The sequence below is a fragment of the Tauraco erythrolophus genome, chromosome 13 (genome assembly GCF_009769465.1).
Source record: "Tauraco erythrolophus isolate bTauEry1 chromosome 13, bTauEry1.pri, whole genome shotgun sequence".
NCBI classification, from domain to species: domain Eukaryota; kingdom Metazoa; phylum Chordata; class Aves; order Musophagiformes; family Musophagidae; genus Tauraco; species Tauraco erythrolophus.
The window spans coordinates 2,048,582-2,191,539 of record NC_141477.1 but is presented as its reverse complement, the minus strand read 5'-3'; the positions used below and the strand labels follow the sequence as shown (position 1 = coordinate 2,191,539).

Sequence of the window (142,958 nt, the reverse complement as noted above, 5' to 3'; positions counted from 1 at the left end):
AGGCAATGATTTTAATCAGTGTCTGAAATGTCATTCTGTGGGGATGTAGATGCTAAATGCCAGTCAGGCAGAGAAGCACCATCCACATAAAGCAGCAGGACATCCGGGGAGCTTTATGGCCTTTGTCTATAGAGCTTTCTGATACAACATCGTGATACCAACTTTATCTCCCATTATAGTGATCCTCACTAACACGTCTTTGCTTTCATTCCCTGTACTCTCTAAAGGAAATTTATTTTTTTTTCTCCGTTGTGCCATACACACTCTCAGCTCCCACTGTGTGAACCTCTGCCTCCAGTGAGTAACCACGAGGTAAGGGCAAACTTAGTTTGGAGAACATTTTTGCCTCAGATCAACCAAACTGGAGTTACCTTTTTTTTTTTTTTTTTTTTTTTAAATTGCCCTGCCAGGTTGACATGTCCTTGCTCTTCTCTCTCCCCTGCCAAACCCAGCACACCTCCTCCACGTCCCCCCGAGTGTTTTTGAGCCCCAGGGCAGAAATGGCTCAGCAAAGACACATCTGCCCAAAGGGTCTACGATAGGCAGAAGTCTGCAGTGCTTGGAAAACTCAAGTGGAGCTGCACGAGATTGCAGAGTCCATCTGCATGGGGGTGGTACCCACAGCCGTAGAGTGAGGGCACGTTCGCAGAGCAAAGCTCAGCCTGAGCCCTCCAACCTGTGAAACGCATTTTGTCCAGAAAACCTCACCATAAATCCCTGTCTTCAGAAAGTTTCCTCCTTTTTTTTGAATGGAAGCTCACAGAAATAACTTCCCCATGGGCATCCGAGCCGGGCAGCACGGCGGGGTCAGCTGCCCCATGGATTCAGGGGTTCTTTGTGCTTTATTCTGCTCATGAGCAAACTTTTCTCGCAAGCAGCATCATTTTAAATCTTTGAGAAGAACTGGGGAAACGCCAACTGAGGAAACATGAGGACAATTGCCCCGCTTGTGGGAATGGCATTTTTTTTAAATGAAATTATTTCCCCTGTGTATGGCTGCTCTGCCTCTGCATCAGAGGGAGAGGAGAAACACGTGCCCGAGCGCTCAGGGAGTGTGGGGGCTGCATAAAGAAATCATTTCTGGGACTAAAAACCCAACCATCACTGCTCGCTGCTCCTCAAGTTGGGTGAAATATCCAATCAGTCTCAGTGGGGTTTTGCAGGAAAAGGAATTAACTAAAAATTAAAAAAGAAAAAAAAAAAAAAAGGAGAGAAAACCCACCAACCTCAGTGCTTTCCCATAATGAAGGGTCTGAAAATGCCCCCCTCATTGATGCAAAATTACACTTATTGTTTATCCTCCTTCTACTTCACACAGCTTTATACAATGCGCGCGGCGAAAAATACAAGCAAACAACCAACACATTAGTTAAGAGACCTTCCATTTTACTTCGGCAGTTCACGATAATGGAATTTAATTGTGGAAAAAGCTGAATAATTTTAGCTGAATGTCATTTGGTTCATTCAAACTGGGAATCAGGGACATTTTTAACAAAGGTTTTCAAACTTCTTTTGAAATCAGGAAGCTGCTGTGCACAGATAAGGGGAGAGGTTTGAGGATTCTCTATCAGAAATTTCAAGGTTTTTTCCATCTGCTTTTTCACATTAACTGGTAATTATCCAGAAAGGCACATAATAGTGCAGAAATGACAGAAGCTGACAAAGGTTTTCCTAAGATATGTAAATTGTCAGTGATAGGCAAGGTGCAACAGAAAGGCTTTCCACAGCACAATTATTTATGCCAGTTCCATTCCCTTTTCGGTAGCTCTGACGGCGTACGGCACCGCCGCGCTTATCGCACGTTCCCTTGGCCACCAGCGCGCCGGAACGGTGGCAGAACCCGAGCTCCAAGGTTGGTGGGCTCCTCCGACTCCGCCGTTCCATCCGAAACACGCACGCGCGTCTCGTGTGATGCTCCTGGTTGTAGGTGCTTACACACAGTAATGATGCAATGAGCCTACCTGGGCTTTTGTTTACGTGACACTGTACTTCATGTTGCAAACTCCTAGAGTTAGGCTAACTTCAAGAGTTTTGAAGTCCTGCAGATGGACATGGTGATTTTAAATAAATAGATAGATAGATAGATAGATAGGAATCAAGATGCCAAAGATGTTCCTGCTGATTCAAGCCAGACAAGCGGTAGTCTGATGGATTCTGGTTCCCTAATAAGCTCTTGCTCCTGTTTGTAAATATCTGGATCCCATCCCGTGACATCCAGCTCCCATTGCAGAGCTCGGCCCCAGGAAAAATGAGGTTGAAGCAGTCAGATGTGGCCAGAAGGACCACAGCATTGGTCTTGGAGAATGCTGACCCCATTTTCAATATACAAAACCAGTCGTCCTGTTTTTGAGGACTCTCTTCTTTATCACGACGTTCCCCTTCATTTCTGACGCCGTGTAAATAAATCAATACGCCCGACCCTTCCCACTGAAACGCCTTCCACGGAGCGGTTCCGGTGGGTCCACGCACCCGCCTTCCCTGCGGCAGCGTTAGTTGATGGAGGATCCATTAAAAGAGGCGCTCGGAGCGGGATGCGCGGGACCTTCGTTAGCGCTTTGCGCTGGTTGGGTGTTGGCAGCCCGTTCCAGGGCTTTTAAACACGCTCAGCCCGGGCAGGCTCAGGAATTCTTTTACACCCAGGAGTGCAAAAATGCCACCAGGCCATGACATATCACCAGGGTGGACTCCAGGTCTTAAACGGGGTTTTAGGTGGGATTCTATAGGGCTCTGCCGTACAAACAGGGGGGCAGAGGGTGGGGATTTGATAAATACCCCCTTTCAAAAGGAGCAGTTGGGCTTTGGAGTCCTCCGAGGAGGTTAATATTTATTTAAGTGACGTGGCAGGGGCTGTGCAAGGGAGAAATTCCTGCCCGACCCTCGCCGCGCTCGGCTCATACCGGAATTAAGGGCTTTAATTAACCTTTTCTGGGAATAAGACTTCATATGTAACTACATATGTAACGGGAGGTTATAAGATCTTTAATGGATGAAAGGACTTACTTACCTGTCAGTCCCTGATGGAGCAGTACCAGAGGTATTATGGTGGTACAATTACTTTACATGACCACGTGAGTGATGTTAAGTTACTCTGATGGGAGGTGTTTCCAGAGTGGGGTGGGGGGTGGAATTAATTTCTTTTATGGTAATATTAACCCAAGTTAATGGGGGCTGTGAGAAAGTAAACAAGGATGCAAGACAATAGATTTTATAGAGAAAAAAAAAACCAAACCTAAGATTGCATTTGAAAGTCAATGGGCTTAGCTATTAACTATAAGGACCTTGTCTCCAATCTCCAGCTTTGTTTTCCCAAATCAGGAGCTGGATATCAAGCCCATGTAAAAGGCTTTAAGGTGGAGGGAAAGGGCTTGACCCAGCAGTCAGCGGGGTCTGTGCCCGCGAGAACCAGCCTCAGTCATTATTTGTTTTCCTTATTTTATTTTTTTTTAATTTAGGACAGATTTTCTTTCAGGTGCTTTCGTGCTATAAAGAATAAACAAAACCTTTCAAGAGCCGCTTTGCTTGGCCAGTGCTGAACTTCATCAGGAGTTGCAGGGTCGGAGGCTTTGGGTGTAACGTCCCAGCTGGGGCATCGTGGCTGGTTTATGGGGGTGCAGCCCAAAGACGACTCCGGTGGTCATGATCCCTTCTGTCCCCCCTCCTGTTCACTCCCAGGACTCCTTCCTCTCCTGCCTACACCTGCCCTTCTCCACGCATCCCCCAGGAGTGCTGGGGGGCCAAGGCCACCAGCTCCAGCTGCTGCCACTGGCTGCAGCTCCTCTCGCTGCAGGCTGGCGAAGCCCCCAACCCTCTCCGTTGTCTCTGGGCTTCTCCCCTTCTGTGCACTTTTGGGCTAAGCGGTCACACCAACATGAATCAAACAAACGTGGCTATTTTTTTGAAGTAGAAGCTGATATATTACTAATTGCAAGGGGAGGGAATCCTCAGAGGAGACCCCAACTCTGCCTCAGGGGTGTCTTCAGGACAGGAGGCGGTGGGAGACCAGAGCCCAAGCCCAGCTGGAACTGGGTTATGGGAAAATGAATTTTAGTTAAATCAGGTGTCTGGACCAGCAGCATACTTCTGGTATATTTACAAAGTATTTAGGATATTAAAAATTGCCTACTGGAGTGTCAATTATTCCATTAAACATTCTAGATTTGCTTTGGTTTTACTTTTTAGAGTTTTTAAAATAAAACTAAGTTCAAAGATCAAAAACTTTCAAGCTGTGAAGAGGGTCTTGGGTGGCCTGTGTACAGCAGAGTTGAGGATATTGCATTATTCTCGTGCACAGACATCGGGTTAGAGCTGGCAAAGGGGCTTTGAAAAGGCACTTGGGGACAGAAACCTCTTTTCCTGGGTAACAGATAGAGCTGGGCGAAGCACTGAGGCTGATCAAAAGAAAAATCACAGGAACGGTGATGTGAAGGCAGCTTTGCTACCATTAAACACATTTCTGCATTTTCTTGTAGTGACATTTTGGGCACCCTGTCACCAGCAGGCACGGTCCTGAGCAGCGTGAGGATGCTGCCAGCACCCAGACGTCGGTCCAGCCCTGACAGTGAGTCCTCAGCAAAGTTTCTCAGCCTCAGATACCAGAAAAAAGGCTGAAAAAAAACTTAGGACCTGAGTCAGCCTGAGTCTACTGCCAGCCTGGAGCTCGGGGTCCCCATCAGCCAATGCCACCCATCTTCTTAGAGAGCGTAAGGGGCGGGGGGGAGCATCAAGACAACTCATGTGAGCAGTTGTGCTTCACCAGCAGAGCTTCAATTTTGACCGTTAAATAATTGTGGTGAAATACTCCTCGTCCATCTACAGTCAGAGAACTATTTGCTAAAGCGATTCAGCAAAAAATAGGGAATAATGAATCCATCTAAGGAAATTGTATAGTGAAAAAGAGGTGAAATCCACTGGAGGAATTATTCACTTCAACGTATTCGCTCAGCCCTGCTCGTAAAGATTTAAAATACAGTCTTCAAGGAGGCCGTGCAGGCACGGGGGGCCATATGCAGTGGAAGGAGAAAAGGGTAAGAGAAAACACTGAGGCTGAAAATGCCCATTCCTGAGGCTCCTGCTGTCCCCTAAGGACCCTCTCGATGCCCAGCAGCCACTCTGGGAGTGCCAGGCTTCTGGCAAAGCAAGGCATGGCATTAAGCCCCCAAATAGATCATCTGGTGCTTGATGTTAAGGTTGGCCATAGTACAGTGAGGAGGAGAGGACATGTCCTCTCTTTTGAAAACACCCTCCCATGCCCAAGCACTGTCTCCTATAAAATGTCCTTGTTTTCCTTGTTCTGTTTTAGTCAGGGACTCTGCATTTCAGAAGTTCTTTCCCCAGCGTGGCAGTGGAAGGTCCGGAGTCAGAAGGGGTTTCTGGAAGGGCCGTGTGTTGCCTCAGTCCCTTGCTGCAAAATTTTGGCCATACTTTGAGCAGGCAGTGTTCCTGCCACGATGACTCTCCCAGGGATGCTGAAAATCATAAAGTAAATGGTTATTGGGGATGGCAGGAGCTCTGCATCTTTCCAGGTCATAAAAGGATGGGGGAAAAAAGCAGTACAGAAAAAAAAATGCTTTAAAGTACTGTGTTTTCATTGACCAAAACCTTCCAGCTTCTGCGATGCCAGAGCTCCCAAACATTATGTCCAGCATTTTGGGGGCAAAGGGGTGGGAATCAGAGCAGGCAAATGTGGGGGTCTAAATACACAGGAATGGCCTGAATGCATCATTTGGATTATCTGGATTTTTTTCTGCAGCCTCTTGTTAGACTTTGAAAGAAAAAAAGGAAAAAAAATAACCATATTTCAAAGTAATTGAACTGTGCTGACATTAACTTACACTAAAATTATTTTTAATTAAATGAACTTCCCCTGTTTGTAGCTGGAAGGTACTTATGTGAGATAAAAACTCCATTCTAATAACACTGAGACTCACCACCACTTAATTAGCATCACGACTCAAGGCAGATGGATCAGGAAGGCGAGTGGGGAGGTGGGTTTGTGCTGCTGGGTGGGATTTTGGGGAGAAACGTTCCCTCTTCGAGCAGCCCCCATCCCAGAGCCCAGCCAGCGCAAGGCACATCGGGAGTGGAAATCACACCTAGCGTTTGACACAGTTTGTGGCAAAAGCAATTATAATTAACATTATATTAAATATTAAGTCAAGATCATAAACCGTTGATTGGTACTGATTAGCTGTGTAATCCATAATTAGAAATCACTGCACCCTCCACCAGGTACTGTAGTGCTTCGCTTATGAGTTCACTGCTAAATTAAGCGAGTGATTCAGCTTTTGCCCTGAGTTTTTTACTTTTGCATTTGATTCGGGGTCAGAAGCACGTTCAGGTGAAGAGAAGCACATGACCCCATGCCACCGAGGCTGTCCCCACACTCTCCACCCCATCACCTTGGTGCCCACGGCAAAGCCATGGCCAAATCCCTCTTGACCAGCCCCAGGGCTGCACCAGCCACGTGTGCAGGACGCAGGAAGACGAAAGCTCCTTGTGTATTTCCTCACTCTCAAAATGGTGCATATAAAAGGTTGAGTCGAGGCCATTCGTGCCCTCCTGGCTGGTCTCAAGCCAAGGCAGATAAGGTGGCATCAGGCAGCGCCTCGGTAACGATTTATTGCTGGCACTAACTAGGAGCACACGGATACCTTAGGAAGGAGGGAGTGAGAGAAGACTCTTTAGTCTGATTTGATTTTAGAAGACCGAACCCATCTGTGCTTTGCCCATTAATGAGATGGCAACACCAACCCTTTGGTAAAGCAAAGGGAGAGGACGGCGGCTCCGGGCTGGTGAGCAACCAGTTATTTGGGGTGTTTAGGACAGCAGCAGCCCTGCCTCCCAAAAAAAGGCCTTCCTCCGACTTTATGAGTCCATTTATAATGGGTAATGTCATCATTGCACACTAGGAAGCATTCAAGTCTTGTTAAAGTGAAAAATAAAATCCGCTAGCCATCAAATTCTAAGTCTTTGCTACTGTTTTTCAGTGACTGCCTAGGCTGGAGACCCATCCCTGATTTTCCATGGCATTTCTGGATAAAAATAATAAAAATTGGTGGATAAAAATCCCAAACCTGTGGCAGCCTGGCCATCAAGAGGAAACCAGCTGTACCTGCTTGAGCTCTGGCAGCGCTGCGGGCGAGATGGTCCAGAGGGCCCTTCCCAGGCTGAGCTTGGCGCCCGCTGGCAAACCCGGGGCTGGAGAGGGAGACAAAACACCCTGTTGTAGTTTTTCTTAGGGGAAAGAAATTTCTTCCTAGGGAAGAAATCTTTTTATTCCTTCTGCAACAACAGCAGGCTCCGTTCTCCGTTGCACTGATTGATGTTGCCCGGGAGTGGAGCTGAGATGCTGGGCAGAGCCCGACGCGCTCGGTCAATTAAATCGATGCGGTCGTGACGCTCCACCGATTTTCCCTAACCAAGGGGTTGGCCTCAGAGGCAGCGCACGCAGCGTCACGGAGGACACATGGAGTCACAGAGCACGTGGCTGCAGGTCGGGCTGAGAAAAACAGGCAAGCTGTGCTCTGGGTCCGCATTTCCCTGCGATGGGCACCACGGGATGCGGCCCTGGACCGGGTCAGGGAGGCACCGCACCCCGTGATGCTCACACGCTCCTTCTCACGCCCTTTTAATTACTCTTCTTATTACGTCAATGGTTATATTTTTATTTAAATGGTGGCTTTAGGCTTGCATAGCTTGTCTCCTTCTTTTAAGAGCTGCTTTGGGTTAGTGCAGGGAAACTCCACTGTGGGCTGTCCTTGCTGAGCATCTGAAGCAGCTGTGTGTCCCAAGCAGATCTTTACCTGTCCAGCTACAAAGCATCCAAAAAACTGAGTTCACTCACCTCCTTCCCCTGAGCATCTCCCAGCTTGAAAAAAACAAGAGGACCAAACCTTCTGTATCCTTTTCTGAAATATTTATAAGTGTAGGGGTTACCTCTGAGTCAACAGCTAAATAGGCAGATACTTGAGAAGACTCCCATGCCATGACTCTCCAAAGCAAGGTATTTCTACTCTTTCAGCATCTTCATTAGGGGGAAAAAAAAAAAAAAAGTGTAAAAAACCCCCGCAGAATTTCCTCCCTGCATATCACCCTTATGTGGGCAGCATTGAGCACAGGGTGCTGCATTCCAGTATAAAATGATGTTTGCAGCCACTTCACAGCCCTCAGCTCCTATCTGTGATGTAGAACAAATCCATCCACCCAAAAGACAGCCTGGTGGCTGGTGCAATACTAAAAATGTTTATTTTTTTTGCCTGCAGAACCGATGCATTAACTCAGAGAAGGGGCACCAGAACGAAAGCCCGGAGCCACTGACCACCCCGGAGCCAAAAGGTCGCTCGAGTAGCAGTGCTGGTATTGCTGCAAAAGAGAGGAAAAAAAAATATCTTCCCTCCAAAATGGCTGCAAACAGAAGGTGTCTGCAGTCCTTTCTTAAACACTGAAAATATTTTCATTTAAAAATATCTACTTAAAGGCAGGTTTAATCTCATTAATGGCATTTCTCTTTTTTTTAAAAAAAAAAAAAACAAAACTAAACAACATACCTCCAAAAATATCTCCAGTTATTTCTCCTTCATTTTTTTTTTCCAATTAAATTAATTCAAAATGAGGGAAAAATGTTTCATGCCCTGAGATCCTGAAACCTCTGGTGTCAGCTGAAACCGGCACTGCTGCCCCGCTGCAGGCACCTCTGCTTTGAAGCCTTTGAAGTGTTGGTGACACAGGCAGAGGCTCTCTGCAGAATAATCCAGTCATTTTATATACATCTTATATACATCTAGCGTGTAAAGTGTGTGTGTGTGTGTTGCTATAACACTATAACACAGATATTTTTTTTTCCCAGAGAAGCTGTGGCTGCCCCATCCCTGGAAGTGTTCAAGGCCAGGTTGGATGGTGCTTTGGGCAACCTGGTGTAGTGGAGGGTGTCCCTGCCCATGGCAGGGGGGTTGGAACTGGATGATCTTTGAGGTCCCTTCCAACCCAAACCGTTCCATGATTCTATGATTTTTTTCACAACATATATGGAAAGATGTGGCAAAGTTCTTGACTTGTGGAACAAAATTGCAGGAAAACTCACTTTCTGCCGTGCTGAGAGCATCCGTAAGGTGCCTTTTGCCCAAGCCCGGGTCACTTCAGCGCCATCCTGAAGCTCCAGTTGCAACTGGGTTCACCCTTGTGAAGCTCAGAGGAAATAACGTCGCCAAGAAAGCAGGAAAACCCCGGGAGCAAAGAGGTTGTGGAAGCCCCCCCCCCGGCTGGGAGCCGCAAAGCAGCTGACGTCATAGCTGCTCTGGGTTTATTTTGGGGATGTGATGCAAGAGCAACGCAATAAATGTGATGAGTGCTTGGGTTTGGGAGCTGATTACTTGACTCACGAGCTAACGACCTTGCTGCTGGGAGGGAGGTGAGCGGGTTGAGAGGCAGCATCTCTGCCCGCGTAAGAAACGATGTGATGCCAAGGCTGTCCCTCAGCAAGCAGTGGGACTAATTCGGTGGCTGTTTTGTCTAAATTAGTAAATTCCCCTACTTTTTTTGGCCGGGTCAGATTCAGTACAGATGCCCCTATTTCAGAATGAGGTACATTTATTCACCGTGCACTGCAATTATTCCAGCCTGTAACAGATGAGGTTTAATCAGTAATAAAAGCTCCAGACCTTAAAGCAGCCAGTTCAGCCTGTGTTATTTGAGCAGCATTTCTAAATGGTTTGGTGAACAACTTCTCCTGCAGACTGGTTTTTAAACAGGAGAAAAGTACAAAAGATTTCTAACAACATCTGAAATAGAAAAACAATTAAGTTCTGTGACTCTACAAAAGTATATCCGAGGCCTGGTAATATATTTTGCCAGGGTAATATCCCTATTCTAGGAGTGGGTTTTATTTTCTTCTCAGAGTTTGTTGCTTTTTTTAATTTAAGCCACACAGGGAAATATTGCAAAATGGAGAGGCAAAGTATAATTAACCCTGTGTTTTTCACACAATTGCCTTTTGTGCTACTTTATTTTTATGTTTTTGTGACTTTTATGAAGCCATCATTAATCTAGTCAGCCAAGGTCAGGTGAGACTTTTTTCCTTTTTTGCAGACCCTAAAGCTTATAAGGCTTCAATCTACTCTTCCATAACCAAATGTTTAGTACCTACCAGTTGGGTTAATTAGAACGCATTCCTTACAGCTCTGATAATAATCACTACTACACCATCATAGCAGTGGCTCTAGACTATTTTTTTGTTTCTTATTTCTTTTTAACAGCAAGCATTTACATAGTCACACTGCTTAAACCACTGGTTCTCTTGGGTTCAGCCAAGGGTTCTTGCGACGGAATGATACCTGGAAATATCAAGTTCCAGAAGAGAAGAGCATCACCTGCACTCATGACAATTCCCAAACTAAATGCACCACAGTGTCTTGGATATAGGTCAAAGAGAGTTGATTTTTTTTTTTTTTTTTTTGAGGAGTAGAGAATATTCATAGGAAAAAAAAAATGATGAGAAGAAAGAGAGACGATAGTTGAATGTCCAGCATTGATTTAGAAACAGGCTTTGCCAAGCAGGGTGAAAAGGAGCCTTCCCCGATCCATTCAGTGCGTGGCTATGTGTATTGATAAGAGGATTTTGGCTCCCAAGAGAAAGAGTGGGGAATGAATTAGGAAACAAATACATTTCTGTAAATAAAGTTTTTCCAATTCAGATGTTTTTTAGGAAATGGGGAAAAAAAAAAAATCTGCTTCTCAAATGTCAAGGACTTGAAAGACTAAAAATAGATACCGGAATAAATAAATTAACCCAGAAGACAGGACTGATGCTCTGCAGGCATCAGGGATTAAATAAATTCACTAAACTCAAAGTGGTATTCCAGATAAGAGCTCTTTGTGCTGCAGCATGTACAGCTTATTGATTATAGGATTGAGGTGCTGTGCACTCTTGTAAAATGTACTCTGGCTGATATGGCTTAATCCTGCGGTAATGCACAGCCCGCCGCACGAAGCATGGAGCAAGCTTATATTTCCTTATTTATTTTGATTTTGTGTCTGTCTTAATTTGCCGCACCGCATCTGTGCCCTCTCCCACCGGCACTTCCCCAGGTAGCGTTTTTTCAGGATAAGTGACAAGAGGCACTTGAGAAGGTGCTGACTCAGCAGGATGAGGGCTGGGCTGCGCAATGGAAGATCGTAGGACGGAGGCCATGGGAATCTTAGAATCATGGAATGGTTTGGGTTGGAAGGGACCTTAAAGATCGCCCAGTTCCAACCCCCCTGCCATGGGCAGGGACACCCTCCACTACACCAGGTTGCTCAAAGCCTCGTCCAACCTGGCCTTGAACACTGCCAGGGATGGGGCAGCCACAGCTTCTCTGGGCAACCTGTTCCAGTAGTTATCTTCCTTGGTTATTTTCCCTTCCATAGGGATGTAAAGCCCGCGCACCTCACTTTTCCATTGCCTTGCATTCCATGGGCTGGCTGCAAGGATGAGCGGTCCTCAAGTGCCGGTGATGCTCGGTTGATGTAAGGAGCCTTGGGGGGCAGCTCAGACGGAGACACTTGTTCTGCAAGACTTCCACATTTTGTTCTGCAAGTCCACCAAGGCAGGAGACGTGTGCCTAACCAAGGTGAAGACACTGCCTCTCCTATTAAGAAGGATTCTTCTGGACAAAAAGAAAAAGTAGAAAGATTTGTAAGTCCTCCTGGGTCAAAGCAAGCAACCCCAGCGAGGCTGTTATACAACTAGTGGGAATGAATTTTAGTTAAGTTCCAGTTAACCTGTTTTCTATAGTAGAGGGTGCTTTCATCCTCCTGGTCAGATGTTGAACTGCCAAGGTCATTTCACACTAGTACAGAAGGACATTTATTTCCTTCTTTGGAAGCTCTCCTGCCTCTGGTGCTCACCTATCTGTCCTCTGCAGGTTGCTCTGAAGAGCCAGCAGACCTCTCTGAACATGGACTCTTACCATATAGTTTACCAAAAAAAGAAAAAAGCTTCAGGCCTCTAATGGTGTGAGAAAGCAGCTGGGCATGGTGGTGACACTCTCACAGTGTAGTGGTCTCCTGGTCCATCCCTCCTCAGGGCTGCTGGTCACCACCCAGCGCCTTCCCAGCCTCGAGGCATCCTAGTTTTCTGAAACATTGGTTAAAAAGTTGGTCTGGCCAATGGGAAAAACTTTTGTTATTAATTTTTGTCTCCTTGGTATAAGGGAACAGCTGAACAAAGGAGCTGCAGGGGCTTGATTTTCGGGTAACCACCTCAAATCCTCATATCACCTCCCCCAGGTTTGGCAGATCTCCCAGTATCTTACTTTACCAAAATCAAGCCTCTTAATCTCAAGAGATATAGCCTCCACTACGTAACGCTGCCTCCTGAGCATGATCCCCAGGACCTGCATTTTAACACCCAAGATTCATTAATATTTCCTGCAGAGTGTTCAGTAAGTAGCAAATAAAGCAGGAAGTGTCCCAGATGTTGGAAAGAAAAAATGGAATTATTCATTGCTTACTAACGTCAAATGCTAATGTGAGAAAAGCATCCTTGAAGAAATCCTTGACTAAAATTCATCAGAGTGATGTGAAATCACTGTTTTAATTATGCATTTTTGAATGTATTTATTAGTCCCGGTTCTGATCTGACTTACAGATGTTTAACAGTGATAAGGGTCTACTGCAGTCTTTGGAATTACTCATGATTTATAATGACAAAACTTGGATCAGAATTAGGTCCTTGTCACTACTCTATAATATCCTTTCATCAAACTTCTTCACGTTCAACAGATGAAAGAGGCTGCGGTTTCCGCAATTTCAAACCCTACCACTGAGTCCATTAGCTTGTTTTTTGAAATTTCTCCTCCAGCAATGACGACTCTTACATGAAATTTTGTGTGCTTGAGTTATATTTGCCCCAAGAAACTTGACAGCTAAGGAATTAGACGCTTTAGTCCGCCAAAGTGATGTGTTTGGTTAACGCTTGTGCTGGCTGCAAATGTTGCATGTTAATGGAGGAGGTAATTAATTTAGTTCTGCTAGTCAATAATCTCATTGTCTGTATCTTATTGTTGTGACTATTAGAGTATGCTCAATACCAGAGGGTTCTTCTTTTTTAAAAAAAAAACAAAACAAAACCAACAACCCTCCATTCAAGAATGATTCAAAGTCATGTGCTTTTCAAAAGAATGATGGAGTTTTAAACCATTGCTTGTTCTAGAGCTGATCCAGAATGAGCAAAGCTCCAGGGACGGTTTAGTCCCTAAGGCATGAATGCATGATTAAGCTAAATGTATTCCATAAATGCCTCGACGACATTAAACTAAATTTTTTAAAGAACAGATGGAGAAAGTTAATAAATATTTCATTCTATAATATAAAACTCGCTTCTATATTCACAACTTAGGGATCCTCAGCTTCACAGATATCAATAAGTCTGATGGATTTCTTGCTGCATTCTCATTCTTCTGCCCCGGTGTCTCTTATGGGATCATCATTTCTGCATGCTTGGATTGTTTTATGGGATCAGTGAAAGGCAAGTGACTGTAAATCTTGACCTCTTCTGCTCCTGGATTATATACTTTTATTCTTTGTGGCCATAAGTGTTCATCTCTACACTGAATAGATAATTAAATGACAAAAATTATTCAAAGGGAATTTATAGGGAGAAATTATCACCTGAAGAACTGGTAGGGCACAGGCACAACCCAAGGAGATATTGTGGAAAAAAAAAAAGTTTAGAATGGCCAGATAAAACACTAAAATATCTGTGTGTTTTTAAATGTCATGAAACATATATTCACTGGAGAAAAAAAAAAACATGATTTTTATCTGTATACACCAATTCTATTAAAAAAAATTTCTGTTAATTGAAAACTGTGAATTTTGCTTAAGAACTGTAGACCAAGCCTGTTATTCATATGAAAGAACTAATCTTTACACATGGGAATTACAATTTCTCACTCTATGTATGCCATGAATCTTGTAAAAGAATAATTAGAACTTGCTCCAAAAGGAAAGAAATGCCAGACTTGAATAATATTTCAGAAAGAGCATTAACAAACATTTTTACACTGCCAACAATCTTCACTGCTTTCTAGAAGAGATTTACATTACATTATTAATTGACTATACTGAGTCAATAGTGTGACATAAAGCTTGGGAGATGTATGTTTAGCAAAAACTGACATTCCTGAGAACGGCATGCACTTTTAGGAAGTTTGATTTAAAATTTATGCAAACAAGCTCAGCAAGCAAGCAAGGGCCCAACAAACTACTTCAAAGCATCAAGACGCAGCCCGAAAAACATGACGAGATCAAATCTTTGCCATTTCTCAAGTGTCTTGATAAACTTCTGCATATACAGAATAAATTACTTCACCTCCTGTACCTGGACAGTTTGGTGTAGAGTTAGCTGGCCGTGCTCTTCGCCGGACCGCCGCAATCTGTCAGACAACATACATCACAAGAATTTAAAAGTATCTAAACAGTATATAATTCCTCTTCTTGGAGCTGACTCTCGTGCTACATCTGTAGAATACCACAAAGTCCCATGGCCTACCATAACAAACAAAATAAAAAATAGTAGTGCTACTCTTCCCACTCCCTTTCCCCCCAACTCTGACCATTTTTCAGTTTTTCGGTTGTGAATCCCCACAACGTTGCATCCGGGGAAAATATTAACTGCAGAGTAAAGCGGTGCTGTAAAGAAATACTAATTAATTCATGTCAGGTTTCATGCCACAGAAATTCGTTTATTCGCCTATTGAAAGCTCGGTTAGGTCCAGGTACATTCCTATCTTCAGAATCAGGGCTTTTAAGGAAAAAAAAAAGTTTCTCATGTTTCCCGACATCCCATTAAAATGGTTGTCCTTTGACGTCAATTAGAGACAGCTAAAAAAAAAAAAATCATCCTTAATTGCTTTTCAGAAATAGACATTATAGCGCACACCGTCGCGGCCAGATTCGATTCCCTTTTACAAGAAACAAGGATGCTGGGAACGCTATAAAACTCCAGGTCTGGATATGGATGCAGGGCTTTTTCACAGCAAAGGCTCTTCCGTGGTTCACCAAGAAAACTCATGCAAAAACCTATAGAAATGACTGAATTTCTCCAAATGCTGAAGCTGGATGTTCAGCTGGGGCTGGTTTTGGACCGGCAGTGGTTGGATGCTCAGCGCTCCATCCCTGCCTCCGTGCGAGAGCGAGTGCGACCACGCGCCTACGCTGGCAATTATAGCTACGAAAATGATCTCAGTCCTCAAAACTCGTGTGCGTTTCGTTACAAGGACTGTCACCGATCTTCTCAAAGGCCTTATCTGAATTTGTCTTACTCCAGGGACTTCATAATGTCTCTGCCGACCAGGTAGAAGAGGAGTCCAGAAAGCAAAACCAGGGGCACCCCCGCTGCGGCGAACATGAACGACCACCCGTAGTACGCATGCACCGGTACATCGTCCTCGCACTTCTCGCTTCTCTCCAGGAGGATGTACTTCTGAAAATCGGCAGCAAACTCCTTCCATATCACAAAGAGAAAGATGAGCAGGAGAAATAAGCCTCCTGGAAAGAGAGACAAAGATGAGTTATTCTCTGCACGTGACACACAGAAATAAAATTGAGAAAAGATCGCACCAGATTCCGTCTATTCTGGCAGGTCCTTTGCATCAAAGCTTGATGTTGTAGAGTTATTACTGATGACATTGCTCCACAGGTTCCTGTGAAAGCCAAGCCCACTCACCATGGGAGAGACCCACACCACCACGACCAGCTCCTGCCCAGCCCCGGGCACACTGACACCTCGTGCTTTAACCACCGGCGCTACCGAGGGCTCTGTTACAGCTGGGTACGGCCATGGAGAAACCATCACGAACACAGCTGGCACTCACAGCAGGGATCTACACGAGGCTAGATCTGCATTCCTGTCTTAACATTGTTTTGGCCCTTTTTATCTTTAATCTGAGATGAGCGAGAAGAAGAAATTAAGACTTACATTTTCCTTTTTATATCTACCCTTCCAAGCAGCATCAGATCCAGTTTCCACCAGAAATGCAAAAATATAGAGATCAGTCCTGCTGATAGCAAGCGTTACTCAGCATCGAACCCACCACCCCCAGCTCCGGGGCGAGCAGAGCCCGCGCAGACGCCGAAGCGGCTGCCACAGCTCGTGGCAGTTCCCCTCCACGTCTTGTGTTCCCCTTCCTGAGACCGAGCTTGGCAACCAAGTAATGGAACACACAGCAAGGAGTACAGACGACCCTATTTTGCAGAGAAATAACACGTAATAGAGTAGAATCAAGAATAGTGTGACCAGCAGGAGCAGGGAAGTGATCCTGCCCCTGTACTCGGCACTGGTGAGGCCACACCTGGAATATTGTGTCCAGTTTTGGGCCCCTCGCTTTAAGAGAGATATTGAGCTCCTGGAGCGGGTCCAGAGAAGGGCGACTAAACTGGTCAAGGGGCTGGAAAATAAAACTTATGAGGAGCGGCTGAGGGAGTTGGGGCTGTTTAGCCTGGAGAAGAGGAGGCTGAGGGGAGACCTGATTACAGCCTACAAATACTTGAGAAAATATGGTGGGGAGGTAGGGGAAGGGCTCTTTACATTAGTGATGGGTGATAGAACAAGAGGAAATGGGTATAAGCTTAGTCAGGGCAGATTCAGGTTGGATGTTAGGAAGTATTTCTTCTCTGAAAGGGTTGTCAGCCACTGGAATAGGCTGCCCAGGGAGGTGGTTGAGTCCCCATCCCTGGATGTGTTTAAGAAAAGGGTGGATGATCTACTTAGCGATATGGTTTAATGGGGACTAGGGACGGTTGGACTCGATGATCTCTAAGGTCTTTTCCAACCTAGAAATCTATGAATCTATGAAGAAAAGGCATGTAGCCATGAGATATTAATCGCAGGTGAGCTACTAAATAACAGAATCATAAAAAGAATAATAAACAGCTTATACCATGAGGCTAGAACATCTTTTTATGGGCAAGCGAGACCTCTTCTGCTCTCCCCTGGAGCCAGATGGGAGGAGGGCTGAGGCCACGCTCAAGTCCGAGCAGCAAGCGCAAGGTCAACGTCTCGCTTGGAGAGGGTCCGCTCTCCTCGGAGCCTCCCCGGCCTTGCAGGATGCCCGTGACCCAAACAGCAGATCTCCATGAGACTCCTGATCTCACGTTTCCGATGCGTTGCCGCCAAAGGTCAGCGTTTGCAGGAAGAGTTGGGTCACATCTGAAAAGCACGTGGGGAACAGGCGGCTCCCAGACCCGGCGCGGCCCCCGGCGGGTTTGGGGGCTTCGGTGCCTTAATAAGAACCTCCTTTCCCCAGAATTCAGAGGGATGGTGGTCGGAGGCTGCAGGTCGGGCTCCCCCGTGTGAAGCAGATGACGAGAAACTGGTGTTGCCCCGATGTTATTTACTGTGTCGCGTTAAAGAATATATACAGCGTGTTTTAAAAGTCAACATATATTAGAACCAAACAGCGACGGTGTGATGACACATCTGAAAGCACTTGGGCAATATCTGATCTTGGGACTTCCCAGACAGAAGCTCACGATTTTTAAACAGTGCCATATAACATACAGATATATACACACACACACATATATGAAAGAAATACATCACAGATTATAATACTTTTATAGCAGAAGCAAACAGTTCCAAATTAATTTAGTTGACAGGTTACCACACAGGTCTGTGGATGCGTTGTGGCTTCTGCTGGGTTTAATTTCTCCCCTTGCAATTTTTAAATCAAAGGTAGATTGTAGCATATTTAATTCTTCTTCCTGGCAGCTTATGCCCTACAAAATCCAACTCCTGTGCCAAGCAAAGGAAGTGGGTGAAGCTTGACATTGATATAGCTGCTTAGCGGTGGTGGTTACTGAAAGCTCCACCAGAGAAAACACGTCAGTGTTTAACTGTGTTTCTGCTTATGATGAATATAAGCACATCTGCTGCTACAAACCTCCACTTCCCATCTCGTAGCCAAAAATGAGACTTACATGAAGGTATAGAGGGTTTGAAGTCCTCACGATGTGTTATCTAGAAGTTGAAGCTACCCAGCCCAAGCTGGCCTGTCTATTAAATAGCCTCCTGTACCCTGAGACTGAAAATTGACTCTTAATAATCAAAAATTGGTGTAACTGTATAAAAGGATTTTGCATCGCCACACGCCGTTTTCTCGAGCTGTCCTCCCTCACGTGGAAAAGTCCTCGTGTTCGCTGGAGAGGCAGGCTAGGAGTTAAACAGCAGCTGTTGTAGCATTTGCATGTTCATTGAGATTTCGATACCACTTGAAATTAAGTGCACAAATAAATATTTTACACTTAATATGATAGTTGTATGCTTAAAATATCAATTATTCCACTGTAAGAAAACGATTGCGTGTTTAAATAGCCACATGTCCTTTACAAAATACAATATATTGATAAGAAGGCAATTAAGTCCTTATTACTGATGTAATTTAAAATTAAATTAATTAGATAGCAACTGAACCTTGAAAAGTGCTCTTTTAAAGATCAATTTCTATTTCATTAACTTATAATACCTACTGTAAGAGATGCAAATAACGTTGTAGCCTCGGCAGGACAGAGGACACGGGTACGGTAGCGTATTTTTGAATTCTTCTACTTTTCTTTAAATAACCAGGGGGGTTGCGTTGAATTCTGAATCCACCCAGAGAGGTGGTGGATGCTCCATCCCTGGAGACGTTCAAGGCCAGGTTGGACGAGGCCCTGAGCAACCTGATCTAGTTGGAGATATCCCTGTTCCTTGCAGGGGGGTTGGACTAGATGACCTTTGAAGGTCCCTTCCAGCCCTAACCATTCTATGATTCTATGATTCTATGAATTGTCTCAGGACAACTTAGATGGCCTAAGCCTCATTTAGTGAAGAAACCAGATGAAAACCTGCCAGTTCTTAATGAGGAGGGTGCGGGGAAGCCCCGTGAGCGGGTGGCACCGTCCCCGAGCTCGCCAGGAGCTGAGGATGGGGAAACGGTCCCTCCCCTCGCCCCAGGAGAAGCAGCAGGTCTCGGTGTGGAAGGATTTATTATTAAACAGGTGCTGGAGGTGATGGCACGGCCACGGCATCTAAATTAAGAACGTTTTCACACTCTGGGAAAATGACAAGAAAATGTAAAGTAAGCAGCCTTCTTCCCTGGAATAATTACAGCTGAGTGGCGAGGAGTCCCTGGGATTTACACCAGCTCCTCGGCGAGAAAAGACAATGGAAGGGGCAGGTGCAGGTGGAGAAGGATGGTGGAAGCGCAGAAAGGGCAGCTCACCGAGAGCTGGTCAGCAAAAAAATGCTTACTTGGAACAATCACAAGTATTCATGAAACCACTTAAAATTTGACACGCATTAGTAGGCTCCTCATAATGAGAATATCAGGATGCTTTGCTCCCATATTAACGAAGCAAGCGTTTGGCATTTTTGTTTGAAAATGCTCTTTTATTTTGGATTTTTCAGCTTTTGAACAGGTCTCACTTTGCCACCTCCCTTTTGGGGCTTTTAGTCTTGGCCGCAACGGAAAGACATCTTCGCTTCCTGCCAGCTTTTTATGTACAGAGACAGATTTCTTCCTGCCTTGGGCAGCAAAATGAAAAAAAAAAAAAAACAAAAAAAACCCTAGTTTCCTGCCCAAGAAATGAGCCCAGCATCCTGAGCTGCAGGACGTGTGTTGGCTTTGGGTAAGTGTAAGTGAAGACCTCATCAACCAGACCATCCCCACGCTCCTCTCAGCATCTCTGTGGCTTCTATAGCTGGAAAATTAGCCAAGTGATGCTCTGATTTTCTCTTCCTTTCTGTCTTTGCCTCTTTTTGTTAAGATGGGATGGAAAAAAATTAAGCGCAAAAATCCGTCTCAGAGCTGATGAGGTCAACAGCATCTTCTAGGGAGGGGCTAATTGCAAGAAAATTGAAGTGGGACATTAAATCTTTCTCCTTCATACACTGCTAACTGCAGGACAAGGAATCCCAGCGCTCCAGCTCCTGCTCCCTGGAGAGCTGCACCTTCCTTGGGAGTAAATTGGAGTCGGGCTTTTTCTTTCTCTCATTTTATGTCCTTGTGACACCTTTATGGCTGCTAATTGTCGGGACAGGTGAGTGAACTCAATCTTTAACTCTTATTCTGCAGAAGCTCCTGAACTTCTGTGTAATCTGCTAATTACAAGAAAAATGAACTTTGACTCATTCGCTGTTCTCACTAGTTGCCTCTTAAGGATGTTAATAACGTGGAAATGGAGGGGTGATCTTCAGCTGCCCTCCCATAACCTTGAGTCTTTACTGCACGTGGGGAGCCTGAGATTGCCAAAATGGAGATGCTTGATTTAGGAAGAGGAATCTGAGCACAAAATTCAGCACTTTTAGTTACAGGGCTGACGAAGTAGCCTTTTTTTTTATGCAGTCGGCTTACACTGAAGAACAGGTTGGTCTGAGCACACATTGTGCTTCTCTCGCAGAACCATGACGACATGGCTCTGAAAGCTCAGGAGAGGCTTTGTGCTGCCTTTGCCCGTGGGAAATGGCCCAGGGCCACAGCAATCCCATGTGCCACGCAAGGGGGGATGCTGGAGAGACAGCACCGGGACCACAGTGCCTGAAGGATGTGTAGACTGTACCTTGTTCATCATCTATTTGGGCTTTCCACTGCAAGCCAAGCTGATAACAAACTCCTCTTTAGGTTGCTTAACGTTACCTGGGACACATATCCTTATGGCTTGCTTTCAAAACTCACCGTATGCCCACGCTTTGCCTGTCCACTCCACCCCGGAGCAAGGCACCAGGTAGAGCTCAGGTTGTTTTTTCACTTAACCCTGCAGCTCTGAAGCTACTCCAAAGGTATTGTGGCAGCACAGCAGGCTCAGTGGTTGCAATAGATCTGGACAAAACATGCCCTCACTTCCAAGCTTGGCCACTAAAATGCCCAAAGGAAACAAAAAACAAGGAGCACAAGCACAGAAAACCAAGGAGCACAAGCAAAAGTTGTCTCAGGAAATCGAATTGTTTCCAGAAGCCGCGGTGCAGCCATCACCCAGCCCTCTCGGTGACATTGTAGTGATAATTAATCATATTGTCATCTGACTACTGAAACAAGAGGACAACTAGTCACCAGGCAGTAGCTGCCTCCCTCTTGCAAACACCAAAGCTAAGTCTGAGACGGCGAACGTCAGAAGGAACACAGCATGCCCACTACTTGCTCAGGCAATTCCAGCTCTTTTGGGAGCAGCTGGCAAGGATAACTGCTCAGCTGGAGAGGTAGATGTGCAAGCGCAAACAGCACCAAATGTCCGATGGGCTCCGGCTGTATTTCCCATGTCACCCAGCAGAAGCAATCAAGGGGAATGGCTCCGGTCCTTTGGAAGGGCTCTCAGAAACGTCACCCATGGAGCACTGCATTTGTTTTGGCAGCTGGCAGACGGTCGGATTTGTCCTCTTGCAAGGACAGTGAATAAAAGGCGTCTCAGAGAGGAAAACCCAAAGGGATCTAATGGAGCGATAACGATCTTCACCCTTAGGCGTTGAATTCCCAGGATGGAGGGGCACACGCAGCTCCTCGGAATCACGTCAGGCTGGTTATCCACGAACACACTTGGGAGTGCATTTGCACCAATAATATTTTTAGAGCCCTGTGGTGGCAAACATTGCGTCATTTTGCAAGGACTGACCAAGGCTGTGATTCCATGACCTCAGCGTGGGCTGCTACCAAAAGGGGCAGAGGGAGTTTATGGACAGAATAAAGTTGCTCTGAGAGCCCCGGGCATCTTGCAGCCACCGTGCCCCATCTCACCATCCGACTGCCAGACCACGTTCCCATTCTACAAATTGCCACACTTTCTCAAGGAGAGATCATCTCTGCGAGGGAGGTTAATTAACACTGACCCGCAGGCCATGATTAGAAGACAAGATGCACGTTCTCCTGCATCGTCTCTCCACATCCCGCTATCCGAAGGAAAGGGACAGCTAAGGAGTTGAAGCTGTATTAAATCCATTGTTCCTACTGCTCAGCACAATCATGCAAAATATTTTTAGAAAGGATAGTGAGAAAATAACCACGGAGGGAAGTATCCTGAATCCATCAGGAAGCCAGTGCCAAGCAGGATCCAGAGATCTGAGTTCAGGATACCCCACCCCAAAAGAAAGGTTCAGATGAAACTCTAAGCAACTTTGCTGAAAATGCTGAAATACTATTGCATTCTCCTAGCTATAATTTAGATCGAAAATAATAGCAGGAAGTCTCTTCCAGCTGAACTCATTCCTCCTAATGACAGTTAATAACAATGATTGCTGTTCAGATTGAAATTGCATTAATACAAACTTCAATTTAAACAGCAGCATCTTTGTCTAATGCCAAGAGGTTTATGTGATGCATAATCAGCTCTTCTAAAAAGTGTCAAATTCTATGCCTCAGCCTTTTAATCAAGAAGTAGTCAAATAAAGTGCAAAAACAATGAAAAAAAATGGAATACAGTGATTCAATATTACTCGACACCCTTTTCTATGTGATATTTTACTCATCTGGCCAGTGTCAGAAGGCGACCCATCCCAGTTTTTCCTTTTAGGCTGAAAGTCGAGTGTTTTGAAGAGGTAGGGCTTTAAATGAGGTAGCCAGAGTGTCACATCTGGGAGGATCCAAATATTTGGCCCTAGTCTCACAAGGAGAGACGACTTCACGGCACACGTGTCTGTAGCCAACACTACTCAGTAGAAGGCATCAGTACCTGATGGACAGCTGATAGTGAGACATCTTGCATTCCTAGATGAAATCCGTGTGTGTAAAACCACACCAAATCTGCCCTTAGAAAAATTAAGCCCAACCAAGCATTTATTAAACTGTAGAAGAGAGATAAACAGATATCGACAGGCTTGCTGCCCTCACTTCTCTAACTGAAGACCTGGAGGCAAATGGAAAATTGGGCAAAATGCGAAAGCGAGTTAGCAGACTGGTTTAGTGCCTTCCAGATTTTTTAGACAAAGAGATAGATGTCATCTAGCTTCATTTTAACAAGTAGCTCAGCTGACATCACATGATTAATTATTAGTACACCTGGAGGAAATAGAAATTGGGAAAGGAGCTATAAGATAGATGAGCTAAATAACGGGGGAAAAGAGTAAAAGGAAACGATGGCAGGGCATGGGGAGATTGGAAGGAGTTTAGGTGGAGTTCCTCCAGGGTCAGTGTTGGGACCTCTCTCGTTAAATCTTTTCATTGATGATTTTGGCCCCCAAAGAGTTGAGCACACTCAAAGCCCAGACTGGAAGCAAAGACTCTGGCTCGTGTTTGAGTCATGCCATGTATGAGGAAGCGGGACCTGGGGCAGGATCTGTAATTAAACCCTGCTTTTTCAGAGAAAGGCCTGACTCCATTAAGAAGTTCTTCACTTGGCACGGCTCAGCTGAGCTCCAGCCTTTAGCTGCTTGAGTGGCAAAAAAGCTTTTTTCTGGTTTGAGTCACTGTTGCAAATCAAGTATTTCTACCAGTTAAGCCAATTATTCCTTCTCAAATATAAAAAACTAAAAAGCCTAAGTGATAATTCAGTGGAATCATTTGCCATGGCAGTGGGAACAATGAATAAATGTCTATTTTTAATTCGTTTTCCTGCTGTGCCACCGCTTCACCTTTTCAGGTTTCCCTAAGCCAGCCCTCCCGTTCGGAGTCACGGGGTACGCCTTCCATCGCTCCGCGGGTTTCCAGCACTGCCAGATGTTACCAGCAAAGACCGGAGAGGCTCAAATGCAGCGACCGGCTTAGGGGAGCAGAGCATGGCTGATTGCTGCCCAGGCTTCAAGCTGCCATGGACTTCAATAAAATAAAATGCTCTGCTGCCTTGCATAGAAGAGGAGGAAAAAAAAAACCAAAGTATTTTTTCCCAAATCTCATCCTCCCTAGAAGTAAGGACTATCTTGCTAAAGCTTGGCTGAGCATAGAGGTGTATTTCCAGTGGGGGAAGATGGAAATTGTTTACTCCAAGTCAGCGCAGCTCCCACCAGAGCCCCCATCTCCCCCCAGCACGGAGCAGAGCGTGGCCACTGCCTTCCTGCCCCAGCTGCTTACCCGAGGCCAGGAGGAATCCGCCTCCGATTTTGTAGGAGCGGGGGCTGACGAAGGGCACGCCGCACACCAGCAGCAGCCCTCCCACCAGCCCGGCGGCCACCGCCAGCACGATGAACGCCGTCCAGAAGCCTCTGTACACTGTGAGGGCCAAAAAAAAAAAAAGACTAAGGTCAGGGGAAAAAGAGATGGAAAGTGGTTTTCTTCAGTCCATGCTTAACTCCTGCTCCAGCGACAGCAAGAGCGATGCACTGTTGTGTTGCTCGTGTTAGGCAGAGCTGGGGCTCCTGTGTTGGGAACACCCTGGAAATGGGGCAAGTCCAGGATGAACGTCGTGTTCTTGCACAACGGGATTGGGATGAGCGCAAGGGGTCGGAAGGGTTTGCCAGGGAATCATGCCACAAAACAGGGGCAGAGTAAAGGACACCGTGCCCAGCTGTGCCTGGGGGGGATGGAAGAGCTTGGCAAGAAAGGAAAGAAAATAGCAAAATTTGGAGGGATGGAATCAGAGCACATCTTTTTTTTGTTTTAATTAACACTTACAGAAGGTGCCACATTCCTGGTTTAAAATAAAGGTGCTTTTTGTTAGCAGGACTGCAGGGCAAACAGGAGCTCCTGATTTACTAGATGATCTTTAAGGTCCCTTCCAACCCAAACCATTGTGTGATTCTATGATTTCCCCCATTAATGGCCTTGTTTGACTCCCAATAAGTGAATGGGGCAAGAGAACCGCTGCCTCTTCATCCACTGAATTTGGAGGGGGAGATGTGGCTGTGTCTTCCTGCAACCCCACCAGCCAGGGCCAAGCAAGTTTGCATCTGTCACATCCCATGGGATGGGACGTATCCCACTAATTTCAGTCTCCCAGTAGCCAAGTCTCTTCCAGTCACTTTGGCCATAAACCTTGGCCAAAGGTGGTGGTCTTCACACAGAGACTCTCTGATACCCTGCTCCCAACTGCCCTGATTTATCTGGTCCCCTTGACCACCCTGTCTCACTCTGCCTGTTGTTTTTCCAAAGTGCTAGTGAAAGAGGTTTGAGCTGAGCATGAGCAAGCGGGTGATGCTGAAATGATTCACACTTCAAAGAAAAAACGATACAGCGGAGATGCGTTCTCCTCATTTGAAACCATTTTGTCAGGAGAGCCACTTAGGGAGAGATAAGTATCTTGAACTCTCCAAAACCACAGAATTCATTTTCATGTTTAACCTCCCGTCACCTGTTTCTCTGAGGGAGCCTAAGAGGCTGCAGATAAGGCAGAATGATCTCTGGAGCAGGTAGCAGGTGGAGGACCCCTCTCGTTGGACGGCCTCTGTTTTGCCATCATTTGCATGTGAGGATGGACTGGTTTGAAATAAGATGAGCGTTAACGAGAGAAGCGTTTGCTCTCTGTGGATGTTGGTGCAGCAGAGGAGCCCAACACTCCCACTGCCCTAAATGTGGGTGCTGAGACATCCTCGTCTCCCCGGGGATCATAGCAGAGTGGGTGTCAGGAACTTCCCAGCAGAGCCCCGGCGCTGAGCCCGTCCCCAGCATCCTCCTGGGACCCATCCCAGTGGGTGTTCCTGAGAGGCAGCTGAAGCGGGTTTCATAGCAAGGGCTGACGGGCAGGGACAGATGCCTCCAGGGCCCTTTATTTAGTATGGAAAAAAATAGTGTGTTTATCAGCGAGATCATTCAGAAAGTAGACATCACGCCCACCTCTCCTAAGCCGAAAAAATCCCACCGCTTAACCCCCGTGTTTGCCGCACGGAGCCCGCGGCCGGTTCCTCCTTCCACCCTCAGCAGGTCCCTCGTATCCATTTTACAACACGGCGTGTTCCCCGAGGCAGGAATCCTGCACAGCACAGCAAAAGAAACTAGCTGCTCTCCCTCCTACTGACAAATGTTGTGGGTGGTTGTGGGTTGTTTTTTTTTTTTTAATTAATTCCTCATAAAAAAATAAAAAATAAAAAATAAAAAAAGGTACTGCTGAAGGCGAAGGAAAAGGTCAAGATGTTTGTTTGTGCAGTATGCCTGCCCCAGATCCCCGGAGGCAATGCAGAGTGATGCACACTATTTAAAGAAATCAATTCATTTCAAAAAAGATCATTGAATTAATTCTAGCTGCTGCCACCAATTTAGCAAATTAAAATTCCTAACGGCAGCTGATTCATTAAAGAACTCTGAAAATATAGAGAAACATAAATAAAAAGGGAACCAGTTGAAAGGAGAGCTCTCCGACTGCGTCGTGTTCGGTGCATTGAAAATCAGCCAGTCACTTACGTGGCTCTTCTAACAATTTGGTCTCTAACTGATTTTTCCAGCGCTTGTTTGTTTTGTCTTTCAACAAATCGACACCAGAGCTCTCCCAGGAAGCCAGACTTTGGAAACGAGTCGGTGCCGGACTGCCACAAGCCTGCAGCCCAGGAGATATTATTTCTCTTGCTTGCCTGCGGGGTCTGGATATGGCCATGGGACAGAAGCCCTTTGCCTCCAGCTCCTCCCAGCAAGGGAGGAGATAGAAGAGAATGGACTTAACATCCTCCTTTGCTCGCAAGAATAGGTGCTGAGCGCCCAGCAGGAGGGCGCGCAGCTCCTCCAGGCATGGCTGGCTCTGGAGGAGAGAAGATGTGGGAGAACATCTCAACGTGCTCATGACTTGGGGCAGTCAACTCAGCAAGGCCATTTCATAAAGGAGCTTTCCAAAAGTCTTGGCCATGCCTGGCCGCGTGCATTTACAACAGGAGGACCACAGCACTGACACGGGTCGTAAATCTCTGCCCGTCGCTGCCAGGGAAGGAGGAAAGAAACCCACCTGCAGTCGTGTCGTAGGAAGGATGGGGGAAAGGTCCGAGAGCAATGGGCATGGGAAAGAGGTAGCCATGCATGCAGAACTTGGGGTGTGCTTGGCTGGCTGAAAAAGAACAACAACAAAAAAATCCTGTTTGCTTTCATTTTCTGCAAAACCGCAGTCACAGTATTCAGATGGCAACGTACTGCTCTGCAAAACCTGCAAAACTGTCACTGTTCTGTGGCAATCAGAAATTTTTGAAATCAGAAGGCCGGGGAGTAAAGAAAGACAGTAAATCCCAGTTAGAAAGAAGAAAGAATTATGAGAAAGGGGAGATATAACAGGACCTGAGACCGCCACCCGTACATCTTCTCATCTTCATAACCTGAGTCTGAGGTGGGCATAAACCATGAAAGATGGAGCGACTGAAATCAGTGGAAATATTCCCACTGCTGGGAAGGGGCAAAGGTATTTGGGTACCTTCTCAGACCTCCAGTTTGTGAGGAGGGAAATTAGAATGGAAGTGCCCCATCAATATTAATACCACTGAGGCTTATCATGATTAACGGTAATAGAATGAATGTTAAATGAATTAATTAATGGTTGGCCACTTATTTAAATATGTTCCCCAGCTCAAAGGAACACTTTATAATAGGTGGACATTAGTTCATGCTAAATTGACTATGGAATACCTATTGAATTAATTATTACATCCACGAGAGCAGCAAATTAATTTGCCATGATCAATCCTATTATAATAAATACCTAAAAAAGTAATACAAATTTGCCAGTTATCAGAGAGTCATTTTACTGCAGGTAACATTCTATTGTATCGTGTATTTCCACATAATGCAATTCAATAGCAAACTCCCTCTCTCGAGTCTGGCCTTTTTTATCAAAATATTTCTGCATGAAAAATCTGACATCGTTCAGTTGAACGGTGGCAGTAAGTGTTCCGGTAAGATTTTACAGGAAACACAGGTCAGGGACTTGAGGACAGCAAAGTCACCTGAAATTTTAATCCCTGTGGAGTAACTTTATTGTGGGAACCTGCATTATTTGCAGCCAAATGCCCTTCAAGGAACGTAGCATCTTGAGTGGACCGAAGCACCAGTGAGCGCAGGGTCAAGGCTTTTGCAGTGTTTAAACCTTTGCAGAATTTATTTTAAATCTCCTTTTTTTTCATCCCCAACACTTCTCTAGGGTTGTGGCATCCCAGGGAAAGGCTGTCCTCTAATTACCCGCAGCCTGCGGGGCTGGTGCCAGGCGTGTTGTGGGGTGGTCTCACTCCTTCGCTCTTTCTGGTGGGAGGACCTGGTTCACTGGGCCAAGACCTCACACTTCACTGCACGTGAAGCCACCAGTCAGCACCAGCTGGTGCCTCAGAACAGGTTTCACCTTCTCCTTTGATTTTTTTTTTGAAGAGCAAATGTGCTTTCAGGAGGAAAACTATTTTGCATCCATCTCTCTTTATTCACGCGTGTAATCTCAAAGACCCCAAAAAGCAAAACAGGCAAGATCTTAAAATAAAGGTCTTGTGTGCTTAAGAGCATAAACACATGTGGTTACGGCTCTCCATGGCCCACCTCTGCCCACTGCTAGAGGTCCTGAGCACCCAGAAACACCACATGTGTGCATGTTCAGCGTCCTCCGAGCTGAAATCAGTGAGAGGAGGGAACACTCAGGACCCCGACAGCTGAAAACGTTGACAAAGGAGCGATGCTAATGGCCAGGAAAGGCACGTGCTCAAATTTAGCAGACCTTAGCTGAACACAAACATCAAGACGTAGGGGGAGAGAGTAGTCCTTGCTGGTGGAACCCACCACTCCATAAGACTTCGTAGGTGATACATTAAATGGCATCAAGAGGTTCCTACATTTCTGTGAACGATCCTCTGAGAGCAAAATCCAAGCCAAAAAAAGAGCACAGAAAGGGTGAGCCAAATTTGCTTTCGATAGAGAGACGATGAGAATGAAGAAAAAAAAAAAGAAATAAAACAAAGACAACTGTATGCTCATCCCTGGGAGCCCTCGTTGTGCTTGTTTGCAATTCAAACTGTGAGCGAATGCTGTGAACATGGGGTGGTGGCATCATACTCACTGTACCAGAAGGTCCAGATGGTCTCCGTGTGGCCCTCACCAAAGAACCAGCACCGCCAGAAGAAGCCCTCGTGATGGAAAGTGAGGACCTCCTTCCTCACCTCTGTTGGCATTTCAGCCTGCGGAGGAATGAAAGCCCAAGCTGATACGGGGATGATCACAGTGGAAAGTGTGAATTTTTGGCTTAGACCGATTTTGCTTTCATTTTTTGTTGGAGTTTTCATTTGTTGTTGTTTGAGCCGGTTTTGGAGGGGTTGGGGAACACAAAGGCACCTGCTGTCCTTGACTTTCTGCTGTATCACAGCTACAAAATGTTCTCGTTACAAATCATCCTGCAGACCTTCACCAGTCTTCTCATGGACCAGGATAGAGATGTTGACAAATTTTCCTTTTTAAGTGAGTCTACTTCAACCCCCAGACCAGACCTGCAAGCACAAGGTCTTTCCAGAAGGAAGGATATTTCCAAGTTGAGTCATGGACTATTCACCAAAAAACTTATTAAAACTATGGCCAAAGTCAATTTTGTCTTTATCACATACAATTTGGTAAAGGAGACATGACTTTTAGAAAATTACGATTTGTGGAGAAGGGAGAAACTCCATAGAGGGTCGGACCCTGTGAGCTGGAGAAAGGAGATGGGACTCAACAGGGAGGTGCTAGAAGATACTTCCCTCACCTCAAGGTTTTTATGCATCAAGTTATGCCTGCTTCTGGAGCTCTGACCTGATTTTTTTTTTTAATTTCAGGATAAAATACCAACTATGACAACGGTAGCATGCAGACCTCAAACTCCATCAGCTGGGTGGCTGCTGACTCTGCATCTATGGCACATTTAATCACTGCTTGGCAGATACTCCAGACCATCCTTATCTGTAAGGGACAGGATTTACCAGTTTAAGAAAGGGCAGAGAAGGTAAAAACACAGCCCGTTGTACACAGCCAGTAACTGAAATAGAAATAATAGGAGCAGTGTCTGAAATAGAAATGAAATAGCTCAGAGGAAAGAGTCCGAGCAGCTCCTATTTCTCTGCCTGGTGCTTTTGAAGTTGCTCTGCCTCAGCGACAGGTTAACACTTGGCCAAGAGCGTATCTTCAACGTTTGAGATGCTTTAAACACCAAAAACAGTGTTTTTCAGCCAGGCAGTTTTTCTATCATAATTTTTGGGTTTTTTTTCAATAGAAAAAGTCATTTGGAAAAAATGACTCAAGCAAACGGTGTCCTACATTTGATTATGGGATTCTGAAATGAAAGAAAATATTTCTTGTTGGCATCATGATGCTTACCCAGCGTGACTCACCCCACCAGAAAAAAAAAAAAAAAAAAAAAAAAAATCAAACCTAATTGGATTGAACTTTGAAGTAACAAAAAGTCTGCACACAACAAGGATCTTCCTGTCATTTTGTAATTGAAACCGCACATTGATCGGCACAAAAAACATTTTTTGAAGAGTGGGTGGCTCAGGGAGCTGATCTGGTTGTTATTTCATTGAAGAGTTAGACAATAGCAAGTGCAGCTAAAATCAAACTTTGGGAAGGATCTATAAATAAGTGACACCAGCAGTTAGTGCTAAAATACCAAATTGTCCTTTGAAAATTACATTTCCTGCCAACTAAAATCCTATATAAATCTTAATTTTAAAATATATAGGCGTCTTCTTGTTAGACAGGCAGGAATCCTTGTCTACTCTGTTCCGAGCCCGATGCTGGCTTTTGTTTGCCCTCTGTCCTGTAGTCACATCACTTTGGCTGGAAATGATTGCCAAGCTCTACACTTTCAAACATGAACTATTTTTAAACAAAGAAACTACAGAGGGAGAAATCTTTTAATGGCAAATATCAGCAGGTATCTTTTGTCTTTAGAAGTAAACGCTGTCAACAAGTAAAGCTCTTACATTTTTGCCTAATGTTCACATCTGCCAGATTACAGAGGTGCTGCTTTAATGTTTCCTAGACTCACTTTAATCCAGTCAAAACGCCAGATACCACGGGTGGGATTTTAAACCTACTTCAGGCTGACGTTTTACATGAGCAGTTCACCTCCAGTGAGCACAAATATTATCACAGACTTAAAAAATTTTTGAATTTAGGAATTTTAAATTATGGAAAGAAGTCTCCCAGAGTAAGGCAAGATTGCAGAGTTTACCTCCCCAGTTGGCAGAGTGCTGTTGCCATGCTCGAAGACGCCGCAGGTCTCCGTAGCAAGGAGCCAGTAATCCGTCCCGAAGGCGATGAGGAAGAGCAACACGCCGGTGCCACCGAGGATCCCGGCTGCCAGGGCGGCTCCTCCGGCCTTCATGGGGCAGCAGGTAGGCAGCAGGACTGGAAATCAGAAGAGAAGAAAAACACTGAAGTTTCCAGGGTGGCTGGAAGAGGGAAGCGCTATTTTGGGGCACGGATCATAATCTTCTCCTGGCTGGTGTGAGTTTCAGCGGGTGGTGGGAACGGGACTAATAAAAGCAGATGACCTGGTGTAACCAAACAGCTGTGGCATTAAGGAACATGACTAACAGCTATTGAGGCAGAGCAGGAAGGTTTCCAAATGAACACATGGGCGCTCGTTTCAGAAGAACGCTGCAGAGAGCCCGTCGCCTCGGCCGCTCCGTCGGCGTCTGTAGGTCACAAGGAGTTACGATGCAGAACTGCTCAGGCCACCAGAGAGTTTTTAAAACCCCGTTTGTGCACGAGATTAGCAGAGAGGCTGCACGTGGCTTGAGTGGATCTGAACTCCAAAGCCCTTATACCACGTCACGGAGTCCACCATTCCCACTGCCGTTGCTGTGGGATGCCTTTAGCTGAGTCCTCACGAGTGTGGTACGGCCGTGACGTTTCTGGAATGGCCTTTCCTTCAGCTCCTGCTTCCTCTGAACAAAACACCAATGTAGCTGTTACACAAAGCAACCCCAGAGAGCCAAGCAATAACGTTAAAATATCGGTGATATCTCTTAAACCTCTGTGAAAATCTTGGCGCTCTCAGAAGTGACGCAATCAATCCATGCAAATGCATTTAAATGCAGCCCTGAGCAACCTGATCTAGTTGGAGATATCCCTGTTCCTTGCAGGGGGGTTGGACTAGATGACCTTTGAAGGTCCCTTCCAGCCCTAACCATTCTATGATTCTATGAAATCAGGCAGGTCCACATCTAGCAGGACGAGGAGCATGCAAATTGGGTGTACGTACCAACACACCTAGAGTGTCTTGCCGTGCGGTTGTGGAAGGATGTTCTCCCTCCTGCCACAGAAGAGCGGGCTATATAGCATCCATACCCCTCCCACTGCCTGAGCCTGCTCTGCAAGAAGTGTCTCATGGGGACAAGGACGTTCCTGCATGGAATTTCGCTGCCATTTGATTCCTAACATTTTAGTCTTCTGCTGGAGCATCTGCTGTAGATCACTGCCAGGAACCGGATGCCAGACTAGGAAAATTATAATTTCTGGAGGGCAATAACCGTATTCCTGTGGCATGCCAGGAGGCTGGGGGAGGAAATTCAAATTACAGTGAAAATTCAAGTTCTGATTTTCTAGCCTTAGCCTAAGTCATGACCTGTTCTGAAAAAGGAGATAGAAGAAGATGTTGACTTCCTTATCCTACAGGATTTCGTGTTGCCAAATTAATTTCCAAATGAATTTAATAGTTGAAGTTAACTGTGAACATATGGGTTTCTCAGAGAAACTGCACACTGGTTAAGGAAACTGGAGAGGGCTGGGTAAAATTTTGACTACACTTCTAGCCAACTGTTGAGGCATATGGATCGATGAATGTGCTCGCTCTTCTTCCATGAGTGCAATAGACTTTAAATTATAATAATTTATTCTATCCTCTGCATTTTTCTTTCTGAAATATTGCAGGAGAGGATAGCTTTAAACAACACATTAGAACTCTCTTCCTCACTGTCACAGTGGTGGATCTGCTGTTTGTTTAACCTGACCGCGAGCACGTGAGGCATCTGATAAGATCCAGGAAAGAGGACCCTGCCCAGAGCAGTCCCTGCACTGACACGTGGAGAAAGGAAAGGTGGGCCAGGTTGCAGACTTACCATCACCCAAGGTCAAAACCCAGCCACAGTCCCCACAGCTCCATTAGTTCAAGCTAGAGCAGGGCTCCGAGGGGCAAGAGCAGGAGGAGGGCAGAAGATGTCGTTGCACCTGGCGTGGTGGGGCAGATGGTGGTTGAGCAAGGCAACAGGGAGCTGCAGGACAGGGCTAGTCGGTTGTCTCAAAGGTTGGGTCTGCATCTTGGCTGGTCACTAAAATGGAAGAATGCCTCCTGATGTTTGTATAACAGGATGAAAGTCCTCACAGCAGGGCCGAGCGCTGCTCTTGGCAGGTGGAAACTTCATCGCGTGGCCTTCAGGCAGGGAACAGTGGCTGCGCATCCAATGGGAGAGCTGCAGCACAAAGGCCTTTTTCAGGGAATTGAAAACATCACATCTCCAGCCTGCTTGACCACCTCTTTGATTCCAAGTCTTCCAGTACCTCAAGGGGGCCTACAAGAAAGATGGGGAGAGGCTGTTCAGGAGGGCCTGTTGTGATAGGACAAGGGGTAATGGTTTTAAAATAGAGGGAGGTAGATTCAGGTTGGATATTAGGAAAAAATTTTTTACCATGAGAGTTGTAGAACACTGGAACAGGTTGCCCAGAGAGGTGGTGGATGCTCCATCCCTGGAGACGTTCAAGGCCAGGTTGGACGAGGCCCTGAGCAACCTGATCTAGTTGGAGATATCCCTGTTCCTTGCAGGGGGGTTGGACTAGATGACCTTTGAAGGTCCTTTCCAGCCCTAACCATTCTATGATTCTATGATTCTATTGAGTCAGCTAAGGGAGAGGAAAAAAATCATTCTGACGCGATACAGCCTCCCACCGAAACCCTCGGCGTGCCGCTCCTCCCGCGCTCTCTCGGCTGTGCCGCTGGGCAACGAGCCCCCCTCAGCCCCCTAATTCCGCACAACGACACACGCACTGTCCCTCCACGGCCACCTCCTCGCCCACCCGCGTTCAGCTGCCGTCTCTGCGAAGCGATCCCTTCTTCTGCGATGGGTTTGCACATAGATGCTTGTGGCCAACCTTCACCCATCCCATTCCTACATGTATTAACCCTCTCCCAGCCCATCTCTGGCCAATCCAGCATATCCACTCTTTTTCCATGGTTTCTGGACTGCAATACCATACCCATCTCGTGGTCATCCAGTTACTTCACAGGCAGCGAGATGAGATGCATGAGATGCTCTTTGTATTGAATATGAAATGGTTAATTAAATACAAAGTGCAATATATCTGTCACCTAAACAGTCTTCAATAAGTGCCATTTCAATCCGTTGCCATGTAACTAACAGGTAAAACTGGCTAAACCTGCCTGAAGTGACAAGGAGAATTGGTGGCCACCTCTTGTTGTGACCCATACCTCAAAGACGAACGCGACGGACGGGGCGGCTTTGGCAACGCTTGGAGGAGCTCGGTGAAGAAGCACACCAGAAGCGAGGCCTCTTTTTTTTTTCCAGATTGCACTGCAACTGCATAAAATTAAAATGCAAAGCGGGCACTCACGTGTTTTTAAAAAAGGAATTAATGCACACTTCCACGTTTACATCTCTGCTTTTCAGTCAGCTGCGTTTGGCATTGCTGTGTTTATGCTAATGTGCATCCACGAGTCAGTGCTGGTTGCCATTTGGAAGGTGTCCTCAGCAATTCTCAGTTCCACTGGCAGACAAACCCCTGCATGGCTGCGGCAGAGCGTTGCTGGTGCCCAGCTTTGGCTCCGCACTGGTTCTTATGTACCCAGCTAGACATTTTCCAAATTCTTAGGCTGTGGAACAGGAACTGAGTTTGCAAGGTCAAAACATCTCTCCATGCAACCAGCTTTCCCTTCTCTTGGCACACCCCCACGCACGTGCACCTCACAGTTAGGATCAGAAAAATTCCTGGACATGATGGACAATGAGACCATGCCTGGGGCACCAGCAGCTGCTTCAGCAGCACGTGGTGGGAGCTCCCAGGCTCGCTGGGGACGGCTGATGCACATGACAGGGTTACAGCCCCCTTATGTTTCCTTCCCTTCAGCTTGATTATGTGTAATAATTAAACATCAACCCCATTGCACCCAGTCAGCCCAGTAAGTGCTGGATCTTCACACCAGTAGGTCGTGGGGGCTACCAGAAGAGCAAACTCCTTCAGCCCCACTCTGCAATCCCTTTCCTTCTCTATTTCCCTGGTGCTTGGGGAAAAAAAAAACAGATAAAATTAAAATTCTTATAATTGCAATGTTTTTTCAGAAGACTAATAGAAAAAATAGTTCCTTTACTCTTCAGAAAAAACATCTTTATTAATTATAAGATTCTGACCCATCCTAGTTTCGAAGTGTAAATTAGCTTTCTGGCTTTCTTTTGCACAAGCATTTTGTTCCTATAGATTTTATACAATGCAGTAGGCAGCCTTGTTCATAGACAGAACACACACAGACTAGCAGAAAAGAAAGGAAAAAAAGAAAAAAGAAGTGGTAAGAAAGCCACAAATAAATCATTCCAGTCCCAATAAATCATTTCCATCCTAAAAAATCCAAGAAAAACCTCAAGAAAGTAACATCCTGCCATACTTTCTAGGTCTATAGATACTGGTCATGATGTTGGTTGCCCTTCGTAGCTTGCGTTGGGATCTCTGGGGCGCTACACCAAAGCCAGGTATTAACTGGCCATTACCATGCTCCGTGCAGAAGTCAGACACAAATACCATTCAATGACCAAGGAGAACGACCCTCCCTGTCCTCCCTTACCTCTTCTGGTGCCAGCGGGTGGCTGCCTTCAGGGTCCTCTTATCCAGAGAGGTCAAACAGGGCAGCACTGAGACCCCGGTGTAAGGAAAGAGACATCATATCCCAGGCGTTATAGTGACTTATTTCCTAATTCACCCTGATGATTTCCCCCCCCCTCCCCCTTAAGCTTCTAAACTGAAATTGTGAGTCTCCAAAACATACATTCTCTAGCCAGGAACGAGGGCTAGCCAGATGAGATTTTTCACAGAATCGGTGTTTTACCTTTTGATAGATCAAAGACTCCACCAGCACAGTCTGAGTTACTGTTATTTTTCATGTTTTGATCCATGCTCACAGGAAAATTATATATTATGTAGGTAGATCAACATATTTTCACTCTCTCATGCTGAAAGCAGAGGATTTCTTGCAATTTTATAAACAGATGAGATATCAAGGCTGCCTTCAGAGACTTCCCCACGTCCCTTTGGAGATCTGCATGCTTTTCTGCTTTGGAGCTTACCTTAATGATCTGTCATGCTCTGAAAGATGTTCCACATAGCATTTCCTTTGGTAGATGGGGTGAATCTCTCTCTCTCTCGTGGGTCTCTGCCTTTACTGTTGTCTCCACAAACCTCGGAACGAGAAGAAATCAAGGAGAGCAAAGCCACCCAGACCATGACACGTGCTACCCAGGCGCTACCAACTTGACCTTGGAAAGGCCACCAACATCCCTGGCTGGTTTTTGAGAAGAGCAACCCCCCAGTACGAACTACGTGAGAAAGGAGAGGAATAGCTATCCACATTGACATTTGCCCCTTTAATTCTGCATTAAAACTCTGATCACCCGTTCATCTCCATCACACGCTCCTTCTTCATCTCTCCCGTCTACACGTCTCTTGGAAGAAGCACATAAGCCTGGATTGTTGAAAGATCCCTCGTGTTTCTTACACAGTTGGGTACCCCCAGCACTTGATGTCAGGAGAGAGAAAAGCTCAATTTGCCCCTCCTGCTTCTCAAGTGTTGCCAGTACTTTCCCAGATTGAGCCATTATAATGTCCTGAAATAGTCGTGAAATAAAATAAACACAAGTGTGATTTTCTGGTCAAAATGAAAAATAAAAAAAAAAAAAGTTGACACACTGAACACAACTGCTTTTTGGAGTTGTGAGGGCAAGGGAGATGTACAGCCTGACTTGTAAGCGTGGCTACTTGATCTGTGCCCAGACTTTTCCGATGCAGTTTTTGGGCTCTCCCTCTGCCATTCAGGTACTCCCCATCATCAGCAACTTTTGCCTATTTTAACCTCAACTCTCAAAAGACTCCTGCAAACTTCCAGAGTGAGCACAGAGCAATAACTCTGAACTACTAAAGAAATCAAACCGATGCAATTTATTTCCACAGAACCATGCAATATTCAATGATACACTGAATCCGTGTTTTTAACACTTTTTAAAGGACTAAAACCCTGCAAAGAATTAATTAGCCATGCTCTGAAGCCTGAGCATTTAACAGTTTTCCACTCAGTTGTCGAATTTTAAGACCACCAACACTGGATACTGGCAAAGATTATCAAAGGTATTCTGGGCTGAAATACATACGAGTCAGAGGGCTTGGCCACTAAGCAACTGGAAAACACTTCATGAAAGCTTTAGCTGTGCTATTATATTTTGCAAAGAAACTTTAAGAAAAAATCCATAGTATCTAGAAGGTTAAATTTGGGGCAGAGTGACTCATTGGGAAAGTATGTCCCGCACAGAATATTGTCTTCTCTGCAGATCAAGCAAATTATTAATACAGCAGAGAGGTATTTATGGTCCCAGCACTGCCAAGCAGGGTTGAAAGGGATTAATGGGCTGGGATCTGGGCAGGATCAGGCCAGTGCCTGTGCACAGGCACGCGGCGACGGCTGGAGCCACCAGCATGGCAGGAACCTGCTGCAGCCTCCGCTCCGCCACGAGCCACATGCCAGGAGCCCAGCAGCATCTGGAATTGCTAGAAGCTGGGAGATCCTCTCATCGAAACGTCTCTTGTTGTGGCTAAAATGAGATGAAAATACATCATTTTGAAAAAATGGAAGTGAACTTTTTTTTCTTTTTTCCACATCAGATAAAATTTCAGTTCCATTTTCTCGAAGTTTCCTGATTTTTCCAATCATTTCTGCTGCCTATCACAGTACTAAAATGAAATCTACACATGCCAAAACAGCCAGGATTTGATAAGGTCCTTGGTAACCCATAACAATATTGGAAAGAACTCATTTTACAGGATGGGACACTCAAATGCAGAGAGATCATTATTTAAGTGCTTGATGCCCAGAAGCGTGATGGATGCTGGGCAAGACAAAGATGGTACAGAAATCCAAATATTTTGGGCAAAAGCAAGGCAGTTCAGAAGCAAAAAAAAAAAAAAAAACCAAAAAAACCCCAAAAAAACCCCAACAAACCACCAAGCGAAAAACCAAGACGAAACCACCAAACCAAAAACCAAGAAGAATTGGCCAAGAGACTCACAAAGTTTCTATCCTTGATTAAAAATAAAACTTGATTAAAAACTCCTTGACAAGCAACTTGATTTATTTTCCTTTTTGCTCTCCAGCTACAGAATAAAAAGGACACACCTTAATAAATCTTTCTATAGCTATTTACTGTGCAGAACTTAAGGAGAAATTTTAAACACCGTGGACGTTAAACTGCAGGCAAACAGCAAATGGTTCAACCCTAGCTAGCCAAGGACCTCCAGATTTGTGGTTTTTTTTTTTCTTTTCTCTCAATTGCACGCAATGACTTGCACCAATAAAGAGATTTTCTCACTACCATCACTTGCCTTGCGTGTGACCACCGACCCAGGGCTGCACGGGGCAGAGCTGAACGTGCCACCGTTCAAAGTGGATCTGCTGGGCTCGCTGTGCCAGACTGATGGCACTACTACCTACTGCTGACGTCATCGTGAGCGTGTTGTGGATGCAAGGAGGGTACAACTCTTAGATGATCTCGTAACACCGTGTATTTAATTGAGACAGAGACATAGTACGTGCATATCACCACAGCTTCAAAGGTGGGCAGTTCTCTACAACAACGCGTGGACAAATCCACACAACTCCCATGCAAGATGGATTAAACTAAGAAACAAACCAAAATTTTAATAAAGTAACTGAAGACGACAATGGACTTGTACTAAAAATCAATAAATACGTACATATATATATACACACACACAAAATACACATATAAGGCTAAAAGGTCCCATTTTCATTTGCAGTGAGGAGGATTTCCAGCAAAGAGTGGCCTTCAAGGCAAAATGAAACACATCAGCTTAAGTCAGGACATTGTAAAGGAGCTTCTTCAGATGAAAATGAGACCTCCGCATCATTGTAAAGCAAATACACACAATTTTGTGTCTTTAATTTAAAATGAAAGCCCCGGAGTACCAGGCAGTGGTCTCCTAATGGAATGTTTCCACCTGTTTAAGGGCTGGCACGCTCATCTCCTGCTGTCGCCACTGGATTTGGGGCCTCCCTGTTTTACGTTTTGAGATGAAGCATTCCTTAAATAATTTTTAAAACATCAGTAAGAAAACATTTTGGATAAGTTTTCATTAAAAGAACTGTGTCTAGGTGTGGGACAGTCCCTCTGGTAAGACACACCACCTTATTTAACTCTATGATTTAACTCTGGATTTACGTGATTAACACCCATAGTCCGGACTCACCAGTTCCTGAGGAGCAGAAAAGATTTTTCCCCGTTTCCGCTGCCTTTCCCGGTGGCACGCTCTCCTCGAGATTATAAAGTTTTTCCTAACATATAATCTAAATGCTCCCTGCTGTTTGGTCTGTCTCTGCTGACTAATGAGAAGATCTGATCTCTCACCTTATTAAAACGTCCTTTCTGGAAGCTGTAGCCAAGTTTCAGCACTTTTTCCAGGCTGAACGGATTTATTTTTCCTAGGCATTTCTTAGAAATTCTCTCTCAGACATTACCTTGCATCGCTAGCACTCAGTTGTCCATCTTTTCCCTCTAAAAAAATCCAGCATTGTGCAGTAAGAGCACACGATACTTCACCCTGTCCATGCTGTCCTTTTCCATATGCATCTTATTTACATCATTTACATGTATAGCAGACATCCACGAAACACAGTCGGATCCCTCATGGGAAGCCAGCAGCATCACTGGTGCCTTTTACATCTCCAAAGTCAGCTCTTTCTCCGTTCCTTTCTTCTCAGCCCAGGCTGTACCGCCGGGCTGCGGCGCTGGGATGACACACACCGACCTCGACCGGTTCTGCTTCACCTCCCGAACCTTCTCCGCGTTCCCCACTGCGGGGAGAGAAAAACACCAACTTGTATGAGAAATGTTCAGACATGGGCCAATGGATTTAAACCAAAAGAGGGGAGATTTAGATTAGATCTAAGGGAGAACTCCTTCCCTCTGGGGGTGGTGAGGCACTGGTACAGGTTGCCCAGAGAAGCTGTGGCTGCCCCATCCCTGGAGGTGTTCCAGGACAGGTTGGATGAGGCTTTGGGCAACCTGGTGTAGTGGAGGGTGTCCCTGCCCATGGCAGGGGGGTTGGAACTGGATGGTCTTTGAGGTCTCTTCCAACCCAAACCATTCTGTGATTCCTCATGAGTCAACAGGAATGAAGAAATACTGAGAACTATTGAGGTGGCCCTTCGCTCAGTGGGGATGAGCTATTCCACTGCAAGGATCACTTTTCGATTACAAAACAGAAGACAAACATCAGTGTTTGGATGGAAGGAAAAGAAAAAAAAAGTACAATTGAAGCCCTATTTTACACTTTGAAATACACTGCATCAATACAGTCATTCATTTGTCAGTCCTCACCAGCAGCTTTGCAAAACAAAAATTCCTATCAGTGACTACTTTAAAATAGCTTTTCAGGATGCAGGTGTTCTGCCAGAGCACCTATAATTTCATGTTGCCACAGTAAGTGATTTTTTTTGGAAGTACACGCAATCCCCATGGAAGGGTTCCAGCCTCCCTCAACCCTGGCACCAAGGCATGTCGGGAGTTCTGGTGCTCACATTTCCCTGAGAAAAACTGCTTTTTATCACTTTGCTCTGCTTACACTCACGTGTTTCTTCAGGAAGAACATAGTTTAAGCATTTATAATAAACTGTGGATTAAAATAGCTACATCCCCAGCAGATGTCCATGTTATGAATTCACAAAAGCCACACAGTTGTGTCCTTCCATCTACTCTTGCAAACCTGTAGTAAGGTACTTGTGACAGAGAAAGTGCCAGCTATTCTGTGAACAATAAACTAAAAAATTGCTAAACAAAGAGCCATAGAAACTTACAAAGGAAGAAAACATTAGAAATAGAAGGACACAAAAAGATTGAAAGGAAACTTTCTTGCTTCTTAAATATTTTCCCAGCACCTATGTAATAAAGAAATATTCTGTACTTTAATGTGAGACGCAGCCCCTTAACCTATCTCAGCCCGTATTGGGAGGCAACACTATTTTTTGGTATTTTCAACAAATATTGACTCTTTTCAATCATCACTTTTACAGACAGGATTGTGCTAAAAGGTGTCGTGCCAAGTATTGTAAAAACTCAGTGCCCACTTCCCCACTGAACATCTCGTTGCGGTTCAGAGGCTAAAAGGACTCTCTCCTCTGTGTTTTGAAAGATGCACTTTACAGTTTTCATAAGCTGTATGTTGTGTGAGGCTTCATTGATATTAAACTTTTTTTTTTTAAAGGGTGAAAACTAAGCTTTCTGTTATCTGAAAACTGAGCTTGGACTTAAGAAAATGTAAGGTCTTGAGCCACTGATCTTTCTGTAGCAGATATTCAAAACAGTGCTGCTAATGGAGCACTCAAAATACATTTAATATCACTTAGCAAGAAAAAAAAAATCTTAATTTTTGGAAAGCATTTGGACACAAACTTCATGTTTTGAAGTATAATTCGTTTTTATAAGGTTTGAGCTTATGCATTAGCTTCACCATAGGCGGAATGAAGTGCAATTACTGTCACACATCTTAGTGCTTGGTGGAATATGAAGAACAGGACCAGCTTCAAACGCTGGACACGGGAGACAAGAACACTCTGTAAATCCAGGCACCCCCTTGCACACCTAGACTGGGACACATTTCTCACTGCTATGGTTCCCAGCACCGCCACCGGACCCCCAGCAGCTGCCTGGAGACCCTGACTGCCAGCCGTGTGCGGCTTCCTCGCTCGTGATGCTCACCAAGGGAGCCCCACGGTGTCCCCCGGGCTGGGGCGATGCCCCTGCCCCCCCGCCTGCAACACACAGCCCAGGGCTGCCCACCGCTGCCTGCGGCGAGCTGCGGAGTGCAGGAGGCCTCACCTTGGCTGTCTCCCAAATCCCAGCCCTGCAACGGACACGCCGTGGACCTCAGGACATCCTCCCCATCACCTGCTGGACCATCCCACGGGGACGGGGCAGGGCGAGCAGGGGAGGTAGGGAATCACCACCGGCACGCACCGGCGCCCCGGCTTACCGGTGAAGGAGCGGCACAGCTTGGGCTGCGTGCCGGAGTCGCCCCATGCCGAGCAGGAGTCATCCTTCTGTGATTAAGGAAGAAAAGTACTTTAATGCATTTATGAAGATCGCTAGCGAGGCTGTTAATGACACTCCCGCTTCACAAACAAGCCGTTTGCAATCCCCAAGGACTCCCTTTCCATTTGTTTTACTTTTGCCAAGAAAAACAAAAAGAACTGTTGCTAAAAATAGACCAAATAGATGGCGGGAAATATTTACAGATGCTGATTTGTTTCGAGTCGGTGGAAGAGGTCTGAGCTCTCCAGGAGCCGTTTGGCAGATGGGATGGGAAGGAGCAGCCCTGGAGCAGGGAGAATGGAGCTGGGGAGTCCGGGAGGTGAAGCCGGTCCCCAGGACATGGACATTTCTCACCTTGGCTGTTCCCCACCTTGGCTGCAGGCCAAGGAGGCAGATAACGAGCTTGCACTAACGAGCTCCCTGTCCTTTCACTCCAGTGCTAATCTCCACCTTTCAGGAAAAGGGAAAAATAAATACATAAATCAGGTAGCACAATGCCGCCTGAATTGTTCGGTGCTTCTGTAAACCGGGAATAAGTCTCTTACGCAGCTGGGATTTGGCACCTCGGTCTGGAGAGCCGGACTGCCAAAATAACTCTGGACACCTCCCAGCCTGGTTTTCTGTTTTGTTTCGCTTCGTTCTCCTCCCTCCCCTAACGAGGACCGATGCCCTCCATCCCTTGTTCGCGCTTTCATGGACCATTTTAATAACAATGCCTTCCCGGCTCCAGCAGCAGCGCGGCTCCCTGGAAAGCCATTCCCAGGGGCATTTAATGATTCTCCGAGCATGCTCCATGAAAGGGCTCCGACATAATTACCAAAGGCAGTATGTCATTTACGCACATGGCTTACAGGCAGCTCCAAATCAGCTCCTTCTGGGGGAGCCGACTCGCGTTTTGGCAGAAGAAAAGAGGATGAAGTTGCCGGGCTACAGGTGCAGGGATTTGCTGGGTGCTTGGTGGCAAATAAAAGCCATCCTGGGTCTCCGAAACCGCCCTGCCAGGGTTTCGCCACCTTGGATTCCTGCCAAAAATAAGGCAAGCCCAAAATGCAGACAGCGTTCAGAGCACAGCTCCAGGAAGCTGCAGCCTTCAGCTGGAATTTTGTCCTTAGGCAGAGGAAGGCAGGCTTTCTGCTGGAAATAGGTAGTCTTGGAGTTAATCCTCTGGGCTATGATTCAGATCTGAAATCACCTCGTGGTCTTGCCAAAGTTGTTTCTGCCTGGTGTAAATCCTTTAACCTGCACCGTTGGTTCAGGAGGGATGAGGATTGTTCTTTCCTTACTTCTTTTCTCTGTCTTCCCTATTCTTTCTCCAACCTCTCCTTGGCAGGGGCTTCCAATGCAGCCTACGAGTCATCTCTCACTACTCTAAAAGCAAAGGTAGACACCTGAAGTGCAGCAGACCCCTAAGGCACATAAAGCCACCCAGGTTAGAGAGAAAAGGTGATTTCTCCTAGTTGAAGCCTGGTGTTGGCCATGGACCGGTGCCTGTCCTCGTGACGGCACCAGTTTCTCCACACTGACAGTGGAAGGAGATGGATTGTCCGTCAGGCGAGATGAACTTCACTCTCAGCTCCTCTCCAGCCTGTTGGAGCCACGGACCTATAGAAAGATGTTCTTCCATACATACCTTATGTTTGTGGCAACTGATATAGGGGGGAAAGACCAACCAGCACCTCATAAACTATAAGATGAATCTAACTGAGCTACAAGAGCTTCATATTTTAATAGCAAAGGACCAACCAGCTTCACTAAGAAAAATATATATGCAGACATTGGGCAAGCAGAAAAAGCAGTGTTTCTACACCGAATGCCAGGGACTTTTAAATTACTCACTCAGCTGATAACACCTCACGGATTGAACGTATTTCCAAAGCTTTCCTCAAACAGGCTGCCAAAGGAAGGTGTGCCGGAGGGGTTCCGCAGCCCTTTGCTCCAAGTTTGTTTCCCAGTTCCTTGATTTCCAGTTGGGGTTGCAAACACAGTTGTAATGCTTCCATCTCGTGGTGACATGCAGAATAGAAAACTGCGTGGCATGAGAGCGTCTGTTTTTTCTTGCTGACTCAAACCCTGAAAGGCCAAACCTTTCCCTTTGGGACTACAAAAGGTGGAACCATCTGACAATTAGAAAAACCTCGAACGTGAACTACCTATCTTTTTCATTCATCTCTTTTTTAAACAGGAAAACACCATTTGCTTGTCAACGTGGCATGAAACTAAATCTGAGTTGCTTAAATTTTTTTTCCCCAAAAAATTAAAATATTGAGCTACTTTTAAGGGGCTGAAATCTACTTTTTAGCACAGCGTTCCTTCTTTCTGCAGACAAATTCTGCAATCTGTCCTCCTACAGCAAGAAGGAACAGTGTTCACCCACCCTCCCATCTCGTGTTAATATTCCAGGGCTCTTGTAGAACATTATCCCATCACTTTTGAGTACTGCCTTTTTTCTATTTGCAATAAGGCAGCTATTCTAAAACATTAGCAGATAAGCTGCTGATCATACAAAGCATGCCTGGTTTTTCCTTTTGGGTGCAGAGGGATGCTTCTTGGGCTTAAAGTCACCCTTACAGATGTCACTGGAATTGTTTCGCAGTATTTACACCCACTTTGCTTAGACTGGCACAAATCAACGGTGGCTGCTGCAAAAAGGTGTGATTTGCAGCGACAAATGACTGCTGCAGTAGTCACCATCAGATTGGCATCAGGCATAACCCATAGGAGCAGTTGCCCCCCACACACAGGGCATCAGCCACCATCCATGAGTCAATATAGACAGAGTGAATCCTACTGCTTTTGCAATTTTGGCCCCAAAACACTCTGCCCTCTGAAAGGCCAGCTATTTATAATGCTTATAAATAAACATTCCAAGCAACAGGAGGAACGGTGCTAAATTTCCTGCCCAAGGCACTGCGGTACCTGGTGGCAGCAGCAGCGAAGGGGAAGGCGGGAGCACAAGGGTTAACAACAAAACGTCCTTAAAGTACAAAAGGTGCTCGAATTCAGCCCTAGCTTGATGCTGTTCTTTTGAAGTTTAATTATACCAAATGTTCTACAGGAACTTGCCACGTTCTTGCCTATCTATTCGGAATTGTAAGTACCAATCAGCATGTAAGTGATCAAATTAAATCCTTGAAGTCGCTTGGGAGAGCCGGAACACCTTTCTGGGAACTGGGAACGGAGAGGCTGCGGAGCAGCGGCAGTTGGGGCCTTACTGGTTCTCAGTGGGCTCTTCCACGCCTGGCACTCGAACAAAGAAATCGGAGTGGCAGAAAGCCTGTGGCAGTCCCCAGTCCTTGTGCTGTCGTGGAAAACTACTATCTAAATAAAGAAAGATAAATTATTTCTTTTCCAAAGGTCATCCTGCTCTCCTCGGTGATGGAGTCTTGCTGCCCAGATTGGAGACCAGAGTTTGCGCTTGGACACGGCTCTAGCTCAAGCCATCAACACCTAAGATTCAGAGAAGTGGGTGAAATTCAGGGATGGCTCAGCAATTACTGCTGCTGACCTGGGGGGTTGGGAGCAAAATACCAGGTGGGATTAATTGCTTTTCCTTTAGAGCAAGAGTTACAGAGGATGAGAGGAATTGAAAAGACCAAGCCTGCTCCTCATGCACCGTTCCTGGACCATTTCGTCTTTCCAGGGGGAAATGTTGGCCCAGCTTCTCTCACCGATTTCCAAAGAAGTCACCAAAAGTCTTCACCAGCCAGAGACGTTGTATTTACCTCGTTTCTCCTCTAATCCAGAACACGAGCTGACATGGAGCTGTGCCAGCAGTAAATTTGGACTCAAGGCGGTTCTCCCAGGAATCTGGTACGCAACGCTTCCCTCTATTTTACTTTCTTCAAGTCTGCCCAGAACCGTAGCTGCTTTGAAAACCAAAACACTCACCTCCAGAATAAATAGGAAAGCTCACAATAATGCTTCTGTCCTTTCAAAAGCGTTGGGGGGAGGGGGAAAACACTGAACAGTTTCAAATATTTACAGTCCATCTGGAGCGCTGACAATGGGCGTACCGAATTCCTGCTTTCGACGAAATCTCCCAGAAAAGAAAACATGGGAAAAACAGACCTCTGAATCTACAGACTGAAGCCCAATTAATAACATTTGCTCAGTAAATAAGTTTCCTAGCACGGATGGAAGCCTGTGTTGACAAAGCGTGGAACGGTGCTGCACCCAAGATGGCTCATTTGCTTGTCAGGGGTTGGGTTGGGTTTGTTTCTCAGTATTTCCTATTCATTGGAATGCAATTTAGGATTGAGAGATGATTTTTTTTTAAAAAAAAAAAAGGCAACAACATTTGTCTTTAATAGGAAATACCACCAGCAATAAACAGCACTACTCCTAGCCCTTGTGCTACCTGCATGGGGAAAGCAGCCCGTGCATGGTTTCTGCAGGTCCAAGCCTTCCCCGCTCCCTCTTACCTCCTTCCTGGAGCTGGTCGTGTCACCTCCGCTCACTTCCACCCGCAGGCTCTTGTGCCTGAGGATCAGGATCTCCTTGGCGTGCTCCGTGGGCTCGGGCTCTCCGGGAAGGGTGTGCCTGTTGTACGCCGGCCCCTGTGCGTTGCACCAGAGAGACCGCTGATGGAGGTGGGACCTTCACCATCCCTTCACTGGTCCCGGCGTCTTCCAGGGTCCTTCACCCCCCTGTGACCATCCTGCCTAGTCATTGGGATGAACTGACCCCCCCCCAAGTGGGAGAGGTGGGGATGGAGGGGAAGAGCCAAAGAAGGAAGATGGGACTCCAAACTCTGCTTCTTTGTGCAAAATTGCCTGAATGTTCACTGAATGACAAGACTGAGACACATCTCTTAGTTCAGGTGACACACCAACCTAGCAACCACTCTGCTCAAGGTGCCTTCAGCCTCAGTGCCTCTGCCCAGCCCCCCAATACTTTACATCAGCCCCACCTTCTTATATAAATCACAAAACCAACAGGAACCGTAAATCCTGCTTCAAAAGCTGTAAACCAACCAACGTCAAGTCTCCCACTAACACCAGTGGGAGCTGGGATAACTCTGTCGCCACGAGGGGTGAGGCTGGACTTAGGCAGAGTAAGCACAAACAGGATGTATGCCTTCATCTTCATCCTGGTCACCAGTTCTATAGGTTTCCCCCCAGTCACCATCCCCATAGGTTTCCTCCCAGCCTTATCTAGTTGTTTCTCTGGGCTCAGCAAGGGGACAGGAGGGGGTGGCTGATCCCTCCGTGCTGAGCTGCCCACACCAGCCACATCCCCAAGGACTCAGTATTTCGTGTGTAATCCGTAAAACAAAGGCTTAGGTGGATTTTGAAGATAAGGCTCCGTGTATCACCATGTAAACAGCAATTACAACGCACAGTCCTAGGTGCGGTGTAAAAACCTCCGACCGATTATCCATGAGTTATTCTGTAAACAGCAAGTGGCTTCTATGCCATTTAACCAGTTGTACCAGTTTCATGGCAAAACCACCAAGCAGTTTTAAAACCTCTGCAGATTCATTCTCACTCGCAGCTCCCTGACTGTGCTCTCTTCTAGGGGAAAAAACGGAACGTGAGGATAACCCCATCCCTGCTCTGCCCTGTAGGAAACCAGGAGCTGTTGCAACTGCTGGATCTGCTAACCCCATGCCTGAAGATCCATGTGCTCCTCCTTTCCCTCTTCTGGTTCTGGGTACTGACGCCTAAAATACTTGAGGAAATTATAGGCTGACTGGGTGAACCTTTCAAAAGCTGTCATGCTGCAAAACAGAAACGTGCCACTGGCTTGGAAACTGGATCTGGCTTCAACGAGCCAACTATTCTCTGCTCACAAAGAGACATCAGTAGCAATTATGTAAATATTCATAACATCTGCTGTTAGGATCACGGAGATAACTTTTGTTATTGGACATCTAAAATACAGAGCGAGGGAAAAGGTATACCGTTCTCCTTATTCGGTACAGGTTCCTCGCCAATATCTCCTGTATATTTTCCAGGACATCCGGATTCAGAGCATCCTCCAATTTTTTGTCTGTTATGACAGTCCTGTCGCTGTTGCTGCAAAGAAAACCAGCACACCTTACTTTGGGAGCTGCACAGCAGCACAACCAGTGCATCCCCAGAGCCCAGTGCTCGCAGCAGTCCCTTCAGACCCCACCACCAGCAGACACGACCACCAGCTGAGCCTTGCAGATGGAGCTCACCGCAGAAGGGGCATTCAGTATTTGCACCTTTTCTGTGTAACTGGGGGGGGATGCAGGTGAGCTTCCACATACGGGGTCAGAAACGGTGCTCAGCGATGCCAGTAGACCGCTCATCCACCTGATGGTTTTTAACACCCACCTACGAATCTTTAAACAGTGTTTACTGGGCATTTGTCCAAGCTAGGTTGCTCCTATCCCACGGGACAGCCCAGCAGGGAAGAGCAGAGGAGGCAGAGAAAAGCTTTTCACAACTGTTCCCTCTGGTGGGATGGTTGGGAGGAGGGATGGAAAGGGGATGACTGCTGGGGAGCACTTACAGCAAGGATGGGTGAGACGGGGCATGACCCAGCTGCCCTGCCTCTGCCAGCTCAATGGCATGTTTCCGCTCCAGCTTTTCGTAGAGAAGCACGATACTCGATTTTGGCTGGTCGTATTCTCGAAGCAGGATCTTCTGCAGGTATTTGCTGTTGAAATACTCTAATCTGTTTGAGAACAAAACAAGACGTGCTCAGCTTCCTCCCACAACTCCCCAAGCATCTAAACGGACCTGCCCACAGCCCATGACTGCCCCATATTCCATTATATTCCATTACCTTCTTTCCAGAAATCAATGGTCCAAGAGGTCAGTCCCTAATTATTTCTGCACTACAGTACATGAGCTCAGATTTTAAAACTTTGCCAAACACAGTAAGAACTCCCCAAAGCGCCAGACCTATCACAAACTCTAAGTGCTACAGTAGCCCCGAGGGATGCAACAGATTTAAACGCTTCCAGATCCCCTCTTGAGCCACTTCCTCTCACTTTCTGCTCAAATGCAGCACATTTGGGAAAGATCTAGCCAGTATCAAACACTGACACTGAAGTTGGGCTGTTGTTGGCGGTTCACAAACCTGCTCGCAAGGAGCCTGGACATTCCCTTCCCTTCTAGTGGCACTGCCAAGCACTGGCATTCCTAAGAAAATCCCTGCCAGCAGCATTTATCAGAGTCCTTACCATGAAGTTAGTTACATCTATGCCTGCACAGCCAAGGCATTAAACCTGGTAGATTGCTATTGGTATACTTTTTTGTTATTTGTTGCTGTTTTAAAGAAAAACATCTCCTATGTGTACAATCTACCAGAATTTAACGAAAATTGAGCACTTTGCTACAGAGACACATAGAAATTCTCTATAATTTGTCAGTCCACAATAAGCAGTCGCCCCTCCAAGCTCGTATTTGTACTGTTAGTTGTGCACACATGGGGCTGGGGTCCTCAGCTCCTGCAGGGGCAGCACCGTGGCAGGCAGGGACGGGCTGGAGCCACACACGCTGCGTGCCATGCTGGCATTCCCCGCAGATTCCTTTGGACAAGAAAGGACAAACATAATAGGAGAGGAGGAAGGAGTCTCTTAGGGAGAAGTCGAGTGGGTGACCTGCAAGCGGGGAAGCGGTCCAAGAGCCTGGTCTCACCTTGGACAAGGAGAAGCTGCCCCTTTGTCACCTGTGTGGTGCCACACGGATGAACGAGGCTCCGCTTGTTCTTAGGGAATAGAAACCTGCCTCGTTCTTTTCTACACATGTACACAGTTGTATTTTGGCAAATCCTTACTTGTCTTTCCAGTAATACTGTCCCCAGTGTCCAGATATATCTTCAATGCCAGCCAGCAAATGATCCAAGAACTAAACAGAAGAGAGGATTTCGCTGTACACCGGTTGCATGTATTGCATACGTGATGAACCAAGTCAGCAAACACCAAAAGCCTGCAGAGGGCACGGGAGATGCTTTCAGCTCGGTACACGGCGCTGGTAAACAAGCAGAGGGGATGTTGGGCTAATTCCCCATCCAGTCATCCGTGTGCATCCCTCGGTTCCGGAGCACGGTAAGGGGTTTGGCTGCTTGCTTTCAGGTCTGCGTGAGCCAAGAATTATCACTGAGGGAGGTGGATCTGCTCTTTACAGTACGTACAGGATGGCTGATGACTTGCATGTCCTGCATATTGGGCCTTGATGAGCAGGAAATGCTCATATTGAGGTTTTTGAGGACAATTTGTCTCAGGAGATTGGTATCTTCAGGGTATAGATAACGTATAAATGATGCTTCGACTTGAATAATAAATACTGCCTTCCCCCAGACACTTCCCACTGAATGAAAGCATTGGCCATATCATGCCTTATTAAAAAAAAAAAACCACATTATTACTGCTCAAAATCATATTAAAAATCCCAGACAGGTTGATTTTTCCACCTAGAAGTTAAATCTCTGTAATTTCCCAAATTGTTTTCCCTCCTGCTGGCATCTCTGAAACGAGAGAGGTCTTTGCTCTACCACAGGTCAATGCCCTTCCACGCTCAGGTACTGATGTCCCTGGAGCTTTCTCCAGCTCTAATCTTAAAAAAAAATCCTTTTTTGAGGGGTCAGAGACAGAGAAATGTCAGAGTGGTTCACTCAGCCCTGCAGCCTGGTACGGGTTTGGAGTCTCATGTTGCTGTTAGCAGCTGTATGCTCTGAGGACCAGTAAATGACATACCCCCTACAAGCAAGAATGTCCCAACTATCCCGACGGAGAAATGAATTTGAGGAAGAAAGCTGCTTCTGGCTTCTGTGTCTCTGATTTCCAACTACCTGCGTTGTTACCTTCCCTACTTAACTTAATTGTGCATCGCCTTTTGCAGCTCACATTTCCTAATAAACACGTTTCCAGAGATGATTTGCTATTCACACACTAACAAAAGAAGAAAGTGTCCTCTGTTCAGGACAGGAAAAGACTCTTCAGCCTATTGAACTGTTCTGTTAACCTCAGACAAAGCCCAGTAATACAGCCTAATTATGAGGATGCCAAACAGCTTTTATAAGTGTCCTCAGAGCTAATGTCTGCATTTCTTGCTACCCAAAAAGAAGACAAAAGTATTCCTGAAGGAGCCATACTCACAGAAATGTGTCTGGGCATAAACCATTAGATTCAGAAATGTAATTTTTCATTGGGCACAGATTAAAACACAAGCTAGGTGTGCAGAACACTGCTTTCTCAGAGCTGACCCACTCTCTGTAGAAGTCCTCTATAACTAGAAAGGCCAATGTTTGGATGGTGAGAGCAAGGTGAACTAAGCTCCTTCTTTGGGTTATGGACTTAGAATTATAGAACGGTTTGGGTTGGAAGGGACCTCAAAGATCATTCAGTTCCAACCCCCTTGCCATGGGCAGGGACACCCTCCACCACACCAGGTTGCTCAAAGCCTCATCCAACCTGGCCTTGAACACTTCCAGGGTGAGGACACTTCAGTGGTTCCCTCCAAAACAGTGCTAACCTTATCCTTCCTTCTCTAAATTTTTTTGCACAGGTATCCAAAATGATGGTGGTGATGTGACTTGTGAACGTATAGAAGATCCCAATCCTGAAATCAACCAAGTCTCATTTTCTTTCTTTCACTCTTTCCAGAGAAGCAGAAAAGTTGGAGTTAGGTTAGAGTAAAAACTTTTAGGTGAGCGATTATCTTTTTTTATCGTGTTTGTGCACCACCTAATGCAACACCAGCCTGATTGAGTCGGTGGCTGCTATTCCAATGCAAATAATAACCCATGGTTAGGAAGCGCATGTGACTTCAAACCTGGAAAGGGACTGACCTGCAGAAGATTCTGGTAAAACTGCAGATCTGTAGAGTCTCTGGAGACACACCACATTTCAGAAGGACCATATTGCTATCAGCAAAGCATATTGGAAAGCTCTGGCTGTGCATTGATGGATGCATCACTTACCCGAATATGGATCTGCTCTCCCACTGTGGGAGCACTCTCTCTTTTCCTCTTGACAGCCAACAAGTCAACGAGAGGACGGATGGTCATTCCCTGCAGCATAACCACACAAACAGAAATCAGCCCTCCTCTGCATCAAATGTTCTTAGTGGTACCTGCACTGGAACAAATATCACCAGCAAGGGGATGAGCAACAGCTACCTTGTTCCTTGCCAGAACCAGACCTGCTGTTTGAGCTAGTGCCTCATCTGCCCTGTTGTATCAGCAAGATAAAATCTGCAAAGATTCAACAAGACTAGAAACTCTGTTGTCCCAGCCGTAATCCAAACATTTTGTTTGCTCTTGGTAGCAGCCTGTCAACGGGAGCTCACGTACAGGCTTCAGGATGGGGGCAGGCAGAGAGGAGAAACTCTCCTCATCTGGCATCTCAAAGACCACAAAAAGTCAACCAATAATTTCAAGGTCAAGCCTGTGGCTGGCTATTGCCTGTAGCCTACCAGATGGAAAGGAGCTTGAAACGTTCAAAGTTCCAATGCCTGAAACGATGACAGTCCTTGAGACTTCACAGCACGCAGCCTGCACCAGCATTTGTCTGCTAACTCTTTGAGTATTATGTGTCACAGATCATTAGTCCAACGATCTTTGATGGCCAGCCGGTGGCTAAGTTTACTAATCAAAGTATCCACCTGGTGGGAAGGGTCAAGGGAAGAGTTTTAATGTCCTTTAAGCCTCGTGAGAGAACTTCTAAAATGCTGCTGTGATGCGTTTCTTAGCCTGGCTTCGGTATGAAATGACTTTTCTAGGACATGTTTACAGCAAAAATGATGGAGTAGTTGATGTTTATGACTTCTGAATGACACAAATGCTGGCACGGAGGACAGTTGAACACATTTTTAATTGCAGAAACAATTAATGTGTCATTTTAATAGCTAATAGCAATAAAAAATGCATCGCTATTCAGAGTAAATCACATAAGACTCGCAAATTCCGAAACAACAGATATTACAAAAATTAAGTAGAGACTTTGCAATTTGCTCTCTTGCCTTCTTCACTGGATAAATCAGCTGTATTTTTCATTTTGAAGTGACATTTTGGAGCTTTGTGACCAAGACTCCCAAATTTAGAAACATCCACACACCTGAATTCCTTTGGCCCTTCCAGACCTTGGGAACATTATGGGAATCCCACGTGTCATTTCAGGCCAGCAGACCACGATGCACCTGTAGGTCCCCTGTGACTCTCCTCCATCCACCAAGGATAACTCATCTGAGGCACATCCCCAATTGCTGATGGCTCTTACCATGATCACAAAGTTTTTCTAATGCCAACGATCCACTAGCTAACAAGTGTAGGCAGCAAACAAAAAAAAACCCACCACACCTCTTCACAATTATTATATTTGCTAACAATTATGTGGAAGAGGTCAGAGTCCAATAGGTGGAGAGACTGAACTTCAGATGGAAAACGTGGTATTTAATTTTTAAACCACACTGAAAGGCAGAACAATGAGGGCTTTTTGTGACATTCCAGACGAGCCCACAGCTCCTTGGAGGACTTTCTGGTCTATGTGGCGCATATCCAGGCCTGCCTGGGAGTGCTGAGCACTTGACAATTGCTCGGTCAACCTTCTCAAAATTATTAACCAGGCTTGTTGTGGGAAGAGTCTTATGCAACTGAGTTAGGCCAGAAGAGCCAAGTTTCTTGGGTTATGTAATGCAGTGATAGACCCATGTATGGACAAGCCCAACTGCTCACATGTTGGCCGCTGGACTGTGCAGCACGAGGCTTTTCAAACAGCACAGTCAGGATTTCCTAGAAAATTAAATGCATTTGTGCTCCGACATGACTCCTCGATCCCACATCCATTGATGTGGCTGGCAGCAGCTCCACGGACTTCAGAAGCTGTAGGACACATTTGCAAAGCCAGGTTTCTGAAGGTTCATCTTAATAACTGCTTCTGTTATTTTTACCCGTTTTCTGTGCTGAGCTACAGCAATATTTTTCTGGTCCAGCTTTTAACAAAGTTTACCCCCACCCCATTCTCGTGGTAGCCTCAGCTACACCATACTGCAGGCACCTGGAGCTAAGTCTCTCTTTATAGATGCTATGCTCCTGCTGAATGGCTGAAGGTCAAGGGGTCGCCTCACTGACACATACCCATGGGGGACCCTGTTTAACTCTCACCCTTTAGCACGGAGATGACATCACCAGTTACACAAAAGCCCTTTTCCCAGTCCTGGGAAGGATTTTCCGAAGCCTCAGCAGAATGGAGCAGCTGCCTTAGAACAACCTTTGTCTTGAGACTCAAGAGCATCTCCGCATGAGTGGACGTGCCCAGTGACCCTATCTTTTCAATTTCTGACCCACATTTGCATCTTAAAACTTGTCAACCTCTATCTAACTACGGTCCCCCCACCCCTGGCCCCTGCCTTCTCCTTTCAGTCTGAAAACTGTGCCTGTCCCAAAAGCTGCCCCGTGGGACTCGGATTTGAGCCCATCAGCACATCACACTTCTTGACCATTTTTTCAGCTCATGGTGTGGATTAGGTGGGCATGAGGAAGCAGAGGGTCAACCTCAACCCTCTGAAGTGTCCAACATCCACACCTGAGGGGTTCAGGGATACCAAGTGGAAGGAATTTGCTCTCGGGGGGTGATGCTTGGCCATGTGGCCACTCGGCAGCTGTCACTGTGACCCACCATCTCCTTAAAGCCCTGGCAGCTGCTCTGCTCCCTCCATCTGAGGGCAGGAACAGGGCAGACCCAGGTCAGCAGCTCTGCACGGACCTCATGTGCTTGAGAAGAGGAGCTCCTGGGGAGCTCTTCTGGCCAGCATCATCCCCAGACCCCCACCTTGCTCGCTTCAGCCCTAGGGAGACCCAACTGTTAACTTTTTGGGATACAGCATGCCAGGTAAACATCAGCCTGGCTCACTTCGGGACCAGACAACCCCAATTTTTCCACCACATCCTCTTTCAAACGCGACAGCGTTGGCCCGGTGAACCAAGAGGTGCATTTCGGAGAAACCCCGAAGGGAGCCTGTCGGGCAGAGACCAGCGGGACACATCCAAGAGCTCCATCCCGCAGGAGGCTGGAAATGTTTTTACCACTAGATGTCAGAGCGAGGCCGGGAGCTGCCGCCCGCCCGCCCCGCCGAGCGCGGCCCCGGGACCCCCCGCCACCCTCGGCCCGTGCCCGCGGAGAGAAAAACCTTTCTCCGTCCTGCAGAGCGGTGCTAATGAAGAATCCGTGAAAATTAAAAGCATGTTGAGCAGGGAGGGCGGCCCCAGCCCCCGCTGCAGGGCGGCGCGCCCGGCTCCGCGCCCGGCCAGAAGCGGCGCGTCCCGTCGGGTCTCCGGGAGCGGCTCAGGCCGCAGGTGCTGCGGCAGCTGCTCTGTAGGGACTGGGCTTGGCAAAAAGAGCCGCAGCAGAAATCGGTCTTATAAAAGCAGGAGAAAAGAAAAAGAGAAAAAAAAAGCAGGAAAAAGGGAAAAAAAAGGACAGGAAAAAGGGGAAAAAAAGGACAGGAAAAAGGGGAAAAAAAGGACAGGAAAAAGGGGAAAAAAGGACAGGAAAAAGGGGAAAAAAAGGACAGGAAAAAGGGGAAAAAAAGGACAGGAAAAAGGGGAAAAAAAGGACAGGAAAAAGGGGAAAAAAAGGACAGGAAAAAGGGGAAAAAAAGGACAGGAAAAAGGGGAAAAAAAGGACAGGAAAAAGGGGAAAAAAAAGGACAGGAAAAAGGGGAAAAAAAGGACAGGAAAAAGGGGAAAAAAAGGACAGGAAAAAGGGGAAAAAAAGGACAGGAAAAAGGGAAAAAAAGGACAGGAAAAAGGGAAAAAAAGGACAGGAAAAAGGGAAAAAAAGGACAGGAAAAAGGGAAAAAAAGGCAGGAAAAAGGGAAAAAAAGGCAGGAAAAAGGGAAAAAAAGGCAGGAAAAAGGGAAAAAAAGGCAGGAAAAAGGGAAAAAAAAGGCAGGAAAAAGGGAAAAAAAGGCAGGAAAAGGGAAAAAAGGCAGGAAAAAGGGAAAAAAAGGCAGGAAAAAGGGAAAAAAAGGCAGGAAAAGGGAAAAAAAGGCAGGAAAAAGGGAAAAAAGGCAGGAAAAAGGGAAAAAAGGCAGGAAAAGGGAAAAAAAGGCAGGAAAAAGGGAAAAAAAGGCAGGAAAAGGGAAAAAAAGGCAGGAAAAGGGAAAAAAGGCAGGAAAAAAGGCAGAAGGAGAAGGAAAAAAAATGGAAAAAAAAGTACATTTGTGCTTTAAACAAATAAACCCAGTATCTAAAAGCAACCAGTGCTGCAAGGGTCCACCTCCCTCTCCTACCCTGGCAGGGCAGCGGGGGGTTAACACGGTTACCCCCACTGAAGCTTTCCCACTGGGGAGGAAACAACCCAAGAATCAGGAGGGCAGAAAGAGAAAGTGGGCAGCAACAGGGCTTAGGGATCAGCTATAAAAGAAAAATTAGAAGCAAATAAATCAAACGGGCTATGACTTTTTATTTGCTTCTGGTTTTCCTTGCTTTTATAACAAGTAACACGCCCAATTTTATTTTCCAGTGGAAGAGTTAAAGCAACGCCCTTCCTGCTGCATCATCACAAAATAACGGCAGCTGCTTTGCTGCGTAAACGTGAAAACATCTCAGACATATATACGAAATATTTTGATAACCAACGAAGGACTGTTGTTGCTTCAGCTGTTGGATGCCCCAATAAAACGGAACTCATGCTTGGAAAACGTTAGGCAATCATTACTTCAAAATTAGGTCCCTTTAAATTGTCCCACTTGTGAACTACCAAAACCGAGACAACCAAACCATAAATCTCTTGTAAAACTCTTGCTGCCCACATTCAGAGGGTTTGGAGTATCTCCAGTATCTTCCATCTTCTCACCTTTGGATGAGGAAAACGGACCTTCGCCACTGCACAGCTCAGGTAACATTTCATTTCAGGACAAGGCCTACAATAACAAGTGGTTCCTACTTTGCTCAAGCAGCAAGCTACTTGTAGACATTGATCTCTGTTGGTTTTGCTCTCATATAAACCACATTAAAAGCACTACTTCAGAGAAGAAACCTATCCCAGCAGCGTTCTTCACAAATTTCACCACTGCTACCCCAATACGGATGGACCAGATCAAAGACGGGGCAAATTATCAAAAAAAAATGCTACAGCACGTGTTGTAAGTCAATAACTGCTAGTCAACCTCATGAACCTGTGACATATTCTCACACCTTCTGCCTCTTTCAGTAATAATTTTAAATTTTTACATGCTTAACCACTCAATGGAAGGAAAGTTGTAACGACTGGTCAATCCTTGGATCTGTCTAACTGTTTCGTACTGGTTATTCGTCTGGGAAAAAAAAAAAAGTCATGCTTATCCCTTACATCTGCTGGTGACACTGAGATTGTTCTTACCTGTATGAACACGGTGAAGAGGATGACAACAGTTGTTGCTGCAATGAAGAGCTTCTTTCTGTGAAAGTCAGGAAGCAAGAAAACCAGAGAGAAACAAATGGCTCCTCGGAGACCCCCGTACGCGATAATGAATTGGTCTTTGCTGGTGATGGTGTTCACGTGAAATCTGTTCACAAAGAAAGTCAGCACGAGAACCCCTGAAAAGCAGGAAAGAAGATGGGAGCACATCAAACAAAAAGAAAGCAATTAGGTAAAACTCATCATCTTATGATATATTTTACAGTAAAACATCACTGAACTGGTAAACACCGATCACGAGGAACCGGCCAAGGGCCCAAGGTGGTATATTCCCAATATGCCACTGGAGGAGGGCTTTTCTTCCAGCCTAGTTCAGCAGGTTTGCATTGTCCAGATAAAAATTAACCCCCAACACATTTCTGAGATGGGGGATCACAAACACCATCGCCTGGCCGCAGTTCCGAGGGTCTGTATGACTACAAAACATCAGGCAGCCCATCTTGTGGCAAACTCGTGTTTTTTAACTCACCCTTGTGCTTATCACAGTCCAGCACCTTCAGAAGGATTTTTAGTGAAGGTGTTGTAGTGTCACCCTGATCCCCAGAACGCACCGTTTACCTGGTGACTCGGTGTTAAGCATCAACTAAACACCAAACCAACAGCTATTGGTAACAGGATGCATCAGCACGTTTGCTTTGATGGCAACGACAGTTTTTAGGGCAATTCCACGGTCCTGTGCCAGCTGAAACTTTGACTTGTATAACACTACGGAGCCAGATTCTGAGAAACGAACTAAAATATTAATTGATTTGTTCTAATTGGTGATAACGAACGATCGAGCTGCTTGGATTATAAATGCTCTCGAGGCAAACCATCAGCAACAATTTAGCCACGAGTTACCCTCCAGTTTCCAAAAGTCTCCAAGCAGTAGCTTAGACCAGTAGCCATATTCTGCCTGGGTTAACGTTGTTTCTTCACAAATCTCACTCCCAGATTGCTACTGTGAGAATTTAAGACTACGTAAGGCGGCGACAGAGCAATTGATGTAATTCATAGTCATCTGCAAATATATAAACAGATGGAGAAAAGTACAAAAAGTCAGGCCTTGAATCAGTAGGCTGAGATCTTAACACCAACACGTATGATAAATATCTTATTTCCTGAAGATTAACGGCCATCATCATTGACTTTCACTAGGAATTAGCTGGATCCACATCACTGTTGCTTTTCCGAGGGGTATTTGTAAAAGAAATAAACTCCAAAAACAGCACACTTGTACAAATCAAACACCTTCTCACATGCATACAACTGAAAACATCGGAACTCGGACTGCACATCACAGAGGTTTGAAGAAAAAAAAAAAACAAAACAAACACCACTGGGGATGGTCAGGAATAGGGAACTCAATGGACTGAACCTTCCAACACCTTCCCCATCGCTGGAGCTCTGTGGAGCCGGTGCCCAGCCCAGCAGATGTGAAGTACTTTGGTTTCAAGGTTCTTTGTAACTTAAAAATAAACAAATAAATGAAAGCAAGCATACCTCAGATCACATCTGTGGCCACTGTAAAGCTCAGGCAAGGCTATTTATTTAAAGGAAAAGAAATTACTTGAGCTGATATCCTGGCCTTTGTCTTTATTTAGTCCTTCCTCATAAATTATTATTAGTATTCCCTAAACTAATTCAAGGCCAGTTTGCTCCAAGAAACGATGTACAATTAATCATTTTGAGCAGAACATATTTTCTTCTGGAGAGGTATCTTGAGGAAGAGCAGAAGGAAATCTCCCTAGTGCTTGGATAACAGTAGAACACTAGTGCTGTCATGCAATTCATCTGGTTTGCTTTTGAGATGTTATCTCTTATATCCAAGTCATTCCAGTTCCCAGGCTTCAGCAGAATCATTTCTCATCTCAAATTCTCATCCCAATCCATTTATTGGACTGGGAAGGTCCAATAAAGGACTAGAGTACAGCTTGCTCACTAACCCCAGCACCATCAACTCAAAAGTCCCCAAATTCCTGCAAGCAAACTCTGTGGGTGCCTCCCACTGCTGGATCAGTGCCTTGAGCACATCCAGAGCTTCAGGACAGGTCTGAGCAGGTCAGGGGCTGATCCCAACCACCACCTCCTCCACCCAGGAGTTTTCCAGCCCGGCTTCGCACGGCACCCTGCCCGACTCACCTACAGCTCCCCAGCAAGGCGCTGCAGAGAAGGGACACCCTGTTCAGGATCAGATGTGCAAGACAATTTTCAGCCCTGGTTTGTGTGTTCCCATTTAATTCAAAGAGGATTTTGAGTGGAAAGAGAGTTTTCTTTCCCGGCTGCAGCGCTGAGCCCTTCTCTAATAACGTGCTGCATCATTTGGGAATGCAATCAGAAGAGCTGCGTTTAGAGAGCAAGAGGATTTTCGGTGTGCTTTTGTAACATCCCCGTGCTCCTTACGTCTTGCAATGAAGAACTTTTGAACTCAAAAAAAATTCAAACTCCCTCAGAAGTTCTACTCATTTGAGCAAATAATTTAAGAAAAAAAACCACTTTATCATAATAAAACATTCAAACACACGCACAACTGACTAATAAGCATGTTTCCAAGGGCATTTATGGTGCAGAGTTATTAAAAGAAGCCTTGGCATGTGCTAACGGCTAATAAAACCCATTCTGCTACGTCTTGCTAATCACGGCCCGTCCTATTTAAGCAATTTCTTGAAGTGTCTATCAAACTTGAGCTCACTCCGTTTGACTCAGTGGTTTGTAAACATAAATCCTGTTGAATGCCTGTTTAGCTCGCAAATTCTTTGCCAAAATGTGCGCTCTGTTATATTTGCAGATGTTGTTAATGCATAAAAACACCCGTCAATGAGAAGGCGCTCGCTCAGGAGACAGTAACTGCACGCTGGAAGAGGCAATGGAGAACCAGCCTGTGAGGTTGGCCAAACACTGCCATAGGTTTCCCAGGAAGGCTGTAGAGTCTCCATCCATGGACATAACCAAAAGCCGTCTGGAAGCGGTCCCACCTAGCTGACCCTGCTTAAGCAGGGGGTTGGACCAGATGATCTCAAGAGGTCCCTGCCAACCTCAGCAGCTCTCTGATTCTATGCAACTCTGTCGTTCTCAGTCCTTATCTAAAGCTCTTGAGTAGGAGCAGAAGCATCCTCACCTTTTAGGTGCCAATTCTCATACACCCAGCAGTAAGCTGGGTAGATGCTTTTCTGTAAAGCAGAACAGCATCTCCAGGGACAGCTGTTGGAAGGTTCCTCCAGCTTGCCATTTAAGGATGCTGCTGTACACAAACTTGTTAAGAATCAAATCCCTCAAATCTCGGCAATTCAGAACATGCAGTCAGAGGCCCCGTGGTTTTACACGGCGCTCTGATCCCAAGCCATGTGCTTACATCCTCTAATTGTAAGGATACTGGGAGACTAAGATACACTGAAACAGAAGAGGAGATCACGGTAAGGAAAGGAGGGTCTAAGACAGAGGTATCAATAAAATAGATGTCATGAGAAATCCTACTTAGCCCCAGTGCTATCTCTGGCGAGTGCACAGACTAGAAAATTGCAGTAAGACCCAAGATGTGCTTTTGAGCCAGACATCAGTGATGGAGGAGGAGGGAACAGCAGCTGGAGCATGCTGTCTCAGTCCTTGCATTCACACCTGTGATAACCACATGTACAGAGGGAGCAGGAAAGGATGGTGGTGGGGGCAGGAGCATTCTCTCATTTCATGGAATCGCATTTTTGACTGCCATAAATAAATACATCTGTAATTTCACCATACCTAGTGCTCTCCAAATGAGACAGAAAATGACCGTGAAGCAAATGTACGGCCAGTTCCACTCATGATTTTCTCCGATGGTGGAAACTCCAAGAAAGATGAAGATGAGGGTATCACTAACACTGCTCCACATCTTCATGAAGTATTTGACCGTGGTGTGAGACTTCAGAGAGATGTTGGCCTCCACGTAGCGTTTCATGCCCATGGCACAAGCAATGATGCTGAGAAAATGGAAATGAGACAATAGATTTTTCTTAAGCACACAAAATTGACACATTGTCATTCATAAAAAATACAAGCTTCGTCAAGTCTTAGATATTTGCAGGCATCTCACTGGGTAGGGATTCGCTTCCTACATCAGTCCAATAATATCAGGAGACCCACTAGGACTATATAGGTTGACCAGGCTGCCTGAATCTCTTTTTTAACAGATAAACAACTCACCATCTATTGCATTCATCATAGCCACACAGCAATATCTACAATTAACTACACCCAGCTCTTCCCATCACAACGCACTGTTCTCAGTTCTTTCACTTTGACAAATTCTAGCCACCTGGGCTGAAGAGCTTTGTGCTTAGGAGCCCACATTACCTGTTCTGCCCAGATGAAAGACAGACATTTGAGAGAAGGGAAGACTTGTTTCTCAGCATGAGAAACATGTAAGCAGGACTCCTGTGAGTCTGGTTGATATCTGGTCACCATAGCTCAACCCTGTAGGACTCATAATCCATGTTGTACTCCTTCACCCAAGGGACCAAAGCCAACCTAAAGTTGGAGAAACTCAAGCACACGACGTACCTCACACTGTGTATTTCTAAGCCTGACTGGACTTGCACTGTATGTTACTTGGGCAGAGCTAGGAAGCCATTGACTCCATGCAAGCAAGAGACAACAAAATGCTCAAGCACACTCGTGAGGCTGCACAACGAGGCAAGAAATGCTGTCGCCATCGTCGGTCCATTTGACTTCCTCAGGTATTGCATATCCAAGGTCACTTCGGAAGGATGCAGCACCAATTAAAACTTCTGCCTTGCAATTTTTCATGGATAATTGGTTCTTCAAGTTACAGGGTACATGTGGTTAGCCTAATTCATCAGCTTTCCAAATCAATACATTTTCAGGCCAGCAACTTTAGAAGGTCAAAACAATTGAGCGCTCAAAGAACTGAAGCTCCGTTTTTTATATTTTAACCTGGACAGAAATATGTCGTTCTATATACTGCACCAGCAACTGCAAAACAGCTTTATGTTTTTGAGATCTAATTGCCACTGGTATTTAGTAAGGCCATCCACATGGAGTTTGATTGCATTAAAGAAAAAAATCCTTTCATGAGGGACGTCATAGTAACTCTATAATATAGCACATGCACACAAGCCCACAGAGAAGCAGCTCCTCAGCTTGCAGAAGTGCACCTGGGTCTGGCAGACTGACTTGAAACACCAGCTGTGACCAGGACAAGAGACCCATATAGGTGTAAATCGGTGTTGAGATAAGTGGTGGCCTCCACAGCACGTTATCCATAATGTATCCTTTCAGCTAAGAACTATTCAGAAAACATCCATGCAACCACTGCTTTGGGGTGAAAACGTCACATTTACGCCCAGAATTTCACACGGGAGATTCTTTGCATTATTTGGGCTTTGATGGATTTATTTCAGGAGGATCCCATTGGCCACTGCATTGCTGCTGAGAAAAGCAGAGCGAGGGCCACTTTCCTTCTGACTCATCAGGAGATCACGAGCTCATCTTCACCGCTACAACTCTGCATCTATTGTTGGACCAAGACAAAGGAGTGAGCAAGAACTACATTCATTTCTGCTCTACTTAAAGCACTAAGAAAATCAGCAACAGTATTATGGGAAAACACTTACCAGATGTTGGGTCAGAACAACAAATAAAAAATTATGAGGAAAAAAAAATACTTTTGGGAATGAAGACACACTTCCACCCACTGTGAGTCACTGACTACTGGGCTTTGCACTCAAACAAAAAAAAAACCAACAACAAATGCACATATTTCAATTTCTTTCATTTAAAAATAATTCTTCTTCGGTTTTCCTCATTGCCATGAAAAAGCCATACTTTTTTTGAAGGAGAAACAAATATCTGGGTTTGTCTGAAATTAAAACTAGGTTTCAGGGAAAGGACTTGCCATGAAGGCACAGGGTACGAAAGGTGAGACTCAGGAAAGATCCCATTTTATCCAGCAGCCTGAGACCAAGATCCAAATCCCTTTTTCGTCTAATGTTGTTTGAGTTCACATCTTTCATCTCCCAAGAAAACGTACCAATACTTAAAAATATTCTGAAATTCGTCTTTATAATTTATCCTTTTTAGGCTGACCCACTTTGCATAAAAGTACTGAGCCAGAAAGAGAAACAGGGATTGAACCACAAGCTCAAGAAAAATAAAATAAAAAAATATTCTTCTATTTCTGTATTTGCCTCAATAAATTGTGGGTAAAATACTTCCAACTAGGAACTAAGAGATCCAACAAGTATTTATGAGAAGTGACTTCCAGAGCCATGGTTTGGGAACATTTCTTGGGAAAAGGCTACGAGTTTACACCAGATTCACAGACAGGGAATAAACTTGACCTGTTCTGCCACAGCTTCAAAGATGGACACTGCCACTAGGGCAAGGGAAAAAAAATAAAATTTAAAAAAAATTAAATTAGAAAACATTTCCAGAACTGTTTAGCAGATTGGGTGGCATTCACAGATTTTTTTTTTTTTTTTGACTATAGATTTATTTTTTTTGGGCAATCAAATTATTTTTTCAAAGAAACAAACTGCCAAGATTTGCTTTTTATAATACAGTACTCCCTGGTCACAGGTGAATTAATTGTTTAAAATCAAGATATATAAAAGAGGCATTTATAATTTGGCAATTGTAAGACCAGCAGTGCAGGAATCAGCTGCCTTTGCAATTGTTTTGCTTTAGAAACAATGCATTATTCAAAAGAACAGAAAATGGGTTCCATAATGGGTACAGAAGATTGTCATTGATAGAAGGAGACACCATTAGGACAGAATATTTTCTGCCCCACGATGATTATGCAGCATATTTATTCCACTGTTCTGCCTTACGCTCCTATAAATAGGCTTTCCCTTACCTATTCCCAGAGCTAGAATTGTTTTCGGGAATGCTACGACATCAACCATTCCAGGAAACAAAATCTGCAAGATATAGGAATGGTTTCTATCCAAAGCAGCATCATTAGTTTTAAAATAGATCTCCCAGATACTCCTGTGTCTAGCTGGTGCCTGACTTAATTTTTTTATTCTCTTATCTTCGTTATTATCAGCTTTCCAGCTGTTTACACTGTGGCTATCAGTGCAGCCTAAGAGCACTTCAGAGTCTGTAGGGAAATATAGAATCATAGAATGGTTAGGGCTGGAAGGGACCTTCAAAGGTCATCTAGTCCAACCCCCCTGCAAGGAACAGGGATATCTCCAACTAGATCAGGTTGCTCAGGGCCTCGTCCAACCTGGCCTTGAACGTCTCCAGGGATGGAGCATCCACCACCTCTCTGGGCAACCTGTTCCAGTGTTCTACAACTCTCATGGTAAAAAATTTTTTCCTAATATCCAATATGAAGAAGTTGGTTGCAATCCTCAGCACTGGCTGACTCAGTTTAGGTAGGAGAACCAAACCCAACGGATTTCGGCCCACGGAAACCAGAAAAAACTGAATTTGACTCTGTTTTTCATCTGTCTCTGCTTTCCAAGGCGAGCTTTTTTCAACCATTAGGATTATTATATCTATTTTTTCTCAGCACTTGCTCTGCAAGTGAAACGCACGAGGTAAGCCCAAAGCTCAGTCACCTCGCTTAAAACTGGAGGATCTGGCTCAAAATTAGTCACTCTATTGAAAGACCTACCCAGCAAAAAAAAATAAATTGACTGTATTATCTATAAATTACGATTTGTGAAAGACTGAATTTACAGAAACAAATAGTTTTGCTTTGCTGACCCGAAAAGTTGCATGGGAAGACAGGAGGTGGTGCCTGACACAGGGTGGGACTCAGCAGCAGGACACTGGCAGTCCCCGTCTGCCCTGGCTCGCTGTAACCCTGTTGTACAAAAGCTTCACAGAGTCAACCCTTCAGTGCTCTGAAGTCTTCTTTAGGTTGGGGAGTGACTGTGCTGCAGCAAAACGCACGCAGTTTGGGTCTAGGACCTTTGAAACCTTGATCTCAAGGTTTCAAACGTTGCTGGAGATAGAGAGATGGTGGATGACACCCTCACTCAGGAGACCAGACAAACTGAGGAGCTGTGCCTGAACTTCTTCTGGTGGGACGTGTGAATCTCCAAAGCAGAGGTTTTCGTTAGAGCCCTCTGCTCCCGAACACTAGGAATATTTCCAGGCTTCAGCTCCGTAGGGGATGCACAGCTCCCACCCCAGCACTGGCTTTGCTCTGTCACCCTAAGGTCTGCCTCAGCGCACCTTTGGGGCCACCACCCAAAGCCAGCTGGTGGATAGGGCATGCAGATCAGAAGGAGGGTGCAAGAACGGATGTGCTGCAAAGTCAGACCAAACCTTTCTGGGAAGCTGACTAAATAATCCTCACAGCTTTTCAAGTATTAGTTTTGACTGGGCCACACATGGAAGATAAAATATGCCAAGAAAGGCTCTTCTGGCTCCACCAAACTCACTAGACATCTCACTGCTTGAACTTCCATGGTTTCCAAACAAAAAACATGGAGCTCAAATAAACATTGCTCCATAATCTACATAAACCGACCAGCCATCTGGAGCTTGCCCAGCAGCAGTCATCTGAATCGCCTGTGACTTGCAGCTATTCCCATTGCTGGGGAATTGTGTAATGGGTGACATGGGGTTCCACCTCTCAGCTCTTCCGCAGGCTTTTCTACTCGCTGGTTGCTGCCACAGGCAGACTTCCAACTAAGCAAACTTACTTTAAAACTTTTTCTGATACCTCCCAGTAAATACAGCCAGAAAGCTTTCCTAGACAGATGAGACACTGGGACATACTCACGCCACGATCCCAGAAAGGTGAAACATTTCGGCGGTGAGGTAGGAGAGGTAGCTGTACAGGAAGACAAAGAGCGGCTCGATGACACGGATATCCTTGGTGAATCGCGTGGTAAAGGCGGCGGTCATCCCAAAAGTAAGACCTACTAAAACTCCTCCTAGCCCAACCACAAAGAATTTTCCAACTCCAGCAAAAACATCCACAGTTTTGATGGTTGGCATTTCACAGAAAGATCGAAACAGCTTGTAGAGCACCTGGATGAAAAACGAAGGAGGAAAAAACAGCCGTTAGGAAGATATTCCCCAGACATGGCCATACGTAGCACTGACATTAAAATATGCTCTTGGGATTTCTGCCAGTGGAGGGTCAGCATCCTTCTCTGGAGGTCACGCACCCAACATGGGAGTGCTGTGGCACTCATGCATTTCTGTCTCCAGACATATGGTTGAAGAGCCGTTCGCCTGAAAGTTTCCCAGGACCTCAGGCCAGAGAAGAGGACCAGGAGTCCTCTGCCAGAAGAGGCTGTTGATGCCTTTTCCCTCTGCAGCTCTCACATCCCACCTCTCAGCACCAGCCAAGTCTTGCTCTGAACGTTAAACACTCAAAACAAAGGCTAGTCCTTACCACCGTCACCGCGTCGTTCAGGAGCGATTCACCGAAGACCAAAATGTGTAGCTTTTCGTTGACGTGTATCTCTTCAAAGACCGCCAAGACCGCCACGGGGTCCACGGCGGCGATCAGGCTGCCGAACAGGAGGTTGTGGAGCAACGACACGTCCTGCAGATGGAAGGCTTTCACCTGGCAGATCCCGTAGAGGGAAAAGCCGATCCCAAACACGTTCCATATTGTCCCTACGACTGCATAGAGGAGGATAGTGCCGATGTTCTCAAAGAAGGGACGGCTGGGCATGAAGTACCCTGCGTCGAGGACGATGGGTGGCAGCAGGTAGAGGAAAAAGATGTCGCTGTCCATAACGGGCGGTGACCTGTCGTTTAATCCGTAGATGATTCCCCCCATGATGAGTCCCACAAATATCAATAAACAGCTTTCGGGAACAACAGAAGGCAGCTTGTTATATAGATGAAACCCTGGAAGGGGATGAAAAGAAAAAAAATTAGTACTATCTCAGCCCAAACTGGCTGAAGAGCACCAACCAGCTCCTCATTGGGGCGAGCAAGCACCTCGTCCTCCCACCTCCAGCAGGCTACGCTTTGGAGTAGTAGTAATGAATACACACAATTAAGGTCAAGTCACTCAATCAGAAATCAGCTAAAAAAAAAATCTGAGTGTCTGCTGAAAATACCAAACTTTGCAAAATTACTGTTGGTTCAGACTGCAATTTATCATAGCATAAGGTTAAAGATATATTTTTAGGTAATACTCAAATAGAAAAGCTAAATAATCTGCATAAATAGAAAGGTATTTGGAATTATTTATGATGTAATCTACTTAGCATGCCATCTTCAGCACTAATGTAAACAGCAACTGCTGATTTTAAACACAATACAGCTTCCATAAATAAAAAAAAACAACAAAAAGCAGTCTCATTAACTATAATTAGTGCCATTTTTTATATTATTGAATCCTTAACACTTAAAGGCAGCACTGAAAAAGTCCAATCAAGCCAGCCTTGTGCAACAGCCAGCGTTAGAGAGAAACGCTGACAGCCACTGCGAGTACTCGAGGTGAGTTATTAAAAGAAAGTAATTGAAACAAACCAAACTGGAATAGGAATAAGAAATAAATCTGTGATAGTTATTATTTCTTCATGCATGTTAACAGAGTTAAGATCTCATCATATAATATGCAGAACGGTGAAACAAAAAGACTGTTTCCATCTCAAAGAAATTCTGATCCCAAAGAACCTCAGAGACCATTCCCTTTTGAGGAAAAAAGAAAAGAAACAACGCAATGAAGTAACTTTTATAGCAGAAATTTAACAGAAGTGATCACAATTCCTGGAGGGGAAAAAAAAAATAAAATTTCCACTTTCCCATGCCCAGTTTTGCAGAAAAAAACAAACCAAGTGATAGGCACAAGTTACACAAAATATAATTTCTTACGTGTTGTTACCCAGAGAACCTCCTTGATGCAGAGAGATTTTATTTTTGGCTGTACAACACCTTGCACACAAACCAAATTATTCCTTGTGGCTGGCCAGACGCAGCACCCTTTAAGACCAAGGAGTCTTCATTTTAAGATGAAGATGTCAGTGGACAACCTGCAGGTAGTGTAGCTGTTAAGCTAATTGAGATGAACACACACCTCGGTGGGTTCTGCAGTTAAATAAAACTGCTGGAAAACCTGATAGTTTTCCTACTAATAGCAACACCATGCACAGGTGTGAACTTCTAAGACGGAAAACCGTCATTTCCAACCTAAAATGCAACTGCGTTATTTTCCGTGCGTGCAGTATGGCTGGCACACAATATAGAATCATGGAATGGTTTGGGTTGGAAGGGACCTTCAAGATCATCCAGTTCCAACCCCCCTGCCATGGGCAGGGACACCCTCCACTACACCAGGTTGCTCAAAGCCTCATCCAACCTGGCCTTGAACACTTCCAGGGATGGGGCAGCCACAACATCTCTGGACAACCTGTTAATTATAGCAACCAGTTAACTATACGTGCATCTTGAGGACTTTGCAAGTTGCCTCAGGCCCCAGGCTTGGAGAAGAGGTGAAACAAAGGCCACCTCTGCCCACAGCATCCCCACAGAGACGCCCGTCATTCCTTACCCTCTCAAGATGCCTCACCTATTTTGGCCAAGGACGCAAGCATGATCCAGAGCGTGATTTCAAAGGGGACTTGAACATGTTGATAATCCAGAGAGAAAAACGCGTGCTCTGATGATCCGTTGCCCTGGGCTTCCTCGGCAGCCCAGCTGATGTTCTCCGAGATCACGTCCTCCAGCAGCGGCATCGGTGGGGAACCTTGCAGGGCTCTGACCCTGGTGGCCTGGAGGAGAGCAAGAACCCAGCTAGGACAGCGACCACAGCGTTGCTCCCTGGCCTCTGCCCCTGGAAGAGCCGTCTGCCACAGGGATTTCGCCGCCGGCTTCTCCCACTCTCACGGCCAAGTGGTTGGGAGCGCTGCCGGAGACAGCGGAGCACGGCTCGCCCTCGTGGCGTGGGCTGCTGCAAAGAGAGGAGCAACCGCTCCGCCTCACCCTGGCTCTCCTCCCTGGTCCATTAGTTTCCAGCTGAGAGACGCTGCTGGAGATTCGCGCCCTTCGGCACCACGTGCCCAGATAGGCAGAGGATCCTCCTGTAGATGCCTCCTTGAAGCAACGTGTCCTGAACCCTTAGACCAACGGCACATCTACGCGTGCTTGAGAAAGAGGTGAGCTGCATTTTTGTCCTAACTCTTGACATATTTTGGCTTCCAATCTCTCAGAAACCCTTCTTGGAGGAAAGAAAAAAAAAGAAAAAGTCTTCTCTAATGCTAGAGCAGCCAGGCTTTGATGGAACAGGTCCCACCCAAAACAGTCCCATCCAGAAATGGACCCATCTTATCTTTCTCAACTGGATTTCTCATCTGCAGCCCAGTGCCCACAGAGAGAACACACAGCAGTGACGTTATCGATAACCAGTTTCCATCTGGTAAATCAAGCAAAGCACCCAGCTCGAGTATGTGAAACACAGAGCTGCAGCGCTGCGCTGGGTGGGGGTCACCTGTCCTGGGAGAGTAAGTTTCAACAATTGCTTAAAGCTTCTTCCTACAATCAGTGCCAACAGGAGAAGTTACCTTCACCTCTCTTCACCACTCGCAAACGGCACCGAAAACCGGGCAAGCTTGCTTAGAAAAGTTGGACAGACAGAAAAACAAGTTATTTGCAACAGCGTTAGATGTAGGAATAACAGGAAAAAAACCCACATTGCACCGAATTCCTCCCTTGTGGAGTTTTTTTACGGTGATGATGTTTCAACAGGGATGAATTTGGTCCAAACAACACAAGTAATTAAATCGCGGAAGCCCCGGGCTGCGGCTGGACTGATCGATGGCCCGTTTGTTTCCCTTCAGCTGCCTCAATGACCCCAAAATGCAGCTCCCAGTAACAGGCTGGTGACCCACTTTGCAAAGTCAGAACCCAACATCACACAGACGCGGATCCTGGGCTTCCGGGATCCCGTGAGCTCCCTGATTCTGATCTCATTTTCAAAGGAGGATGATAAACTTTGGGAGACAGGAGAGACGCAGTGATACATGCCAGGAGTGACCTCCTTCTCCATCCTTCACCACGGCTAATTGGAATTCACAGTGTGCCTTTACCTCACCTGCTGACTTTAAAGCAAAGCAACGCTCCTGCCATTAGAGCTGTCTTCCAGCAAACTAAGTCTTCCAACTTGGTGCTGCTTCTCCCTTTGTATGTTTAAAAAAGAAAAAAAAAACACAACCAACAAAACTGCAGGGTAGACACGTGGAGGACAGAAATCCCACAAGGTTCTCCTCTGTGCTTCCCATTGTTCACTTCCATAGGGTTTGGGATAGGGAGGAGAGGAAGAGGCCAGGAGACAAGATCCCTTGTGCTCTGAAGGAGGGAGAATACAGTGCTCTTAACAGCAGTTAAGAAGTAATTAAGAAATTACTCAGCCTGAGCTAAGAACAGTGGAAGCAGCTCCGAGCCTGGGCTCGCATGCCAAGCCATCGTATTTCCTTTCTGCTGACATACTCGGTGCTGAATCTGGGAGTTTGAAGGCTTGTTCCATTTGGTGGCACAGGAAAGGAGTTTTGCCAACCTCCCGTTCCCCTCCATCCCAGCGTGATCCCTTTTGATTTTCGCTGTTCTCAGGAAAAAGGCAAGAAAATTAGTATTCGTTTATGTTAAGCCAAAAATGAGAAGTTTGCATCCTGGAGGAAAAAAAGACCTGCAGTGTGGAGCTCACTAGCACCATCTGGAAAACATTTTTGTGTGTAGAACTGTACCTATTTGATAATGGAACTACAAAAAAACAACGCAGTTGGGACAATATCTGAGAGAGGATTGCATTAAAATATGTTTCATTTTTTGAATCAAGTTAACTGGAAAGTCAGCACCTTAAGGACCAAGCAACAGTTAACAGGTGAAGTGAAGAGACACGCATCATCACACTTATTTACCTTAACTGCTCACCAAACCTCTCTGAACAGAGAAAAACACACCATGATTCTTAAGGAAAAGATAATAAAATGTAACCCGAGGGGTAAAGAGCCTGGACCAGTACCCTGGGCAGAGTTTTTAACGAACCTGTTTCACTGGTCTCCTTCTCTGCTGCTTTTTGCAAACGGATGAGTGCAGCCTCTCTGCAACCTGCCTTTCATCCTGCAAAGCTCTCGGCATCTCCTTAAAAGCTCCATTCTCCTCCTCACTCCAATTACCAGCTCGCTGAACCTAGACCTGTGCAAGGATAACAAAAGCCTCTCTGCAAATATTTTGGATATCGTGTTTCATTACAGTGAAAACCTTCCTGTTTACTTTTAGGATTTTGAAACTCCTCATTTTTCTGTTTTGAATTATTTTACTCTAAAGATCTGTAAAAACAAGTTTGCTCTTTCCCTTAAACCCTTACACACACCACTGCTCCTTATATATTAGTTACAAACAAACAAAAAGCCAGAGACAAAACGTGTTTCCAAAGTTCTATGATCACAGAATGCACGTTGTTCCTCCCGTAATGGCTATTGATATTATTGAACCACTTTTTCACACAAGCACCATTTGATCATATGATTATTGACAAGCTTTCATTTTTTTCTGATGTAATGCGCTTTCCTACATTTTTAGATTTCCAGGCTGGATTCTGATCCCATAATCATATTGACCTTGCTCCAGCTGGAATGAAGAGGGCTACGAGAAGAACCAAGTATTGTGTGATATGGTAACAGTGACCAGAATTCAGGCTCCTGCAATGAAACTGTTACAGTAGATTAAGTTAATAGTTTTAGATTAAGTCAGATTAAGTTAATTTAGTTAATAGTTTTAACTATTGCTATTACACTCTGTAATGAAGTGCAACAAATAATCTTTCTTTACTTGGAGAGCGAAAGGAAAGATGGGAAGTCTTTCCTCTTACCTTCCTGATGTGTAATTACTTCTAAGTATGTTCTGACTTAGGTCTCCTCTCTTTTGCTGTGAAGGCATGTATCCCTTCATGAAAAAAAATAAATATTATAAATTAAATCCTAATTTCCATCACCTCCTGGAATTCATATATCCATCAGTGAAATTTATGAAAGACAATTTTGAATAAGCTCATACCTTATACAGGGGGAAAGAAAAAAAATTTGTGGTGCACCTCTTTGCTACAGTACTGCAAAAACTTTCCATAAATCAGGAAACAATTTCAGTATTTAATCAACTATAAGTACCCAAAGTTCCACAGTTTATGGTTAAAAACACATGAAAATCTTATGTCGGATTGGGGCCTCCCAGAAATACCCAGCACAAAGAATCCTGTTGTATAATCCTCCCAAAACATTTGGATTATAAACATGATTTTTCTCACTAACACCAGAACAAATTTCACAAAATGCACGTAAACAAATGGCTGAAGGAGAAAGCCATTCTCCTTTATGAACGTGCAAAATCTCTTTTCCCCCCATCAGAATGGAAACTGCTCATATTTTCCCATATAATCACTTTCTTTTTCAGCTTCCCCTCCTCACTGCCTGCATTTCCCATGACATTTTAACAGGCACAGTGAAGTCTGTGCATAAAACACTGATCATCTTTCTGCAGAAGCCGGGACAGAAAAGTGCATATTTTCATGCAAGCCTGCCAGAAACACAAAAAACACGTAAAGCAGACAGGCAGTTTAGCAAGATGTAATCGGAACTGAAATTAAGACCAAGTCCCTCATCACACTTCCCTTGCTGGGAAGGATCGTGCTCGCAGCCTTTCTGGACAGCAGGCATGGAAAACCCCGTAAAATCCAAAGTCAGAGCATGGTTTGGTTTTTTTTTCCCAGTATAGCAGAGGTCATGAATATATTGAGAAACTTTGTGTTGCAGGGAGCTGGATGAATTGATGTGCTGCTTCACTCCTGTGCACCCCACGGAGCCCAGGCAAGAGCCTATATTTAATTTAACGTCAGGCACTTCATTCAAAAATCGGGTTTTAACGAGAATTTGAAGGAAATTACATGGAGCAAATGCAACGTTAATAAGAAATAAGTAAAGAAGAAGAAATCAGAAGAATAAGACAGTCTCTTTGCCCACACTCTCTGTCATCATCAGGAAGCTGCAGAGGATGTAGACAAGGCTCGATGCAAATTTCGTGATTCATCGCTTAACATTTTGCCAACTTGAAAACCACAGACTGATCACTGATGGTTTTACCTTCCCTAAAGGCAGAGAGTCTGACAAATCGTCCCTCCCATATCAATATTAGGAAGATCCAAAGGATCCATATTCTCCTGGCCTTGCACCTACTCTCTTTCCATATAGTTTCCATACTGCCCTCACTGCGGACACAGCAACCCAGTTACCTCCCCGCCAGCAGCAGCCTCCAAACTGACAGCTTTACATTTAACAACTGCCTAATTACCCTGGTCTTAAAGAATTCCTATAGGGCAATTCCAGGCTGAGCACCACTTTAATCACTTTGGCTCCGATTTCTATTTGGATTCGGCTTTTGTCAACAACAGCTTGAGCACTTTGAGCGATTGCTTAAATAACCTGTAAACAAAATGGCCTTTAATATTTTTCTTCATCATTGAAACTGGAGAAGCCTGTAACTGTTGCCTCAATAAAACAACTAATATTTGTCCTTTTTGGTAATCTGAAAACTATTTTTCTGATTTAAACTCCAAACTTTTAATCATAGAATGGTTTGGGTTGGAAGGGACCTCAAAGATCATCCAGTTCCAACCCCCCTGCCACGGGCAGGGACACCCTCCACTACACCAGGTTGCCCAAAGCCTCATCCAGCCTGACCTTGAACACTTCTAGGGATGGGGCATCCACAACTTCTCCAGGCAACCTGTTCCAGTGCCTCACCACCCTCAGAGTGGTGGTAATACCCTGAGGCACATCCAAAACTCACACAATTGCAAACCAGATTCCTGTTCAAGTGGTGGTATGAGATTTCTTCTATTAAATAATACTTGTAATACTCATTACTTTTTACATGATGAAACTAAAGTCCTTAAATCTGTGCAAAAAATCTCCACATCACGGTGCTGTACAGTGGGTCGGTCTAAGAGACCCAGAGGCTGATTCCAGTCAGAGGAGTCAACCATGACATGGAAGTTGTTTCTCACTAATTAGGAGCCCAAACCAACTGGACTTCCAAGGATCCTTCAAGCCCTTCTCATGAGAGCACAGCTCAAGAGTTTTCCTGCTCTGGCCTTGAGCGTTAGACAGAACAAGAGTGGAAGGTGCAAGGAACCAACTCCTGCAGGAACCTGTCCCAGTAGGATGAGCATGGGTCATGCCCATGGTTCATGTCAACGTTTTTTGCAAAGCTCCATCCTTTCTTCAGCTGTGGTCTGGCTGCTGGGAAGGGTGAGGGATACCAGCTGCTGCCCCTCCATTGCTGCTTTTGGTGCTTCCCCTCATGCTCACACAGCCTCAGCTGCGGAGGAAGATGGAAGAAATTCTTCTTATTCACCATTTTCTGCCAGTTTACTCAACTCTTCCTGTCCCCTGACCAAACTGCTAACCCGCCACTGGAAAAATACACACGCCTGGACAAACCAAACGCTGAATATTACTGTGGTCACAGTGCACAGTCATGATAGTTGTGTAATCCCAAAATAAAGCAAGAGCCAAAGACGAAAACGAACCCTGGCATCAGTGTAATCACAGCAAGCAAACTGCAGTGCCACCTGCATTAAAACTTAGGACTGTAAAGGTTTGTAACAAAGTCACAGGAGATCCAACACACATGAGCGCAATAATTCTCCACCTCAGACAGAGCTGTGAGCATGTCCTGCCTCCTGAAGACTGCATAATTACCAGTGATATCATGGATATTTTAATTCAGGGACTTCAACTCGGTGTGGAGATCAGTCCACGTTTATTGGCTTGCTGAGCACCACGCGCCGGTCCCATGCACTGCAGCGTACCCAAGGGTGGGCTGGAGATGCACTCCTAGGAGACCACTGCTTTCTCCAAGTCCTTATCTGCTGAATCCAGCCTTTGGTTTCTTTTTGTGGAATAAACATAAGCGGTGGCTACTTCCCAGGTTTTATTTGTTATATAAAAATATTCAATAAATCTGACCAAAAGCCATTTTAATGCAATGGCATTGCCTGTGACCAGTGACCTGTACTTTGTGTTTAATAGCTGGGCTTGAGAGGGGGATGGTTAGCAGAGGGAAATGGAGTTGTGCCGGTTTCCTTTCCGAGCATTCAAACCCCACCAGTTCAAATACCCAGGCATTCCGTTTTACAGTCTAACTTGCATGGTTTTTGCATATGGAACATTAAAGTTTTCATCTTCTGTTCCAGGAAAGGTTTTCTGTAATTCAACTGACAGGAAAGAGGAATAAGAATGAACAGAATCTGTTAATTTAAACCCTCAAGCCAAGATTTTTTGGAAATTAGTTTGCAGCTATGTTCCCTGTTCCATTAAGTTCACAAATGTTATTCGTTTGAAACAAAGCCACAAAACAGTTTATGTAGACACAAAGACAGAGCAGGCGTGAGTCTGGGTTTTCTCTCACTCTTCCTTGTGAACTTTTGTTACATCTCAGAGCAGTAATTAATTAATTATCGAAACACCAGCTTTATATGTTGAGCACAGGACAGAGCAAGTAAATAAATGGCCAGTGTATCCTACAAACCTGGCACTGGAAAGCAGAAGCGTGTAGTCACTACAGATGGGGAACGAGAACAAAAGTAGCAGCACAGCAATTCTATTATTGCACAAACCCAGAAATTTTTGGAGGAGCATCACAGACCCAAAACAGCAAGTCAGGGCTTGCAGTTCGCAACATTCTGCGGGTGCAGCTCTATCAGAGGGAACTCCAAGCACGTGCTGTGCCTTGGAACTCACCAAACCCACACGGGGCTTCCTCAGCTGGGTATGTATGGCAGGACCTGGGAGTTGGCAGAAAAAACCTAATAGTAAAGTGTGAGAAGCGAACCAGAGCCGTACTGCGTGTCACTGCAGCTTCGATAAAAATCCACCCTCAAAGCCAGTGTTTCCAGTTCCATGAAAACAGCCAGCAGCCCTCTTTGGGGTTAATTCAGCTGCAGCGACACTGCCAAGATAAACACGTAAGCCAGCCTCGGACAGAGCAAACAGAGCTTCAGGGAGGTCAGAGCCACATATTTCAATTTCACATAACTGGAGCTATATTTAGGAAAAATGCTGTTTCCACTTACCCTCAAGGAGAAGCAGTGTTAAGGAGACACGGAAAACCCCTGCGAGTCTTCGTGCTTCTTCTGCGGCTGGTTTTAACGACACAGCTCTTCTGGTCCCCTGCTGGTACCATCACCAGGTGAAGCTCCTCGGCCCCTTGCTCACCTTTCAGCACTCAAACAAACAGCAGTAAAGAAAGCCCCAGGAAAAGCACCAAGGTGCCAGACTGTTTCCAAGAAACAGCAATTTAACAAAACTGTAACAGCAGGGCCTTATTCTTCTTCCCTGAGAGCCCCAAACAAGCACCCCAAGCAACACAAAAGTCCTGATGGATGAAGCACACAAAGAAGCCCCAGCACATTTTGTGCAAATTTCGGTACTTCAGCCCTCCTGCTGCCTGATGCACAAATCCCCCTCCCCACCTTGCTCCACCACATCCGATATTCCTCCAGGCTTTTTGCCCAGAGCACCGCCCCCAGGTGAAGGAGGAATTTCTGCAATCCCTACATGGGACAGGATGGAAGAAGAAGGAAGATCTTTGGCCTTTTGAGATTCATAAGTCACACTTTTACACACTTTTATTCCCACTGAGAAGCCCACAGGCAGCCAGGACACAGTCTGTGGTACTGGCAGAGTTTGTTGGCAGCTGGGCATCCTTTTACCCAGTGGCTGCTGAACCACACAGCTGATTTGTATTCCCAATAGATTGATGGAGTTGTCACAGATAAATTAACTCAAAGGAGATGCAGGCAGGAACTAAGTGGTGAGGTTCTTCTGGTAAAGAAAAACAAGGATTAGGTTAATTAAAATCAAACAGCTAACTTTTGGAAGCCTATTTGTAAAACAGGAGCAAAACAAAACGAAAATCAGAATTGCAATTTCATGTATAAACTAGTGGAGACAAAGCTCCATTACCATCTTTCTAGATTTTCACCTGCAGAACGTACGAAGGTCAATTGATGGAAGCTGTTATTCTGCACACCTGGGCATCCTTTTTGCAAGAAACGATCCTCCCTCCAAAGAGAGGTGGACTTTGAGATTTATTTGCAAAATGGTTGTAAACCTCTGGAAATCCTGAATTAAAAGGTACTAAAAGGAAAGCACCACTAGGTATCATCATTTGACAAATCCCAGAAAAATTAATCACCTTCCATAGGGGCTTTTTTCCCACCACTGACAACAGAGAGCAGGTTGGGGAACGACATCCCAAATCCAGGTCTCGGTTAATTGGGTAGATTTAACAAAAAAGCCCAGCTTATTCCAGCATCCAGGTCCCAGTACCTGATAAGCGTTTCTTTTTAGGAACATGGAATGAGAACTGGATAGGAAAGCGAAAATTCCCTGCCAGAATTCTCCTTCAATTTCAGATTTTCTGGCACGTGGATAAACTTAACTGCCAGCCAGAATCTGGCCTGACTCGTATGACCTATAAAACACGGCACTGCTTTCATTTGTAATAAAATACATCTGCTGCCCTTCAGCAGCCTGGAAAAGCACACCTTTTTAGTGATTTTCCCTGTGTAATTTGAGTTCACTGAGCCATTTTTCCTGCTAGTGAAAACGGGCTCAGCTCCAGTGCAGCTGATGGAGTTGTGCTGAAATTCAGAATGGGACTCAGTATCTTTCAAACATAAATAAATCCGTAGCATGTCATGGATTAAAACATGTCAATTAAAACAAAACTGAACCAAAAATAGTATCTAGGTGAATAATCAAATTATCTGCCTCATCTTTCCAGAAATTACCAGATTTTGCTCCTAAATTCTGCAGCAACACCGCAGATGTATTTGTTCTTACAAAGAGAATTTTGAGAAGTTATGTAAATTTTGGATTGAAGCAGAGTAATAAATACAAAGGTGGAAAAAGTACACAGACAATACATTACCATTGGCAAAACCGTGTAGCATAAGTAACAAAATACAGTCTGTGGTGCTTTGTGTTAACAACGAGCACCTATCTACACCCTCACTCTTACTGCTAAAACACACCTTATTTTGCTAAGTAGCTGCACAAATTAGCTGAAAACTCATTTTCCCTTTCCCTCCTCCAAACTGCACGTTTATTTAAATTCTAAAAACGAAGTCATCTTACGTTTTTCTATTAGAAAAGCAAGCCCCAAAAGCACGCCTGCAATGAAGTCATGTGTTATCCCTAGAGGTGCTAGACATCTCCTTGCTCCGTGTGCATCCGTAACGCGGCTGGGCTCAGCAGAGCTGCTGTAACGCACCGTGTACCACGCTCCTCCTCTCCATCAGGCTGTAATACGGGCTGTAATTATAATAAAGGCTACAGAGATGCTTTTCTCATGACACTGCTTGGTGTGTTGTGTTTTCTTTTTATTCCAGCTGAAATCGTCCATGTATTTGGTAAAACTAACTCAAAAATGGGCTCTGAAACCAGTCCTGAAAAGGCACGGAGCAGACACAGCTTCACAGTAACCTCAGCTGCTGCTAAATACAGAAAATTCATTTCCACATGCTCTTCTGCAATTCTTTAACAGCAATGGGAGAAGAAAATCCATCAGGTTTCTCCCACTGCAGCACTGGACATTGCTCAGCAGCTTCTGCTGCTTCTGTCAACACCAGTGTTGAAGCCACAGTTGGCTTTAATACGCTGGGCTGGGGTTCTGGGGTCAGCAGGAGAGACCACCAGGCCTCCTCTAACACATTTCTCAGGGCTGGGAAGGACAGAAGAATGCCCAGAGCCTGGACCTCAGCTTTAAACTCTGACTTCCACGTTTTCTGAGGAAGAACCTCATGCAATTAACTTATTTCAACTTGGGTTTGAACTATAAATACATCCCAGGGGAAATGAAAGGCCAGGGCAAGGCAGCAGAAATGCCACAGAACACTCTTTTCTACAGGAATTCTGATGGGAATTTTGGATCAGGCAAGGATGTTCACTTAGGTCTTGGAGTCTAATTTAATTATTTATTACGTACTCAGCAGGAATGGTCTTTGCCTGTCATTTTAATGGGGAGGGAGAGGATCTTACTTTGGCCACCCAAATCACTTTTCCCACAGGAACAGATTCTTCTCAGTCCTGCCAGTCACCAAACTACAGCAATTTCTCTTTTCTTTCATCCGTGTGAAAATACCCATCCTCTCACAATGCCATCACGGAATAGTCTGAAGAGGCTGCCTGCAAAAATAACATAAAAGATTGAAAGTTGGGCATTCAAGATGAAAAATAAAGAGCAGGAATAGAATTTTCAAAGGCAGCTGAGGGAAATGACTGTCCAGCTTTCAAGGCAATTCCAGAGAAGCAGAGTGCCCATCTTCCTATGGCTCCAAGATCAAAGTGTAAGAAAAGCTGGGAAACACCTCGAACCCAGAGGGATTGGCTCAGTGCTCAGATGGGCTCATTCCATCCACTGGACTGAGCAGCCTTGTTGGCCAACTATTTGTTTTGTGTTTTGCTTTGGAGCTTTGAGGTTTGGTCTCAAGTTTGAATCTTCACACTGTATTAAACCCACGTGGTTGCACCTGAATGTGTGTCAGACGTTATGTACATGACTAAAGTGCATGGCTCAAAGAATTTAAGTTCCACCAATCCTAAAAGCCATTGCAAGGCACCCGAAAAGGTTAAAAACCTCAAGATTCATGGTTTTTAGTTCCCTTTCCATTACACACGCTGATATATTTAGCAGACTGTTTGACATCACACACAGTGATACGCACAGAGGCAGTTGCATCCTCCTCCTCCTACAAAAAAAAAAAGCCCCATGCCATGAAGGTGCAGTCTTTACATAGGTACAGCTTATTAAGGGTCCAGTACACCTTTTTTCCTGCAAATTTCTTTCTCTCTATAGGCCAACACAGGTACAATTTTAACTCTAAGCCCTATCACACAATTTCTATTACAGTAAATAAAACTAATTAATAAGTTAAATTACTTGAATGAGAGCTCCAAGGTGAATCCCTTATGAATTCAGATCTTCTCAACATTCTGAGACATTCTTTCAAGCCTACTGCTATTTTCATTATAAATGCCAGCTCAGAGATGATTTTTCAAAAAGCCCAAGAACTAAAGATGCTGAATTTAAAAAAAAAAAACCAACAAAAAAAAAAACACACAACAAAATAGCAAGCAAAAAACCCCAATAAAACCCAACAAACAACTTTGATATCTTCAAAGGACTGATCAGATGTCAAGGGCCTTGATTTATAAACACAAATACGTTTGCATTTGATGTATTATTTCCTACAGATCACAAGATCCTTCAAATTCTCTTAGAGGGTTGACAAAGATTTAAAAAAATGCATATTATGCATCAGGGTTTGAGAGCTGTGTCCCAAAGACAAAGGGTTTGGGTTACGTTAGATGTTTCATAGCAAGTTTCACTGAGCAGCTCTGCTTCATAACTCATCCCATCCCGATGCATCGAGTGGCATCAGACACTGGACAAAATGGTTTAACTGGCGTGCATTTTGGAAGCTTACAGTCGGATAAATACAGATTGTTGCTAGATAGCTGGATTTTGTGACCGCACACTCAGCACTGCAGGGCTAGGAATTTGGACGTGTCAAACCACACTGCCATCGTGCAAGTAAAGAGGTTTCCTTGCCAGAAGGAAACTCCTGCAGAGCAGGTAACAGCCCAATTCATTTATCATTGTACAATGGTGACACAGTGGTTAATTCCCAGTTGAAATACTTACTGAGAAGAAGTAAGAGAAAAGGAAGAAAATGGGTTTGAAAGTGAAGTAACATTTCCGTATCAAAGTCTGCATTTACATTTCCAAACGACGATGAAGCAAACGTTGCAGTCATCTTCGCTTGCCAAGGTCGCCCGTGCTTCACTTCCAAGGAAATAAAGGCAGAGTCCACTTACTAAAAACGTAAATGGAACATAAAACAACACACTGACAGAAAGCTGTGCAGATTTCATCGAAGAGCTAAGGATTTATTTAAAAGAAAAACATTTTTTACAGAAAATGAAATACTTCTCCAATCTTGATCAACTATTTCACCTAGATTGTCATTGTAACATACTCCACCTATGCAGCACAAACATACATATGCAAAAACATTGGCATCTTCATCCATGTACCATCTGGATATATTTGCTATGTATTATGCTATATACAAAATAATCCAGAGCCCTAAACACCTCCATCTGCTGACAAGATTTTCAAACCAAAGAAATATTTTCTCCGCCACTGTGATCGATGTTTGCAGGAGCGAAATTTCAAGCTGAATGTCCCAAACTTGGGCTTCAACTATATGGCCCAATCCAAAGCCCAGCAAGGACAATTTGACTCTTACTTACTGGCTGGATCAGTCTCTTAGAGCAAAGTTTTACCAGCACACATCTTGACTGATTTTTCTTGCAGGAGTAAATCTGATGGTACGTGAGTACAACTACTCATACAGCCAGAGGCTTAGCAGGAGGACATATGTATTATTAAAATGCTAGTCAATCATATTTTTGGGAGAAATAAATTTCAAGTTCTATATTAGAAAAAAAGAAAACCGTGACCTTTACTTCCTCTGCTAACAAAGCATGGTTTAAGCATTAAAATATTTATTTGAAAAAGTCTGTAGTGTGTAAACGTTTTCATTTCCCAACCCAGTCCTTAGAGTGAAATAATTAATATCCAAATCGTACTCATGGCTTCGGCTACATCCATCAGTCACGATGCAAACTGCATCCTGCAGCTCTTTTTCACGCGTGCCGGGTTGGAGATTTGTAAGTCTGGAGTACTGAACTCAGAGCTACTCCTGTTGGTAGCGTTGCGCAAACTAAACAAAGCTAAAGAGTGCAGAAGCACTTCTCTGGCTTTTGATGTTTCTATATTCTGCTCCTGGGATATCTGAAGGCTTATCTGATTCAGGTTATTCCTTATCAAGCTGCAGGTGAGGAGGTTGGTTACAGAACCACATCTCATCAAGTTTTCTTCAAAAAACTGCTTATAGAGCTCTGCCACTTTCGTTTCCATGTACTTGTTGAGCACAGAGTTTGAAAGAGGCTCCTCGCAGAGCACGATACTCGTTTCTTCAGCTTCATTTCCAGACAGGGACGTTATACTTGGCTTTTCAGGATGCTCACATGGAGGGGACTGACCCGGAGGAATATCTGCGGACAGCAACACAGGGCCATCGGGAAGGTCATCACACACATGGTCCAAAACACAACCTGAATCACACAGATGGTCCCCCACACGGTCTCCCCCGATATGCAGGTCAGGATAGATTTGATAAATGCTGTTGCACGACCAGGATCTGTACAAATCCATCTGCTCCACGTTTTGTTCTCTCTTGGGGATATGCAAAGCTGGTGACACGGTTCCTTTAACAAGAGTGTTCTGATCTTGTGCAGGTATCTCGTTTACGGATCTCCGCTGAGGACCACTCCTGTGTTGCACTTGGCTGCTATCAGCAGAGATCTCACCCTGCTTCTCAAGTCCATCAGAAAAGCCTTTAATTTTTGGGTTGTCTACAAGTTTCTGTCTCCAGATTCCCTCTTTATCCTTTTTGGATGCATGAGACTTGTGACACCCATCTTGACGACAGCTTTCCTTATACATGAGTCTGGTTAAGATGCCTTCTGCCAACATGACGACGAGCGTAACAGTCTAATCATCAGAGCTCCATGCAGTCCTGTGAAGGAAAGAAATTCAGACAGACTACCTCAAACTTATTTGGAAAAGGAGGAATAATAATAATAAAGAGCAAATCCAGCACTTTTCATAAAGACTGTGATTTTTCTCTTTCTCTAGAATTTTTATTTTTAGTAAACTGCTTGCTTTTCTACGATATTAACCTCTACACCATGCCAACAAAAATCATTCTGAAGATATAGGAAGGGCATTAACTGGGTTCTTCATCTGTAATATCACTTCTGTTCCTGGGTATCTCTTCAGTGTCGTGGCTACTTGAGATAGATCACTTACGAGCTGCAAAAGTCAGCAAAACTATTTTACAGGTCTATATCATCACCACCAGTTACAAATCAACTTTTTCCATTGAAAGGCAACCATTTCTAAGAGCTGAAGAGGTGACATAAGAAGGAAATCAAGATCCAATTCAGCCTTAGAGGTTGATTCCGAATTGGCCAGGGCTCTCCAGTGAGGCACCAAGGAGTTCCACTCCACTGTGCTTCAAATGTCTTTTTAATTTCTGCATATTTCAAGTACCTTCACACACCTCTGGTGTGCTCATGGTTTGAAACAGCAGGGAGAGGCGAGGGATGAGGCAGTTTTACTGAAGAGTACACAGTAAATCTCCCAAAGAATGCGACATGCTGGCATTACTGCTTGAAATACACCAGACTCTGCTTATATCATGGACAATTAAGGCTCAATACTTTCCACAGTGCTGCCAGTTTACACCAGTAGTAACGCCATGCAAGTCACTAGATAGTTTTTCACACAAACGAAACAGTTTCTCACACAAACGAAACCTCTGCAAATTTAATATGATATTTGATATATAACAGGAAAAACCCTCCTCACTCTGCTCCTTTGCTTCTATCAGCAACCAAACCATACACTCTGGCTTAATTGTTCTGCAATTAAACTTGATACACTGGGTCGCTTTTTTTTAATCCCAGTACTCCTTCCAGAAAGCTATTCTAAAACTCCAGTTACTTGAGAGATGGGAATTTTTGACTTCCCCCCTAAATTTACACATTGCCATGCTACAACTCTTTGCTTTTTTTCTTTTTTTCGAGGTTCTTTCTGAGCTTAAATTGCACAGTTCCCTCTCTGAAGGTGAGGGTAACATTAGAATTGCCTGCAAGTGGGACCAAAGCAGACAGCAGGCAGTACACCAGGCTTTCTCCAGGTTACACTGGCAAAACCGTTTACCTACTGGCTCATTTACATATGCAAAAAGCAGGACAACGTTTTCTTAAGCACTTAGGGACTTAGGAATGCAGGTGCCACTCTTGAAAGAGACAAACAAACAGTCAATGGCATCTGGAATGCTGCATTTGCTTCTGACAAACAGGATGCAGTCCCCACGTGTTAAAGATGTTGCTGTATTGCTTTAAAAGCATCTGCAGGGCTAATGTAGAACTAAAATATGGAAATTTGAGCAAAATTGCTCTCTTCCAAGTAAAGTAAGTGGTGCCTGCATTCTAGAACAAAGCATAACCAAAAAAAAAGCACAAAAAGCCCAGACTTACCAATCCTAGTTGGGTAAGGGAGGTGGATAATCACACAGCCCAGAGCTCTCCTGCTACAGCTGCTGGAAGAGGCCAGATTCTTACATACTCTTTCTTAACTGCTCTCTGCGTGGAAAAAATCCCTGATGTACACATGATTTGGTTCCTCATTTTTTTTCATTTTAAAACAGAAGTGAGCCTACTGGAAAAGGGCACGGTTTTTGAATACAAAGTGACAGCAACTCTAAAAGAGGATGTTAAAAAAAATGAATTGAGATGTTTCTGGCTGCTGTGCAACACTGATGAGCTGCAAACTGCCACAATACATCATTTAAAACCAAAGCCCACTGAAGGATCAGGGTGCCTGTACTTCACCAGGCTGTTCAAAACTGAAACTGAATTCCACCAAACGCTTCCACCTACAGAAGTTCTGGTTTGTACTGTCACCCACCTGACTTACAGAGGCGATGTTATTTACACCATTTCCCTTTTTGAAACAAAGAGTAGTCTTGTGACCTCCTTCTTGTGGGAAAGGCGTGGACAACTTCATCAAGATTTTGGTGAAATATCGTTTGCCTTGAGGACACCAATACGAGAAGCTGCCTCTTTGAAAGCAGCAGCCATCAGATGGTTGTGGACAATCTTGTTCATCACTGGCCAAACTTGGTTTCTCTGGGCTCAAAAACTACCTCTGCCTGGCGGCATGTCAGAGAGGGGCCCTCCCAGTGCTGGGAAGGAGCTCGTGCGCTGAGCCACCCCGCTTCCCCAGCACCAGATCCAGTCCAGAGACAATTTGAAGAGTTCTCTCTTGATGCCTTTCCTAAGTTTCCTTTTTCTCAGAAAATAAATAAAAAAATCAGAAGCTGAATCTCATCCAAGTACTAGACAACAGCTCCCAAACAGGCACTGTTCAGTGTAGTGATGGGAGCAAGACACAAGTGTGAAATAAAACTAGAGTGTAAAGATAACATTTCAGCAACATATTGATTGTTTTGGCAGTAAACTAACAGTGTGCCTTAGAAATTAATTGATGTAAGGTCTGAAGTGACTGTGACCACATAGCTCCAACGGAATCTCTTTAAAGTTATTCCTCTCCCCTCCTCATCACCTGTATTTCACAAAAGACTTCAGTTTTTATGGGGGCAGAATGAAAGCTATTTTTATTCCCACTAAATTTACATAAAACTCATTCCATATTTAAAGACTGTTTAAAATTACTTTATTTTTCATCATCTTACATGACTAATTTCTGCACGGTAGATGTGGTTGTGACCTCAGAGCACTCCTGCCCCTGGTCTTGGAGGGGACCAAAGCCCACAGGAAACAGGGTGGTTCAAATTCCACGTAGTTTTAAACCTTTTTAAACACTGAGCCTACGATTAGTGCCAGCTGCAGCCGTATTTTTTTTGTATGGCAGTTTCCACAAAACACAAAAGTAACAGAGAGGGAGACTGAGAGGAACAAATGAAGTTAGGTAATTAGTCTTCAGTGATTAAAACAAGTCACCTTTCATTTCAGTTGTCAAATGCATCAATGTTCAAGGGAATTAATAACTTTTGAACACTAAGATCTTACCAAAAAAAAAAAAAACCTCCTTAAATCAGAGCAAGACAAAACCAAAGTTATTTCAGAAGCTGAAAACAGAAGAAACAACAAAACATCTGGATCCTGAGGCTGCACTTGAAGCAGAACGCAGAAAGAGAAATGTGACTACGCCGTTCATATATGGAAAAACAAGCAATACAGCACCGCGTGTTTCCATACGCAATTACCCTGTTCATTAACCCCAGCAGCACGCGAACAGCCCCTTATTTCAGCCCGGACGGGGTATTTTATGGGCACACAACGGCGAAACAGAAGCTGACTGCATTAACTGTTGGGTTTTTTCCCCGAAAATGGCTGTTGCGAGTCTCTCGTTTCCCGCTCCACCCGGTAGTGCCCCGCTTTACCCCCCCCCCCCCCCCGCATCCCGCCGCCGCCTCCGGGCCCCGCGGCACCGGCGGGGCGGGAGCGGAGCAGCGCTCACCCACGCCCGGGGGCGGACCCGAGCGCTGGGGGGACGGAGGGAGCGAGGCGGCCGGGGCTCGGAGGAGATTTACCGGCAGCGGGGCAGCGCCCCCGGCCCGCCGCACGCACGGAGCCGCCGCACCGCTCCCCTCCGCCCGCGGGGCCCCAGCGCCGAGAGGGGCGGGCCTTCACGCTGACTGACACGACGAATGGCCAATGGGAAAGGAGGAGCGGGTCCGCCCCGGTCGCTGAGTGGCGGTTGGTTGCCGCAGCAACGGCGCGAGGCGGCGGCCGGTGAGGGGCCGCGGGCGCCATGACGGTGCGTTCCCGCGGCGTGAGCCGGGCCCGGGCGGGCGGGTCAGCGCGGGGTGGCGGCGGCCGCTCGGCTGCGTCCCGCCGGCACTGGGGGCCGTCAGCGCGGGCCGTGAAGGCGGGGAACCCCCGGGCGGTGCCGCCCGCCATAGCTGGCGGCGGAGGAAGGGCAGAGCCGCCGCCGGGCCCGTCCCGCGCCCTGCGCGGTCGGTGCGCTGAGGGAAGCAGGCCCGGACCGCGCTCCGGGCGCGGGGATTGACCGTCCGCGGGCGCCGCCGTAGGGCCGCGCGAAGGTTAACGTGGATTTGACTTGCCCCGTGTGCCGGGCAAGGGCTCGGAAAGGAATGGGAGCCGTGGGGATGGTGCTGCGGGTGACAGCGTGTTCGCGGTGTCGCTCGTTTCCTTGTTTTTCAGGATTTTGAGATGTTCTGCCAAGCAACTGGAAACAAGTCTCCGGGTTCCTGAAGATGTCTTCACTCGACAAACCTGGGAGGAGGAATTGCTGTGTATAGACCGATTTTGATACTTCATGAATGCAACAGACATAATACATCTGTTTTGCATCCTCGGAACACTGGGGGTACTCGGTACTTACTCTGACACCCTGCTCACCTCCTGTAGTAAGACAGCGATTTCTACTTCATCGCCTTGAGCTGACTTCTAGAATCCTTTTGCATTTCCAAAAGTGTACCAAAAATGGTTAATAATAAACTTTTCCATCTAAAGCATTCTCCCAAGATCACACGATTTAGACAAATCACAGAACACTTCTGATGGAAACTCACTAAAAGACAATTACTTCGTAATTATTTATTTGTAAGGGGGGGTTATTTTGTGTTGGTAGCGCTGCCTGATCTGTTCAGACGGGCTTCACTGATCATCTTTTTTCTATGCCAAGTGTAATCCATTTCCACAACCACCACAGGTGCTGTCATGAGCTCTGTGAGAAAGGGAAAACAAAAAAGGAATGTGGCAGAGATGCAATGCCAGTACTCAGATACGGAACAGGCTCTGTGGATACGAGCGATAAGTAACCACCTTCATTTTCCCCTTACACCTTGAACCAGCTGTGTGTCAGGCTGGGGGTGAGGTGAGGAAACGTGAACCCAAAACGCCTCTCTCTTGGCAGGATCACACACGCTTTCCTGCTGTTGTATTTACATCACACAAAAAACCTCAAAAAGCTACGCTGGCAAGAGAGGAAAACACTGAGTCAGGAAACCTTCATGGCTTGTTCCCAGGTAATGAGTTGTCTCATTAGTTTCTTTTTAAATTGGCTATTAAAATTCTCTTAATGGGGAAAACACAGGAGAGATGAGGTCTGATAAAGTTCTTAACACAGGTTACTCATCAGTCTGAATCTATTACGTTAATGGATTGAAATTAGTCCTTTGAAAAAAATACTGTGTTGTTCTTGGCAAGTCTTATTTCTCACATTTCTCAATTTGTGGGCCTGAGTGCACAGGACTAGCTAATGCCTTTTTCTCATGTTAAAAAAAACCACCAACTTTGTGAAGTTAACCTGAGCTGACTCTGAACGAGGTCTGTTCAATAAGGGGCTGGCAGGCACCCATCTCGGCTATGCACAGCTCAAATTTGTACTGCAAGACATTTCTGGTGTTTGAAACATGTGCAACGCGAGCTGAATGATATAATCAGACTTTACAGAATTTTCTGTGACGTACAGATTAAGAACATTAAAAAAGAAATGAATAAAATCCCGCACTAATTGGTAGAAAAGTTTATTATTACAGTGCACACCATTGTAACCTGAAACAGCAAGTTAAGTAAACGTGTAAGCACACATGCAGTTTGTTTTTTAAACATTTTAAAAACCAAGTTGTATCGAGCTTTACATTAATGAATAACAATTTGGGGTTTTAAGACTTTTTATAAATGGACGAGAAAATCAGATTTTGCTGGGTTCAGACAGAAAAAAGTTGATCCTATAAGTGACAAGCACACAGCCTTCTCCCAGACCGCTCCTTAAAGAATTGTTACTGGTTTCCTTTAGCACACGTGAGTTGAAGTCTGGGATTTGGGCAAATCCTGGTGCAGTTTAGGGGCTGAGAATGCATCTTCTGTCGCTCTACAGAAGATCTTCGAGGTGGTGCAAAACTTGGGCATGCAAAGCTTAAAAGAATGTACCTGCTGGATCTACCAGGAGAATAGAGAAAGTAAAAGTGAGGAGTTTTAGTTTAAAAATTTATCCTACGCCACCCTCTGGCAACACAAATATTAAATGACATAGTTCCCCTCCTGTGAGCAGCATAAAGCTAATTAATTGCACATTGTGAAAAAAACAACTGGGAGTGTTGGCAAGCTCTGCAGGCACGGGGTGAAGCTGGTCTGCCCTGTCCACTTCCCGTTTGTAACCACCTTGGGGAAAGACTGGGAAAGCAGGTTCATTAGGGAGCGGACTCAGCACGCTCCTAAAACCCCCCAAACCTCCAAAGACTATTTTGTGTAGGTGTATCCTGAGTAATTAAAACTCATTAGCTGCAAGAGGTGAGAGATCCAACCATCAGACTTGACGTGCAGCAGCAGTGTTACGTTCACTCTGTTGTACAGATCCTGTACTTCTGCAATCGAGCAGTATTTCCCCGTGGAAACTCCTCTTTCAGCTCACGGGACAGCTTCAAACCGTGCAGAAAACATGCAAACAAGTCAATGGGGTGAGAAAGCATTCTAAACCAACTTTATTGGAATGATACAGGAATGGTTAATGTACAGGTTAAATCCTCAATGCCTGCCTTCTACATAGGAGAAAAAAAAAAAGAAAGAAAGAAATGAGCAAATTCAGTTCTTGCGCCCATCATTCACCCGACACAAGTGTGGGAACCACAACAACAGCACAGAAGCAACGCGTTTCCAGCACTCCTGAACTCCTGCAAGATGTGCATCACAAGGAACGCCAGTTCTCCACGCAGTCCCACGACAAAAAGATATTTTTGGTATTTTGCCGTTTGTGTCGGTGCCTTGTTCCCTGGACAAAGGCATAATTCAGTGTGCCTCAACAGAGCTTTCCTAGGAATGCTGACAGAGTTTGAACGCTACCATATGGCACGGGTGGGGGACCGGACGGGGGAAGTGGCTTTGCTTTCTTAAACTTGGCAGTTTTCTTGACCATCAGAAACAGACTGACCTCGTTTCAGCATGTTTTGGGTCACTGAACTGGCAGAATTTGGCAGTGACTTTTGATTACGGCCTCTCCAAAATAATGACTGCAATTCACAAAACTTACACCACACTTTCCTTACACAGGACACGCAGCAAACTGGCATGAGAATAGTGACTTGTGTGTCAAATTCCACTTTCTTCACAAGACTTCACCCAGTATGCTGACATACTTTCTCCAAAACTTGACCACTAGTTTAGACGTAAGGATGATGCCAATGTTAAGAAAGAAAAATCACCCCGGTTCAGAAAGAGGAAATCCTAGTGAACAACAAAAAATCGGGCACCGGATTTAAAATGTAACCTAACTTCCATCCCCAAAAGATCTTAAAAATCAATTTCACCAAAGTTGAGTAATTACCAATAAAGCTCGTTAATGAAAAAGCACAGATGCGTGTGTTAATCCTGAAGGTAAGGCAACATTCATCTACCCCTGTGCCTTTTGGTACTTGAGGACAAGCCTCACGCCGACTCCCAGGCTCTCAGACCAGAAAAGACAGAACATGAATTAAATGTCATTTTAACGAACCTGGCTCCACGCTAGATCCTGCCCGCTCAGACGGCTGTGGAAGTTGTCATGAGCTCTCCAGAAGCCCCAGAGAAACGTTAGTGAGGGAAGTATTTAATTCCTGCACTTTGGAACATCTAAAAGTGTTCACTTTTATCCTGTTCCTAATTTCAGACTTCAGACCATGAACTGCAAGGCCGTTCAGAAAGCATTTGGAAAGCACTGCGCCCATTTTACAGCCTCAGTGTACGGGCACCCGCGGCACTGCCAAGCTGATCTGCACCCCTGTTCCTCTGCCTTCATGTAGCACAGAAAACCAAAACGTGTGTGCAGAGCCAGTAGAATGATCGTCTACAGCAAGGACTAACCCTCCTTTTGGGGAATAAGTACATCCCGTGGTGCAAAACGCGTTTTAAACTACCCACATGCTTTTTCGACCTGTTTCTTACCCTTCGGGGCACTTGTCACTATTGGTGTTTTTGCAGAATATGGCCTAGAAATACAGACTGTCTCATGAGCACTGGGAGAACAGACAGGTTAATATTGCACATGGTAAATTCACCAAGACAAGACACTTTCATAGATTTGCAATGCCTGTAATAGCTTCATGATATGGCAATAACAATGGCAAAAAAAGTTTTTAAACCTTAAAAAAAAAAAGTTTTGCTTAATTACAATAGTTCTTCCTGTTCAAACATTTATGTCCTCATTTGAAAAAATACTATATGAATCTAATGACTACTCGAACATGCAATATGATGCCTAATGCCACAAGCAGTGTGAACTGGAATTTTTTTAGAGAAATCCATTAAAGGCTTTCACCCTTACACAGGTAAGGAAATGCCATTTCTGGCCGGTTTGGCTTATTTGCAACATTGCCTGGGGACTGGCGTCTACTGCACTGAATCCTGCACACAGCTCTGTAATCGAGTCATGCTTAGGCAGCTGTGTGATGAACTTGCCAATGGAAAGGCTGTTCATGGCCCAAAATCCCTTTTTCTTTGTCAAAAGAGCCCCCACGGATCACTTAAATGAGAAATACATGACATTATTTTGTTTTTTTTATCATCTGTACAGTGTGTTACAACACAAATCTTAAATATCCATTCTACAAAAGAACAAACATAGCTTTCAAAAGTTACTACGATGGCTACACTACACGATACCACCTACAATGTCATCAGAAAGCAGAAAAGACACTGAAAAATCACTGTGTAATTCAGTAACGTTTTTGAGGCGACTCAGGCACTACAGTTAGTATCTGACAAGGTTCAGACACTGTTGCTTGTTTTCCATATTTTAAGCAGCTGGATCTCTAGGTATAACCCCATCTGGATGTATCGTTAGTACTAAAATAGTTTCTTGAAGTTTACACAAAACGGACGAATTGCCAGAACAGTTTAAACTATGTGAAAATCATTCAAGTCTAATTGCTTCGGTCTCCCATGATTCCAGCTGTGTAATAACACACTCCGTGCTCTCTACCTTTTTGTTCACATTTTCCTCGTGGGTTCAGATTTGGATTATGTACGGTGAATGCTGCAAGCACCAATCAAACGTTAGAAATCACATCTACATTTCTTGAAGCAGAGACAATTGTACTATTTTATAAAAAGCTGTGGAAATTCCCTTTACAGAACATTTAAGGCAGTTGAGATTCATGCTTGCTGCTTTGCCAGTGCTTCAGCTTCCTGCAAGAGCAAAGAGAATGGCACGTGTTAGGAGTTTTTGAAAGGTGACAATGTGCACACGACATCACAAAAACCGTACGCGATTAAGAAGTGAGCAGCACTGGACCCAACTCAAGAAGAGTCCCCGCTGCCCACGAGGACATTACAAAACAAGTCCCACACGGTGCTGGCTTTAACTCCAATTCTGAGCCAGCTCAAGCAGGACCCGCAGGAACATTCCGAACTATGGCCAGTTTTGACCACAAGAGTTTAAAAGAAGATCAGATATAACGAGTTATCCCTCATTTCATGTTAGCACACAAGAACTACTTAGAGATCTGAGATTATTTGAAGAACTATGGTTAAATGGAAAAGGAATTTAAAAACAAAAGAAAAGGAGGTCTGGGCAGAGATGCAATTTACTTTGGGAACTAAACCCCACCAAAGCCCAAAGCCAGCATTTAGCTTTTCCCTTTCAGAAGGGTGGCCGGAGCAGCCTGCGAGTCCCTAGTCAGACGCAGCTCGGAGCTGCTCCAGCACAAGACCCGTACGTGAGCTCCGTCCTGGGGCTGGCAGCAGGTCCGTCCTGGCACCGGCACTGCCCAGTAATCCCCGCTCCCGCTGCGGGGGGAAGCGAGCCAGCGGGCACGTGCTCCCTGGGAACCGCTCCTGCCCACCACCTGCTCTCCATGCCCAGGGCTCCCATCCCACACCTCTTCGAGGGACCTTCGGCTACATGAAGACATTCCTGTGAAGCTTGGGAGATGAAGGAACAGCTACAGCCGTTCAGCAGACACCAGGTAACCTCTAATAGTTCTCAGCACGCTTCAGAAGGAACATTAAAACCCACGGCCTGCGTTTTTCAGTCCTCTTTCAGCCTCTGTAAGGTGCTCACAAATGGCAACAGAACGACACCAGAAGAAACCCAAAAGGAATCTTTTTCTGATATGGTTTCTACAAGTGTACTTTTGACTGAAGATTCATTTAATCACCTGTTAGCAGCAACAGGACCTACAAGAAGATGAACAGCATCACAGTGCTCTCGCCGCAGCACTTCGGGGTAGACAGTGTGGGTTATTTTAAGGGAAAAAGTTTGACATCTGCTCAACTCCACTTTTATGTAATGGATTTGTTTGCTTTGGTGACGACATAGAAATACTGAAGATAACAGACTCAACAATATTCTTGTTAACATGAGCCAGTATGCTAAACAAATAAAAACCAAGAGGAGGAAGGACTAAGAAGGGAATTTCCGAGAAGCCCATTAAGACTTGGGAGAGCAGGGACACAGTGGGTGACCCCAGCCCACAGGGCAGGAAGTACCACGCATATCTCCGCTCTCTCAGACGCGGTGGATCCCTCTGGTTTTCCTGGCTAAGTGCCCACGTCGCATCATGCTGCTGTTTAACCCAGGGGCGTGGGAACAGCCTGGCTGGGACGGCGGGCTCAGGCCTGCCGCGCTCCCGGGCGGCACTCCGCTCCTCCGGCCGCACGGCGCGGTCCCCGAGCGGAGCCGGGACATCCCTGCACCGCCGTGCCGCTCGGGAAGGGCATCCCAGCAGTGCGTGGCAGAGAAGGCAGGTGAAAAATGAAGGAAAGATTGAAAAGAGCTACGAAGCCTGTTAAAAAAAAAAAATTAAAAAAGGATGTTTGATATTCTCTAAAAGACAAGTGGTTCTTTGAATGGTAACACGGAGGAGATGGTTCCTTTGGCTTTGGAACAACTCCATTAACCAGTCGTGGGTACTACAGAAGTGACATCTAGCCCTTTTTTTTTTTTTTTTCCCCAGAAAATGGAGGATAAACTACTTATCTTCAAAACAGGCAGTGGTAAGCTGGAGAGGATTCCTGGTATTTCCCTCATCCCCAGGAAAATGGGTACAAGTAACTCAAAGAACCTGTTTGTCTTGAAGGTCAAACTCCACTTCCTTGGGCGTGATCCTGCGAGTTACCTGGGAAAGGCTCAGCTTCTCAGATTTGACACTATCCCTCTTTCAAACCTTTCCTTATTTCTCCCTCAAGGCCCCTCGCTGAGCGTGCTCTCAGCCCTTAAATAATAAATCACAGCCTTTAATTCCTCAAATCTTCCCCCTTTTAAAACCCATATTGCCTGAAGTTGCTTAAGATAAGCCGAATGCCAGCCTTTCCCAGGGTTTGTAGGTCCGTTTGTACTTTGTGCCCAAAGCACAAACCAAAGCACCAGGCTCAGTAAAGAGCCACTTGCATTTCCCACGCTCACTTCTGAGCCCTTCTCGTTCAGCATTAATGTTGGAACTTTGTGTTCAAACAACTTTCCCAATCTCTCATGATTCATCTAATGGAGGTTTGCTGTCAAGGTCCTCTCTTGCAGTGGCACACAGGTCGATCCCAGGCTCCTGCCATTTTATGCAGCGACACAGTGTAATTAACTACAATATCACATCTGAGCTGCACGCAGCCATGCTGTAAATGCCAATTTCAGCATCTACAGATGAGTCTCTCCCCTCAGCAGCAGGCGATCAGCTTGATTTGACACCACAGAATTGTGGGCTGGATACCAAAAGTCAGGCCAGCAGCAGAATGCTCTGGGTACAAGGTCACTTACGCAAAGGTTATCTTCACCGGCTCAAAGGCACCTCCCCACGCTGCAGCAGGCAATATGACAGTTCAGCAGAGCATGAGGCATTGTGTTCCTGCCTTTTAAAACTCACCTTTTCCTTTAAAGCCACCCCTTAGGACAGAATTGGAGCACCTAATAGCCAGGCAGACTGCTTCTGCAGCCCAGCAGGTTAGGTAAGCAGCGATGTTCACAAACGTTGTAGAGACAGATGACCTGATTCCTTCCGGCAGCAACTGCTCTCCAGCACCACTGCACTCCCCAGACCCCAGCTGGGAGGGGAAACACATGGGCGTTCCTGCATCCCCTGGTTTCAGGGCTGCTTTCTCACTCCTCGGCTCCACCCTGCCCACTCCTTTGTGCAGCACTGTGCAGATGTTCCAAGAAACTTAAATAAGATCTACACCACTGTGTGCAGCTGGCCTTCTGGTGCCAGCAACGCACCATGCTGGGGCATGTACCACACGTTCTGTTCTCCGCAACTCTCTGGACGAGGGAGAGTTTTTCCCCACTACACCATTCACACCAGTGAACATGTTTCTGCTGCTAGAAATTAGTTTGGCTCCAAAACTGTTTCAGTCTGACCCACAACTTGTAATGGTTAATACTCATGGATCATCGTCTACCTTTAAAATTAGGTCTCTTAGTGATGTGAACAGCATGACCTTCAACTCTCTCATGAATAAAGCTGAAAGGAAACGGCGTGTTTATTCACTGGAACAAGAAAGCTGGAAGTGACCTGGAGGATCCTGCTGCTGTCAAGTGAAACGTATAAAGCGGGCTTGTCCTGTCCTATCAAAATCAAAAGGAGAATTCCAGCCCACTGCGTCCGCAAAGCGGCAACCCAGTTTGTAACTGGCAAAGGAAAACAAGGCTTCAGATAACGAGCTGGAGGAAAAAACTACTCTGAAGCAAGACCGTATTATTTCAGAAACAGTAACTCTGGTTTCAAGGTATTTTCTAGTAAAAAAATCGCGTCAAAACTTCACATGAATTAAGTTTTTTTCATTGAATTGGAATAATTCTTTGGTTTTGGGACAATTCTTTTCATCTAGGTTTCTTGTGCATTCTTCAGTGCAAATATTAACTACTCTCTCATTTGTTCCCAGAGTGCACAATAAACAAAACAAAGAAACCCAATGGTAAGGGACAATTATCACTAGTGAAGAACTTGACTCAGCTCTTCCCTTCCAAAGCAACAAAAGCTTTTCCATTAACTTCAAAACGAGCAGAGTGGCTCTGCAGTGAGGATACCAAAAGAGCATCTGTACCGAATACAGAGTTCTTCTGGTAGAAGGAGGGGGAGGAAGATGGCTCTGGGGAACACAGCATCCTCCCAATAAACCAGCACAGAACGACAGCGCGTTGCTGTGATGTTCAAGCCTGAAAGTCTCTGGAGACTGAGCATCAGACCAGCAGGTAGATTGACTGGGGCAACCACAGAACACGTAAAAGATCCTACTATGAGCAGAGAAGAACAAGGTGTAAAAGACAGGTTGTGGTTTACTGGGAGAAATGTACACCCCTACCTTTGAACCAGGTGGCGCAGTCAAGCCTAAAAACGCGTACACCGCGTTGTTCTCCCGAGCTTCAAAGAAAGCTTCGTAGTCCTTCACCGTGGCAGCCGGGCGGGGGGGAAACAAAAGACAGAAGTAGGAATTGTCAGAGATAATGGCAGCTCTGTTTGGTGTGTTACCCAACCCACGCCGAGCAACCTGCTTCCTGCGGCTGAATGCAACATTCAAGGCATCACCTCGGATATTCACCATCAGCACCGACACCGTGGAAATGTACAGTCTGAAAAGGGACAAGCTGGGAATTTCACTATCGTAGCAACAAGCTGCTGCTGTGAGGTGCTTCTGCCTTTCCATAGGGACAGCCTCCCTAGCAAGGTAGTTGTCACTGGTCTGGCATGGATGTCCCTCCTGCAGGAGAGGGCTAAGCCCATACTTTGTCATCAGAAACAATGATGTTCCTCAGCTGTCATTGCTAATGACAATTAGTAACGGCAACTGTGCAACCATGGACATTAACTCTTAAACCTGTTAGAAGTTAAATTTAAATGTGTTAACTGAGAGTACATCTCTTCCCATCATGCTTTTTGTTAGTGATTAGTCCATGCAAACACAGGAAATCAGGGGGGACCGTTCACTGTACTCAGTGCACTATGGTTGTGCTAAATACGCACACAGCCGCCTCCCGAGAAAATTAAGGTAAAAACAAAGAAACAACTACAGAAACACCCATGCTTCCTTCTCTGCCCGTTTTATGTTTGAGGCAGAAGGCAGTGCTGTACAGAGTACAAACGACACAGCTTCGTTGTCTGCAAAGTCAGGAAACAACAAGCCAAAAGCCCACGGTGTGGCTCAGCGACAGCAGTTCCAAACGAGCGCGGAAGGTCTGTGCAAGCCCCCCCCGTCCGAGTTGCCGCACGCTTCCCTCACTCCCATTTCCTCCTACGACTTTCCTTCTCCCCTTTTCAACTGAAGCAACAGTCCCAGTTTCCTCCAGCTCTCCCGGGGAACGTTCTGGTGCAGGAGTGGTGGCTGAGAAAAACCAGGCGAGGCGGCGGCGCAGAGCGGGCTCAGTCCCGGGCTGCAGCAGGGACAGAGCTGCCATTAAGGGCGCGCTGCCTCGTGTGCTGGTCTGCCTGGGAGGCAAAAGCCTAAGAAATAGCTGGAAATCAGCAGCATGTTTGGAGCAGGGCAGCTCTCAGAAGAGGCTGATGCTGCTGGAATAGAAGAAAGGGCAGGGAACAGAGGATTCCAGCCGCCTAGAGATCAGGGATGTCAAGTTATTGTTCCATTTGTACATGTAGCATTCGGGTGCCAGTTTGATGAAAATGTGTGTGATTATGTGAAATCCTCCCTGAAGCTCTTCCATTGACAGTGCCGGGGCTGCTCGATAACAAAGGGGTTGTTTATCTTGCTAGTGCATAGTCCGGCAGCCGGCTTCGTAGCATCTACCAGGAAAGGAATGCCAGTGACTAAGGAGCAGGGTTCATGCCAGTTCATGCCAGTTCCAGCCTTTCTGCTATGCACAGGCCAACAAAAGTCAATTTGCTCATTCCCCTGCCAGTTACACTGCATCAGACGACACAAACAGGGAAGTTCATGCTTGAGATGGATCAGATAAAGACATAAAGAGGTTCAGGCGTGTGGGCACAGAATTAACTTTTACCCTCCTGAAAGCTGAACTGTAGTAACTTGAACCCAGCTACACAACTTGACCAAACCTCAGAAGTTCACTCAGAGGGTGGTGAGGCACTGGAACAGGTTGTCCAGAGAAGCTGTGGCTGCCCCATCCCTGGAAGTGTTCAAGGCCAGGTTGGATGAGGCTTTGAGCAACCTGGTGTAGTGGAGGGTGTCCCTGCCCATGGCAGAGGGATTGGAACTGGATGATCTTTGAGGTCCCTTCCAACCCAAACCATTATGTGAGTCTATGATTCTATGATTCTAAGTTCGAAGTGCCATCAGCCAAAATTTTGGGGATTAAATAAACGTATAGCAAGAATTGGTCTGAAGCATATACCCCTTTCCCCAAAATTACGGTATTCAGAACTGTTGTGGGTTGCACCTGAGGATACGTTAGAAGCATCCCTGATAAGCAAGCACCCAGATCTAGGTGCATCCAGCTTTTTCTCTTCCTGTCCCACACCACTGCATAGGAAAGCCCCGTTCTGCTGCACAGCGGCAGCAATGCAGCACAAATTTGGCAACATTTCACTGATAAGGGACAACTGCAGAGTGATCTGGTGGCAGCCCTACAGCTGCAGGACACCAGGAGAGAAAGGTGATACTGTTGCAACTGGACTTCCTACTGCTATAGAAATATTTACCTCTTTTTTGTTTGTTTTTAAAGAGTAACTGAACAGAGATTTTCAGCTCTTTGTGAGTAGCCCCTTCTCAGCTTTCAGCTGCAGACAACTATGGATCATTACCTTTGCCACTCCAAACTAATTTTTTTCCATGTTACTACCACAGTCAGTAGAATTTTGAGAGCCAAGTGGTACACTAGCTCACTGTGGATAGTTTCAAGCTCTGCTTTTATTACAAGGAAGAAAAATTCCTGGTGCATTGAGAATAATTTCTTTCAGTGGCCACAGAATCACCTCACAAAGGTCCAGAAATGGCAGGTTCTGACTTACAGACCTTGCAGGTCAGAATCAGACTGCAAAAACGATTTGGAAACCATCACACAGCACCAGAGGAATGCACATTGTGAGCTCTTCTCAGAAGATATTAAGTTTTAAAAATAAAATTAACAGTTAATCTAATAATCATTCAAGCATGGCCTGCTGAGTACAAGTGCTGCAGGGCAACTTACTTTTGATCAAGCATTAAAATAATTCCAAGCAGGAATTGTATTTGCAACATGAGTTTTAATCTGGTCAAGGCATGGAGTAAGTGGACCGCAACAGCCTTCGTTTTGCAAGCGGTGCACAAAAACTGATGCCAGGAAGGATCAGAAAACCAGTGTGTGATCATGGCAGACATCACTCTGTCTCAGCAGTTATTTTGGAAGATTGCAGACTAGGGAGCGATCTGGGATCCACACATACTGGCAAACCCCACGTAGGCAGAACAGATCTCTGAACTTGCTACACAACATAGGGTTGGTGCAACAGTGCCAGATTTCTGTGAAGTGTTAGTTCACACTCATGGTGAAAACGAGAATTAAAAACCCCTGTAAACTTTCAGAGCCATAAAAGGGGAAAAAATCCACAGGGGGAAAAAAAAAATATATAAACACTGCAAGGTGGTGGTAGGCTCATTCCAGTAAGCAGCACAACGATGTGTGAATCAGGAGGTCCAAATTTTAATCTCTCCTCTATGGTGGAACTGGAATATTCGATGATCAATTATTATGCAAAGCCCAAGAGAAGGGGTAAACATCTAACACCTCCCACACCCATACAGCTGGCCGAATCCTCCTTTGCTGGTCACCACAGTGAAGCTCAGACCATGGCAGCAAGTAAGAGGACTGGGACAAGAAGACAGCGCTGTGCTGTCTGTGCTGGCAGCCCAGAAAGCCAACCGTGTCCTGGGCTGCACCCAGAGCAGCGTGGCCAGCAGGTCGTGGGAGGGGATTCTGCCCCTCTGCTCTGCTCTCGGGAGACCCCACCTGGAACGCTGTGTTCAGCTCTGGTGTCCCCAACACAAGAAGGACAGGGAGCTGCTGGAGTGGGTCCAGAGGAGGCCGTGAAGATGATCCCAGGGCTGGAGCACCTCTCCTACAAAGGCAGGCTGAGAGAGTTGGGGCTGTTCAGCCTGGAGAAGAGAAGGCTCCAGGGTGATCTTATTGCAGCCTTCCAGTACCTAAAGGGGCTACAGGAAAGCTGGAGAGGGGCTTTTTACAAGGGTGTGTAGTGATAGGACAAGGGGCAATGGATTTAAACTGAAAGAGGGGAGATTTAGATTGGATATAAGGAAGAAATTCTTCCCTCTGAGGGCGGTGAGGCACTGGCACAGGTTGCCCAGAGAAGTTGTGGCTGCCCCATCCCTGGAGGTGTTCAAGGCCAGGTTGGATGGGGCTTTGGGCAACCTGGTGTGGTGGAGGGTGCCCCTGCCCATGGCAGGGGGGCTGGAACTGGATGATCTTTAGGTCTCTTCCAACCCAAACCATTCTATGATTCTATGATTCTAAGACATGGAGACCCGGAGCCATTCCTTACCCCGAGGTACCGGCTGTCGTTGAAGAGCCGGGGCGGCAGGGGGTTCCCACTCGCTGGCCGGCTGTCTTCAGGGACGTTCTCGCGCATCCATTTCCGATTCTCCTCATTGGCGGCGATATCCTTTTCCTCAAATTCGATTTTGTTGGCTTCCAAGAAGCCTAACACATCTTGTTGCTGCTTTTTAATCTGTCCCAAAAGAGCAGGGGAGAGAGAAAGCAAACAAAATCAATCAGGTCATTTTTTCTGCGGCCGATTATGCAATTCCAGGGTTCAATGCAGAAACACGGGGGTGCAAAACAGGTTGAAAATGGAAGCGGTAAGAAAATTGTCAGAATAAAAAAGTATCCTCTGAAGAGTTGTATCTGAGCCTTGACTTGGCTCCTGTATAATCGAACAGGCTTAAGTCTAAAGGCACTGTCCCTCCACACGTGTGAATGCTGTGAACCTTGAAGGCCTCCAACCAAAAGCAGAGGTGCAAGCAGCCCCCTTGCAGGGACTGTGTTGGCCAGGCTTCCCGATTAACTCGGAGGAACGCTGTTTTTTCAGGTGCAGTGAAGTTCGCTGGAGGGAAATATGAGGTACAACCTCCTTCCTTCGTGCCCCTGGAAGCACAGGCTGAACGCACCCTTCTCAGAGCCCCGGTTTTTGTCCTCCTCACGTACGCCACGCACCTCGCCATGGGAACTTCCCTACAGAGGTCTCATCGAGTCATTGTTAACAGTGAGATCCCAAAGTAATTTTGGCTCCTGTTTCCTTGGACAAAAAAAAAACCCTCTTCTGCTACATTTCAGCAACGGCAGGTATGGTTTGTCAAGAGCTGCGACCTCACATCCCCATCCTTGGTCGTCTCAAGGAGACATCCCGGGGGCTGGCTGCACAGGCTGGATGAGATCCCACACCTGATGCAGCCCGGCCCCTGCACGCTCCCACAGCACTCACGGGAAAAGTAGCATCTCTGTGGCAAACTCTGCTGGCTTTTTACTGGAAAGGTGGTTTTTATTGCTGTCATATATGAATTGTTGACTTCTTGATACAGAGATGTTCTACTTATGCTCTGTTCTTCCTCTGCATGACTTTACCACCACAAAGGAAATTATAACCACGTGCATCCTGGCAAACAATAAAAAATGGGATCTATCAGGAAGTTTGTTCCCTTCAAATCATTCCCTTCACTCCAAAAGCAGTCCAAGGCCTGGCTTTAACCCAGCCAGCTCAGTGCACCCAAAGCAGCGCTGCGTACAGATGTTGCAGAGCTGCTAATTCAGGTCAGCCAGCAGCTTCCCGGAGCAGCCTCTCCATATACGGCGAGGGAAAAGCCGGCAGCTCCCGGCGCGGGGTCAGGGCACCGCCAGCCGAGAGCCAAATATGGAGCCCGCGCCCCCGGCTCGCACGGCCCCGCGCCCACGGGCACGGAGCCAGGCCGGGAGCTGCAGGGAGGCTGCGAGGTTCCAGAAGGGAGCGGTTGGGAGAGCAGCATCCGGCGTCTCCAAAGAGGAGGCTGCTGTGCATCCAGTGCAAGCATCCATCGGCACGCTCTAGCAGCTCCATCGGAGCCACGGCGGCTGGCTGTGCCACAACGCGAGATGTGGAACCAGCCCAGGCTGAAATAGACCTCGGGTGGGGTGGTTTGGTTTTAAAAAAACCGGGATCGATAGGTCTCCCTCTGCATCTAGCTCCCTGTAGCGCGAAGTGACCAACCCTGCTCTCCCGACGGAGGAAGCAGGAGCTTCCCCTGGAAGTGACCCTGCTGGAGCGGGTCCAGGGGAGGCCACGAAGATGATCCGAGGGCTGGAGCACCTCTGCTATGGAGACAGGCTGGGAGAGTTGGGGCTGTTCAGCCTGGAGAAGAGAAGGCTCCGGGGTGATCTTATTGCAGCCTTCCAGTACCTAAAGGGGCTACAGGAAAGCTGGAGAGGGGCTTTTTACAAGGGTGTGTAGTGACAGGACAAGGGACAATGGCTTTAAACTGAAAGAGGGGAGATGTCGGAGGGATCTAAGGAAGAAATTCTTCCCTCTGAGGGCGGTGAGGCACTGGAACAGGTTGCCCAGAGAAGCTGTGGCTGCCCCATCCCTGGAAGTGTTCCAGGCCAGGCTGCATGAGGCTTTGGGCAACCTGGTGTAGTGGAGGGTGTCCCTGCCCATGGCAGGGGGGTTGGAACTGGATGATCTTTGAGGTCCCTTCCAACCCAAACCATTCTGGGATTCTATGATTCTATGTCATACAGCTCAGGGTAAAAAAAGGCAATCACTTCCTTCATGAATATTCTGTAGGACTAAAATAAGGGAGAGGTCTTTGTAATTGTAAACTCCTCTGCCAGTGGTCAGTATCTATAGCGATACACTGAATAAGTGGAAATTTTTTTCACGGAACCAGTTATATTTTAATTAACCATTTCCCACCACTTCCAAATTACAGATCCAGCCCATTTTCCTTAGTCTTAGGTCCTTAACTTGTACGAAATCTACTGCTCAGTGAGAACACACTTTGAGATGTCCGAGGGAGGAAAAAAAAAAAAAAAAGGAAAACCAAGTTTTTACACAATCTATACATCCTGCCACATAAAACAAGAGCTCTGTGTTTGACAGGAATTAGCATTTCGATCTCCTGAGTAATCTCTTTATTTTTTAAATCATTTTTACTGAGATCACCTCCTAGCCTTACACACATCCCCACATTCCTCACGGCAGCTCAGCTTGGGCTCACAGTGCAACCCCTTTGGAGGCAGCCTCCGCATTTCCAACCTTTTCTGCAGCACCCAGTCCAACGGGGCTGGATGTCTCAGCCCGTGAGATGCTTCACGTTAACGAAGAAAATGCCTCTGGCTGCCCCGTGCTGCTGTTATTTCACATGATGAACTTCAAAAGCGTTTTCCTTTTGACATACACACGCCAAACACCTCGCTGTACACTGTCACGTCCCTGTTTTGCTCCGTGTTCACTCACCCTCCCAGCTCACTGGAGCAAGGACGCTCTCTGGGATGTTTTTTCAGCTACAGGGAGCGCATCCAGCTCCCAAGTTCATGACCACAGCTCCGAAGGGCTATCAGAGCAGGTAACCCTCTCTGCTTCTTTACAAAGAGCTGGCAAAGCTGGGAATTTATTCTGCTAGAAAAGGCACCGTGGGACAGGCAAGCAGAGCAGCCTGATCTCTGCGCCACTCTCTGTCTGTCTGTGGTCAGGGGAAGGAATTCTCTGGAGAACTGCATGGAAAACCAAGGAGCTGGTGCTGACGCATGAGTAATATTGGTTTGAAACCCTAGTTTTCTGGCTAAACAGAAAACAAAAATGATGATTAAGAGGTGACATCCTCCTCCCAGCTCCTCAGACAAGTCTTCCAACCAAGGTGACAAGCACTTACACATTAAATGCTCCAGAGAAACATGGCACCAACCGCTGGGCAGAACAGACACCGAGCTGCCAGATGGCATTATTTTATGGGATTTTATTTAGAAAACTTCTCTTCATCTCAGGCACTGGAATACCACAGGAAGTGCCTAAAATAGAGCAAGAGACGCCTGCTGCTGCTTCAGGGTGTTTTGTCTTACTGGAAAGGGCACACGCTGTCCTCAGGACAAGAGCCTGGAAGATGGTTCCTGCTGCCCATGTTTGGGAAGGAGCGAGGAGCCTTCCTTCAGGATGTGCCTGTCAACACGCAGCACTTGCTTCCCAAGAAAACCTCTCCCAGACGCCCAAACCGGGCATGGCCACTGGCCAGCATCTTTCCAGACACCGCACCTCGCCGTACGCAAACTGATGTCATGTCTAAAGCTGTTTGGCCTGTTCGCTGCCACTAACTGCAGTGTGCCAACCCCCAAATCCTTGGTTATACGGAGTGCTCCTGACACGTTTCCAGGGCAGGGAGCACCAGCAGAGAGCTGGGAATGTGGACACAGTCAGCGCAGGAGCCGCGGAGCTGAGGGCAACGCTGCTGCGGCAGGGTGCCAAGGCTGGGCGACTGGTGTTGGTGAGGCAGGACTCATGGATAGACACAAAAACACAGGAATGACAGAGAAATCACGGACAGGGATGGGTAGACAACTGCAAGGAAGGAAAGAGGCTGCAGGCAGGAGTAGGTTGGACAGAGCAAAATGGATGGATGGAGATGGGGCAGAATCCCATGGAGGTGGGATGGAGACAGAGGGACAGAAGGAGGTCGGCGTGGGGAGCAGCAGAAGTCAGTATTGCCGAGAGGAAGGGCCGTATCCTGCCGGAGCTCACCACTGCCCTGCGTGGGGAAACAAGAATCATCGAACCATTTGGTTGGAAGAGACCCTCAAGGTCATCGAGTCCAACCGTTCACCCTGCACTGTCAGGGTCCCTAAACCAAGTTCCTCAATGCCCTGGTGACAGCCAGTTTTGCCCACAGATGGCTTCACCCCCCACCCCCAGAAACACACGCCTGGTTTCTTAGCCTGAACACACTGAACTCCCGCTTCTCGGGGCGTTCTGGTGGGAAAACAGCTAAAATTACTCAGGTTGAGTGGAAACGGTACGCTTTTCGCTCACATTCCTAAGATAATGTTGAGAGGAAACATTTAATCAAATGAATCTATTTTCACTTGGTTTTGGCTTTCAGTGTCCGTTCCAGAGACAGAAATAGTTTTATGGCAAGTTAGTGGCAGTTAAGCGAAGTCTCACCACTGAGCTGTAATCTTCTGCATACAAAATCCACACTGGCTAAAGCTGATGCTTCCAGCAGACATTTTTTTTTAAAAAAAAAGATTATCAAGATTCTCTTCCCTCCCAGTTACAAGCCAATCACGAAACATTAAGCTTTCAACAGAGCATGTGCACAGAATAACATTATGAAAATGAGCAGTTTAGAACTACGAATTTATTGTCCCTCACTTGAATACCCACCAGAAGTGAAATTTACTGTTCTAACATCTAACTTGCACCAGTGGATGACATCAGGAATGGAAGAGAAACCACATCAAACATGTCAAGAGTCGAGGTGGGTGACATTTTCCAACAAACCGCAGTGCCCGAAGTGGGAAGAAAACTTTCCAGAAAATGCTGCAGCATTTCGGGCTCAGTAGTTGTTTTATCCTCCAAATCTTTAGTCATTGAAAAAACAAAACTAAACAAAACACACACACACAAAAAAAGGAATCAATGAAAAGATAACAAACAGAAAGGAGGTGGGGGGATGCTGCAGGACTTCGGTCCAGAGAGCAGGCAATGCTCCATGCCCAGCTCCAGCCAGGACTGTAAACTGGCTGTCCAACAGCCAGCCTCTCTTAGCACTACCCCGCTGCAAGGAAACAGTTGTTTTAAATATTTTATTGAAATTAACTTCAAAGAAGTTTCTGTCTTATTTGGTATACACAGGCATACACACACAAAAGAACAGTCCAGTTTGCACAGCTGGCCAAGAGGGGGTTCTGGGTTTAAGTCTTGTTATTTTTTCAGTTTATAAATAAATTCCTTGTTGGACAATAGACATGTTTTAGAGATCTATTTACAGACCATTGGAACCTGAAGTGAGTTTACAGTTTGAGAGCTCCTGTTTTGATCACACAACAAAATTCCCGGTGCCGTTCTGGCACTTGGCACCGGGCGTTCTCTGGGTTGGGTTTTACCCTCTCAAAGAGGCAATGAAATGGCTCACACATTGTTGGGAGGATTTAAAAGAACTTCCAAGAGATTTCCTATAAAGCTCCCAGCCATGCTTGTATCATTGCTTATAGCAACCAGCTCCTGCTGGACTCGTGGCCTGAGCTGCCTCTCCCGACCTCGCAGCCACGAGCCAGCACCAGGAGAACACAGAATCGACACCTTCCGGCAGATCCAGATCCCGCACACTTCTCAATTTAAAGACAAAATCAGCTTTAAAAGGTTTTTCACCGTTTCCAATTTCAGCCTTCAGGGTTCTAGGTAAGGAAAAGCAACTACAGCTTTAAAGCGGCTGCATTTTAAGCCAGCGATGATTCCAAACACGCAGTTTCACTGGGAGGAGGGCAATTCTGTAAATCACAGGGTACATCTGCTTTGTGCAGAACAGCGAAAAACTTCGAATCCCCAGATGATGCTGCTGTTTGTAGCCAGACTTAAAACCACCAGTTCTTCAAAAGGTTCGGCACCTTTTGAAGACTGGTTAGCTCGAATTTAAACAGCAAACGGGAAAAGCACAGCATCAGGAATCTTCAGCAAGCTCCGGTGGCAGCCAGCAGCGCCATCCTTTTGCTCCCTGCAGCCAAGGTGAAAACACCCAGAAAGTGGTTTTCCTTGGCGGGAGCGGGGCAGGAGGAGGAATGCTGTCCTGCTGCCAAGACAAATTAACTGGTGCAGAGCATCCCGCAGGCTGAGCGGCGCTCCGCGCCCCAGCCTGCTCCCACTGCACCCCCCGAGCCCGTGCAAAGCAAACCAGCCGGGTAAAACACCAGCTGGGCATCGCTCCTGCCCCTGGGGGTAGTGCAGGGGCTGTGCCACGCAGCCCAAGAAGTCAACTGGTGAGGCAAAGAGAAATAAAGCCAAACGTGTCCATTGGCAGCAGTGTTTCTTTTCAGTGGCAGTGACTTTAGGACCGGACCACCCCTGCTGCTGTGGCTGGCTAACACTATAGCTATTCACAGCTACTTTTTGGAAGTGAAAAAAAAGTTGGGCGCTTTGTTTTTTTTTGCCTTTCTCATCTAATTTCTAAAATAATAATGCCTTCTTCATGCAAGTTGCTAATGCAGCAGCTAATAGTTGCAAATTAGCTGCAAAAGATTTGTAATTTCGCCTTCCAGTACAACACAATCTGTAGGAGTTGAGCAGCGTGGCAGCTCAGCTATGCATTTAAATGTCGTGGATTCCTGGTGGCCCCCCCAAGCTTGTTCTCCACCCCCAAGACACTACAGCAGGACTCCCTTCGGAGACAGGCTTGGTCCTGGCCTCCATCAGTTTTCTCTGTTTTCACTGGAGCTAGTTTTTTCTGTAAAGTGTTTTTGTTGTATTTATTCATACGAACAAGCCAGATGTATCACCCTCACCCCCTATATTAGCTTCAAACTCAGAGGTGCCAGTTCTGGTGGTGCTGGTGGCCACCATCCACTGTAAATGGCGGGCAAAGGGTGGGAAACTCCTCAGCACCTACAGCAATGACCAGCTTGATCCGAGCTTTGCAGGCTGTCTCTCAGGTGTCTCCCAGCAATCCGCGTCCCACTCTTACTTCTCTTTGCCTGCTGGAACATCTACCTATTTTTAGGTCTGGGCAATTATCATTACAGAACTCAAACCACTTCTTTGTTCTGGCTATTTTAAGCTGAGCATTACACGTAGTAATGTCATCATTCTCTCTCCCAGTGCTTGGTTTCCGGTCTGTAAGGAATGAGATTGAGCACAAATACAGCAAAACCTCCATGAACTTATGTGACCTAAATCAACCACAGGAGGCAGGAGAAGCTCACACTGTACTTGTGCTGCTTTTCCCCCCGCCTCCCCCCTCCAGAAATTAGGCAGTGTCCAGATGGGCTCCATATGTACTTACTCTCTCCCTCCAGAGCCCTTTGGGAAAGCCCATGGCATATCAATACGTATCCTGCATAGCTACTACAGCAGCCCTCTCTTGATGTGGTTTGCCCCCAACAGCTTAAAAGTTGTTTATCTGGACGTGGTTCTCGCCACTGGGCACCCACCGACCCTGGGCTGCATTAGCACCACGTGCCAGCCCGAGATGCAGGGCAGGAGGGAATGGGCTCCAGCAGCAGCCAGTTCCCCTTTCTCATGTGCTGTTCTGGAAGACAATTTTTAAAAGCAGGAAAAAGTCCTGAGGTGAAAGGATGCAAAAGGACCACCACTCAACAGCAAGGCTGGGGGAAAAATCCAGGCAACTGAGAGGTTTTTGCAACCTAACCTGGAGGTTGCATCACATCTGGAAGCACGTGGTCTGTCTGCAACGGGGCATTATCCAGGCATAAGGTACCATACCACACATCAGATTTTGCAGCACAAGCCAAGAGTATAGCTAGAACAAAGGACAAAGTCTGTACTTCCCAAAACAAGACCAAAACTTGCTCCAGAAACTGTAGAAAGTTACATAAATGGAAAAGCTGATTCATGAGAACAGAAATAAAAGCTTCTCTTATGGATTATAATGCCATTGTAAGTGCACTCATTCAATAACCCAAGGCCTAAACATTTGTTAAATCCCACATCAGCAAAACCCAAGTCAAAAGATCCCAGTGCATTCAACACGTTTTCTCCTACCAGAAGAACTAGAGATGAAAGTTAAAGCCACCTCCACATGCTAAAGTCCTGGGGATCAGGATTCTCAGCGGAGACCAAGGCCCTTATGGACCCAACTCCCACTCACTTTTATTTACTCTTTGCCACAGACTGCAAAGCGAATAAACCCCCCAGTGGGAGTTTGGCTTTTAGTCCCCTCAGCCTGCTTTGGGAAGTTCAGCCAGTAACAGAGGCTGGCTCCCCAGTTTGGCACAGCCCAGGAAAGCCGCCCGTGAGCAGGTACCTGATTGCTACGTCGCTGACTTGCTGTAGAAGTTCAAGGAATTAGTTCAGAAAAAACAAGAAACCTTCTCCCTGTTGCTCCCAAGTAAAGAACAAAGGAACGTAATCATCACTTGGAGGATACTAATTAGAGAACTAACCTCAGCCTAATTCTGTTCAGAAGCTCAGAAGAACACCAGACACAGCAGCTCACATTGTGAAACAGTGCCGAATGCTCAGCACCAGGCTGGATGGGGCCTTGGCACCACGTACGTGCAGGACAGCACACGCTGTGTATGCTCAAGGCAAGGACTCCTGTGCCACGTAAGTATGATACACATTTAGGAAAGGTAACGCTGTAAATACCACTAATGCCTGGTTTCCAGCACCCTTGGATGCACACAGGACCATTTCTCAAGAGGGCTTTCTTATCCAGGGGAGATCCAGGTGCGTGCTCAGTGTCACACCACTTCGATGGAGGTGTAAACACAGTGCTGTGAGCAGTGTGCAACACGAGCTGAATAGTCAGGGAAAGAAACTGCTCAGAAATAGGATTCCAAAGGCTCTTCACAGTTACGCTGCGCGGTGATTTGGGGTATTTGTCACTTGGTATCTACAAAAGTAGACATCTGCTAGCAAAACTCTAGGCTGGAGTACATTAAGCAAGCCCTTAAGCATGTTGTGGGCATAATCACACCAGCAGTTGACAGAAGCAAATGTGTAAGAAGTTCACCACGTCGCTAGTTTCGTGTCAGACATGCAATACAGCCAATTCTACCGAAGCTCGATTACAGTCACTTCTAATAAGAAGACACTAAAAGGCCATAAATAGGTCAGAAGTGACTTGCTGCATCGAACCGAATGTCTGTTTAGCTACTTTCCTCCAGCAGTGGCCAAAAGCAGATTCCTTTACCCATTAGTCAAGTATGAGGACAAGCAACATTTCCTTATTTATATCTTCTCAGCTTCTGGCAAACAGCAGTGGCAGCACTGCCTAACGATGGCTTGATTACTTTTTAATGTGTTTAAAGTTTACTTTCTATGAAGGTACCTTAAGGATCAAAATATTATCACAGCTTAAGTCTCCTAACAAATAATATCCCAGCGCTGGGGGAGCGAGGGGATGAATCCATTCATCCTTTTGTACCTGCTTGTCAAGGGCTATTGTGGTGCTACCAGGTTTCTAACGCAGAACATCTTATCATCAGCAACACCTGAAGACAATGTGGAAAAGTACCACTTTGCATACTGTCTGCGTTAGAGGCTTGTATTAATTCTGTAGAGTGCTTAAAAAGAGTCACTATTGCCAAACCAAAGTGATGCAGAAGCCAGGATGCCAGCGCTCTTCTCCATAGCAGCCACTGCCTGTTAAAAGACTAGAAAAAAGAAGTAACACAAAACATCATTTCCAGGTTTTATCACCAACATGGATTAACTCATTGTGCTGGGCGAGGTGTTTCAGATCTGGAGAGGTGTCACACTTACACTCATCCTCTCTCAAGAGGAAGGATCTGTGCTTGATTTAGAACATGGGGGATGCCCGACTGCTGTTTAACTCTCTGCTCAGGCCCCCACCAGTGGCCCCAGGAGTGACAGCAGCGTGACTCTCCCTTCCCTGCATGTGATTTCTGCAAACAGCCCCACCAGGAGCCCTGTTTGACTAAGGATGAACTTTGCACCTGAAGCAGCCTCGTGTGTCTCCAGCACCAAACGCCTGCCCATCCTCACACAAGGGCTCTGCCCAGGCTGCTCCCAGACCTCACCTCCTCCAGCGATGGTTTTCCAGGAGGGACTGCCAGGGAAGCACAGCTCATTGCTGGGATCTTAAACATTCAACCTGAGTAAATCAGTGTTACGGAAAGAGACTGTCTCCTTGAACTCCAAAGGCTTGTCTCCAGCCTCTGCAGGACTGCTTCCAGCAGCAACACCAACTGAAAGCATGTATCAAACCATGGCCTCAGGCCATTCCTGTCTTGGACCTTTGCTCCGTTCAGTAAACGGAAAGATTTGCAACTGCAAATATTCACATAGCAGGATTTCTTCTAGTTTCTTTTGTGACCACACTACTGCAGTTAGCCAAAATAAATGGATCTTGCAAAATGAAGCTTCCCGACCAAAACCTCCCCTTATCTTCCTTTAGAAGAGCACATAAAGAAACACGGATGTCTTGCAAAGCCATAGCTTTAACCACATGCCCTGACACCATCCACAAACCACTGCAGCACCCAGAACTGTCCTAATCAAAAGGAAAATATCACCGCTACAATACTAAATAAATTGACCCCTGGCAATTTTCTAAGTCAATTTGGTGGCATTTGACTTTCATAAGCCTGAAAACTGCTCGTTTGGTCCAAAACCAACAGAGAGACAGCTTCCTACTGCAGGAATACAGGCTCCATTATCTCGGTTATCCGTTAGCAAAGCACAAGGAGCAGCAGAATATGAACTCCTCATTCATTACGCACAGTTGTTTTCTGCAGCAGACTTGGAGCTTGGCAGGCTGTATTCCCTGGATGTCTAACGGGTGCCCAGTTGCAGCACCCAAACCCTGTGCAGGGTTAAATAAAAACAAACAGATTCGCTCCTCCTAAAAACCAGTATAAAACTAACACACCTCCTGAACAACACAAACATGGGAATGGCAGGAAAAGCAGACGAAGGAACCAAAGGCACATTGTATTACCTTCCAGGGATAATCAAGGTTTCCAAGACTTCCCAGGAGAAGGAAGTGCAAACGCCAGCACCTGCTTAACAAAAACTGTCCCAGGGTCCGGAATGAATGTTGTATTGGCCTGAGCATCTCCAGCGACTCCACTTATTTGAGCAAGGTTTATGGTTAGCAGGAAAGCAGAAATCTATCAACAAATCTGTTGTCACAGCTTCTGAACTTTCCCTCATTAATCACTGCTGACGTTCACAGAGTTAGTTGTCCGGCACAACTTGGGCAGAATAGAAACCTCGTGAATCATAGAATCATGGAATGGTTTGGGTTGGAAGGGACCTCAAAGATCATCCAGTTCCAACCCCCCTGCCATGGGCAGGGGCACCCTCCACTACACCAGGTTGCCCAAAGCCCCATCCAACCTGGCACTGAACACTTCCAGGGATGGGGCATCTACAACGTTCCCACTTGTACACCCACAGAGCCGTCGGGGCTAGTGCCAGTGCTCAGTGCCTGCACCTGGTCCACCCCCGCAGGGAGGCGATGTCATCCCACCACTGCCTGGCCTGGGAGCGGCCCCACAGCCACCCTGCTCCACACCCACAGCCAGCACACGGGCTCCCTGTCACCACTTCGGGTCCTGTTTTCCAGGCAGTGCCAGTCAGGTCAGCTGTGACAGAAGGTAAAGAGTCCCTTTGGCCCTGGGATGCTCAGTGGGCAACTGGGAGAGGACCTGAGCAGAGAGCAGCCTCCAGCAGCAGCCTCTTCTCCTGGCATGACTGTTCAGTGCATCGCCAGTGTCTCCACAGCCTCAGCATCTCGCCTTATAGTCCCTCTGCTGTACTGTCTTATCAGAGGCACAAAACAGTCTTGGCAAACAGGAGCTTTTGCTATGCAGAAGAAAAAAAGTTTTCAAGTCTAACCTAGCCCTGTCACAGACTCCTTGAACGATTTGAATGCACCCTTTGCCTCTCAGAGCTTCCTTTCCTAAGCTCTTAGTTGGCAGAAAGAATTATTTTTCAAATCACTGCTTGTATACTGTGTTATTTGGATTAGAGATCATTTCTGGCTGTTTCTACAAACAGTATAAATTACTCTGCAGCCCAGTCTTATAGACAGGCTTTATGCACTGACTGTAATGCAATTTAACATACAGCATTTATCTCCAACCAGATAATCAGGTTCAGTATCACATGAGATGCAGAAGACTTTCTGGAATATGACATATTTCTAGACATTCGAAAGTTCTCCACGTGGCTGAGAAAAACAGGGGGAAAAGGCACCGAGGGTGCCACTGAAAATCTGACTACTTACTCTAAAAGCTTTAAAAAGGGCTTTAGTCCTCAAAGTCTGGACTGGACCTCACCACCACTGTCAGGTTCTGAGTCTGTTTTTCCAGCCAGTCTCTCTCTGAAAGCCAGAAGAATTATTCCTCCTTTTTCTTCATTGTCATAGAAGGCTTCAGGACAAGTCTCAGCAGTCCACGCAATCTGGCAGCAAACACACCCTGGGAAAAATGGTGGCTGTCATGTTATGTCAGTTAAAACAAAACAGCACAGGTCCCACCTCGTTCCACCCTGGAACTCCAGTCTCCACAGCACTTGGCCAGTATTTACTGGCAAAGCAGCCCAAGAAGATCAGCCCGCACCACGGACTGCAGAAGGCCATGGTTTGGGGGCTTTACTGAAACAGCTGCTAATGTAGAATTCTTTTTCAGAATCTGTGGATTTACCCTGGCGAGGAGGAGCCCTGGATGGCAAAGAGAGTAGAAGGGAAAAACACTTTTTGTTTTGTTGGCCTGATGAGAGCTGACACAGACAAGTATCACATGAGGCTCCTGTGGTTCGCAACAAAAAGAAGGTTTATTTCCTGTATGGTTTAGCACACAGAGAGACTAAATTAACTGCCAAGACTAAAAGTTTACAGCATTAATTGTTGTTTCACTGCCTTTACACTCTCAGGCATTTATTATGTTTAAATAAAAAAAACTACTTCAAGAAGAAATATAATATGACCTCAGGGATCCTATTTTAAATCCAGGTGCTTCTGTTCTGTATTACTTTCTATCTTCCAAGAACTCTTATAACACAGATATTGTTTAGCAAAAAAGTCTTTTTGATGACTGCTATTCTAAAACTAAACCAAATAAATTTTTCAAGAGAAGGAAGCTTTTTTTTTTCCCCCCTGAACCAAAGTACCTAAATATCATAATACAAAGGAAGAGGGGATTCAGAGAAAAGCTATGAATTAAATACAAATTATCCTCCTCTTTCCAAAAAGGGTTAGGCTGTACTGAGACAGAACAGCAGGTCGGCACAGCCGCAGGAAAGTGTCCTGGAGATGAAGGATTGAGCAAACGACAGTTTGTATGGGCACCAACGTTCTGCCTAGTTAATTTGCCTGGGCAACATTTCGAGTGCCTATCACCCTGGGGGCCCCAGGTCCCCTCTCTATTTCAGTGCAGACTTGGACAAAATGCTGTAACTTCAGAAACTGTGTCTCTGAGGGGAGGCAGAGAGGGAGATAAATAGAAAGCTCACCAGAATTGGCCACATGGCAGTTTCTAATTCTTTCAGTTGCCGAAGCAATACAGGAGTTGGCCAACTTCTGCTTGTGCTAGCCAGGAGGGCCAACGCCTGGGGGCTTGCTCTGGAGAGGACTTCCCAGGAGATATCCCGAACTCACTCTTTACAGGAATTTAAAAAAACCAGGCCATTTCCCAGCACAGTAAGGTCCTTATCAACAAGCTATTCTCACTGCAGCCCAAAGGGAAGTACCACCTTCCACTCCGGACCCAGGGCACTGATCCGGATGCTGCCCACGCAGCCACGTGTCGTGACAGAGCCACGACCTGGAGGCCACTTCGCAACCCCCACTGTCTCTTCTAAGTTTTTTAGATCACTCCTGTCACCCTGGTATCTGCTTCTTTTTTTTTTTTTTTTAACCCACAAGCTTCCTTCCACCTCCGTGCAAGCTAGCATCTGCATACCATGATCAGAAACGAAGACAAACACATACTGCATTTTAGTTTTTAAAAGATTAAGTCCCCCAGCTGTTTATTTGCTACAGGATGGAGTTCTCCAGGCCTGGGCGAGCAGCCAAAATAGCTTCATTCCCCTGATGTTCTTCAGTCTCAGCTGAATGCTCGACAGCTGGCAGTGTGAGGGGATGGCTATCCTAACACCTTCCAAGCTGCTAATTTCGGTCCCAAATCATTATCCGGAAGACATAGCTGTCTGTCCAGCTGCTCCTTAGCTTATACAGGTGTAAATTCCTGGGATGAACATTCCCCGAGATGGCTTTATGGACCTACTTCGATCCTTTCAGAGCATGCACAACCCCAACCTGTCTCTGTGAGTGGAACGGACGCTCTCACGGCTGCCTCCTGGTACGTTTTAGTGCGATGAAAGGAAACAAATTTAGAAAAAGATTGCTCAAGTACAAAGGTTTCATGGACTTAGCCACTGGAACCATGAGACTTGCTTATCTGCATTACAGGGTGGAAAGGAATTTCGAGTTCTTAATCAGGATTATCAAGTCACTAACAAGTAAGCTTGCAAACCTGCCCCTTTTTATCTTTTTGCTTCTACTCACACATATTGTATTTCCCGCCTAGGGAAAAAAAAAATAAATCCTACATCTATTATGCATAAATCAGCTTCACTTGAGCTTCATTTCTGTCCATATTTTTAATTCATTCACTGAGCTCTCCCGTTCTGCCAGTTGCTCTGCAGCTGCTGCTCTGGCCGAGAACATTTACGACATGCACAGGAATGATCTTGGATAAGCAGCATTGAGTGTTTCCTAAGGAGTGAAGTCTTGCCCCGCCACAGTCCATGGCAAAACTCCCAGCAACACGAGCACAGCCAAAGGTTCATGCCATGAGGTGAATACAGATGTGCTGTTTAAACCTGTCTGGAAACTACCACTCTCATAAAAACGTGGGTTTATGTGAAAACTACTATTATTTTCCCTAGAGGCTGGCTGATTTCTGTTCACATCAGGCTTTGCCAGTTTATTTTGACCTGTGCCTGAGGCAGCAGGGGTTTCTGATACACTCACCTTCTTACCTAGGTCTAAACATGATGTATGTCAACATCTGCTGCTCATGCTGCAAAACCACGTTGGTTTTGGAGTCACCTGCTGGCCACACCACCAAGCACTGATGTTTCTTATGGAACAAATGCTGAGCTTGTGGCCAGCAATGAGACACAGAGAACAGACCTGCCCACTCTTGGAAGCTCTCCTTCACACACCTTGGGCAGAGAGGCTGTGGATCACCTGGCAGCGCTTGCTTCGTGCTGATTCCCCTGGTTACTTACACCCCAGTCCTGATCTGGATCCCAAGGTGCACTTCGTTCCGTGCAAAATCGGAGATCTAATGGCAAGTCTTCCCTACGCCAAGTCTTACTCCACGTCCAAACCTTGAGATGTCAGTGTTTGTCTCTCAACAGGAAGTTCTGAGCCTGTCAGCAGCTCCTGCATAACAAATAGCTGCACACAACGTTTCTCACAGCCTTGTCCTGGGCTCCTGGACAAACTGCAGTTGTTCAGAAGGAAATCAAGAGGAGAATTAGTATTAACTTCTGGCTTTTCACCTCGTCCTTCTGGTTTCTAAGACATAGGGGACAAATATCACTAGAAGTTCCTCCCATACCTACAGTCTCTCACAGCATCTCAGAGTTTGCAAAGCAGAGAGGTAAGATGCCAGTTGCTTTGGTATGTCTGAATATAAAACAGATACAGAACGCGTTTACATTTCAGAAGAAATTTCTAGTTACACCTAAATGCCCAGAGGTGTCCTTCTCGTGTTTTCACAATTGCAGGCGATTGTAATGAGCGCCGAATTAAAACCAAACCAACACATCCCAAACACACACATATATTCTTTTCCATCAGACGTTTTTCCCGGACAACATGTTCTTAAATTTTTAAATGCAAATTGTTAACATCATTTTGGGAGCAGAGCCAATTCCATCCAAGAACAGAACAGCTTTACTGAGCTAGATCCAACACTTGTCTGCCCCAATATCCTGTCTCCCCCGGCCACAGATCCCGGGGAAGATCACGCCGACAGTCTGAGCGCAGAGGGTACACCACATTACACGTTCCCAGACTCCAATAATATGCAGTTTTGAGTCAGAGGTGTAGTAATTATGTTTAATAGCCCTTAATAGGCTTCCCCCCTTAATCTGTCTCACCGCTTCCTGAGCCCAGGCAATTTTTGCCGTACACAACGTTCTCTGGCAGTGAGTTTCTCCATCAAACTCCATGTTGTCAAACAAAGTACTTCATTTACTCTGAACCTGCCACCTGCTAGTCTCACTTGCTCTCCCCCAGTTGTTGCAATCGGAAAAGTTATGAATAATCACCTCCTATTTGCTCTCCCATGCCTGACATGATTTTATCGCTTTTCGTATTTTTTTCAGCTCTTTCTCAGCTGCAAAATTCTACCTTATTTGGTTGTTCCTTATACAGTGTTAACCTCACCCTACCCAGCATCTTTTCAAACTTCTTAATATCGTTTAAAGACAACTGTTCCAGTCTATTACAGATACAGATGCACCACAGATTTATACAGTGGTATTGTTTTTTCCCCTTTGCTCTCTCCCACCGTGAAAATTCCTGACATTTTGTTTGCTTTTATGATCACTAATATGATATTTTTGTAGAATTACCTAGCACAGCTCCAAGACCTCTCTGCTAAACAGTATCAGTCATCTCAGACTTCACTCTTGCACAGGATGACTGCTGTCTCTTCCCACTTTCCCAGCTGGGACAGCTACAGCAGGCTGCTCTCGCACCGTGCAGCCTTACTTCACCAACAGCCTCGTCACCGTGCTCTTCCTCCGGTTTGCTTAGGGTACAGCACAGATCTCTGCAGGACCTCGTAACTTCTGCATATTGCAAAAGCTGCCTACGTATTCCAAAGTTTTGATTGTTATCTGATTTATATAACTGGTGTGTAATCAATTATATAAGCCAAAAAGAAAAAAAGTATCTTTCCTCTTATTCCACAGCAGCGTAGTTTCTTTGTGGGAAAAAAAAAAAAAAAAAAAAAAAAAAAAAAATTAACATGGCCAAAGCTGGTTCAAAGCTTTCTGGAAGTCCAGGGATTCAATATTATGGGATTACCCTTATTCATATGCTCCACGTAACTCAGCTGTGAGGCATGGCTTTCTTCTCCAGCAGCGTATTGATTCTTCCCCCTGTCCTGTTTCTGTCCACATATCCACTGGGAAAGAGACTAACAACGAATAACATCAAGTTGTCCGGCACAAGATGGCTTGTAGCATCCAGATTTTTCCAAGATCCTTTTTTAAACCACTGCTGCCTTTGGCCCCTTCTTCACTCTGACACCACAGCAATTCAAGCGATAGGTCCCTTGACAGGTAATAGTTCAAATTTTACACTCGAGCACCTTTAGGATTTAAAGCAAGGCAGTACTCACCCACGGAAGAGCCCAAACAAAACTAAACTTCAGATAGCTAATCAAAGAATCAAATCGTCACATTCCCTTCTCAGGGTGGAGGAAGAACTCCTTCCTTACAACGGGAAGGAGTTGTAAGTCCAGACACACAGACTACTTCAGCCGTACCCAGACAGCACTAAAATTTAGTCAGTCCACAGTCTGGTGTTAACATTTTGCATTTGCTTCTGGGGACTCAAACCTCTTCTGGGGACTCAAACCTCTTCTGGTCTCACTTTACCACCTTCTGAATGTCAGAAAACAGGCCTTAAGTGTCAGCTGGAGGTGCTGTCCTGGCCAGGATGTGCTCTGGGAGGGAGGCTTTTTTCTGGGACAAATAATGGTAGATAAGCGTTATAATTAAAACTCTTGATTAAATATCTGGCCAACAAAACTACTTTCAATTTAATCATAAACTGAAGGTCTCCCCTGAATACGGCTGGGGTTAAACAAATGTTGTTAACACTGTATTTTCACCTTTGAGTAGGAACATTCTTGAATAGCATAATATTGATGGAAGTTGTGGATTTGGCTCGGGTTTCCAGACCACTGATTAGTGTCAGGAACTGAGATCACCAAGGCAGCAGCTCAAGGGTTGAGGAGCATGAGGAACAGCTACATAAGGCAGAGCTCACCAACCTCCGGCTACGACAATGACGCATCCTGAGCTCTTCTTTTTATCATATAGGAGAATATTTTAGTTCCATTTTGAGCTTGAATGGACGAAATCTATCAGTGTCTGTTTACTTCCATCTGTCTCCTCTCTCCTCAATTCCTCTTCTTCTGGGAGGAACAGGAATAACCTTGCAGAGACTCTTGGTTTTGGCATCCTCTGCTTGTTACACGCATGCCAATTCACTGACTTCTATAGGAATTTTCTGAATGTACCTTTAATGTCACAGGACAAGAAAAGTTACTTGCTAAACTCTACAAATATTTACTAAAAAAGCACAAGTGCTTAGCACTGGCATGACACTGTATCGATTGTATCTCAAGAAGTGCTGTGGTTCAGGGTTCGAGCAAAGCAAGCTGACGGCATTCAGCTTCTTCCCAAAGTCAGCCTTTTCTCCCCAAGCAGTGCAGGAGAAAGACAAAATCCTGATACACCATCTCAAAATAAACACTGTCACACCTGCATAGACAATCTACAGATAGTCTCAGCAAAAAGCCTTTCCCAGCCTTAACTGGGGAGTACAACTTCCCATCTTTCTCATGCTGTCAAAAAACTGGTTTTATCTCAGCACAGCAGAACATTTTTTATTTTGATATATTAAAACTATCGCAGCAATTGCGGCAAATTTAATCTCTGGCTCCATTAAAAATTCGAATGTAATATTTGAAGAAAAATATTTCACTTATCTAAAGTTTGGAACAACGACTTTAAAAAAACAACCACGAAGCAGATGGAACACATCCTAGCTAACTGCCTCGCTAGGTTTGTGTTACGTGTTTTGTCTTCCACCCTGAGAGCTCTAATTCAGAACAATTTATACCATTTTATCGAGAGAGATTAAGTTTGGTTAACACTGAGTAGCCAAAAAAGTACTTCATGCATATTATGTTTACACAAGAGATGGGTTTAAAAATCAATACTAAGCCTACTCACAAGTCAGTTCTCACCCACAGTATGTAAACTGCACGAGCTAAGAATCACAAAAATACATATACGCTTGTGAGATTGTTTTTAAAACTACAGATGCAGCTTATTTTCCCCCTAATACATGGTTTTACTTAAACTTGCATCATATTACAAGACTCTTTATAAAATATTCATATCAGTACTTTCTTCTGATATGAACTTCACGATTACTCCGCACCATTCGGACCGAAGGAAGCTCATCAGCCCCTCTGCTCTGCTCTTGGGAGACCCCACCTGGAATACTGTGTTCAGCTCTGGAGTCCCCAGCACAAGAAGGTCATGGAGCTGCAGGAGCAGGTCCAGAAGAGGTCCATGAAGATAATCCGAGGGCTGAAGCACCTCTGCTATGGAGACAGGCTGAGAGAGTTGGGGTTATTCAGCCTGGAGAAGAGAAGGCTCCAGGATGATCTTATTGCGGCCTTCCAGTACCTAAAGGGGCTACAGGAAAGCTGGAGAGGGACTTTTTCCAAGGGCGTATAGTGACAGGACAAGGGGCAATGGCTTTGAACTGAAAGAGGGGAGATTTAGATTAGATATAAGTAAGAAATTTTTCACTCTGAAGGTGGTGAGGCACTGGACCAGGTTGCCCAGAGAAGCTGTGGCTGCCCCATCCCTGGCAGTGTTCAAGGCCGGGTTGGATGAGGCTTTGAGCAACCTGGTGTAGTGGAGGGTGTCCCTGCCCATGGCAGGGGGGTTAGAACTGGATGATCTTTGAGGTCCCTTCCAACCCAAACCATTCTATGATTCATCAGCAGCTCCAGGATGTCTACTGCCACTGCTCTGGGCTTCCGGAACGACAAACGTGACCACACACATCCGGGCTTTGACAGCACACTTGCCACCTCGAACGCCGCCGCAGAAGAAGGCACGCTTGTTGCACACTGATCACAGAAGCACCCGTGTGCCTCGGCACAGCTCAGCCACCTCCTGCCACCGCCCTGCGCCGCACGGCTCCCGCGCCAAGCCTCAGCCGCTCGGAACCCCCAAAGTGGCCAAACGACACGGAAACAGAACGCACGCCGACTCTGCTCGTTTTGTCTTAGCATGGCAATATTTGCATTTATTGTGATAAGCAGAGCAAAAAGGCCCCAGAGGGATTTCAATGCAAACCAGAAATTTTTTTGTACAATCTCCATCTCTCCGTGTATTACCTTGCTGGGACTGCTGCAGGAGGATGAAGCGGCTTCACCAGCCCTCCCAAAGCCCTGAGCTGTTGACAGGGACAAGAGTTGATGGTTACACAAAACTCTGCTCATTTCCTTCCTCTTACCCAAAGCTGTTCTCCCTCAGTTGCAACCCGTAACGCTCCAGAACACACTTGCCACTGGATATATATCCCCAGCAGCAGCAGAACGTGCTCCTGTGCCTTACTGGGTTATGTGGGGGAAAAGAAAAGCGTACGTGTAATTAGAAGCAAACGTTTGTTCTTCAGACCACAGACCACTTTCCTCTTCATTTCCCAGTGGGTGGAGAGGAGAAGACCTAGATCCTTTCCCAAGCAAGAAAACAATACAAAAACCACATGAAACCTCCCACATCTCTAACTTTGTGATTGAAAAAATAAACCAAAATTTCCTTTCTCTCTAAAACCATCCCTAAACAGCAGCAAGTCTGATGCACAGTATGGGAGTCTGACATCGATTCTGGAGACCATCTCTCATTTCTGCCATGTCTGCAGTCGCTGTAGGAGGTGAGGAAGGAAAACCACCCACGCAGCCATCAAAACAAGCAAGTGGGGAGAGCTCAGAGAGATGGAAGCACAGGCTGTAGGCCACAAACACAAGGTGTCTGGCTCCAAGGAGCGGTCTGGACACCAGAGATTCGATGCAGCAGCCTCCACGGCCCGCAGTGCTGGCAGTGGCACGTGGGAGAGCTCAGCACACCATCTCCGGTGCTGGCACTTCACTTCTCTAACCACAGTCTCGAGGTTTCATCCATACTCCTGGGGCTCACGGGGGCACGTCGGATGAATGAACATGATTCTCTCAGACAAAGTCCACAGTCAAGACCGGTGCAGTTGTTGGCAACAAATGACGCTCGTAAGACCGAGAAGAATTTAAACAGCTGGCTCCTTTCAACATGAGATCAATAAAACTGGTAATTCAGCTGCCTTCAGGAAGTGCTTCTGGTGCTGCAGGAAAGCCGGGGCAACCTCTTACCCAAGAAACAACAAAACACCTCAACGCCAATGGAGAAAATCACAGACTGGACTTGTGCAATTTAGCTTCTTCCCTCCTTGTATCCTTTTTCTTCCAGCAGTAAGGGTCTAATCACTCTTCGGCCTCTCCGCCTTTCATCTCTCGAAGGATTTGACTAGAAGTCTACAGTCAAATCACTTGCAGCCTGCACAGCCCTTGCTGGAGTCAACGCTTGGGTGCTTCTGACTGCGGCGTTTGCGCCTGTCATTTCACGTTCATAGCCTCCAACGCAGCCTCACACCAAGAAATACTGTTCCCTTTGACTGTACATCACGCAGAAAGGCTCCTGGACAGAAGCTACGCGTGCATATTCTCACATTTGGTGTCTACAGCTCACTTCCAAATCACAATCCCCTGTGCGTCCTTGCCTCAGCCCATGCCTCACCAGTACCACATTCACGTTGGGAAAGATTAAAGAGAATCTTGCCATACAAGATTTCCAAACACATCAGGAAACTGGTGCTGTAACTATTACATTATGATTTCTGGGGTGAAATTCAGACAGGAAGCCAGACCAAGACTGCAATCATCATATTTTGACCGAGTCCTTAATTATAAACTTCCAGGATACTCAGTTATCTCTGCTTAGGAGAACCATGGCAACGAACCACTCCAAACCAAAGTCACCTCTACCTTTACCATACAGAGCATAAAGTAAACCCCATGATCGAGTACAAATATAGGACTTTGCCACCAGTGAAACCCATCAGAGCTAACAGAGAGCACTAACTCCTTGTGCTGAAAAATCTGTCAAGGAGCAGCTCAGCCGTCACACTTTCCTCTGTAACGCCCAGACTCGGAATGACGTGTGTACACAGGAATTAACTGGACTTCACCAGAAGTCCCTTGAAGCATGCTTGCAAAATGCCTTTGCCTAGACAGGAGCTTCAGACAGCATTTTTTCCTCACAAATACATACTACTGAATATAAACTTTATGGAGAACAGTGCCTTGGGGAAGCTTTTTGTATACTATGATGTGGCAAATTATACTGCATAACAAAGTATGACTTTGCCAATAAAAGACCACAAAATTTAGGCACCCTCCAAGACTTACAGCCCCAGGCTGTGAGGTGTGAAGCCATCTCAACCCCTTTTCCCTGCAGTGGGAGACGGTGCTTTCCGACGTCTCACAAAAGCTTCACCAACTTACAGAAATGGGGCAGTCGTTTTCTAGGAAGAAGGAGATTTTATGCTTATTTCTGTTTTGCTTCTACTCAAGCAAATGAGCCTTTTAAAAACCAAAATAACACACTGCTGGGCGTCACTAACAGTACAAAGCCCACTTAGCAGGAGCAAGAGCCCTCAAAGGGCTGATGTTGGCCCGTTCAGTTACTTTGCTGGAAAAATCTTTGACTCTGTTCCGTCTCTCTGATGTGGATTTTCCATTCCCCCAGTGGGTTATTTCAAATTCAGCACCCAGAAAGGCTCCTCTGGCCCTCCAAGCAAAGCCTGTTAAGACCCACGAAAATGACTCACTCCCATCGAGCACATCTCCCTCCAGATAGGTGCCTCTCTGTCTTACTTTAGGTTGAAACATCGATTAAAATTCTTATACCAGAAAGAAAACAGCCACCCGGTGAGGTACTCGGCGGATCCCTGCCAACAGAAACACCCTTGGTGTACTCAGTAAACTGAGAATGTGCAAGTCCTGCTCTTTACAAGATTCCTTGAGCTGCACTAGCTTTAGACGCTGGCATGAGAATATATACACATATGTCATAAACCTGGCAATTACATGCATGTTACGCTCAAATTCCACAAAAACAGACTACGCCAACACTGTATTCAAATTCTAGTCAAGGATGCACAAAGGAGCCTAAAAGGCAGCGGTAAGTCAGAACTGAGCCTTGTAACGTGTACAACCCACACAAGGACGAGACAGCATCACAGAAACCACTAAGCTAATAATTAAAAACCTAATTTAAAAACAGGAGAACATAGAATTGAGATCAGTGGTTGCACCCCTGGAGCTCAGTATCACCACACAGACAGAAATCAATAACTGCCATGAAGAGGTCACTGATAAAAATCTACAGCAACTGAATCAGTCAACCTGAAACCTATTAACAGCTGTATTAGAAAGAAAGAATTACTTTTTCAATTTGCTAATGACTGCTTCTTTCCTTCCAGATGATCATTTTGCATAAAGCCAGCAGAAATCCCCCTGGACCTCCGTTATGAAAGAACTACTCAGGATTTCAAGACACTCTCCAGATCAGCATCAGATAACGATCTGCTTTTCACGGCCAACACCAGCGTGTCGATGTCAGCATCGATATCAAGAGTAACAAAAATGACAGAGGGAGAGCGGGGACACCCAAGGTCCACACTCCTGTGCCTTCTGCACTTGGTCACTACAGGGCTCAGCCTCTGTCATTAGAGCTAAACGAGAGGTTACAGCATCACAGCCACCACCAGCAAAGCTCACCAACGTGCTGTTTTATCCGCTGAAGATCACAGACCAGTGGCTGCACTCAGCCACCGAAGGAGAATTCAGTGAGGTTTTTTTTTTAATCTTCTGTACAAGACTGTCCTCTGAAAGTTTGGGAGCCTGCTCCTGGAGTACACAGCCTAACAGTGACATGAAGGGTCATTGCACAGCCCCAGCTCACCCTGTCTACTCGCAGTGAAGTCCCTGATCACTAACTGCAAAAGCTGGCACCTTCTAAGGCTCTAGCATTTCATCAGTCTCCAGCACATCCACAGCAAGTCCGACAAAATTCCCTGGATTTTAGGCTCGGAGCATCCTTCAGACGGATCAAGCGGAAATCAGATGATCCTGAGGACACTACCGCCTCGAGCTACATCTGAACCCAGGCACGAACCCCCAGTATTTCTCTTTTCTTTTGAAAAGTACAGTCTCCTGACCGAGCTCTGCCTACTGGGGCGCAAGAAGCGGATCCCAGTATTCCCACTCAGCAAGACACGCCGCCACCGCCTCCCTCAACCATCCGACCGGAGAGGAATAACAAACTTAACGAAACGGAACACTGACACGAGGGCGACATCGTTTAGAAATAAACTTCAGGAACAACAACGCAAAACCCGAAGGCTGTTGGCGCTGGTGCCGAGGGGCACGGCAGCGGGCTCGGACCCGCTGACGCCCGGCCGGGAGCGGCACGCCCGAGCCACGGAACCAGCTGTGGAATCACGAAGGAAACGACATTTTCTTCCCGACGGCCAGCGGCAGCACGCACAGCTCCGCACCAGCGCTGGATGCTGCCCCCCCCCCGCGCTGAGGGGCGCCCAGGGGAGCCCGCCGCCGCCCGGCCCCCCGCGCCGCCGCCCTCCCGCCCGCTGCAACTTTGCCCCTCACCGCCGTGGAGCCGGAGGACGAGGCGATGTAGACCTTGATGACCATGCTGGGAGACACGGAGGCGGCGGCGGGGTGCGGAGCCGGGCGGGACTGTGCGGGCTGGCGCTGAGGCGGCGGCGGGAAGGCGGGAGGGAGGGAGGGATGGAGGCGGCGGGAGGCCTCGCCCCGCCTCGCCGCGCTCACTGGGCTGCCGGCCCAGCAGTCAGCGCCGCCCGGCCCGGAAGAGGGAAAAAATGCCTTTTTTTTTAAAAAAAAAAAAAAAAAAAGAAAGAAAGAAAGGGGCGAGGCGAGTTCTCGATGAACCACGCGAGACGTGCGGGGCGGGAGGAGGCGCTTCCCGCCGCTGAGGCGCCCCGGGGGCCCGGGCGGGGCCGCCTTCTCCTCAGGGGCGGAGGTGCGGAGCGGCGGGGCGAGCCCCGCGCCGTGCCAGGGGGCGGCTGGCGGGGCCCGAGGCGGGCAGCACCGCCAGGGCAGCGGCTGCCTGCTCTGAGCGGCCGCCGGGCCGGGAACGAGCGAGCCGGCCCCGGCCTGTGCCGCTGCCGCCGCCCGCCCCTCGGCAGCCTGCCCTGCGCACGGCAGCATCGCCATCGCTGTGCCGGGGCGCCCCCGCCTCGCCGGGCCCGCCGTGCGGGCACCGGGCGGCGCCTCGGCAGCCCACGGAGGCCGGAGCTGCCCGGGGAACCCGCGCGCTCCCGTTCCCTTAGGCTGGCACGTGGAGGGGCGGCAAGAAGTTTGGGATGGGTAGGTGTTGCTGCGCAATGGTATCTAGGATTAAGAATTTCCCAAATTTCTTCCAGCGTGGAGGTTGCTGTCCTAGTGATGCGTCGGACCGTGCCAAGAGGCAGACCGGGCATCCAGTGGAGTTCTTCGCCTTCCCATCATTGTAAAGTATCTTCAAAATAAAGCAAATAGAGCATCAAAAACACACGCATCACTGCGGTGTGCTCGGCGTGCTGAGCGCGGGGCGCTGGAGACGAGCAAAGGCCCGGAGGGACGCTGCCAGCGTTACCCGCTGCAATTCCCCGGCCCGTTATCCCATCATTTGTGTTAATCAGGACCACCGGATGAGACCTCGGAGAGTTCTTAATTGTTATAGTCATGGCGATGCGTTATTTAGGGAAATTTATGTTCAGCACCTGCCTTCCAGTTGCCTCTGGTACTCCAAATACTACCTTATATATATTTACTTGTACATTCTGATAGCAACTTCACAGAAAATTGAAAATACTGATGGTGATAAACATAGCAAGCTGAAATTGTACCACCTACAAGCTAAGATGAAAGGAAGATATTTGTTCTGCTCTTGGCAAAAAGGGGGGAGGTATTTCTGAAATTATTTTTCCAAACACAGAAAAAAAGCCTGTTTCAAATTATCAGATGTTTCGTCTAACCACAGACTTGATTTTAAAAAAGCCTGTTGAATTAAAAAGTCTATTGAATTAAGTCACCTATATTCATTCTATTAATTTGCCAATAGTAAGAGGAAAGAGAACTATTTTGAGGAAGTTGTGCCTAGTTTTGATATGACTTATGATACATATCTGAATCTTTGAGACTCGCATGAGGTTTATGTATGTTTTGAAAAAGCAATAAACCAAAGTTTATTTAGGATGATGGTACACAATAAAAATTCCCCGGTTCAGAGAATGCCAAGATTTAATAAAAATAAATGGTGAACTTTTTAATCTCTTTAAAACAAACCCGAGTTAAGTCCAGGAGATTAAAATTCTTCAAGGAATGTTTCTTCAGATGTGTTTGTACAGCCCCTTTCACAGCTCCTTGAGAAATGCACTGATAATTCCCGTTTCCTCCGAAGCACCGCGCTATGTGCCAGGCTGTAACCTGACTCACGACAAGGAACTCTAGAGGTAGAAACCACAGCTCATCAGAAAAGAATGAAAAAATGCAGGTGGAGAAGGGGGCACATACAGGTTAATTTGAACTTTGGGCTCGCTTGTCATTCTGCTGGCCAGCCGCTTGCTCTCCGGCCAGCTCTCCTCTCCTCGTAAGGCACTTCAGCTCCTTGGAGCTGCAATCCTTCTGGAGTGAGCTGCACCACGTCTTTCTGGCTAATAAAAAACCTGGTATAATCATTATTCTCAAAAGTGCACTTTAGAAGGCATTTTATCTTCATGAAAAAAGATTTATTAAGTTAAGAGCAACGCATGAATCAGGTATTATTGAAACGACCAGTTTTTCTTGACTCATAACAGTAAATTTTCTACTCTATTGGCAGAAAAGCGCAGTTTTCTATTCCCAGGCTACTCGTGTAAAATCCATGGTATTATTTTTGTTTTCCTTATTAAACAGTTGTGTTTAATTATCCTTCTCAAGGTGGACCAGAACTCAAACATAACGAACAAATTGATATTATGTTTCTAAGAGGAAAACCTACTGTTCTTGTGCAGCCAACAAAACAATACGTAACAATAACAATCACAATATGTAATACTCAGCAATGATTGTTGTGTCTTTGATTCCTTCGTGCACTTGCTGTAGCGCGTGTTCGTGCAAGGCCATTTTGTCAGGCTGCACCTTTTATTAGTCCCTTTCGCCGGAAGGAAAATGAAACAGTTGAATTTTGGGTTAGATTATATTATATATTCTGAAGCAGCAATATTAAGTAAGTGGCAGCGCTGGTGCTGACTTCAGTCGCAGCAGGAGTGTAAGAGCTCCCTGATTGGGAGCCCAATGGATTGGCCATCCGAGTAATCGGAGGGTTGGGATAAAAATGTTTTTGGTAACGGCAAAGATCTACTTGCTTTTCTCTTAAGCCAAGGATTGGGTCTTCTGAGTGCTGGAAAATTCAGCTATTTTGAAAAAAGAAATGTAGTAGAATCTCGCAGTGAAATATATTGCAGTAATCAACCGCAAAATCCTGCTTGTACAAAAGGTCAGGAAGCACGTGTGCTCCAAATGCTCCACAGCTTCTTCATCACCACGGAGAGAAATACACCCAGAATTCACCATGGAGAGAAATACACCCAGAATTCAGCTGCAAATATTTGGCAAGTAAGGTGAGAATGTGCCAGGTCTCCTTCTCTGTGCTTGTGCTGTTGCTGGAGAAGATGATCTGGATCTGTCTGAGGTCCCGAAATGGAGGAACGTGGGGTCGGTAGGAAATGTCAGCTCGGTGCTCTCAATAGGAAGTCGGAAATCTATTCCTCATCTCCAATCCTGGCCTACCAAGCTTGCCAGTAGCTGGAGCCAAAACCTGTGACTCAGAGCGCGTTCCACCTTCACCCGTGCTCCGCAGGAGCCGTGCCCCACTACGGCCTCTGCCAGCGCACTGCTAATTTACGGGGGGTGGAATGCCGCTCCTCAGCTCCAACACGCTCATGGAAGGGGGTGAGAGGTCCAGGAGATCTGCTTCTCCTCCTCCTCCTCCTCCTCAGATCAAGGCCACGTTTCCTTGTTTTCGTGCATCACCGTGCGGGGCACTGGCAGCGGGTGCATGAGGCAGTGACCACCGCGCTCCGTGCTCCCTCTTTCTCCATCAGTTACCGCTACGGCGGAACTAACCGAGTTCTGCTACAACCCGTCACGGCACCCAGCTGTGCCCGCGTGATGTAAAGCACGACACCCACCGACCCGTGCTCCCGGGTTAACACCGGCACCGGTGACTGTGCGGGGCGTTCACCGTCCCTCGGAAATCCCCGCTAGGAACAGGAAGGGACAGAGGAGGATCCAAGCGGGGCTGGAAGCACCTGCGCGGGAGCGACAGCAGCGCTGCCCGGCCCCGGGCGCGGTGCGGGTCTCCCGGCAAAACCCGCCGGTTCGAACGCGACCGGCGGCCGCGCCCCCCGCGCCGCCGCCGCCTGCCCGGGCGCGCCCCCTGCCGGAGCGCGGCGGGAGCGCGGGCCCCGGCGCGGGGAGCGGGAGAAGGGCCGGGAAGGGCCCGCCGGGCCGCCGGGGAGGGCCCGCCGGGCCGCCGGGGAGCCCGCGGCGAGCAGCGGCTCACGGGAGCGCCGGAGAGGTCCCCCCGCGCTCGCCAGCCCCTTCGCCAAGGCCGGGCTGCCGTGGGCCGCAGAGCGCGGCTCCGCTCGGGGCGGCGGCGGCGCGCAGGGCGCGGGCAGTGACCGCCGGTGCGGTTCTCGGCGGGCGAATAAAGGGGGACCGGGCGGTTTTAGTCGTTGTCGTAACGTGATATTGCTCGGACCGTGCAGCGTGTGCAGAGCCAGAGCTGCCTGGAAAAACTTCGCTGTGGGGACGTGGGTGCATCCAGGTCGGTGCGTTGGTTGGGATCAGCACTGCGCTGCCAAGGAGAATCTCCCGGAGTAGGTACCGTCCCGCGACACGCTGGCGTCCCGGGGCAGCCCGGCAGCGGGCTCGTTTGATGGCGTCTGGGTGAAACCGCGCTGGAGGGTGACTCCAGGTAGACACACACCGCACTGCAGCACCTGCGGGTGCTCCGCACTGGCTGTTCCGCTTTACAGGTTTGTCCCTGTTGCACCCCACGACGTGCTGGATGTAGCCAGAACTGATCTGGGCAGGCATGCCAAGCCTTAGCCAAGACAAAGACTGGACAACTCTTTCAAATATTTTTTGGCAAAGTACATCTTATGCATAAAAAACATCACTAAACCAAAGCCAGAGGTACTAGTCCAAGGGCCGGAGGTTCTGCAATTCTGCTCCGGCAATATGCTTGCGCTGCCAGGTGAGACCACAGCAGAGGCTACGCTCTTGCCAGGACCACCTGCTTGGCCAGTGCTGGGTACCAGCAGCCAGACCCCAGATCCTGCTCCAGTTCCCTGCTGCTGCCTGCCCAGCCGGCCAGGCCGCAACACGACTACTGACAGCAGCGTTACAGGGCTCAGCCACAGCAGCCGGCATGGGGATTGTCACCGTTCCCTGCCCCTGCCCCATCCCATCCCTCCGTCCAGAGAGGGCCTGGCCGTGCACAACTCCTCACTTTGGGTTCAATCTCTCCTTTTCCCCGTGCTCCACACTGGCCGTCCATCCCACCGGCTCCAAGCCACCACCCAGCCCTGGCTCTGGCAAGCCCTGCGCATGTTCCTGAAGTGCACTTGGTTAAACTGAAGTACCTGGGGGAAGCACGTGGAAGGGAATACTACAGATTCCAGGATTTCAGCCAGAATAACAGGAGTAGTCACGCTTTTCATGCCGTTTTAGGCCAGTTTGTTCCACTGGCATTCTCAGAGGGCTGCTGTCCTGAAAGGCAGAAGATACAACCCAGAAGTCTGCCAACACCCTTGCCTGGTCCCTGGGTCCCACTGACTCAGGGCACGGGCTGGACAGAACACATTTTTGTGCTCTCAGCACTAAATCCTGCCTTCCCTGGGCCCCTCCAGAGAGAAACCTGCGGTCCCTGCTTGCTGTGAGCTCGGAGCAAGCTGAAAGAAGAGGAGGTGGAGCTGCAAATCGGTCCGTGAGGCCTGCCATGCCATTGTTTGAGGAGGAGTCTTCATACGCTTGGAGGTAACCAGTACATTCACAGTTGAAGAGGGCTTGGGGTTTCCCAGGAACAAGTCAGCTTTGGCCAAAGGCTCCACTCACAGGCTTGCTGTCCCCCTTCCCTCTTGTATTCTGGGCATCTTCAAATGGCTGTTGGAAAGACTTGGTTTTTAAAAAAAAACAGCACTAAAGGTGGCATGGCTTTGTAAAACTTCCCTGTGTTGGTCACAACCCTCTCGGGTGCGGAGTGTCCCCCAGGAGCGAACTTTAAAGGCTGGTGGCATCAGCCATCTCCCAAGGCTCTGTGCGGAAGCAGTTTTGAGGGAAGGCTTGCACGCTTCTGCGGGCGCGGTGAGGACCATCTGGCGAGGGTCAGTTTGTTGTTTTTCACTTGGTCGATTTATTCTGACCCTTACCAGTGCTTCAGCGCGAGACGCATCCTCAGGCGAGCTCATGAATTCCTGTCTGGGAACTTCCCCGGCCTCCTCCGCAAGAAACACAGCTGCGAAAAGCTCGTTTGGGTTTTCTGCTCCAATATTGTCTTTTCTGCATATTGTTCTTTCTGCCTGTTCCTTTTATACCTCGATAGCAGATTGGTTCTAGACGCTGTCTCTCAGGCTTCCTGCTCCTGTCGAGACTGAAAAATGACTTATTATGCTTTTTAAGTCTTTTTGCAAGTTGTGTATCAAACTCTTGGTTTTTACGCAACTATTTTTGCGTTGCACTTGTTTATGATCTTCTGATCTTTTCTCTTTTCCTCATTAGAACACGAGTCCAACTTTCTGAAGGATGCTTTCTTGCTTCTGATGGCCTCCCCTGTCCTGCCTTTTAGCCGTGTTTGATTTTTTAGCCATTTTTTTAACCATGCCTGATCCATCTGTGCACTTTTTTGACAGGTGATGTGCATGTGGTCAGCGCTTCCAGTGTGATGTCGTTCAGCAGCCTCCATGCTGCACAAAAACCTTTTATTCTTTCAGCTACCCCTTTCAGCTTTTTTTCAAGAAGCCTTCTCACTCTTACAGAGTTCCCCTTTCCAAAATTAAGAACAACAGGTCTTTTGTTGCTCTGATCAGAGTGATGACTCTTAAGTACGTAATGGCCACCAATTCAAAGACTGATTAGTCATTAATAGTGTCCAACCGTTGACACCTACATGGTCTACACCAAGACATTGGGCATTTCCCATCACAGTTGTGTTTTCTGCCCTTGCCGCCTCCCTCGTCTTCCTCATCTCTGTTAAATTAGCTGATGGAGTGAATCCTTTGTTTTAAAAGTAATAGACATTTCCACTCATTTCTACGTTGAGAAGTCACCAAACTCGCTAATAATCTCCCTTGTGTTTGGTGAGGAAATATATTTTCTGGTTTATAATGCCAGATTGCACATCTGTCCTAGAATGGAGCGCACCGGACCCCGAAGTTGCCCACTTTTCTCTGCCAACTATAGAAGCAGTCCAGACAACTAACTCACATGTAAGCATCTGCTTTTGGATAGACGAATCCTGCCTGTAGCTCCCTGGAAGTTGTCCTTGTTTTGCAGATTATATTATTTACACATCCCAGCATGGCATTTGCATTTCTTGCCACCGTTTCTTTCTTTTCTTCTGGCTTCATTTTAGTAGTCGTCTTGGTTTCGAGACTAAGTTACAAATTATATCTTCTCTTAAAGAACCAAAACTGGGAGAAAGAAATAACTAAAAAGACAAACTTGCTGCTGACAGTCAGCTTGTCTGACTGCAATGGATTGAAATTTCTTCTCATCTGTATTTTGTATTTAATAAAAGCCTGCGTTCACTTCGGTGCTTCCAGTCATCCCCTGTGCTGTCGGGGACTAGGCAGGAAGCTGTAGCTAAGCCAGAGGTTTTACCAAAGTAAAGATGAACAGACTCAAGGAGAATCCTAAACCAACCAACCGAGTTACACCCTCATGTTTCCAAATTAATCAGCACTAAATGTTTTATGGCAATCAATACTGTATTTGACACATAAATCCATTTTTACCCAGGACAAACCAGAAAATTACCCAGGACAAACTATAAAATTAACCAAGCACAACCCCCTTCTATAGATCGATAATCCACTCATCCCCAAAGCTGTAGAAAATAAGGTCAACGGACGCTTTAAATGCCAGGTACCTAACACGAAAACATGTTTTGTGATATTTTGCCACAAAACAATATCTGTATTAATATTACCTGTCATATGTGCCACGACTATGAGCACAAACGGAATCCCAATTTCCCTTGCCACTGAACTTGGGATTATAGGGCTGCTGCACAGTTAGATGAACTGGGGTGAGAGCTGAATGTGTCCAAAGCCCAGGTCACGCTTGCTTCTGGTTTGACAGAAGTTGTCACGGCAGGCATCAGCAAGGGAATCAGGGCAGAGAGAAAAAAACATGAGAAAACAACATATAACTAACCACCTGTTTGAGGAGGGCTAGAAGTCAGTCACCCGGGAGCAATGTTGGCGTATTTCGCCTTTATTCAGGAATACCTTGATCTGCTTCAGTTCAAGAAGGTGATGTAGGAAAACATTCATCGAGTCCTACAGATCTTCTCTGACATCGGGAGCAGGCTCTCCTCCTCTGCAGGACATTCCTGCCTGGGGCGACAGCAGGAATATCTACATGAGGTATTGTGAAGCAGGAAACATCTCAAAAAACATCCAGCATTCAAGATGTGGCTAACAGCACCTTGGAGGGTGCTGGAGAGATGTAGGTCCCTGGGATGACTGGTTAACAGATGCAGAGCAACCAGGAGTCCGACCACTGGGGGTATCAAAATCAAGTTAACTCAATCTTGCCCTATTTTGCAAAGACTAGGAGGCAGAAATTGAAGTTAGGGTAATAAGTTTCAGCCTGAAAGTATTTTGTTGCACTTAGGTGGTCTGCAATTTCCCAATTTTCTAAAACTTTCGCAGCATTCCAGCACTGCTCTGTAAGTTTCGTGTGGGGAGTTCAGGCTGTGTTTTTTTGTTTTGACACAGACGTATGTTTCTGTTTGCAGACTGGATGTTTTTACTTCTGGAGTCGATAACCCAGTTATAGAAGCAGAATTTAAATTTTAGCATGAAGTTTTCTCGTGGAAACTAGTTTAAAAAAAAGGACTAATTTCTGGTTTGTTGCTTTGATTTACTCTTGACATAGTCCAATTATACCATACCATAAATCCAGGTTTAGGTCTTTTGATACTGAGTAAAAAGTGCAGTTTTGGCAAAAATGCAAAAAAAGGCCACATGGTACAAACTAATGATTGTACAAACTTGTTAATAATGCAGAGCTTCTATCAGACACAGACTCTGAAAGAAGACCAAAAGCTCTTGAAATGTGTTTCAGACAATTTTGAGTTCAGAAGATGTAGAAAACTATTTGAAGCACTATTTAAAATCTTGATGAATACAGGAGAACTTGAAGGTGGCACGATTAACAGGCAACGAGAAAGAAACCCACTGATAAAACGGAAAACTATTCTAATGTGGAAGAAAGATAGGAAGGATGTTAAAGGCCAACATAAAGATGAAGAAAAGTACAATGTCGCTGTGATGGCAGCTTTGTAAAACCATAAGCAGTCTTGCTAAATCGTGCAAAAAGTGGAAACAAGGAACAAAATGAGAGACAAAGGTCCAAAATTAGTTGTGGTGAATGTTATGAAGTGGGGGGGAGGAAGGAACAGTGAGGGATATAGGAACACATGCTATTTACACACATTGGAAGTAAGAGCGAACCGAAAGAAAATCTTATTACTGACAGAAAAGGAGAACAAATAAAGGAAGGCACAAAAAAAAAGCTGTTGTCTTCTTTGCTTCTGCCTTGGAATAAAGCGAGTTGCCACCAGTTACTAAACCTGTCCTTTTCAGGAAGATGACAGCAACAGGTAGCAGCCGGAAAGAACAAGGTTGTACTTGGTTATGTGGTTACACTGAGGTTGGCAGTGCCTGGAAAATGCACTCCCTAGTATTTAGGAGGCCAGTCATAGACATTTTTGAATAATCGGTGTGTATCGACAAAAAAATCGTGGCATTTGATGGATCCACATTGACTGGAGGAAGAAAGAGAAACGTGGACCCGTACATGGAAAACTGCTCAGCTTAACCCCAAAGTCCAGGAAGATAATAAACTACTGACATATAAGCACTTTGAGAATGAGGTAATGTAAAAAGTGACAAATTAGAAAGTCACCATGAATTTGTTGAGAATAGGGGGAACAGCTGTTCAGAGAGCAGCACTGAAAGGGATCTGGGGATTAAAGGGGATCAGGAAAAGAATCCGAACCAACATGGTGATGCTATTGCAAAGTCAGCAAATGCCACGCTGAGACAGGTTACCTAATTAACCTGATTATTGGATGTAGATGTAAGGAAGGATGCCAACTTGAAGAGTCCAGAGCAGCCTAAGGATGAGAAAAGGTTTAGAAAATACGGCCTATGAGATCATGAGACCTATGAGAATTGGTTTAGTCCAGAGTAATGAAGTTTCAAGGATAATATGATAATATTATGTGAAGTTTAAGGGACAATATGCTAGTATTATGTGAACTGGTACAGTATGTAAAAAGTTAGTGTAACTGATTCATGCTGATTAATTGTTCTATCTGCTAGACACTGGGCAAAGAAACTTAAATCCACAACCAAAGCACAGTTTACATGCTGGGGAAAACTCTGTGGGTTTAAGGAAAGTTGAGTGCTGAAACAGGCGAGTAGGGAGGCTGCAGTCTCCTTTGTTGCAGGTTTTCAGGAAGAGATCAGACTGGCTTTGGGAGGAAGCGTCACACCTCGGAGCAGCAGCTCCTGCTTCAAGTCCTAGTTGCAAAGTGCTTCAGCCCTAAAGGTGGTATTAACGCACGCCTTGTGCTTCCCCCAAAGAAACACGCAGAATAGATGGCAGAAACCCTGACAGAAACTGCCGTTAGTTACGATGGAAACGAGCAAGTTTTCCTCAATCCGAGCAGAGGGCCGAGACGTCACCTCACGGCCTCCCTCCCAGCTTCAGGAGAGATCTCACGTGCCTCGGTTGGGATATAACTGACCAAAAGGCAAGTTAGGGCCAAAACTGATCCCCAGAATCCCTGCCCGGCTGCTCCCCAGCCCCACAGGCCATTCCACCCTACGGCCACCCCGCGGGGCCGGGGCGGACAAAGGCCGCGGCCGCCCCCGCCGACTGAGGTAACCCCGGGGGGGCCTGACGGCCCTTTCCAACAGGTACCGCAAAGGCGGGAGGTGGCGGCCGCCGGCCCGGCTCCCCGCCCGGCTCCGCGGCCTCCGCCGCCGCCAGGCCGCAGCGCCCCGCGGCATGGCGGCCCCCCGCCGCCCCACGCGGCGGGAGGGCCGGCGCCGCCGCCGAGGCGGCCATGTTGTCGTCCTGCGGCCTGTGGTAACTTTCGGGGAAGTTTCTTTCCCGGCCTCTGGGGGGACGCGGGAAGGGAGGCGGGGGGTGGGGGGGCGGTAGGGATGTGCGGCCGCCGGAGCAGGACGCGGCGTAGCGCGGGGGGGGCTGCGCCCCGCTCCGCGCCTCCCCGCCCGCCCGCCGCGGGCCGCCGGCGGCGCCGTATTCACCGCGCGCTTTAGGCCGGCTCCGCTGCGCAGACAGCGTAAGAGCCGCCGTCCCTCCGCCTGCGAGCGTCTCCGCCGCTGCGGCCGCCGCCCCGCCCCTCCCGCCCGCGCCCCGCCTCCCGCGCCGCTTCCCGCGCTCCCATTGGCCGGCGCGGCCGTCACTCGGCGGCTGGGCCCATCTCGGGCTCCCCATTCATGCAGTTTGGTTGCGTGTTGGTGTATTTTACTGTTTGCAATAAAGAGGGGGGGATTTTTTTTTGTTCAGTTTCTGCTGCAATTAACTCTTGGTCCCTTTATACATTCTTTCTTCTTTTTTTTTTTTTTTTTTTTTTGCGATTTTGCAGAACGGTCGAAACAGTTTTTTTGGTGGTTCCATTTATTTTTTATACATCTGTCTATTTTGCAATCAACTATTAAGGTGCAACTATGCCCAAAAGAAAGGTAAGTACAAAAAAAAAATAATAATAGGGGAGACAGATGGGGAACGAAGGGGAGAGGCTAAAGCAGCGTTTGCGGAACGATCCGTAAATTTTCGCGCGCGCGCGTGTGTGTGGATGTGGAGTTTTTTTTTTTTTTTTGCATTTTTAATTTTTTGTGTATGTCCTAAAAGCGGAGCCGGGACCGGAGGGAGAGGGCTGGGGCGTGTGTTGGGGCTGCTCGGCGCGGGCAGGGGAGGGCTGTGAGTTCACTTCGGGCTGTTTTGTTTGCGAGGAGAAGGCTGAGCAGTGTCTCCATGCTGGATTACAAACAGCCATAGTGCTGCTGCTGCCCCTATGGAGAACACAGGCAGGCAGCGGTAGGCGCCGAGGGCTCTGCCGCTCGCCCGGCTCCCAAAACCCCGGAGCCGAACGGCCCCAACCCTCCCGGGAGCATTTTAGTGCGGATCGGGCCATTCCTTGGGAGGATTTGGGTTTAAACGATGCCTCTTTCTCCTGCGTTTGCCTTTGTTCTCCTTTTTTTTTTTTTTTTTTTTTTTTCTTCTTCCCTCCCTCCTCTCCCACTTCTTGTCATACCAGATGGTTGTGCAATGGTAATTTGGTGCCATTAGGCGGCGCAGAATTTGAAACTGTCCTTGAAGGAAAGCGGGGAAAGGGATTCACCACCATAATTAGGAACTTTGGCTCCGCGGGCCCCACCGACCCCACACATTCCGCACCCCCCCGCCACCCCCCCCCCCCGCCTCTTTCTTCTCCCTCCTTGCTCCTCCGGCACCGGGGCTGCCACAGGCCACCGCCAGGGCCCGGCTCGGCCCTCAGGGCTCGGTGCGGCGAGGAGGAAGAGGAGGAGGAGGAGGCGGTGAGGCGGCCGCCCCCCCCTCCCCCCCCCCCCGCCCGCCCGCCCGGCAGCCTCTGCCCGCCCGCGGGGCTTCGCCGTCGCCCCGCCGCCCCCGGCCCCGCCAAATGGCGGGGCCGGGGGCGGCAGGGCCGCGGCGAAGCCCCGCGGGCGGGCAACGGGCGCGACAGGGCCGAGTCGCCGACATTGTCCTTGCGCGGAGCAGGCGACGACCTTGTTGTGGCAGGTAATTTGGCGGGAACTTTTTAAACGCGGCCACGCCGCGGCGTCGTGACGTCGCTCGGCGGCCCCGAGGCATTGTGGGAGTTGTAGTCCGCGAGAAGAAGGGAGATGGGGGGTGGGCGTCCGCCATCGCTGTCCCCTCCAGCTCTTGGAGCTGGGAAAAGAGGCGGGAGGCGCGGTTAACCCCCGTGGGAGTTCGCTTCCTGCCCCGCCGGGTTCCCCCTCAGGGCTCTGGGTGGTGTGAGGGAGCGGGACACGGGGCATGGCGCCGCCTTCTCACCTCAGGCTCTTGGCTTTCCTTGCAGGCTCCAGCTGAAGGCGAGGCAAAGGAGGAGGTAGGAGCTGCTTCTTCGGTGCTGGTCGCTACTTCTCCAAGAACTTCTGTGGTGCTCCACGTGAATTACGAGGCGTCTGCGCCTCGCAGGGGGTCTGCAGCCCCTCGGGGATGGGTGCAGGCTCAGGGTTCAGGGGGTCTGTCGCCTGAGGTGGGTGGGTGGGGGGCGTCCCGGCCGCTGAGGCCAGTGCTTCCGTTGGGAACGTGTTCCCTTCAGCCTCGCAGAGAGCCGCTCGGTGGCAAAGCCTTAATGGGACAACTGGAAGTAAAGAAACTTTACCGCTGAGCGCAGTAGGTACAGGGTGGCAGCACAGAGTGAGAACTGTTGAGCAAAGCTGCACTTTTGGGAGCTCATTCCCATAACGCCCGTAATTTCGTAAATCCTAGAGTTTGTACGGGGCTTCGTGTGCCGTGTCGTTGCGGGTTGCAGTTCTGAGAAAGCATGGTGTTATATGCTGTCTGAATTTTAGTGACACGTCTTTCTTTACGCAGCCAAAGAGAAGGTCAGCCAGACTATCCGCTGTAAGTATCTTTATTTATTCCTTTAATATCACGTTACGTGGGATAGTAAGTTCTAGGGGGCAGTTATAGAGAAACTATTTGGTTTTTTTCCACTGGAATTGTGAAAGGCATAGTTAGAGTATTGCAATATTTAAAATTCCAATTCTATATTTCCAGTCCTTCAGTATCAGCACATTACAGGCTTAGTTTCAGACCCGTCACGTGAGATGTAACATCTGTGTCAGTTAACAGTCTGGACACATAAGTGTTCAGAGTCAAGGATGCATTTGTTCTCTGTAGGTCTTCTCCATACAAATACCTGCTCGTCCATCTATAAATTGCCTGCTCTCTCCTTATACTTGTAATTTGCCCATTGATTTTGTGGGCCAAACTGTTGGGTAAACTGAGACCTAGAGGGTGTAAATCGATGTCGTGCAGTAGGGTTCAGCCCACAGTCACAGCCTGCAATGGGCTTTTGGCATCCTTCTCTGCAGACACGCTGTGCAGTGCTCCCAGCTCTTTTTTTTTAAGCCATCTTGGAAATGCCAAGTGGAGAACGGTTGCTGTTTAAAAAAGAAAGTACTTAACTTTAGTGAAAGGTGTGTACTTATGCATCGAGTTACGTCCAAATGTTAATTCCTTTTGGTTTTGACAGCCACCTGCCTTCACAGCAGACAGTAACACTCAGACACAGTAGTGATCCCCTTAGTACTGCTATGGAAACGTGAGTTTGGATCATGAAAGGTCCTGATCTGTCTCTGATATTTACTCCTTTATACTACAGAATGAAGCCCTAAACTATTTTTGTTCAAATAGTTTTCACAAGTTACCAGCACGTTGCTAAAACATTTATGGCATTCATCTGACTCTGTGTTTCTTATGTGTGTTTCGTACAGAAGCCTGCTCCGCCTAAACCGGAGCCAAAGCCCAAGAAGGCAGCACCTAAGGTAAGTATTTGAGGCCTCTCGAACTGAAGTTACACTTTTCTTTCTCAAGGTGTTTGTAGGGAGGGAAAAAAACGTCCACAAGTTACCATTTTGGTTTTCGTGATTTTCTCTGAAGATTTAAGGTTGAATTACGTGAGTTAAAGAAAGTGAAAGATGTGAAGATAGTTTTTTCCAGTTCCTAGTGAAGTAATGTGGTAAACTGAAGGGATCTTAAGTCAGTTGTGGTGAGGCTTTACTGCTGCAAGGCCCTTCTGAAGTTTCATGTAATGCATTGTTGGGAAAACGATGCTTTGAATCGAGATCAGAGACTCAGTTAGAGAAGACATTGAAAATCATGCTTTTAATTACGGTTTCTTACTACGTTTTCATTCAAAGGCACTCTTTTCATTTATTTATCAGTTTATCACATTTTAATCCCTGGAGATAAAGTTCTACATACCAGTTCGCTTAAGCTGGATATTTTTGGAAATGTCAAAAATATTGGCATATTTGACAGTGTAGTTAAAAAAGAAACTATTTAAAGCTCCTTTGTGCTTTGGAGCAACAGTTTGAAATTTAAAAGTGGGACGGCTCTGCAATCCATAGCCTCTTCCTACCACAAGCTTCCCCAGCAGTCACAGTTTGCAGTGCTTTTTTTAGATCTATCTGAAAATATTCAGATTGTATTAGGATTTTGCAGCTTGGGGGGAAAAAAAAAAACAAACAACAACAAACAGCTGAACTTTAGTGTTCTTTTGACCTGTTCCCATCATATATTTTCCATGGTGGTTTTGGATGGTCATATGGGCAAAGCACAGGTGCTTTAGTTACAGAAGGAGATGATGGGCTGGGAACCAGGAGCTCTTTTCTGTGCATTTAGAGGCCCTGCAGTTGCATATGGCACCGCAGGCTTCCAAAGGATGAAGAGTATTCTGCCTCCAAATCTTGCTGTGTGGAGCAGCAGAGATGTCACAACAGATGGACAAGAAGGAGAACCCTGCCTGTTGTTTTGGGGACGCTGCACCTCAGCTCCGTCATCTCAGCGGTGTGCAGAGCAGATTTTTCACATCTGCATCTTGGTGGTGCAGCCAGATTTCTAGATCCCATTCCGGAGCTGCAGGGAAACCTAGGAACCCCGCTGCTCTGCATTCCTGTGGTTCGCATCTGGATTGTACTCTGGATTGCTCTCCCTCCAGTGGCTGGTCCCCCAGGAAGAGGAGAGCCTGCTGCTGGTGGTTGCTCCTCCAGCCCAAGTGGCAGAGAGCTGCCGTGGGGACCTGAAAGTCCTGGCCATATGATGCACGTTGTTGGTATTTTACTTTTTTCTTTTTCAAGTTTGCTTTTCTATTTTCATGGAAACATCTGAGGGTTTATGCGCAAAAGCTGCGTTCAGAGTTTTACAAGTTGTGAAAATAAGCATACAAAAGTTAAGGGCTGTCAGTGGTTGTCAGAAGTTAGTTTGGTCCCTTACTGCACGGGCTGTGTGGCGCGGTGCCCTCTGGGATCACAGACCACAGATCACAGACATTCTGCTGGGAGTGGTGCCTTTGTCATTGCCTCCCAGTTGGACTGGGAAAGCGTTGCTCCTCTTGATTGTGAAGTGCTGGTTGGAAGCCTGGATACTTGAGTTATGTTTCTGTCTCTCTGGAGCTCCTGTCTGAGACTGGATCAGTGTCTGTGCAGAGGGGGATGCAATAAGAATCGTGCAGCCATCTTTAATTATTGTTTCCCCCAAATGCTTAACTTTGCAACCGTCAGGTTCTTTGCATTTTTGTGTGTGTGTCAGAATAGACTCCACCTTCTAAACTTGCCCTTTCGGAGAAACACAGAGCTGGGAAGGAAGTACAACACTTATATACACGTGCCTTTATTGCAGAATTGGTGTTACCATCGGTAAAGAAAAGTTATTGAGGAAAATTAATACTGTGGTATTAGCCCGGAGCTAGCTGAGAGGATGGAGGAAGCTTGGAAATTGAAAAATAACATTATCTCCTTGGGTATTTTTTTTTCCTGGACTCACTGCGTTGTGGAAGGGGGCTTGATCCCTTGCGGACCAGCCATCAGCTTGTCTCCAGAAGCCATGGATCTTGCAGAGCAGAGCAGAGACCCCAGGATCCTCACTCACAGCCATGTGTTGCGAGACACTTTCTCTCCAGAGTCCAGCCATGGAATCCAGTTTCTGTGGATTCTCCTCAAATGCTTTCTTAAGGTGGCTTTCCCAGCCAAGAGTGGGCTGCAGAGAATTACAATTTCAGCTCCATTAATACTTTGTTGTCTTTTTTTAATGGAGTAAGGGAAAAGATTCCCTTCTTCAAACTACCTCAAGTCTTCAGAAATCCTTTGTGGCTTACTTTGGAAGAGCGAGTGACTAACACACCCATGCTCCTGAGTTTGGAGCATGCTGGTGCTGCTCGAGGGAGGAGCAGGTCTGGTGAGGTCTGTTCCAGTGACGGAGAGCAAACCAGAGCCATAGTAGTATTGCAGTTCTCAATCTTACTGCCAAACTGTGCCAGAACACTTCAGTGCTGATATTGCTGTGATATTTATCTTTTTTCTGCCTCTCTTGAAAGTTGGAGGACTGTTGTGGCCGAGTTTCCCAGGTGGGCTGAGATCTCCCAGCAAGGTCAGGCAGGGGAGTGGGAGGTTAGAGAGGAAAGAGACTCTCACCCGTTCGAGTGCTGCTCACCTCCTGCCTTAAATTCTCTGCATTATTAGAGGATTTGATGTTAATTTTGGTGAATTTTTAGTCACCGCTATCACTGAAGAATCAGGTGACTTTGCCCCTTATAGTCTATACCTGAGTTTACCCTTAGCCAGCAGCTTATTTTTAATGTGAATTCATCTTGTACGCTGATAAGGGAGGTGTCGAAATAAGAAAGTTTACTTTTTGTAACTTGTAGTCAGTGAGACAACTCCATCTTCTGGATAGAGATATGTATTCAGTGATTATCTGTATGTGTATTCAGTGATTATCTGTATATATATTCAGTAATTATCTGTATATGTATTCAGTGACTATGTGTTTATCTTCACTTACCTGTGAGTAGCAATTTTCGCAGATATTTTTGGTTCCTTTTTTGGAACTAGGTTAATCAAACGAGGAACCAAGCAAGTTTGCTGAGTTATCAGCAGCAAGAGGCAGATCCTTGGAAGAGGAACTAGTGAGAGTCGTGCTTGTTACTGTACTGGGATCGGGATCCGACCTTGCCATGTAGAAAACTCTACAGAAGTCGCAGCATCAAGTTTTGGTTTGATTAAGCCTAGTCCACATGCAAGAAACTGTGCTTAAATGATAAATGGGAAGTTCACGTTGTTCCTGAAGTGGTGCTTTTGAGCCCCCAACTTGTCTATCACACCAATGGTTTATTACAGTAAGGAATATTTCTGGCAAGGAAGGGGG

General features: G+C 46.3%; 5 protein-coding genes across 5 annotated transcripts in view; 1 reads left to right on the top strand and 4 right to left on the bottom strand.

The window, feature by feature from the left end:
* Window positions 1–15,298: 15,298 nt before the first annotated feature.
* On the bottom strand, window positions 15,299–31,194 carry LOC104381581 (transmembrane protein 182). Its single transcript, XM_009989366.2, has 5 exons — window positions 31,024–31,194; window positions 28,882–28,999; window positions 26,806–26,904; window positions 24,012–24,149; window positions 15,299–15,528 (listed from the first exon to the last, which is right to left on the bottom strand). The coding sequence occupies exons 1-5, from the start codon at window positions 31,174–31,176 to the stop codon at window positions 15,299–15,301; spliced, it is 738 nt and encodes a 245-aa protein (XP_009987668.2). The 5' UTR covers window positions 31,177–31,194.
* Window positions 31,195–39,796: 8,602 nt separating this feature from the next.
* On the bottom strand, window positions 39,797–69,184 carry LOC104382037 (sodium/hydrogen exchanger 2). The gene is made up of 12 exons (XM_086619691.1): window positions 69,019–69,184; window positions 66,886–67,349; window positions 66,265–66,515; window positions 61,263–61,480; window positions 57,468–57,664; window positions 52,067–52,156; window positions 49,922–49,992; window positions 48,653–48,814; window positions 48,072–48,174; window positions 46,591–46,725; window positions 42,111–42,177; window positions 39,797–39,933 (listed from the first exon to the last, which is right to left on the bottom strand). The coding sequence occupies exons 1-12, from the start codon at window positions 69,182–69,184 to the stop codon at window positions 39,797–39,799; spliced, it is 2,061 nt and encodes a 686-aa protein (XP_086475817.1).
* A 13,000-nt stretch (window positions 69,185–82,184) lies between these two features.
* LOC104382036 (TLR adapter interacting with SLC15A4 on the lysosome) lies at window positions 82,185–83,108 on the bottom strand. The gene has a single exon (XM_009989895.1). It carries the CDS (start codon window positions 83,106–83,108, stop codon window positions 82,185–82,187), a length of 924 nt encoding a protein of 307 aa, XP_009988197.1.
* A 9,207-nt stretch (window positions 83,109–92,315) lies between these two features.
* SH3BGRL (SH3 domain binding glutamate rich protein like) lies at window positions 92,316–125,422 on the bottom strand. The gene is made up of 4 exons (XM_086619561.1): window positions 125,319–125,422; window positions 100,603–100,788; window positions 96,458–96,538; window positions 92,316–92,353 (listed from the first exon to the last, which is right to left on the bottom strand). The coding sequence occupies exons 1-4, from the start codon at window positions 125,361–125,363 to the stop codon at window positions 92,321–92,323; spliced, it is 345 nt and encodes a 114-aa protein (XP_086475687.1). The 5' UTR covers window positions 125,364–125,422; the 3' UTR covers window positions 92,316–92,320.
* An 11,099-nt stretch (window positions 125,423–136,521) lies between these two features.
* HMGN5 (high mobility group nucleosome binding domain 5) overlaps window positions 136,522–142,958 on the top strand; it is an 8,852-nt gene continuing 2,415 nt past the window's right edge. The window contains exons 1-4 of the mRNA XM_086619809.1: window positions 136,522–136,723; window positions 138,103–138,132; window positions 138,624–138,653; window positions 139,529–139,579. Coding sequence (XP_086475935.1) covers window positions 136,709–136,723; window positions 138,103–138,132; window positions 138,624–138,653; window positions 139,529–139,579 — 126 coding nt within the window. The 5' untranslated portion in view covers window positions 136,522–136,708. The remainder of the gene's footprint in view (window positions 136,724–138,102; window positions 138,133–138,623; window positions 138,654–139,528; window positions 139,580–142,958) is intronic.

Bases quoted from the DNA above. Each gene is read 5' to 3' on its own strand.
- LOC104381581 (XM_009989366.2), bottom strand. From the start codon at position 31,176: ATGAAGGCCGGAGGAGCCGCCCTGGCAGCCGGGATCCTCGGTGGCACC. The intron at 26,905-28,881 runs GTGAGTATGATG...GTTCTTTTTCAG, and splicing joins CATCTGGACCTTCTGGTACA to CCAGCCAAGCACACCCCAAG. The intron at 24,150-26,805 runs GTGGGTTTCTTT...TGGCCCTCACAG, and splicing joins TTCCTACGACACGACTGCAG to TGTACAGAGGCTTCTGGACG.
- LOC104382037 (XM_086619691.1), bottom strand. From the start codon at position 69,184: ATGCCGCTGCTGGAGGACGTGATCTCGGAGAACATCAGCTGGGCTGCC. The intron at 67,350-69,018 runs GTGAGGCATCTT...ATCCCCTTCCAG, and splicing joins TGCGTCCTTGGCCAAAATAG to GGTTTCATCTATATAACAAG. The intron at 42,178-46,590 runs GTAAGAGGGAGC...CCTTAATCACAG, and splicing joins CGACCAGCTCCAGGAAGGAG to AAGGATGACTCCTGCTCGGC.
- LOC104382036 (XM_009989895.1), bottom strand. From the start codon at position 83,108: ATGTTGGCAGAAGGCATCTTAACCAGACTCATGTATAAGGAAAGCTGT.
- SH3BGRL (XM_086619561.1), bottom strand. From the start codon at position 125,363: ATGGTCATCAAGGTCTACATCGCCTCGTCCTCCGGCTCCACGGCG. The intron at 100,789-125,318 runs GTGAGGGGCAAA...CTTTTGGGACAG, and splicing joins CGTCCTCCGGCTCCACGGCG to ATTAAAAAGCAGCAACAAGA. The intron at 92,354-96,457 runs GTAGGGGTGTAC...TTGCTCTTGCAG, and splicing joins CTGCGCCACCTGGTTCAAAG to GAAGCTGAAGCACTGGCAAA.